Consider the following 125,685-nt stretch of genomic DNA (forward strand, 5'->3'; position numbering starts at 1 on the left):
GTGGCGTGAGGCGATGCTTCCACCAAAGCAAAGCCCTGCGGGTTGTCCGAAGGATATGGCGAAGCGCGTTGTCATTTGGGTAAAAGCGAAAGGCATTCGAGATGGCAGGAAGCCGGGATGATCCGTCACGGTAGACAAAGGTCGAGTAGGAAAGGGTACCGTGGACCTTCTGTAAGTCTTTGAGGGAGACCATTTGCGCACCCAACAAGGACTCCACCCGCGCCAAATATTTTTCCCGCTTTTCCTTCGGCAGCGACACTGTTCTGTTCGGGATGTCCCAAACAAAGCCAAGAGAGACGAAAACTGGCTCGAATGCTGTCCCCGATTTCTTCATGTTCCATGGAACCCTCAAGTCCTCCGTGAGGGCCAAAAATTGTCGGTGAGTGAGATGCGATAAGCGGGGATGTCATCCTCGTAACTCAAGGGAAGACCAGCACATCCCAGGCGGGCGGACCAAATCCAAACTAGAGCAGAGCCAACTTGGCCGGCGTTACTGCTGGCGGAAGCGAGGCCGAAAGGGTGGCAATGGTCAATAAAGAAGCCGCCACAGAACTTGAAGACAACAAAACGCTTGTGCGATGGGTGGATCGGGATAGTGCGGTGGAATGCTTGGATATCGAATGCGCCACGCCGTTGTGCCCTGCGGGGCGTTGGCAATCTGTGGGTAAGCGTTATGAGAAATGAGTCATTGCATGGAAAAGGAAGGGTCACGAGGACCGAAAAAAGAATGTCTCAAGGACCGAGAAAATAATGTCTCGAGGACATGGAACGGGGGCATTGTCACGAGGATGGAGAGGGAAGTGTCTCGAGGACATAGGGTAAGTGTCTCGAGGACAAGGAATGGGATCGTCGCAAAGACGAGGGCAGGGGAGTGTCACGAGGACAAAAAAGAATGTCGCGAGGACCCAGAAAATTGTCGCGAGGACCAGTCTCGAGGACTGAAGAAATATACGTAAAATAAAGGTCATCCCAAGGATGTGTCCCGAGGACGTGAAAAGAAGGGAAGTGTCACAAGGACGGGGAAATGTCTTGAGGTCAAGGAAGAAAATCTCACCGTGTCCGCAATTCGGCTCGGAAAATCAAAGGCAGTCGGGAACAAGTCCTTGTCGATGAAATGATTCACCGAAGGAAATCGCGAAGGGTTATGAGGCTTCGAAAGATGCCTACAAACCCGCTCCTTCGGTGGCTTGCCAGGGCCTTGTTCACTCTCCGCGATGATCAGGGGCGAGCAAACAAATGGGCCGCCAAGGATAAGCTCGACCTCCCCCGCCGACTCAAAAGGCCCCGAAATTCGACCCGCTCCTAGCTCCGTCTCCACGTATTCATGCGTCTTAGGGTTGTCATCCACGCCCGGAGGATTTTCCATGATCACGCTGGCCGCAAGCACCGGCATCTCGCCTACCGGAAACCCCTTGCGGAGGTTCTCAACCAAGAAAGGAAACTCGTTAACGAGGCCAAGCCCTGTCAGAGCGGCCTTGAAAGCGTTTGCGTTATAAGGAGTGACGACACGGTTTCGGATTTCAAGCTGCTCGTCGCTGGTAGTGTCGGAGGTGGGGAAAGTAAAGAGCGTGTGATGTAGGTTGTGGAATGCCAAAGGAGTGTGGTTGAAAAGAGTGGAGGGTAGGCGTATGTGTTCTGACAAATCAGACGTGGGACCGACACGAGTGGCCGGGGTCGTTTCGGCCACAGAAGGAGCACACGTGGAGGATATCAGTTTGGTGGGAGGCTGGGCGCTGGCAGTGGCCGGTGAGGTTGAAGGTGATGCAAATAGGTTTCCCGTCAAAGGTACAAAGGGTGTCGTTGTAGATTCGAGAGAAAAAGGGCTTGCCCTGGGCATCGGTGGGCATGGTGTGTTGTTTGTACGTGTGGGGGCCGAGGCAGATAAGGCAGAGGGGGTGGGTGTTAAGGTTGCGAAAAGGAGCTGCTTGTGGGTTGGTTGCGCCCGCGGTTGCTCCGGGAACAAAAGCGGGTTGCGGCTGCCGAAAAAAACCCATCCTGCGGCTGCTGCGAAAAGGACTGAGGCGGGGCCTGCCAACCCGTGTAGGGATTCTGGAAAGCAAGTGGCGCCGCTGCCGGCGTGGGCATCGGGGCCGCGGGCTGGGGCCAGAAATCACGTTCCGCTCGTGGCGCCAACGGCGAGACTCTACCCTCCCTACCTTCCAGACGGCGATGCTGCCGAGGCCGCTCCTCTGCCTCCGAGACTGTGGGTGCCGGCCTCTTGTCGCCAAGCTCCAATGCGTCTTCTGTGTCGGAAAGGTAACGTCTCGCATGGTATATGTCGAAGCCTTGTTTCGTCGAAAACATTACCATCATATTGCGCCAGCTCCAACGCATCCAGAATTCAAGCGGGATTTTCGACAAACTGAGTTGGTTGCGAACGAAATCAACATGAGTGGCGATGTGGGAACCCAAATTAGAGCCCGGCGACGCGTTTTTGCCCGTGACAAAAGAGGTGACGGCCGCGAAAGTCTCGTGTGCGTCTAAAACGTCAGTGACACCGCGAGGGAAGGGCCGCAAAGTGTCCTCGCCAATCGATGCATTGAAAGCGGGGATGTCGAAAACCGGGACGGACTTCCCGCCAAAGGACGCGACAGGCATCAACTTTGTGGGAATCTTGTCCTGCTTGTTAAAGGCGCGCAGACGCGCCGTAGTGAGGGCTGGGAGAGGGACCGGTTTGCGGAGGGAAAAGGCCGCAATGATGGGGTCAGGAATGAGGGAGGGTACACGAGAATGGTGGGAGTGGGACTCGTGCCAGTCCCACTCCCTTCTAATCGGTGGGACTCCCGCCATCAAAGTGGGATTCATGGCTGATTGCTGTGATTGTCTCCAAGGCAAGCTGATGCAAAATCAGAGGAGGGACTTAGCCGGCGTCGCGCCGCGAGCCTCCGCGGCGAGCGGCAGCCCACGGCAGCGTGGGGTCCGGGGCGAAGCCCTGGTCGGGGTCCGGGGTGGAAAACCCCGGCCGTCGCGCAACTAAGTGCAAAACAAGTTGATATCAATGAAAACCATGTGAAAAGGGGGGGGGAGAGCCTGCTCCGCGCAGCGGGCCCCGCGGCGAGCGGCTGCTCCCGGCAGGGTGGGTCCAGGGCAAGGCCCTGGTCGGGGTCCGGGGTGGAAAACCCCCAACCCGATGACCCGACGATTATGATATCATGCATATGATTTGCATTGAGTTCCACTCTGATGGGATAAGTCCCACCAAATTGACTTAACCGCTGTCAAACAGCACTGGGAGTGGGACTGGCACGAGTCCCACTCCCACCACACTCGTATATACTCGGAATGAGGATTCCATACTTGGTTGTCAGGCCCGACTTTGTGGGTTCCAAGCCGCCTTCAAACGACATCGTTGGCACTGTCGGCTTGTTCTTGGACTGGTGGTCAGAGATGAGGGTAAGCAACGCGATCGAGAGTGGTTCGTGGGATTTGTAAATCTTATCGTTGGTTGCGCAAGCCTCGATCTCTTCCTCCGTGAAACCTTGGAGCGCACGCAATGGACCCCCAATGTCGGGCACGGTCGCGTCTTTGGCCAAAGCTGCCTGCCTCGCCCTCTCTGTTTGCATCAACGATTTCCGGTTTGACTCCTCGACCTCGCAGTTATAGCAATTGCGGTCTTGCGAAGAGAGGAAAAAAGAGATGACTGCTTTGGGAGCCGTCATCTTGGCCTCGAAGTCGAAATTCGCGGGATATGGGACCTGAACACCGGCGGTGGGCAACATTTCTCCTGCTTTGTAGAGCTGCATCGCGCGAAGAAGGCTGGGAGGTGAGAAATAGCTGCGAAAAGCTAGAGAAGTCGAAGACGCGAATATACGTGAGATGTCACGCCAGGTCACACAAAAGCATCCATAAATCACGTATTACAGCTACATCGCAGCGGCTGCTACCTCATCGGTCGCCAACTTATCTCACACTTAAGTAGTTGGCCGTGGGGTTGTTCCCCCGGCTTTGGTATCAACTAGGCACCTGGACCCTCATCCCCTGACAATGAATTGGGGTGAACATTCCAATCAAAAAGTGGGATAAAAAATTTCATCTTTGTGAAACTTTTTTTTTGCAATTTTTTTAATATATGTGTATGTATATATGTACCTGGAACCTTCAAACACACATGGCAGGCCATATCAACTCTTTAACATGTTCACCTCTCATCAATTACCTGTCCATGGACCTATAACAGAGTGGGCTATCCAAGCTTATGGGCCTGAAAGTATATAGATATAAGTATGAGGGTTGTGAACTATAGAAATTGGAGTGTATACACTATATTTTCAGTGTCTTTACACCCATATAAGGCCCAAATCCTTCATATACAAAAAGTTTTTTTTACCCCCCTGGGACCCTCCCCCCCTTCCCCCTACCCCATGTGCCTGATAAGGATCTTGAACCCCCTTGGAACATTCTAAGACACGTGCATGCAGTACTAGTTTAGAGAGTTAATGAAGATCAAATACCACTGATGAAACCATTTTCAGTACTATATTCACTTTGGGCTAGAGCTGGACATGCTAGATCACTAGATTGGAGTACATAAAGTTACAAGTCAGTCACCTTACATTATTTAAGTACCAGATATTCCTGTTTATATAAATAAATAGTCAATATTGTGATTATATCATATGATGTTGATCAACTACCATAGTAAATCAATGATACCCCTTGATAACCTTCCTAATGGTACTTCAATCATGCATTTATCTTGAGTAGTTATAAAGATAGAGGCTCATCAGTTGTATATCAGTTAGTGATTAGCCAGTGCTGCCACAACTATTTAGCTGCCACTACAAATCACTTAATGAAAGTTGTTTATATAGTCAAAATATAGAACTTTGATTTTGTGACAATCTGTGACATCTTTTGATGATTATACTAGGAAAGTTCCTTTTTAGGAAATTTATCATGCTAGTCACTGAATATGACACTATATACAGGCAGTAGGACCAACTAAAATTCCCTTTTTGGGACAGTATGTTACACAGCACTACCTGTAGTTCAAATTATTCATTGTGCTTCATTTCCTAGGTCTTGTCATTTACATCAGTTACTTATGTGTATAAATTACAGATATATATTGATTACTATTCATACCTGTATCCACAGTGACAAGTGTCAATATTGTTGACTTGGGCAAAAAAAGGTCTGAGAGGTTTTGAGAAGTCCATATTATTCATTCCTGTTTTCGATAATTATTCATTTATATGGGAACCCTGGATAGAGCCCTGGCTTGTCAGTGTCGACTTAGCGCATCCCACCTGATAACTGGTAGTCAACTATGGGCTACACAGGTGCAGTAATTGTGCAGGCGAAGGAGGCTGAGGACAAGGGTTGGGGTGGGTCGGAGTGTCCGAGGGGGCGCCGGTCAGATGTGCCTCGGATGCATTCGGACGGTCCGAAGGAGGCCGAAGCGGGGGTTCCCCTGACAAGATCTGGCAATAAATGAAGGGCATAATGTATAATTATCTTCACTGACTTTGAAAAGTATTAGCAGTTTTTTTTATAAAAAAAAACTATCATTTATAGACTGATATTTACGCTGCATTTCTCAATGAATTTGGCTGCAAAAAACCAGAACAAGACATGATTATTCCTGCTACCAGTACTTATAGAAAATGATAATAAACAGACTGTTTCCAACTTGAAAAAAATTACTTACATTCTTGGATTTTCTATTATTTATTGGGATTCCCTTTTTTGGAAGAATGTAGTTGCAGAGAAGAACAACAAGTTGTTTCTAGGTCTACTATGGAGGTGAAATCTATGAATCATCCACTAACTCTTACACTTCAATCATAGTAGTGAAAAATTTGGAAAGAAATGTTTCTTCTCTGTACTTACCTACTTTGAGCATTTCTATCTAACTCACCATATCCCTTATGAACACCCTCCATTAGGATAGACATCACAACCTGTAAATAGAGAGTTTGCAAAATTACTATAAAATTCAACATTTATAGACAGATATTTACACTGCAATTTCTTGCTGAATTTGGCTGGAACCAACCAGAACAATACCTAATTATCCATGCTATAAGTATAAAATGTAAATTTGGATTTTTCTGGAACTTGTTGGTGATTGCTTTTTTTTTTCATTTTCATTTTTTTTTTGAAAGTATTTAGTTGTAGAGAAGAAGAAGAAGAAATAGTTGTCTACACTCAATATGCCAGTGAAAATCACTACTTAATCATACCCTGATTTCAATTATTCTAGCTAGCTTTCAGATAATGCATGAAATGAATATTTCTTATTCTATGCTCACCCATCTTAAGCACCTGTGACCTACTATATGCCACATGAACACCCTTCTATTCATCTAGATGGAAACCAGAACCTATTGGAATTATCTTCTGTTATTTTACTCCCTTTGTTTTCTCCAATAAGGACATTCCTATTTTCTTTTACTCATATATGTTCAGGAACCTGGCTACAATGATTGAGGTGCAAGAGCTTGTATATAATCAGTAGATTTTCTCTCTATAGCATTGGATCTAGAAACCATCTTCTTTTTCAAGTTCTGCTTCTTCTTCTTTGCAACTGCCAATTACACTCTTCTAAAAAGGCAAACCACCAATAAATGCCAGAGAAATCTAACAATGTAAAAGTTTATCAAGTTCGCAGCAGCAGCTACAAACAATATACTATACTATTTCGATTAATTGTCCCTGTCCGCCAAACAAGGTGTCTGGATTACCTTAAATGTCACAAAAAATTACATCTTTAGGCCTTTATTTGTTGGCAAACCGGACTGGAACACATAACGGCGGGCCCAGGTGTCTGCGCAGGGACCGGTAATGTGTAACACAGACAATTAATTGAAATAGTACATTACAGTCAGCTACCTAGCAGGCAGCAAACCCTTCCACATCATTGGCCTATGACCATTGGTCGCCGTCTCCAGCCTGTCCCGGCGCACACAGCTGGGGAGTGGCGAGGCTCATCAGGAAATTGCCTGATGGCCTGTCAATATGCCCATCCTTCAATGCATTCAAATGGATGAGGCTAGGGAGTGGCACAGATATACCCTTGGATATGTGGGACTCTATCGGTATCCGTATCTATGGTGGCTGTGTACCCATATCCATGGATACAGATACAGATTTACCCATGGATTGGAGAAGATATTTATATAGAAGTTTTATCAAGGTAGTACAAAAATGTCTCTATGCCTATGTACCATCAAACCAATATGTAATAATATCTGTTTTAGCCTGCTGGAGCATATTATCCCCCCTATTGACACTCATACCTTCAAGTGTTCACTTATCCTTGGGTATCATGGATATGGAAAGTTCTATTTGTATCCATATCCATATCCGTACGGATAAAATCTGTGTATCTGTACAGATTGCACCTATCCGTGCCATTCCCTAGATGAGGCCAAGTTCTTGCAACTGGGAAGACCTAAGGTGAATCAAACAAGCGGCCAAAATTGGACAAAATTTGTCCGAATAAGTTTCCGAGTGCCTGGGGGATCAAATTTTGATGGCACATCAAAGAGAAATTTTGCAGAACCCTGAAACGAGGATCAACAGAAAATACTGCCAAGTCAGCAATGCCCACACACGACGCTCAAAACCGCTGGTCCAAGAAGTCAACAGACATAGGCCGGGGTGATAGGCCAGGCAGGGCAGCCAAATATGTCCGTCATAGGCCTCAAAGTGTTCTGGATTTTCGTCCGAACCAGTCATCAAAGCGTTTCGCACTTTTGGACCCAATCCTGTCCGAATTAGTATCACTAATGGGACTGTATTATCAGGGGTCCTTACTGACCTCAGCATGACGCTGCCCTTCGAGAATAAGGTTTCTGCGACAGATATTGACAGTGTAATACGTCGATCGAGGGGTTAATGGTGGATAGGCGGAAAACGGGCTGTTCTTCGGATGTCCCTGGTAACCGCGGCGCGGAAGACCGAGATTCTGCTTCTTTCACCTCTTTTACCCACACCGATTTGCCATGGAAGCAGATCCACCGCGCTGGCTTGGCGCCGGCCATTGCTCGACCATAAGCATGATGACGATGTTCGGCAGTTGAAGATTGATGATGATTAGCTATAGTAAGATTATGAAGAAATTAAGATGAGATACCTCAATTTTACTTGGTAAATCTTCACTAAATAATCCTATTGTGCCACACCAAATATTTAGTTATTTTTGTATCCAAAAAGGCCACGGATGCAGCCTGCGAAGGCGCGGCCAAGCCACTCGATCAAGGCTGGCAACATCACGCTCGGCAAAAGTGGTCAGGATGATTATGCAGCGGCGCCGTCAGCGACGTGGCAGGCTGGCAGCTCTTCTTCTTCCTTCCGGAGTTTTCAGTTCGCCGTACCCTCTCCGTAACTCTCCGCCCCGCAGGAGGATGCATGCGACGCTGGCCACGGACTGCAGCTGATGTAGGATGAAGGCGCTGGAGGGAACGACTCACACGAACGCTGAACAGCGTGTACTGTACGATTTCCGGCCATGGCCTCGAGAGCCAAAATAGCCTGCGATCTGGCGTCTCGAAGTGGGACGATAATAGACGACAATCCCTGGGAAATTTCTGCCGTGAGTGTTAAAAGGGCGCCCCGCAGCGAGTGACTGGTGCCAGGCTCCCATGGACGACCGCATTCTTCTCTTTCTGCTCCTTCTCACTGGGCTCCTCGTCGCACTCGCGAAGCGCTCCCGCAAAGCAAGCCGGGTACGATGATCCGTCATCCCATCTGACTTCGTCTCAACAAACATGGACTTGTGTCCCAGGTCCCCATTGTCCGCCCTCCGACACCGTCGTTCGGCCCGCTTACCAGCTACCGCGACGCTCTTTCTTTCATCGAGCATGCGCCCGCCATGATCAACCGCGGGTACGAGCTCCACCCCAACGCAGTGTTCCGTGTCGCGCGAATGTGGTACTGGGAATACGTCGCCTGTGGGACGCGCCTCGTCAAGGAGATCGGTGGGCTGCCCGAGAATGTCGTGTCGTTCACCGAGGGCGTCGAGGAGGTATGTCTGTTTCTTCGCCGTTTCAATTGCGCTGACTTGGCTGCTGCAGATCGTACAATGTGGGTATTCTCCATCGTCTCGCGCAATTTCCTGATAGCGGTCCCTTCAGCGCGGATAACCATGGGCCACGAGGTGATCGACAACCCATACCACCTCGCTGTCGTGCGCACAACCCTGACGCGCAACCTTCACGCTCGCTTCCCTGATGTCCGCGACGAGATCGTCTGTGGCTTCGACGAGATAGTTGGCCTGCGCACGGAGTGGAAGTCCGTCTATGTCCTGCCGACGATTATGGATATCGTCGCGCGGGTTAGCAATCGCCTGTTTGTTGGCTTGCCGCTCTGTACGTGCCCCAACAAGTTCTTGGATGCATTAATATTCGTTTGCAGGCCGAAATAAGGCGTACCTCGACAATAATGTGCAGTACACCATCGACGTCATGGCTAGCTCCAAGAACATCGGCCTGTTGCCGCCGTTCCTGCGCCCGTCAGTGGCTTGTCCTCGCAATTTGCATCCACATTGATAATTGGACAGGATGCTCGGCCCCTTGATCACCAAGCGGAACAAGTCGTTCGACACGGCCATGCGGTTACTAGGGCCGGTCGTGGCAGAGCGGATGCGGCAGGAAGACGAGTACGGGCCGGATTGGTCGGGCAAGCCCGTGCGTCTCCGTTTACTGCTTCACTTTGTGCTGAACAGAACACCGATTCAACAGAACGACTTGATCTCGTGGATCCTCGAAATTGCACACGGGGACAACCGAACTGTGGAGGGCATTGTCATGCGCATCCTGGCGGTCAATATGGCGGCCATCCACACGACCTCTATGGTGCGCCCTTTGTCTTTCTGTTCTTCTATGCGAATCCGATGCCGTACCCAGGCTTTCACCCACATGCTGTACTCGCTCGCGTCGTTCGAGCCCGCGAAATATCTGCTGCCCATGCGCGCCGAGGTCGAGGCGGTGATCGCAGACGAGGGGTGGAGCAAGGCCGCGCTGGGGAATATGCACTTGATCGACAGCTTCCTCCGCGAGTCGCAGCGCATGCATGGGAACGGCCCGGTTGGAATGACCCGCCGTGTGGTTGCACGCGACGGCGTGACGCTATCGGACGGGACATATTTGCCCCACGGTGCATTCATCTGTGTTGCTGCAATGCCTGCGCACGTTGACGACGGTGAGCCCCATTCTTCCCGGACCGAATTTCACCCTGAGCAGTGGAACCAGCCAACTACGAGAACGCGAAGGAGTTTGATGGTTTCCGCTTCGCACGCGAGCGAGACGCCCAGATAGCGAAAGAGGAGGCGGAGCCTAGTGTCGAGAAGCATGCGTTGGGGCGGCAAATGATCACCACCGCTCCGGACCACCTGCCCTTCGGCACCGGCAAGCACGCCTGTCCCGTGAGCACTTCTTTCTTGCGCTCTACTTTTGATAATGGAACCAGGGCCGCTTCTTCGCCGCAACCGAGCTCAAGGCTATGCTCGCGCACCTCGTGTTGAACTACGATGTCAAGGCCGTCGTGGATGGCGTGCGGCCTCCTGACGAGGTCTATGGCATTCGCATAAATCCGAACACGCGGGGGCAGGTGTTGCTGCGCAAGAGGGTGGAGTGATAGATGATGGATTTCCTGAAATCAGCAGCTCGGAATCGAAATGGAGATGCTGGCCGTGGCCGTAGTTAATTGTTTAGCTCTTGTCGTATTGAATGTCACTCAATCGCAAAGTAGCGCGCATCGGGTCCTCGGAGCGTAGAAATACGAGGCGTGGATTTGGTCGTAGGACATTGGCATGATGGCTTCCGGAGCGAATCGAATGAACATAGATCCATCGTATGCTGTTGCCGTTGTACACCATGTTACACGGCTGGTTTTCCTCTTCCCGCCTCGCTATACTCAAGCGCCGACTCCTATGGCTCGCAGGTAGCCCACGCGATGGTCGTTGATATCAGTCGCACTGCTTCGCGCGTGGGGAATCCACTTTGGCTCGTCTTGGAATAGCCGCAGGGCCTTGATGTTGTCCCGCTCGTCCAGAGTAAAGCGATGGTAGATGCCAGCAGGCAGGACAAGTAGGTCGCCGGGCTGAACAGCCACCCGAATCCAAGCGTCAGACGGTGTTTCTGTTGAAGCATCGTCAGCAAGAGTGAGGGCGAAAAGGCTGCAGTGACGCACCGCGGACATCGAAGAAGCCGCTCCCGCTCAGTATGTATCGGATCTCTTCGTCCTCGTGCATGTGTCTGTGGCGGGGGAGCATTCGTCAGCGACAAAAGGGATGAGGAGATGGCCACGCACTCTTCGAAGAACCCCCTAATCTTCGCCTCGTAGGCCTCGCCCATGCCCTCCCTCGACACGTTAATCGTGTCCCTGTTCTTGTAACCCCGCTCCCGCGCAACCTCATCGACCTTGTCTTCATAGCCAGCGACGGGGATGTGCCACGTCAGCCCTGCTGGTCGCCAGGGACGTTGTCGAAGTACTTAGTATGCCCGCATGGTGTTGCTGCGCAAGGCGATTGATTGATTAATTTGATATATTCACATGTCAGACCATACCCCCCCTTGCACGGCTCGCTCCAACGCTAAGTCGCGCTCGCTCGCCAAGTCGCGCGAGCGAGAGCCCCCTCTAAAATACAACTTTGGCTGGCGCACGGACCTCTCAAAAGTCACGGGTTAAATCTAGTAGGGGAGAAAAAAATGGATTATGACAGCTATTTCGGGCCATCTCGGGCATGCATGGAGGGTCTTTTGGGCAGAGTCTGACTCGGGCTTATCGGGCAGGCATAGAGGAGTGCAAAAAGTGATGTATTTGCTAAGTACGACGAGACACGCTAATTAACCACGCGACGCGACGCGTTTGATCGCGTTACAGTCCGTTTTGACGCGTCCTTTCGCGCCATCCGCCCTAACACCATAAGCACCGTCTCCTGCTCCATCGTGCAGCCCAACAAACAGCGCTCTATCCACCCTCTTGCCCCATGGCCCCGCCATTTCGCTCCCGCAATAAGTCGTACCGCGCCGTCCACATCTAACACTAAGTCAGCAGAACGACAGACCGAGAGAAATGACACACCACAACGCACAGCCGACAGCGTTGCAGGCCCGCGTTGGCGTTGGCCTCCGGCGGCACCTGTAAAAATATGAGTCTTGACTGACGCATAAGGACGAAGAGAATGACAGCAAAAAATACCATCAATTTGAGGGCGGCGGGCCGAAAAGCACGGCAGAGAAAGTGAGAGAGGTGCCCGGACGCGTTATCGACCCAAGCTCCATCTTCACATGCCCGGTTAATCGGCGCCGCTGCGGCTGACGAGAGTAAGTCGGCAACAGGATAGACTGAGGAGAATGACACACCATGTGCGGCAGCACACAGCCGACAGCTTCGTTGGCCTCCGGCGGCCCAGACCTAGAAAAAAGTGAGCCTTGAATGATGCACTAGGACGGCAAAAATGACCTTAGGAATACCATCAAAACGACCGCGACAGCCAAAGTGGTGCAGCCTGTCGGGAGACGCGCAACCGGCCCGGAAACGGCGGCGGGGCTGAGACAAGGCGAACCCAGCCGAGAGCGTGACCAGAGTATGAACACGTGAAGAATTGACCTGGAAAGCAACGGCCGTGGTGCAACGCGGCAGCGGTCTGCATGTCGGCCCGGCTGGGAGAGCGGGTGAAAGAGATGACAGCAGGGGATGGCGCAATGCGAGGCTGGAGGACGGCGACGCGGCAGCAAGTGGGTGGCTCGACAGGCAGGTCGCCGAGATCAAATCAAGCGCTGAGCTGTCAAACAGTAAGTCGTGGATCACGGAAAGAAGGTCACAACATACCTGGGATATCATCAAAGATAGCGAAGGGAGTGCAGCCAAACAGTGCAGAAGGCAGCCATGGGATGGTTGCCGAGAGACAACTGAGGAGAAGTCAGTCACGGGTCAGCGGGCATCAATCCGAAAGACTCACCGAAGGACAGTCGCACACCAGGTGCCGACCAGGCACAGACGACCCAGTTGCAGCCGAGGCGGTATGTGTGCCTCCGGCGGCCCGGACCTGCAAAAAAATGAGCCTTGAATTCGGCATGAGAAGGCCCAAAATGGGGGCCAAAATACCATCAGATGGCATTGATGGCATCAAAGCAAGCCGAAAAAAGAACGTGAGAGACAACTCACAGCACTTGAACAGGCAAGGTCAAGGGACAGGGCCAGGGGAAGAACCCTGGCGCCGCAATACTGAGTCGGGGCAGAACGTGCCTCTGGCGGGTCAAAATCCTGGGCAAAAAGTCAACATTTGCCGCTCAAAAAAGGAGCCAGACAGTGCTTACGTAATGATCCGGTGATGCCCGTGATGGCCATCAAATCAGGAGGAAAGGACGAGTTGGACAGCACAGCTCTGGGTTGATTGTCAACAGATGGTCAGACAGCAGGAGAAAGTCATACTAGCATGGAGTCCCGCTCCATAAACCCCCGATGCCATGGGCATTGATGTGAGAGTGATGCGGTGATGGTGCATCACATTGATGCGGTGATGGCGGTGATGTGCCGCGTGATGCAAAGTTGTGTGCCAGGGAAGCCACCCTGGCAACGCAACACTGAGTCAGAGCAGGATGTGCCTCCGGCCTGCGTAAAAAATGAGCATTTTGTTGCTCAAAAGATGCGCTGGAAAGTGCTTACGTAATCATTCGGTGATGCCCGTGATGGCCATCAAACGGCAGGGAAAGGCTAGGTTCAAGAGGCTGCCAGCATAGATCTATCGTGAATGTCAGCAGATTGTCAGATAGCAAATATAGGAGAGGCATACCAGCATAAAACCATCAACGCCATACACAGCTGATGCGCTTGATGCGACGTGATGGCCCTGATGCGGACACAGCTGTTGATGGGCAGTGTCGATGCGGAGGCTCTTGGCAGAAGAATTTGGCTGCGGGTGAACAAGGCTCCGAGAGGTCAAAATCCTGTGGAAAGGATCAGCATCTTGGCGCTCGAACGGAAGACCGGCGAGTGCTTACGAGATTATTTGGTGATGCCCATGGATGCCGTCAAGCAGCGCGCAAACAAGTATGGACAATCCAGGCAGTGGCTCGCAATAAATCTAGCTCAGATCTTAGTAAAGAGTCAGGTAAATAGAACAGAGGTTCGCACCAGCAAAGGTTCACCCTCCCGATAGAGGTTCACCGTGGCGCGTAGATCATCTCCGACGCCTTCGTGCGGCATAGTGTACCGACAGAGGTCCCCCCCTCCCAGCTTGAACAGCGAATCTAGCTTATACATCAGAAGAATTTATGTCAATAGTGACGAGAAGCTCGTACCGGCATAGATTCATCCTCTGAGCATAAGTTCCCCCTCAGACGACCGTTATGGGATGCACCTGGCACCGCAATGTAAGCGCAGAGTCACAATAAAGTGATCTGACAACGTACCGGCATGAACCCCGTCCAAGTTCGACAAGGCGGTGAAGCCGACTGCCACGCGGTGTTGAAGGCGGTAGTGGGCAGTAGCTCCCTGGTGCACAGTGCCACGAAGGCTGAATGTTGCGTGGTGAGATTGAGGGTAGCGCAGCTGACAGCAGTGGTTAGCATCCATAGTGTCGTCCAAATCTGTGGGCTAGTAAGCGACAAACGGGCACAAAGGAAGGGAGAACGACGTACAGCGGTGAGACGAGCTCGTCGTGGTGAGGGTCGAGTGCGCGCAGAGGGAGGAAGAATGAGGCAATGGTGGTGGAGTGAAGACAAGAAGGGTTTGCGTGACCTTGTTGATGATTTGATTCGTGATGACGGGCATCACGTTGCGGCATTTTCGCTGTCACCGAGTCAGGGTCGGTGAACGGAGGTGATGGCAAAGCACTCACGAGTCAATGGTTATGCCCAGCGGGGGCTGCCCGCTGTAGTGCGCCAGTGGCCACCCATGCATCGGCACGCGCACAGACGCAGAGTAACCCCAGTCATAGCCCCAGCGCCCACTGCCTCCAGCAGGCGACCATGCAACGCGGAGTCGGCCCAGCGGTGGCGAATAGCGTTGTGGGAGGCGCATGTGGCCAGCGGCTGGATGATAAACGAAAGGGGGCGTTGCGGAGGGCGATGGCGATGGCGATGGTCAAGCCTGGATTGATGCTGATCACTCGCATGACTCACGAGCGACGGCGATATTTTTATCACGGAGTATGACTGAGCCGGGGTTAAAATTATTCCGGGCGACGGTATCCATGCCCGGCGGTCGAGAACGGCCCATGACGTAGTTGTTACGTGAATTATTTTTAGAGTCTGCGCAAGCAAGCTGGCTGTCTGCCAATAGACAGGATGGAGGACTGGTGGAAGCAATAGAAGTTTAGATAGTATTCAGAGAAAATTGCATTTTAGCAGGCCAAGTCCTTATCGTGGGCACACCGGGTATTGCCGGCCGACGACTATATTTAGTTGCCTCAGTAGTTACCGCGCACCCGTCGCGTCGCGAGCCTCGGGGAGCAGCAAATGACCGACGGCGAGGCGATTCAGGGTTGCTTTCGTTATCACGGAAGAAAGAAGCCGCCGACAGAGTAATATTAATGATCGGGAATGCCATGACAGGCCGGCCGAGGCGACCCTGATGTAACCCTGAGCGAGGCTCTCTGTATCGTCCTCCTCGCTCTGCTGGCTCCGCTCCTGCCCCATTTTCTCCTGCTAACGTTCCATTCCTTTTGTTTCCGAGTTTCAGCCAATCATCCCTTTTTTCGCGTCATTTTGTTCGGAGTTCACCGCAAAATGACGCGTTTCTTCTGTAGATATTGCTCTATTTTCCACTGCCCCACTCCCAGTGCCCGATGCGCGATATTGGTGCGCCATCACTAAGTACTACCCTTACCCAAATCCAGTAATTCATCCGGTATGGCTCGGATTCTCGCGCCGCTCCACCTACCGGCGGACTTCATTCAGGAAAGTTATTTATATCACGACTGTCAATCCCCCGAGGCTTGCCCGAGACTTATCGCAGAACACGATCCTGCTCCTTTCAACAAAAACCATTTTCTTTCATTTTGCGCCTCCATTGACCAAGCGGGCGCCGAGCTGGCCGATTAAGTCTACAGATATATATTAATAGACAAGCCCTACCCAGAACATGCCTCAGAACGACCCTCAATCGTACGATCTTCATGAATTAATTCCGGGGCTCACCCTGGTTTCCATTTCATGAAGGCCGTGTTGCCGCGCAAATTTCCGCACAACGTCCATTTGACAGATGGACAGCTGTCGCCGTTTGTGGAGCAAAGTATCTCCGTCTCGCGGACTTTGTGCTTGGTTCCTCTGCTTATCCAACGCTGGCTGAAAGAATATAGTCCCCACCTTTGAGCTTGAGGTAATTGGCAAGAATGCTTGAGACGCACTCGCGCGAGATATCCGGTACTCCCACTGCCCGCTCGCTTACGGCGTTGAAACCAACATGTCTCCATTTTGAAGAAGTTCTCGGTGGTAACGACATGCCCGTCGCTTACGCGAAGCGCCAGCCCTATAAGAACCCACGCCGTTCAACCATCGCGCGTGTCTCTCTTTCTCTTTCCCCCCATTCTCCCCCCCTTTGTGCTCGCTCCTCGTCGTCTTCAACGTTGCGTTGTAGGCTGCGACAATGCATGTGAGTCTCCCGCACTGCCTCGCTGACTTCACACTCACCGTCATGTCGCAGTCGTCGTTGCTCTCAACGACGCCGCCGGTGGTTCTCCTACTGGTGCCGACAACGCCCGAGTTGGCCTGTGGGTCACCATCCGCGCTCTCTGGTCCGTTGCGTCGCTCACCGTTGTCGACAGGTCATGGCTCTGGGATGCCGATGGTGGCCGTTGTTGCTGGAGCGGATCCAAGTGAGTTGTCGTCGTCGTCTTGACTTTGCGACTTATGGTCGTTTTCGCAGTATCTTCTGATGACAAGGGCGTTGCCTTGATGGGAACACGGGTTGACGTTGTCGTCGGGCCTGAAACTGGTGAGTGTAAACAACATCTATCCGCTCGTTTGCCTGGGCTTACCCCGCAGTAGGTTCCCTCCCGCGTTACGCTTACTGTCCAACTTGAAGTCGAGCGCCATGCTGCTGGTTCGACAGGCCACCGTTGCCCTCGTGTCTGCCGGGGACCTTGCGCTTGGTGAGTACTCTTCACGTTATTGGTCCGCTTGCTCACATATCAGTAGACCATCGTTGACGCCGCAGCCACTATGCTCGTCGTTGTGTCTACCATCCTCATCACCTCTATCATGAGTGAGTAGTCGCTTATCGGCTCATTCCCTGTGCTTACCTCGCCGTAGTTCTTGCGCTGCTGTTGTCAACGACCCCAGCGGACGCTTGCGCAAAAGGCTTTGCGAGCTCGTTGTGTAGGTCTGGTCTTCATTGCTGCCGAGCTTGCTGACTGACTCTTAGCGTGCATTCGGCGGGTTCCGAGGCGCCCGGTAGTTATCGCCGACTGTGAACGTGATGACACGTTGAGAGTGAGAGCTGGCGCTGCGCGTTGGGCCCGCAGGTATGAGTCTCTTCGTTGTCGTCGCCCAGGACATTGACCAGATTCTTGCTTAGCATCGATTCGGCGGTTCCGGAGGCATTCGCGGCAAGGAATTGCGGGGGGAGGTCGCTTGTGGTGGGGCACTGGTCGTCGTGGGTAGCAATGAGGGCGGAAGAGTGGACTTGAGCGAGTAGTGAGCGCCGTAGTAGACAGATTCGGCGCTGTTGCTGCTGAGTGAGCACTGAGGGGCCGCGGCTGGCGAGAATGCCGTCTACGGCAAGCGCTGCGGCTGTTGTGGTCCGTTGAGACGCGGAACACCTCTGCTGTGCCCGGGGCATGCGGTAGGCGGGCGGGGCGGGGCAGCAGGCGCGGGGAAAGAGACGGGAGAAGAGTGGTTGATAAGGGGCACGTGCCCGGCGACGGGTGAGTCAGGCCCGATCAGGCCGGTTGCCATCCCACGTTTTTTCCTCCCTCACCCTCACGACCATCCCCCGCCCCTTGTCCGGCCACTGCCGCCCGCCGTTGGATTGCCAGCCGGTGCGCGACAAGCGTGACATGGCTGGGTGTGAGCGGGACACGGCTCTACGGATGGAGCCGGTCGCTGGCCCACGCTTTTTCCTCATCGTGTGTATCGGGGGCAGAGTAGAGGTGAGTCTTGATGCTGTTCTTCTACAGTGCGGGCCTGACATGAAGCAAGCTTCCCACAGAGCTCATTGCGGGACGCGAAGACGGGGCGTTTGGAGCACGGATGAGGCTCTGGAGCCGGGGCGAGACGTCGAGACGGTAGAGAGCGTATTGTCGTGCGAGGTTTGAGGTGCGTGCTCCTGCGAGATTGACTTTCAAACAAGCATCCGTCGTAGAGTCGACTTGCATACACGAGAATCAATATATTTCGGCACCACCTTCTTCTAGACACCAAACACGCCGCTGCGCTTTGAGCTGACCGAGCCACGCGGGAGGTTGCGTCGCCAAATGCCCACCTCGACCCGCGGCATCTTCGATCCAGGGCGCGCGAATCAGACCTTCCACGCGGGAGGACAGGAGGGCTCTACCCCAACGCAGTGTTCCGTGTCGCGCGCATGTGGTACTGGGAATACGTCGCCTGTGGGACGCGCCTCGTCAAGGAGATCGGTGGGCTGCCCGAGAACGTCGTGTCATTCACCGAGGGCGTCGAGGAGGTATGTCTCTTTCTTCGCCGTTTGAATTGCGCTGACTTGTCTGCTGCAGATCGTACAATGTGTGTATTCTCCAGCGTCTCGCGCAATTTCCTGATAGCGGTCCCTTCAGCGCGGATAACCATGGGGCACGAGGTGATCGACAACCCATACCACCTCGCTGTCGTGCGCACAACCCTGACGCGCAACCTTCACGCTCGCTTCCCTGATGTCCGCGACGAGATCGTCTGTGGCTTCGACGAGATAGTTGGCCTGCGCACGGAGTGGAAGTCCGTCTATGTCCTGCCGACGATTATGGATATCGTCGCGCGGGTTAGCAATCGCCTGTTTGTTGGCTTGCCGCTCTGTACGTGCCCCAACAAGTTCTTGGATGCATTAATATCCATTTGCAGGTCTAAATAAGGCATACCTCGACAATAATGTGCAGTACACCATCGACGTCATGGCTAGCTCCAAGAACATCGGCCTGTTGCCGCCGTTCCTGCGCCCGTCAGTGGCTTGTCCTCGCAATTTGCATCCACATTGATAATTGGACAGGATGCTCGGCCCCTTGATCACCAAGCGGAACAAGTCGTTCGACACGGCCATGCGGTTACTAGGGCCGGTCGTGGCAGAGCGGATGCGGCAGGAAGACGAGTACGGGCCGGATTGGTCGGGCAAGCCCGTGCGTCTCCGTTTACTGCTTCACTTTGTGCTGAACAGAACACCGATTCAACAGAACGACTTGATCTCGTGGATCCTCGAAATTGCACACGGGGACAACCGAACTGTGGAGGGCATTGTCATGCGCATCCTGGCGGTCAATATGGCGGCCATCCACACGACCTCTATGGTGCGCCCTTTGTCTTTCTGTTCTTCTATGCGAATCCGATGCCGTACCCAGGCTTTCACCCACATGCTGTACTCGCTCGCGTCGTTCGAGCCCGCGAAATATCTGCTGCCCATGCGCGCCGAGGTCGAGGCGGTGATCGCAGACGAGGGGTGGAGCAAGGCCGCGCTGGGGAACATGCACTTGATCGACAGCTTCCTCCGCGAGTCGCAGCGCATGCATGGGAACGGCCCGGTTGGCATGACCCGCCGTGTGGTTGCACGCGACGGCGTGACGCTATCGGACGGGACATATTTGCCCCACGGTGCATTCATCTGCGTTGCTGCAATGCCTGCACACGTCGACGACGGTGAGCCCCATTCTTCCCGGCCCGAATTTCACCCTGAGCAGTGGAACCAGCCAACTACGAGAACGCGAAGGAGTTTGATGGTTTCCGCTTCGCACGCGAGCGAGACGCCCAGATAGCGAAAGAGGAGGCGGAGCCCAGTGTCGAGAAGCATGCGTTGGGGCGGCAAATGATCACCACCGCTCCGGACCACCTGCCCTTCGGCACCGGCAAGCACGCCTGTCCCGTGAGCACTTCTTTCTTGCGCTCTACTTTTGATAATGGAACCAGGGCCGCTTCTTCGCCGCAACCGAGCTCAAGGCTATGCTCGCACACCTCGTGCTGAACTACGATGTGAAAGCCGTCGTCGATGGCGTGCGGCCTCCTGACGAGGTCTATGGCATTCGCATAAATCCGAACACGCGGGGGCAGGTGTTACTGCGCAAGAGGGTGGAGTGATAGGGATTTCCTGAAATCAGCGGCTCGGAATCGCAATCGAGTAAATGGAGATGCTGGCCGTGGCCGTAGTTAATTGTTTAGCTCTGGTCGTATTGAATGTCACTCAATCGCAAAGTAGCGCGCATCGGGTCCTCGGAGCGTAGAAATACGAGGCGTGGATTTGGTCGTAGGACATTGGCATGATGGCTTCCGGAGCGAATCGAATGAACATAGATCCATCGTATGCTGTTGCTGTTGTACACCATGTTACACGGCTGGTTTTCCTCTTCCCGCCTCGCTATACTCAAGCGCCGACTCCTATGGCTCGCAGGTAGCCCACGCGATGGTCGTTGATATCAGTCGCACTGCTTCGCGCGTGGGGAATCCACTTTGGCTCGTCTTGGAATAGCCGCAGGGCCTTGATGTTGTCCCGCTCGTCCAGAGTAAAGCGATGGTAGATGCCAGCAGGCAGGACAAGTAGGTCGCCGGGCTGAACAGCCACCCGAATCCAAGCGTCAGACGGTGTTTCTGTTGAAGCATCGTCAGCAAGAGTGAGGGCGAAAAGGCTGCAGTGACGCACCGCGGACATCGAAGAAGCCGCTCCCGCTCAGTATGTATCGGATCTCTTCGTCCTCGTGCATGTGTCTGTGGCGGGGGAGCATTCGTCAACAACAAAAGGGATGAGGAGATGGCCACGCACTCTTCGAAGAACCCCCTAATCTTCGCCTCGTAGGCCTCGCCCATGCCCTCCCTCGACACGTTAATCGTGTCCCTGTTCTTGTAACCCCGCTCCCGCGCAACCTCATCGACCTTGTCTTCATAGCCAGCGACGGGGATGTGCCACGTCAGCCCTGCTGGTCGCCAGGGACGTTGTCGAAGTACTTAGTATGCCCGCATGGTGTTGCTGCGCAAGGCGATTGATTGATTAATTTGATATATTCACATGTCAGACCATACCCCCCCTTGCACGGCTCGCTCCAACGCTAAGTCGCGCTCGCTCGCCAAGTCGCGCGAGCGAGAGCCCCCTCTAAAATACAACTTTGGCTGGCGCACGGACCTCTCAAAAGTCACGGGTTAAATCTAGTAGGGGAGAAAAAAATGGATTATGACAGCTATTTCGGGCCATCTCGGGCATGCATGGAGGGTCTTTTGGGCAGAGTCTGACTCGGGCTTATCGGGCAGGCATAGAGGAGTGCAAAAAGTGATGTATTTGCTAAGTACGACGAGACACGCTAATTAACCACGCGACGCGACGCGTTTGATCGCGTTACAGTCCGTTTTGACGCGTCCTTTCGCGCCATCCGCCCTAACACCATAAGCACCGTCTCCTGCTCCATCGTGCAGCCCAACAAACAGCGCTCTATCCACCCTCTTGCCCCATGGCCCCGCCATTTCGCTCCCGCAATAAGTCGTACCGCGCCGTCCACATCTAACACTAAGTCAGCAGAACGACAGACCGAGAGAAATGACACACCACAACGCACAGCCGACAGCGTTGCAGGCCCGCGTTGGCGTTGGCCTCCGGCGGCACCTGTAAAAATATGAGTCTTGACTGACGCATAAGGACGAAGAGAATGACAGCAAAAAATACCATCAATTTGAGGGCGGCGGGCCGAAAAGCACGGCAGAGAAAGTGAGAGAGGTGCCCGGACGCGTTATCGACCCAAGCTCCATCTTCACATGCCCGGTTAATCGGCGCCGCTGCGGCTGACGAGAGTAAGTCGGCAACAGGATAGACTGAGGAGAATGACACACCATGTGCGGCAGCACACAGCCGACAGCTTCGTTGGCCTCCGGCGGCCCAGACCTAGAAAAAAGTGAGCCTTGAATGATGCACTAGGACGGCAAAAATGACCTTAGGAATACCATCAAAACGACCGCGACAGCCAAAGTGGTGCAGCCTGTCGGGAGACGCGCAACCGGCCCGGAAACGGCGGCGGGGCTGAGACAAGGCGAACCCAGCCGAGAGCGTGACCAGAGTATGAACACGTGAAGAATTGACCTGGAAAGCAACGGCCGTGGTGCAACGCGGCAGCGGTCTGCATGTCGGCCCGGCTGGGAGAGCGGGTGAAAGAGATGACAGCAGGGGATGGCGCAATGCGAGGCTGGAGGACGGCGACGCGGCAGCAAGTGGGTGGCTCGACAGGCAGGTCGCCGAGATCAAATCAAGCGCTGAGCTGTCAAACAGTAAGTCGTGGATCACGGAAAGAAGGTCACAACATACCTGGGATATCATCAAAGATAGCGAAGGGAGTGCAGCCAAACAGTGCAGAAGGCAGCCATGGGATGGTTGCCGAGAGACAACTGAGGAGAAGTCAGTCACGGGTCAGCGGGCATCAATCCGAAAGACTCACCGAAGGACAGTCGCACACCAGGTGCCGACCAGGCACAGACGACCCAGTTGCAGCCGAGGCGGTATGTGCCTCCGGCGGCCCGGACCTGCAAAAAAATGAGCCTTGAATTCGGCATGAGAAGGCCCAAAATGGGGGCCAAAATACCATCAGATGGCATTGATGGCATCAAAGCAAGCCGAAAAAAGAACGTGAGAGACAACTCACAGCACTTGAACAGGCAAGGTCAAGGGACAGGGCCAGGGGAAGAACCCTGGCGCCGCAATACTGAGTCGGGGCAGAACGTGCCTCTGGCGGGTCAAAATCCTGGGCAAAAAGTCAACATTTGCCGCTCAAAAAAGGAGCCAGACAGTGCTTACGTAATGATCCGGTGATGCCCGTGATGGCCATCAAATCAGGAGGAAAGGACGAGTTGGACAGCACAGCTCTGGGTTGATTGTCAACAGATGGTCAGACAGCAGGAGAAAGTCATACTAGCATGGAGTCCCGCTCCATAAACCCCCGATGCCATGGGCATTGATGTGAGAGTGATGCGGTGATGGTGCATCACATTGATGCGGTGATGGCGGTGATGTGCCGCGTGATGCAAAGTTGTGTGCCAGGGAAGCCACCCTGGCAACGCAACACTGAGTCAGAGCAGGATGTGCCTCCGGCCTGCGTAAAAAATGAGCATTTTGTTGCTCAAAAGATGCGCTGGAAAGTGCTTACGTAATCATTCGGTGATGCCCGTGATGGCCATCAAACGGCAGGGAAAGGCTAGGTTCAAGAGGCTGCCAGCATAGATCTATCGTGAATGTCAGCAGATTGTCAGATAGCAAATATAGGAGAGGCATACCAGCATAAAACCATCAACGCCATACACAGCTGATGCGCTTGATGCGACGTGATGGCCCTGATGCGGACACAGCTGTTGATGGGCAGTGTCGATGCGGAGGCTCTTGGCAGAAGAATTTGGCTGCGGGTGAACAAGGCTCCGAGAGGTCAAAATCCTGTGGAAAGGATCAGCATCTTGGCGCTCGAACGGAAGACCGGCGAGTGCTTACGAGATTATTTGGTGATGCCCATGGATGCCGTCAAGCAGCGCGCAAACAAGTATGGACAATCCAGGCAGTGGCTCGCAATAAATCTAGCTCAGATCTTAGTAAAGAGTCAGGTAAATAGAACAGAGGTTCGCACCAGCAAAGGTTCACCCTCCCGATAGAGGTTCACCGTGGCGCGTAGATCATCTCCGACGCCTTCGTGCGGCATAGTGTACCGACAGAGGTCCCCCCCTCCCAGCTTGAACAGCGAATCTAGCTTATACATCAGAAGAATTTATGTCAATAGTGACGAGAAGCTCGTACCGGCATAGATTCATCCTCTGAGCATAAGTTCCCCCTCAGACGACCGTTATGGGATGCACCTGGCACCGCAATGTAAGCGCAGAGTCACAATAAAGTGATCTGACAACGTACCGGCATGAACCCCGTCCAAGTTCGACAAGGCGGTGAAGCCGACTGCCACGCGGTGTTGAAGGCGGTAGTGGGCAGTAGCTCCCTGGTGCACAGTGCCACGAAGGCTGAATGTTGCGTGGTGAGATTGAGGGTAGCGCAGCTGACAGCAGTGGTTAGCATCCATAGTGTCGTCCAAATCTGTGGGCTAGTAAGCGACAAACGGGCACAAAGGAAGGGAGAACGACGTACAGCGGTGAGACGAGCTCGTCGTGGTGAGGGTCGAGTGCGCGCAGAGGGAGGAAGAATGAGGCAATGGTGGTGGAGTGAAGACAAGAAGGGTTTGCGTGACCTTGTTGATGATTTGATTCGTGATGACGGGCATCACGTTGCGGCATTTTCGCTGTCACCGAGTCAGGGTCGGTGAACGGAGGTGATGGCAAAGCACTCACGAGTCAATGGTTATGCCCAGCGGGGGCTGCCCGCTGTAGTGCGCCAGTGGCCACCCATGCATCGGCACGCGCACAGACGCAGAGTAACCCCAGTCATAGCCCCAGCGCCCACTGCCTCCAGCAGGCGACCATGCAACGCGGAGTCGGCCCAGCGGTGGCGAATAGCGTTGTGGGAGGCGCATGTGGCCAGCGGCTGGATGATAAACGAAAGGGGGCGTTGCGGAGGGCGATGGCGATGGCGATGGTCAAGCCTGGATTGATGCTGATCACTCGCATGACTCACGAGCGACGGCGATATTTTTATCACGGAGTATGACTGAGCCGGGGTTAAAATTATTCCGGGCGACGGTATCCATGCCCGGCGGTCGAGAACGGCCCATGACGTAGTTGTTACGTGAATTATTTTTAGAGTCTGCGCAAGCAAGCTGGCTGTCTGCCAATAGACAGGATGGAGGACTGGTGGAAGCAATAGAAGTTTAGATAGTATTCAGAGAAAATTGCATTTTAGCAGGCCAAGTCCTTATCGTGGGCACACCGGGTATTGCCGGCCGACGACTATATTTAGTTGCCTCAGTAGTTACCGCGCACCCGTCGCGTCGCGAGCCTCGGGGAGCAGCAAATGACCGACGGCGAGGCGATTCAGGGTTGCTTTCGTTATCACGGAAGAAAGAAGCCGCCGACAGAGTAATATTAATGATCGGGAATGCCATGACAGGCCGGCCGAGGCGACCCTGATGTAACCCTGAGCGAGGCTCTCTGTATCGTCCTCCTCGCTCTGCTGGCTCCGCTCCTGCCCCATTTTCTCCTGCTAACGTTCCATTCCTTTTGTTTCCGAGTTTCAGCCAATCATCCCTTTTTTCGCGTCATTTTGTTCGGAGTTCACCGCAAAATGACGCGTTTCTTCTGTAGATATTGCTCTATTTTCCACTGCCCCACTCCCAGTGCCCGATGCGCGATATTGGTGCGCCATCACTAAGTACTACCCTTACCCAAATCCAGTAATTCATCCGGTATGGCTCGGATTCTCGCGCCGCTCCACCTACCGGCGGACTTCATTCAGGAAAGTTATTTATATCACGACTGTCAATCCCCGAGGCTTGCCCGAGACTTATCGCAGAACACGATCCTGCTCCTTTCAACAAAAACCATTTTCTTTCATTTTGCGCCTCCATTGACCAAGCGGGCGCCGAGCTGGCCGATTAAGTCTACAGATATATATTAATAGACAAGCCCTACCCAGAACATGCCTCAGAACGACCCTCAATCGTACGATCTTCATGAATTAATTCCGGGGCTCACCCTGGTTTCCATTTCATGAAGGCCGTGTTGCCGCGCAAATTTCCGCACAACGTCCATTTGACAGATGGACAGCTGTCGCCGTTTGTGGAGCAAAGTATCTCCGTCTCGCGGACTTTGTGCTTGGTTCCTCTGCTTATCCAACGCTGGCTGAAAGAATATAGTCCCCACCTTTGAGCTTGAGGTAATTGGCAAGAATGCTTGAGACGCACTCGCGCGAGATATCCGGTACTCCCACTGCCCGCTCGCTTACGGCGTTGAAACCAACATGTCTCCATTTTGAAGAAGTTCTCGGTGGTAACGACATGCCCGTCGCTTACGCGAAGCGCCAGCCCTATAAGAACCCACGCCGTTCAACCATCGCGCGTGTCTCTCTTTCTCTTTCCCCCATTCTCCCCCCTTTGTGCTCGCTCCTCGTCGTCTTCAACGTTGCGTTGTAGGCTGCGACAATGCATGTGAGTCTCCCGCACTGCCTCGCTGACTTCACACTCACCGTCATGTCGCAGTCGTCGTTGCTCTCAACGACGCCGCCGGTGGTTCTCCTACTGGTGCCGACAACGCCCGAGTTGGCCTGTGGGTCACCATCCGCGCTCTCTGGTCCGTTGCGTCGCTCACCGTTGTCGACAGGTCATGGCTCTGGGATGCCGATGGTGGCCGTTGTTGCTGGAGCGGATCCAAGTGAGTTGTCGTCGTCGTCTTGACTTTGCGACTTATGGTCGTTTTCGCAGTATCTTCTGATGACAAGGGCGTTGCCTTGATGGGAACACGGGTTGACGTTGTCGTCGGGCCTGAAACTGGTGAGTGTAAACAACATCTATCCGCTCGTTTGCCTGGGCTTACCCCGCAGTAGGTTCCCTCCCGCGTTACGCTTACTGTCCAACTTGAAGTCGAGCGCCATGCTGCTGGTTCGACAGGCCACCGTTGCCCTCGTGTCTGCCGGGGACCTTGCGCTTGGTGAGTACTCTTCACGTTATTGGTCCGCTTGCTCACATATCAGTAGACCATCGTTGACGCCGCAGCCACTATGCTCGTCGTTGTGTCTACCATCCTCATCACCTCTATCATGAGTGAGTAGTCGCTTATCGGCTCATTCCCTGTGCTTACCTCGCCGTAGTTCTTGCGCTGCTGTTGTCAACGACCCCAGCGGACGCTTGCGCAAAAGGCTTTGCGAGCTCGTTGTGTAGGTCTGGTCTTCATTGCTGCCGAGCTTGCTGACTGACTCTTAGCGTGCATTCGGCGGGTTCCGAGGCGCCCGGTAGTTATCGCCGACTGTGAACGTGATGACACGTTGAGAGTGAGAGCTGGCGCTGCGCGTTGGGCCCGCAGGTATGAGTCTCTTCGTTGTCGTCGCCCAGGACATTGACCAGATTCTTGCTTAGCATCGATTCGGCGGTTCCGGAGGCATTCGCGGCAAGGAATTGCGGGGGAGGTCGCTTGTGGTGGGGCACTGGTCGTCGTGGGTAGCAATGAGGGCGGAAGAGTGGACTTGAGCGAGTAGTGAGCGCCGTAGTAGACAGATTCGGCGCTGTTGCTGCTGAGTGAGCACTGAGGGGCCGCGGCTGGCGAGAATGCCGTCTACGGCAAGCGCTGCGGCTGTTGTGGTCCGTTGAGACGCGGAACACCTCTGCTGTGCCCGGGGCATGCGGTAGGCGGGCGGGGCGGGGCAGCAGGCGCGGGGAAAGAGACGGGAGAAGAGTGGTTGATAAGGGGCACGTGCCCGGCGACGGGTGAGTCAGGCCCGATCAGGCCGGTTGCCATCCCACGTTTTTTCCTCCCTCACCCTCACGACCATCCCCCGCCCCTTGTCCGGCCACTGCCGCCCGCCGTTGGATTGCCAGCCGGTGCGCGACAAGCGTGACATGGCTGGGTGTGAGCGGGACACGGCTCTACGGATGGAGCCGGTCGCTGGCCCACGCTTTTTCCTCATCGTGTGTATCGGGGGCAGAGTAGAGGTGAGTCTTGATGCTGTTCTTCTACAGTGCGGGCCTGACATGAAGCAAGCTTCCCACAGAGCTCATTGCGGGACGCGAAGACGGGGCGTTTGGAGCACGGATGAGGCTCTGGAGCCGGGGCGAGACGTCGAGACGGTAGAGAGCGTATTGTCGTGCGAGGTTTGAGGTGCGTGCTCCTGCGAGATTGACTTTCAAACAAGCATCCGTCGTAGAGTCGACTTGCATACACGAGAATCAATATATTTCGGCACCACCTTCTTCTAGACACCAAACACGCCGCTGCGCTTTGAGCTGACCGAGCCACGCGGGAGGTTGCGTCGCCAAATGCCCACCTCGACCCGCGGCATCTTCGATCCAGGGCGCGCGAATCAGACCTTCCACGCGGGAGGACAGGAGGGCTCTACCCCAACGCAGTGTTCCGTGTCGCGCGCATGTGGTACTGGGAATACGTCGCCTGTGGGACGCGCCTCGTCAAGGAGATCGGTGGGCTGCCCGAGAACGTCGTGTCATTCACCGAGGGCGTCGAGGAGGTATGTCTCTTTCTTCGCCGTTTGAATTGCGCTGACTTGTCTGCTGCAGATCGTACAATGTGTGTATTCTCCAGCGTCTCGCGCAATTTCCTGATAGCGGTCCCTTCAGCGCGGATAACCATGGGGCACGAGGTGATCGACAACCCATACCACCTCGCTGTCGTGCGCACAACCCTGACGCGCAACCTTCACGCTCGCTTCCCTGATGTCCGCGACGAGATCGTCTGTGGCTTCGACGAGATAGTTGGCCTGCGCACGGAGTGGAAGTCCGTCTATGTCCTGCCGACGATTATGGATATCGTCGCGCGGGTTAGCAATCGCCTGTTTGTTGGCTTGCCGCTCTGTACGTGCCCCAACAAGTTCTTGGATGCATTAATATCCATTTGCAGGTCTAAATAAGGCATACCTCGACAATAATGTGCAGTACACCATCGACGTCATGGCTAGCTCCAAGAACATCGGCCTGTTGCCGCCGTTCCTGCGCCCGTCAGTGGCTTGTCCTCGCAATTTGCATCCACATTGATAATTGGACAGGATGCTCGGCCCCTTGATCACCAAGCGGAACAAGTCGTTCGACACGGCCATGCGGTTACTAGGGCCGGTCGTGGCAGAGCGGATGCGGCAGGAAGACGAGTACGGGCCGGATTGGTCGGGCAAGCCCGTGCGTCTCCGTTTACTGCTTCACTTTGTGCTGAACAGAACACCGATTCAACAGAACGACTTGATCTCGTGGATCCTCGAAATTGCACACGGGGACAACCGAACTGTGGAGGGCATTGTCATGCGCATCCTGGCGGTCAATATGGCGGCCATCCACACGACCTCTATGGTGCGCCCTTTGTCTTTCTGTTCTTCTATGCGAATCCGATGCCGTACCCAGGCTTTCACCCACATGCTGTACTCGCTCGCGTCGTTCGAGCCCGCGAAATATCTGCTGCCCATGCGCGCCGAGGTCGAGGCGGTGATCGCAGACGAGGGGTGGAGCAAGGCCGCGCTGGGGAACATGCACTTGATCGACAGCTTCCTCCGCGAGTCGCAGCGCATGCATGGGAACGGCCCGGTTGGCATGACCCGCCGTGTGGTTGCACGCGACGGCGTGACGCTATCGGACGGGACATATTTGCCCCACGGTGCATTCATCTGCGTTGCTGCAATGCCTGCACACGTCGACGACGGTGAGCCCCATTCTTCCCGGCCCGAATTTCACCCTGAGCAGTGGAACCAGCCAACTACGAGAACGCGAAGGAGTTTGATGGTTTCCGCTTCGCACGCGAGCGAGACGCCCAGATAGCGAAAGAGGAGGCGGAGCCCAGTGTCGAGAAGCATGCGTTGGGGCGGCAAATGATCACCACCGCTCCGGACCACCTGCCCTTCGGCACCGGCAAGCACGCCTGTCCCGTGAGCACTTCTTTCTTGCGCTCTACTTTTGATAATGGAACCAGGGCCGCTTCTTCGCCGCAACCGAGCTCAAGGCTATGCTCGCACACCTCGTGCTGAACTACGATGTGAAAGCCGTCGTCGATGGCGTGCGGCCTCCTGACGAGGTCTATGGCATTCGCATAAATCCGAACACGCGGGGGCAGGTGTTACTGCGCAAGAGGGTGGAGTGATAGGGATTTCCTGAAATCAGCGGCTCGGAATCGCAATCGAGTAAATGGAGATGCTGGCCGTGGCCGTAGTTAATTGTTTAGCTCTGGTCGTATTGAATGTCACTCAATCGCAAAGTAGCGCGCATCGGGTCCTCGGAGCGTAGAAATACGAGGCGTGGATTTGGTCGTAGGACATTGGCATGATGGCTTCCGGAGCGAATCGAATGAACATAGATCCATCGTATGCTGTTGCTGTTGTACACCATGTTACACGGCTGGTTTTCCTCTTCCCGCCTCGCTATACTCAAGCGCCGACTCCTATGGCTCGCAGGTAGCCCACGCGATGGTCGTTGATATCAGTCGCACTGCTTCGCGCGTGGGGAATCCACTTTGGCTCGTCTTGGAATAGCCGCAGGGCCTTGATGTTGTCCCGCTCGTCCAGAGTAAAGCGATGGTAGATGCCAGCAGGCAGGACAAGTAGGTCGCCGGGCTGAACAGCCACCCGAATCCAAGCGTCAGACGGTGTTTCTGTTGAAGCATCGTCAGCAAGAGTGAGGGCGAAAAGGCTGCAGTGACGCACCGCGGACATCGAAGAAGCCGCTCCCGCTCAGTATGTATCGGATCTCTTCGTCCTCGTGCATGTGTCTGTGGCGGGGGAGCATTCGTCAACAACAAAAGGGATGAGGAGATGGCCACGCACTCTTCGAAGAACCCCCTAATCTTCGCCTCGTAGGCCTCGCCCATGCCCTCCCTCGACACGTTAATCGTGTCCCTGTTCTTGTAACCCCGCTCCCGCGCAACCTCATCGACCTTGTCTTCATAGCCAGCGACGGGGATGTGCCACGTCAGCACGCCCATCTGTGCCAGAGTGTCGGCGGACACCGGGCGGCTGGGGACGGGCTCGTGCGCGAGTCGCTGGTCGCAAGGGACGTTGTCGAAGTAGTATGCCCGCATGGGAGATGGCGGAGAAAAGAGAAGAGGCGATTTCCTTTTTGGGAAGACCCATTTTCTTTTCTGATCCCGCCACCTTGGGGCCCACTTCCAGGTCAGGTCGGCCTCCTTGAAGATTAAGGATAGCTCCGCGGGCGATGATATAACCATCCCGCGACCTTCGTTTTGCTGGATGGCAAGTAAATTACTTACACTCTGACAGTCCTGGTGTCAGGCTGACAAAACACAAATAGAATGTCTGTCCATTCGGGGTCCCATCTACGGTGGAACCTATCATACAACTCGGTCATGTCGACACTCTGGTTGGCCTCCGCCCTATGCTGTTCAAAGTGCGCATAAATTCCCCGCACATAATATTTGGGAGAATCAATCGAGTTAGCCTGTTCTCGTTCGAAATTTGAGCACTTCGACAAATTTTGGAAGACAATTCGAAACTCAACCTTACTCAGAATCTTACTATTCAATATTGGCCATCTTCATAGAACAGTGCAGCGAAGTCAGACGAGAAAAGTCCCAGTCGACGTCTTCCCGGTCACATGACTTCCGGGAAGGCGTTGGCTGGGACTTTTTTTTACTTAGAGGACTGCATGTATAATTCTGAATATATTTCCATTGACTGTGCTGGTGTGTCTAATCATTCAAGTCACCTGCAGCTGGTCCGATTCCTAATGATCATTTACTTATGCCATAGACTCGGAGCGTACATATGAAACAGGATTATGTTCGTCTCACCTGTTAATCTCAGATATCCTCACATATTAGAAGGCTCGACCAGATGAAGGCTCGACCCATCTGGTCGAGCCTTCTAACATGGAGAGAAGAGCTTCTGGGCCTATGCTGTGATATTTGCTCAGATAATTCTCCAATAATTCTGAGACTTAGAGTATTTTTTGGTGTATATGACATGTGTGGTGACGAATCAACATAATCTGATGTGATCGATGCTGTTTCCAGATATGGTAACTTTTCCTGAAGGATACAAGTCAATATCTAAGATCAGATATAAATAATTATAAATAATTTTGATGTGGTAAGACTCAGACAATAAGATGTGACACTGGTATGTGATGTCACAAAGATATTATCATTGGAATCTCTAATGTTATGAATAATAATGAATAATCCAAGTCTCCAGAGACTTAGCTTAGACTTACCGCCCAGGGTCACGCTGTTACATGTGTGTCACAATGTGATAAACTTCCCAAAAAGGAAATTTTCGCCATTTGACTGTCCATTATGAGAGAATGTCACACATTGTCACAAATCAAAGTTGTGTATTTTGTAGGGGTGGGCACCGAGCACATCATGATGGAAATGCCATCACGATCACTCGGCTAGTTTTGCAGGGAGCCAAGGGGCAGATATGGGAGGTCATTTTAAAGGCCATGTACAGGGCCTCAGATGTAGTTCATTGCAGAAATATGTCATGTCCATGTACATGCATAATTGTTACTTCCAGCGACGGAAATGGTTTATCATGTCGCGTGTTTGATGCCAACTCGAACGCGGGGAACGGACCAAAATCTTAGCCAGAAGTAATAAATGTAGAATGGACCCAAAGACACAGTTTGGTCAAAAATCAGAGCCTGGAACGTGTTGTATCTGACAGAAAATGTCCCCAACTGATTTGCCTGCCAACTGCCTTGATTGACACTGTCACGACGTGACTCAGCGTGTCTCGGCTATTCAGACCGGTGCGAGAAGCACATGCACGCTATATCGGACACTGTGTACGTTCCTCAATGCATTAAAAATCAACTACAAACAGACTATAGGTCAGTATGGGCAAAAGAACCAAAAAGAATCCCTCAAAAGCCAAGCGGGCGGCAGGGCGGCAAAATGTACAGAAGAAATTTGCGCAACTTGACAATAAGGAGAATCAGCGACCCACCCACTCAGCCCCATCTCCACCTCCAAGCCCTCAAAGAAAAAAACTGATTCAAAGCTATGAGAAGAAACTTCGTGCCACTGACTTAGCTTACCAAAAACTCATCCACAAGTACCATCTGGCATTGCGACGCGAGACGCGACTCCGGCAAAACTTGGTGGCCAAGGACAAGGAGATAGCGACAGCAAAGGCTGAGCTTGAAGCTGCCACGCAGGAAGCTCAGGCAATGCTGTACAAGACCCTGCAAGACGGCTTTGAGCGTGACACCAGGTTCCGCGCCATGATTGCAGAGGCGCATACCCGCTTGGACATGGCGCAAAAGCAAGCCATAGATGCCGCGGACGGAACTGCATCTACAAGTGCTGATGTGTGCTATCTGAAAGCAAGATTACGGGCGTTGGAGGCAAGGGCTCGGCGCTATGATGCTTTGAAGGACAAGCTGCGTGTGGGATCAGCTGAGGAGAAGAAAGCGCGCCAGGACACAGTTAAAGAAAGGCCGCAACCTTCAAGCAGGAGATACGGGCAATGGTCCGCATGCTGCTTAGCTGTGGCTGCAAGCAAGACCGTATTGGCCAGGTGGTGCGGGAAGTGGCGGCTGCATTCGGGATACAGCTGGATTGGGTACTGAGTCGACGAACGGTGGGCCGGATTGCCTTGGAAGGCCTTGTCATGGCCCGCATGCAGATTGGCTTCGAGCTAAAATAGACCCAAGGTTAGCGACAGTCACAGTCGTTCGCAAAAGAAACTGACGACGGACCTCTAGATTTCACAATGAGCAGCGACAGCACCGGGCGGCGCCACCAAAACTACCAGTCGCACCATATCCATTTGAAGGTTCCTGTCGGGTATGACGCCAGCGGTCAGGTCGTCTTTGCAGAGTCACCAACAATGAGATTTGCGTCCATTCGACAACAGATCATAGCACAACGACCTCGCATGCAACATGGATGAAGGTCTACGATGATGTTATGACAACCTTTAACGAGAGCCCTCTTGCTAAACGTACCGGGAGCTTGGACTTGCGGGGAATTTGTCGGCGTCTTCGAGGGATGTGCTGTCGAGCGCGCGGGATGCGTAGAGCGCTGGAAACCTGCTGGAACGGCCATCTGGGCCATTTTTGACCGGTCGGACATCGGCCGACACGTGATACGGACCGGGCCGGCGGCCGGCTGAGCCGGAAACACAAAATGAGCCAATAGCGGACGCGTTTGGGCTCAAACATGTCGCAGATGGTTCAAACGCACACCCAAACGCGGGGAGGTGGATAAAACGCGAGGTGAAACCAAACGCGTGAGGTGAGACGCGTCGCAAGTGGGCGAAACATTACAGTGAAACAGCACGTGACCGTGGCCGGGGCGGCCGGGGCCATCAAAATTAGATAAGCGAGTAGTATATATTGAGCCCGAGTTTGTGCTAGATACCCCAGAATTCAATGCGCCCCCCATAGCGGTTGTCTTGCTCCCCATAGTGGAAAGGTCTTTGACATTGACGACGACGATGACGAACACTGTGATTACGTGATCCGAACCCGAGAACGCTATCCGACAACACCGAGACTACCCGAGAACGCCGAAACTATCGCCAAATTGTCTGATATACTGGAACTATCGTCAAATTTTGGACATTGAAGTGCTAGGTTGATGTGAAGACATGAAGATGGGAAACTATGCTCAGATGTGCTTCCCTTTATGGAACGTCGCCCTCTTTGGATGGAGCGACCCATATTGGAGTTGTTTATGCCATTTATGGTGTGGCAACTGATGCTCTTGATGCTAGCTGTTCTACTCTCAAGGATGAAGACAACACAAGGGACAGGTAACATATCTACTTTCATCAACAACATACTGGCTGTGACTGTGACTGTGACTGTGACCACTACCATTTTGGGTTTTGGTGTTGGTTTTGGGTTGGGATCATTGTGGAGTGGGTTGTTGTTGTGGGGATGTTTGGCCACAAGAGGCATACTCTGTATGTCATATCTGTCCTATCCTACATCAACACCTCCTTCCTCTCCACCCAACCTAACATCTGCACCACCACCACCACCACCACTAGCTTACAAGCCATCAACATCATCACTGTCATCAGTGATGCCATCACACACACACCACCTCAACTTAGGCATCATCATCTTGCTCTTATGGGTTGCAGCATGGATATACTTTCCATGGAGCCCCGAACACACAGACCTTGATTTGGGTGTTTTGGTTGTTTGTGGAGTTGTTTCTGCATTCACCATTGCTCTCATTTCACGCGTTTCATATGGAGCCCACCGCAAGGGGCTCATCCACAAGAACAATCATGATGATCCCCAGTTGAAATCTCTCCCAAACACCCCCTCCAACTCTTTTCAACCTCAAGACTCTGGCAGTCACCCTTCCCGCTCAGTTTCTGCCCTCTCTGAATTTCTCTTAAAATATTCACAAAAATATCCACAAAAATTAGAAAAACCACAAAAATCAGAAAAACACTCAGAAAAATATGTTAAAATATCAGAAAAATATTCCGAACTTCTTGCTTCTGATAAATTATTATTTTCCAATGGGTTGCAGGACAATTCTATCTCTGTATTTATGTCAGGCCACTCCCGAATACCCCGACCAAGACAGCAACCAGGCCATGCAGGGCATGGTGCTGCAGCTCCAGCTCCTAAACCAGTCCCTCCGTTCCGCATTCCGAGACCCTGGGAGGCTCACCGGCCAACATTCGAATCGGAATCAATTGATGATCTTGCCGATTTCCTCGAAAACATGGCAACAATTTTCGAACTCGGCAGCCTTGCCGGACAGCAGGAACGGAAGGTCTTGATGACCAGTTATCTGCCAACAAGGAAACGTGAATTTTGGCGCGAGCTCAAGATGTACGCACCTGTCTATTCGTACAATGAGTTCGAGAAGGAGGTTCGCGAACTATATCCTGAGTTAGCAAGGAGACGAACTGGACAACTCGAGGATTTGACCGACTTATGTGTAGAATATGCGGGTGTGTCGCTTGCAGAAGAAGGGCAGCTACGGCGATTTGGACGGCAGTTGCTGGTTTTGGTGAAGAAACTACAAATGGCACCGTCAGTTTTGACAAATCGCGAAGCGTGTCAACATTACCTGAAAACACTAGCTGCTCCATCTGCAGACCAAGTTCGGCGGGGATTACTGGACCGACAGGTTGGTCGATTTGTCCAAGAGGAACTCGGTGTTCGTGTCGCAGCACCAGACAGGCGTCGAGAAGATCCACATTTGTTGGAGGAAGTGATCAACGTTGCCGAGCGCCTAGCAGCGATGGGAGACTTACCGGATATCACCAACATCATCAACGAAAAGAACTCCCCAGCAGAGTTTCATGAATCAAACCAGAAGGATGAAGATCACAGGCAGCTCCAAATGGATGCTGAAATCAGCGGAACAGACACAAGCAGGACAGTACCGACGCACCACAGACAAGCGGGATCACATTCTGGGATTCGCAATGTTCGAAGAGTTGGCCGAACATTGCCAGTTTCACATGTCGAAGTGGAGGACGCAGGCAAGAAGCCACCAGTTTATCAAGTACGGCCGCGAGAGCCTGTTGTTGCCAATCCGGGCATATCTGACGACCGAAGAAGTGAAGCCGTGAAGCTCGAGCAGCATTCTGAGAAACAGAATTGTCGGGCAGGATTTGGGGCTCACGGTCAGGAAAGAACGGGATGCACCATCCATGTGCCAACAAGAACGAGACCTTCTATTGCCAATGGACACGACAGTCAAACGAGCCTCCCGCGGGAGCAACAGTCACGCACGGAAACCAACGTTGGGTTTGATTGGGAGGAAGGTGGCGGCCAGCTTCCGCAACGTCTCGCAAAGGTCCGGACATGGAGCCAGGACGGCCAGGGAAATGAAGCGATAGCGTATTGGGGTTTCGAAAGCCGAAATGGATCGGATCTGACCAGAGTTGAGCCCGGAGAAGGACGATTGAGCCTGCAGGAGAATGGACTAGGTCGTACGGCGACAAGTGCTGCACGGAATGAGGGCCGTCAAGACAGGATTGGCCGCCTCCAAGAGGAGATCGAGGAATTGCAGGTGTATCTCAGAAATACGCAGGATGCGGAAGAGTCATCCTGGAAAACGATAAAACAGCTTCAGAATGGCCAATTCGCGGCACCAAGAGGCATAGACAAAAGCACCAACGCAGCGATTGGATTTCTGGAAGATTCACATTTGCGAATGCGAGATGCGATGGAGGATGATCAGGAGCGGTTGAGACGGCTGGAAGCGCCCGAACAGCGACGAACTCGAGCCGTGGAGACTGTAGAAGGCGAGCGAAAGCTACAGATGCCACTCGTGGACGATTACAAGCGCTACAAAAAGGAGCCATTAGATCCAAAGAAGACGCACCTATACAGTGAAAAGCAGTTTACAATGTCTAAGGCCGACAACGACGACGACCTGCGAGACGATCTCGGGAGCATCCGAGATGAGTTGAAGTCGCTTTGGAATGTTGTGAGACGTTTGGAGAGTGGTAGAATCCACGCACCAGTAGCTGTCGACGCAGGAATGACAGCAGGGTTGGAATATTTCAGAAACTCCCACTCGAAACTTCAGGATGCGGTCGAAGAGTTGCGTGAGCAACTGCGCATGTTAACGTTCAAGACGTCGGAAGGACGAAACAGAGAGCCCAGTGTTCTCCCCGACAGCCAGACCGAGCAGATGGTGCAACGAATCAGTAATCTCGAACGCTGTGTTGAAGGACCGGCCGAGACAGTGCAGAAACAAGGACTATTGGTCAGAGAAGACCTCAACCAGGCGTGTGGACAACCCCAGAGCGAGGGTGATTTACGACGAGCACAAGAGGCGCGGCCCGGCGAATTTGGAACGAATACCGCTCAATGTTGAAGATGCATTGCTGATGAATTGGCTACGGGATGAGTGGTTCGGCGGCCCGAAAGGCAATCAAGAAGCAACAGAGAATCCCCGAGCATTTGTACCGCTGCTCACAATGAAGCAGCGAAGAGCTCTCGCACGCGCGGAAAGTGCCAAGTCGAAATCTGTGAAGAAAGGTTTCAAAACACGGCGAGGGAAGCGCAACCAACCAACCTACCGAGAGCAATTGCCAGAAACTAGCAGACTGGTTGATTTCACCGCCAGTGATTGCTAGGGAGTTGATTGGAGGTGCAGACAATGCATGAGAACCCACAGAAGCCAGAGAACCAGAGTCAACAAGTCAAATTTGACGATCCTGGGATGCCACGTCACAAGCGAGCTATCCGCCAGTCAAGACTTGAAAGGATTGTGAAGCAGTCTTGGATGTGTTGGAAGGTCCGGGAAGACAAGCAGTGAGGCAGGAAGGATTGGTGGGAGTTGCATGAAAGAACAGAACAGACCGATGTGGCAGAAGAGAAGATGCGAAAATCGGCTGACTTACCGGTGATCCGATAATTTGGCGATGATCGGGATAAAGATGACGCTGAGTGAGGACACTCAGATTTCAAAAGGGGGGAGATGTCGAGCGCGGGATGCGTAGAGCGCTGGAAACCTGCTGGAACGGCCATCTGGGCCATTTTTGACCGGTCGGACATCGGCCGACACGTGATACGGACCGGGCCGGCGGCCGGCTGAGCCGGAAACACAAAATGAGCCAATAGCGGACGCGTTTGGGCTCAAACATGTCGCAGATGGTTCAAACGCACACCCAAACGCGGGGAGGTGGATAAAACGCGAGGTGAAACCAAACGCGTGAGGTGAGAGGCGTCGCAAGTGGGCGAAACATTACAGTGAAACAGCACGTGACCGTGGCCGGGCGGCCGGGGCCATCAAAATTAGATAAGCGAGTAGTATATATTGAGCCCGAGTTTGTGCTAGATACCCCAGAATTCAATGCCCCCATAGCGGTTGTCTTGCTCCCCATAGTGGAAAGGTCTTTGACATTGACGACGACGATGACGAACACTGTGATTACGTGATCCGAACCCGAGAACGCTATCCGACAACACCGAGACTACCCGAGAACGCCGAAACTATCGCCAAATTGTCTGATATACTGGAACTATCGTCAAATTTTGGACATTGAAGTGCTAGGTTGATGTGAAGACATGAAGATGGGAAACTATGCTCAGATGTGCTTCCCTTTATGGAACGTCGCCCTCTTTGGATGGAGCGACCCATATTGGAGTTGTTTATGCCATTTATGGTGTGGCAACTGATGCTCTTGATGCTAGCTATTCTACTCTCAAGGATGAAGACAACACAAGGGACAGGTAACATATCTACTTTCATCAACAACATACTGGCTGTGACTGTGACTGTGCCTGTGACCACTACCATTTTGGGTTTTGGTGTTGGTTTTGGGTTGGGATCATTGTGGAGTGGGTTGTTGTTGTGGGGATGTTTGGCCACAAGAGGCATACTCTGTATGTCATATCTGTCCTATCCTACATCAACACCTCCTTCCTCTCCACCCAACCTAACATCTGCACCACCACCACCACCACCACTAGCTTACAAGCCATCAACATCATCACTGTCATCAGTGATGCCATCACACACACACCACCTCAACTTAGGCATCATCATCTTGCTCTTATGGGTTGCAGCATGGATATACTTTCCATGGAGCCCCGAACACACAGACCTTGATTTGGGTGTTTTGGTTGTTTGTGGAGTTGTTTCTGCATTCACCATTGCTCTCATTTCACGCGTTTCAGTGCGGCGACCATGCAAATAACGAAAAGGCCCTCTCCGACTCAATGCGGCAGACTAAGTATGACTTGCTGCTGACTGAGCTTGGCGAGGAGCGGATGAAGATGATTGAGGACGATATGGGTGAGTTGGAGGGCAGAATGCGGGAGTGGAGTGCGAAGAAAATTGCAGATGCAGGTGGAATTGAGAAGTGGAATGCATTGCCCGCTGCTGAGCGTGCTGCTTGTGATCTGGCCACGACGACAGCGATGGTCCAAGGACTGGGGGTGGAGGAGCTAGCGTCAATGGATGAGGGCGAAAGGAACCTCTTGACAGTGTGGGTGTGGACGGGATGCTGTATGCATAAGGATCAGAATTCCTTCAAGGGCGGAAACGCGGCAATGACGGCACATTGGAAAGCAATAGGCGCCGTCGGGCCTATCCCACTTGCGAACAAGGACAACGCCGCAGCTGTTCGCAAGGTCCTCCAGCCAGAAAAGGGTGACGCACCAGTGACAGACGACGATATCAAGAAACTCGAAGATATTGCATTTGGCGGGGCAAAGTTAACGGCACCTCGCGGGGTGCGATATTTCATAATGCACTGGACAAACGAGGACAGGGTGATGCTCACGAGCTATTTCTGGAGTTTGCACTGAACGAGGAACGTCTCAGGCGCTTCCCGCAGACGAACAACACGCGATTCAGGAGCCACGGAGAGGCAGCCGTCGAGCTGATAACCCACCTTGATGTATATCGACGCTTCATGGAGGTTATCCGCATCCGAAAGGTCAACCAGACCTACACCAATATCGAGAAAAATGTCAATGCTGGCCTGCACGACAAGCCAACACTCACCGAGCCTCGCGGTTCTGGCGATTTACCATATCTTGATCACCACACCGTACATGCGATTCGTCCATCAAGATGGTGACACAGCGCTCAACGGTGTTTCTCTCGGGCCCTTTCATGCACAAGTTTGTGAGCAGTGCGAGCTGCTCATCTCAGAACCCGACTTAGTGCTAGCGTTCGACTCTGAGCTGTATTCTCTCGCAAGTCTTGATGGCGCATCTCCGGATGAGGACGGAATGAGACTGTTGGAACGCGTGAAGACTCTGCATGAAGCTGGAGATCTGCCTCACCTTGAACCAATGCTTGTCGCCTTTCTTGAGGGAGTGATGGCAACCTCGATCCGGTTCTCATCATAATATGCGCCCGGCGGAATCATTGACGGCCTCACCGACAAAATGAAGGCAAGAGTCTGGCGGCCGGCAACTAATGATGTGAATGAGGGTGCGTTGGGGTCCTATGTTGTCTGGGCACACGATAATCCCACTGGCGCTCTGCACACTCACAATGCTCTCAAAATGTGCCAGCGCAACAGCACTGAGAAATTTGCGGCAACATTTTTCAATGCTGAAGATTATCATTTTGTTATTGCTGCAGCGCGTCGGTTGGAATCAGAGGGCCTAGAGAAGAAGCGGCGACAAGAGCAGAGGGAGTACGACGCGCGGATGCTTGACAAGAAAGAGGCCGCCAATGCGAAGAAGCTTGCAAAGGCAGATGCCATCCGTTCGCGTCTTGATTCCATCCCTCTAATCAAGTCAATCAACGACATCCGGGTCCCATGGATGACGCGGGAGCGTTTGGACGACCAGCTTGAGAAGCTACGGCGGTTATGGAACCCTGACAAGAAAAAATCACAGCGGATTACAATTCCTTGTAAGTCGCATATTCCTAAGCTGGCTGACAAGCAGAAGGCGCTGGAGGATGCATTTTCAGCACATCTGGCACTTCTGGCAGATGAGGTTGGTGACGAGAGCATTGATGGATTGTTTGGAGATGGTTTGGACAGTGAAACAGATACAGAGGTATTGGACGTTGACTACTGGGATGAGGAGGATGCAGAGATGGAGTAAATGTGAATTTTTGACCTTGTTTAATTATATTTTTCGTATAATTTGTATACTCCTCGTTAGCCTAGATATACAGCTATGTGTTCTACTTGCATTCGACGCCCTACTATGCTCAGAGCGTACACACTTTGCCAAACCATCTGAAGCTTTGAGATGTGTGATAGCTGAGACTATGCGAGATCAGTTGATGCACATCAATATTTCATCTGTGCCCACCCCCATATTTTGACTATACAAACAACTTTCATTAAGGGACCTATGGTCACAGGTGAATAATTGTGTCAGCATTGGCCAATCATTAGAGACTTTTGCGACACACCACCGGGAGCCACCCGGTGGCCAAAATCCCTTGCGATCACCGGTGGCTCACATTCTTGTAATCACCTCGCTTTGTGTTGATTTCATGCAATTTTGGTATGATATCATGGTTCTCCACTTGGGGCACCAGAACAATGCTATATTCCTATCTGCGCATGGACCAGTCACGTGATCAGTCACAGCTGTCACAGCTGTCACATCACATGCTCCCCTTACACTTAAGGCAAATAATTTTTGTACCGGTAGGTAGGTAATAGCCTAATGTTGATATGGTTTATTGTGATTATGGTCCTATATCTTGAGATTATAATATTATTCCATATTATGATATTATTCCAATCTTCTCTAGTTTCTATATTCCAAATTTGATTAGAGCCGATGATCACTTGATATCTCACTGGGAATTCCATGGATAAGCATGATTCAAGTTGCCGCCTGGTCTAATCCATGTTACCATTAATGTGAGGGCTCCCTATAATTTTAAGCATCAGGTCTACCTGTACATATGACATATATCCTATACCACAAATCTCCTAATAACTCACTTAGAAGTAAGGAGTCCCTAGTGGAATCAGGGTAGGAAGCATGGAGACGAGTCCCCCTATGAGATTAGATCTCTCATATCACCATATATGCATGGAAAATCTTGTTATTCACCATTATAATAATGAATAGTACTATATATCATATTGGTAATATAGATGTAATCTGCTAGTTGATTATATATCCAATATGTCAAACTTGGCAAATGAGGTGTATACACCTACCAGCATACTTAGATTGATATCTGTATATTCTTGGAGGATGAATTGGGGTGAACATTCGAAGACATGTACATGCAGTACTGGTTTACATGAATAGTAAGGTCTATAGACTGAGTGTTGGACCTTGAGGTGGGTGTATGAGGATATTTGGATGTCTACTAGAACCCTGAACCATAATCAGTCATGGTTCTGCCATGTGTTACTAAAGGTACCTGAAGAGAGGGTAGGTACCCATAGAGCAAAAGAGAGTGCCTTCGATATTACAACTGGTCAGAAAATAATTTCAAGTATGATCCAAGACTTGAATATACAATGGTATAGACCTTCGAATGAGCCTGTCCAGCACTTGAATCAGCCTCATAGCTATTCTAGATCTCTCATAGTAGCATTATCAGTGTTATCTATTCCAATAATGATGAGTTCACCATAGCATGACCTGTACCAGTCTAAGAAATCTGGGTATATACAATAGTAGGAGTATGATCTACCTCCCAGAAACTGGTGCCCTTACCCCTCTAGCATATCTCTATCCTGGTATATACAGCACCTAAGGTCTTTAGGAATTGACTAGCTTTAACACTTATTCTATGGGAGCAAATGGGTGGAGGTGTGCTGGCCTATCCTATAATATTATATCAACTTAGATCCTAAGATTCCGTGCATGTAGTCCCAGGATATCAGCAAAATACTGCTCAATTTAGTATTCAGGCATGCTTGGCAGTAAATAGATCAAGGCAATAGTAACGGAAAATTTCACTGATAGGTCTCAGGGATAGTAGGATGGTATACCTTTCAAATGTACTCCCTTCTAGCTTTATCCACTAAGGATAGGTAGAGATCTGTGCTCATCTTTCAAAGGTGATGGAGATCAAAGGCCACTGATGAGTAAATGCATTGTATTCTTAGTGCCCTATTCACTAAGAGCTAGGAGGATACACACCAGAGCCTCATGTTAGAGCAGCCAAACTCACAACTTAGCCACCTTATATTTCTAAGTACTAGATATTCTCTTTTTAATGACTAAATGGTCAATATGATAATCATATTAGATGATAATAATCAAAATATATTATCAATCAATAGGATCTTTGAGACCCTTCCTTCTAGTGTATACTGCTAGCTTAAGCAGCTATGGAGATAGAGGCTCATCAGTTATATATAAGTTAGTGATGGGTCAGTGCTAACACATTCTATCGACCACTTTTCTCCACTGCCACTGTGCCACGTTCACTCTATGGACGACATTACTTTGGCTGCACATGATGTAGGCCTCAGCACAGCATCCGTCCATTCGGAAGCTGTCTACCAGGATGATATAGGTGTGTAAAAGTCTCGCTTAGTGCTAATAGCTCTTAAACTCTTGTTCAAGCGACGACTTCTTAGCTCCCTCCTTCCAGTTCGCCCATAGATCATTTACCTGCGCTGGTATCTCCTCAGCATCCGCCACTGCGCCACATTCCCTCTGCTGCTGAGATACAAACAGTTAAGCAACAGGAGTTTCTTTTGCCCCCAGACAATGTGGAGCTCGGGCGCGCCGGAGCATGTGACAGAAACCATTACGTTCTCGCCAAAACCAAAGCCAGGGCCCCTCCAGGAGACGAGAGACATCGAACTGCATCAAGGACTCAAGATCGTTGCAGCAATAGGCCTTTGGCGGTACGCGCAACAGTTTGCCACTTCCATCATTCAGGCCGCAAGGAGGAGCGATGTTTTATTGAGCTGTTACTATAGGTCACTTAATGAAAGTTGTTTGTCTGGTCAAAATACACAACTTTGATTTTGTGACGCTGTGTGACATTCTCTAATAATTATACATTCAAACATGCGGAAATTTCCTTTTTGGAACATATGTCACACCTATTACCTTATATAATATTGTGTAACAGCATGTCTGGAGCTAGAACTAATCAATATGTATAGTATCACATTAATAAGAATAATAAACCCTTTAACGTCACATACCAGTGTTACATCCTGTTTTTCAAGTCTTACCACATCAAAATTGTTTATAATTATTTATACCTCATCTTAGATATTGACTTGTATCCTTCAGGAAAAGTTACCATATCTGGAAACAGGATTGATCACATCAGATTATGTTGATTCGTCACCACACATGACATATACGCTAAAAAATACTCTAAGTCTCCAAATTATTGGAGAATTATCTAAGCAAATATCCTAGCATAGACCCAGAAGCTCTTCTCTTCATGTTAGAAGGCTTAACCAGATGGGTCGAGCCTTCTAATATGTAAGAATATCTAGGATTAACAGGTGGTTCGTCTCGACAGAAGCAAGATGTTAGGTAGGATTGACAACAGGGTTACATGCTTGTAATGTCTAAGAAGTGATTGTGCATGTATATATACAGTATGTCGCTATATTTTCAAAAGAAATTCAACTCTTTGTCTTTTTAATACCTAACCACGGCCTCGATCTCAGAGCGTGTTGGCGACAGGTTACTGAGAGAAGAACCTGCAGCAGGCCTACCACCATGCATAAATTCTGGTTTTGAGACACGAGGGAACATAGGGACAGGCACATGTGGCGGCCCGGGGGTGTCTTTCTTAGTAAGGTTGATAGTCTTCTTGTTCCCAAGGCATGATAAGCGATGGATAGATGATTTAGCTGTTAAGGTTTAGACATAGGTAAGTTAACCTAGAGTGCAGCATAGGCAACACACTTTTTGCATCCTTCTTGACTAGAAAGTCTGCTTTATCGTCACTTGGCAATCCACACTTTTAGCAATCCACACTTGACAAGGCAAGGGGTCAAGAGGATAGAACTCCCATTACTGTCATCAGCTGAGTTGTTGTCCTGATCATTTTTATCGGACTTGTTGCTATTGTTGTTGCTATACTTATCATCTATTAAGTATGTCAAAGACAATGTAGATATAGAGAACAAGGAAATGCACTAACTAACTTGGATATGTTTGTGTTCATCATCTTGGCCACCTCAGGGTTAACCCATTGCTCAAGGTAAGCAGATGGAATAGGATCACGAGATGCTGTAGATTTATTAGCTAATTACAACAAGAAAGAGAAGGTGAACCAAGGAAAATACGGTGGCTTTTCCAGCCTTGAGTCGGATTGCCTCTTGCAAACTCAAGATCTCCACCGGAAGGTCGGCAAACAGGGAACATCTGCCAGTTCTGTTAGGAAACAGATAGAAGAACCCAGGCTGGTGTGTCGTTCCTCGCACTATAGGTGAGCGGAAGAGGCAAGAGTCCAGTTAACAGCTCAATAACATCATCATGGTTAGCTGAACAATCAATACTAATCCTTTTTGTATCAACCACCGCAAGCCCATGCAGGATGGCCAGTTGTGTGCTTGGAACCTTTGCTGTTTATGCGCTAGCAAGCAAGACCTTCTGCACCATTAGACACTGTGTTGTACTGATCTGAGAAGAAACATGTCCTATTCAAAATCTGAATACATATGATTTTTAAGCATAATAAAAAAAGCAAACTTGAGGGCTCTGATCGTGTCCTTCACCTGAGATTGGCTTATAGTTCCAGATTTTTTGGAACCTTTCGTAGTCGTTATTGATTATGTTGAGGAACAAGTAATGCAGAAGCTATAGATGTTCAGGATTCTTGCACTCTAACTTGTGCTGATCCTCAAGGCGGTAGAAGAATGCCCGCCAGGCTCTTACAACTCGACCCAGAGCCTCTTAATACATGTATCATTTGTTGATCCCCAAATGAAAGATGCTCTACCCAAACTGCGCATTAGGATCATATATAGTGAGATCTTCTTATTCTCCCCACCACAATCCCCTCGTAGTCTTGATAGTTGTCCGTATTTACCAATAGCCTCAAGGAATAAATGGAGGACAGTCGATGCTTTATTACTGGTGCTAGCACATTGAATATTTGTTCAACGCGAGGCCCACTGGATTTGAGAGCGTGTATTAGATATTTAAAAGTTTAAAAGTGTATGTCAGGGGAACCTCCCTTTCGGCCCCTCGGAGACGATCCCGATTCCGGTCCGACTCCGGTTCCGACTCCGGTGATCGCATCACCGCCTCCGTCAGGCGCATCGCCGCCCCCGCCTGGCGATCCCCCTGGGACCTGGCCTGCGACATGGCGCAGGCATACTGCACGGAGCAACGATCAACCTTGGCGCGTCAAGAGCGCAGTATATAGTTCCGCTACCTAGCAGGCGGACCCTTAGAGTTTCTTCTCTTTGGATCCTCCCCTGCTAGGTCAGCCTCACTTGTATTTGCTTACTTCTATTCACTCTTTGGATCCTCCCCTGCTAGGACCTTGATCTCAGGCCTCCGGGGTTGCCCTTACAGCAGAAGAAACTCTCTACGGGATCAACCGGACAAGATTGCTAGGTTCGGCGCTGACTCAGGCTCGGAATACGAGTCCGTTCCGCCCTCGTCACCGCCCCTACCACTTGTCCCCTCCTCCTCTGTCACTCCTGTCGTCCCCGCACCTGTCATGCCTTCCGGAGCTACTCCTGACGCTGACACTCGGCTGGATGCACTCGAGGCGAAAATCGACCGCCTAACTGAGGCCCTTACTCTTCTCACCACCCAGGCTTCCGCTGCCACTGCCGCCGCTAATACTGCTGGCGGACCCCAAACAACACCACCCCCGGAGACGTCGATTCCGACTCCGACTCCGGTTCAGGGCGATTCGAAGCCCTCTTTGGCGACATCAACCTCGCCTCAAAATTGGTCTTGCGACCAAACCCTCCGTTCACCTTCAACGGCGATCGGGAAACGGCCGCGCGTTCCTTTACGCGGTCCGCACCTACGCCCGCCTTGCCCCTGAGGCCTTTGTGGTCAACGGAGAGGCGAGTGAGGAAAAGGCCGTCCGCTATGCCATGTCGTTTATGGCAGAAGGACCCGCTCAGCAATGGGCGGAGCGCCACGGAAGCAAAGCCCCGTTTCCGTTTCCGTCCTGGGGCTCGTTCGTTTCCGAGTTTCGACTCCGGTTCGTCGAGGAGAACGAGCAAGATCATGCTCTCTCCAAACTGGAGACTTCCGCCTATCACATGGGCACAAAGGATGTCTACCAGTACACCGGCGACTTCGAGGACCTGATGGACCTCGCCGGATTCGAAGACGCGTTGGTCAAGGTGACCAAGTTCCGCCACGGACTTGACCCCTTGATCAACAACGGAATCACGTCCTCGAACGACCCCCCGGACCTCCGGGACTACCTTAGCTGGCGCACCCGGGCCTTCCGTCAATACGAGGCCCTGGTCCGGGCCAAGCTGATCAAGTCAGCCGCCCCCAAGACGCCTGGCGGTTTGATTCGGACTCCGTTTCCGGTCAACCGCATCCCGGCTCCGGCCCCTTTCCGCCCGGTGGCTCCGGTCGTGCCACCCGCGGCCCGCGCCCCCGCTCCGGCGCCTCCAGCTCCCGTCCCCATGGAGTTGGATCGCACTAGGGCTCGGGGCGCCCCTCGTCGCGCCTGCTTCAGGTGCGGCGACCCAAACCATCTCGCCCGGGATTGCCCCCTCCCCGCGGACGTCCGCTCAATGGACATCCTCGACGAGGTGATCCAACAACTCGGTGACGAGATGTTAGCGGAGTTGATCGCCCGCTACTCGGACACAGCTGCGCTGCCGGAGACAGCTGCGGAGTCGATGGCCGGAGAGGATTTTGTCCCCCGCGACGAGTGACTGGTGTGCCCTCGTTCGCGTCCATAAATCGTTTCGCTTGTTTGTATGACGAATCAATTCCTTTGCCCTACAACGAGCCTGAAACGAAAGACATACCCTCCCCTGCCCCCATTTCGACTCCGTCTCCGACTCCGCCCGCGACTCCGGTTGTCGTCCTTCGCCGCCTCACTGCCTGGGAAAAGAAATTGCCCAAGCAGTACACTGTCGCTGCCTCCCCTGGAGTAAACTCCCTCCACCTCCCGTTGGAGCTAGAGTCCACCACCAGTGCGTTGAAGCTCTCCCTTTCTGGGCTTGTTGACTGTGGTGCCACCTCCGACTTCATCGACACGAACTACGGCGCTCGGAATGGCATTCCAGTCCGCACCCTGGCGCAGCCGATTCCGGTCTTCAACGTCGATGGCACTCCGAATGATGCTGGCTCCATCAACCAGATCGCGGACTTGGTCCTACGCTACAAAGGCCATTCCGAGCGCGTTCAACTCGCCGTCACCCATCTCGGTAAACAAGACCTCATCCTGGGGTACTCTTGGCTGCGGAAGCATAACCCAGAGATCGATTGGGAAACCAAGGAGGTCAAGATGACGCGGTGCCCCCGCGGCTGCTCCACTTGCCGCGAGGAAGAACGCGTTGAACGGACTGAGCTACGGCGACTCCGGCTGCTCCAGAAGCGACTCCGCTCCGGCCCGTTCCCCTCGGTCTGCGCCATGGACCTTTCTGGGTCTGATGACGGAGACGATTCCGTCTCCGGCGACGACTCCGGCCTGCCTGATCTGACGCCGGACTCTGACGACGACGATGAAGATGGTCAGCTTGAAGATGGTGACCGCATCTTCTACACCTCGTTCCGTCCCTCGGAGGAGATACGCGCTGGCAGTACTGTCTCGCAGCGCCTGGCTGAAGCCTTCGCCAGGAACTCCGCTCCCCCGCCCTCCGAGATCCCGGACTGGGCTAAAGAGTTCCAGGACGTCTTCAACAAGGAGTCTTTTGACACGCTCCCGGAACGGAGAACCTGGGACCACGCCATCGAACTCGTCCCCGACGCTAAGCCGGCCAACTGCAAGGTGTACCCCATCTCGCCCCTTGAGCAACGCGAGCTCGACGCGTTCATCGAGGAAGGGCTGTCGACGGGCCGGATTCGCCCCTCCAAGTCTCCGATGGCGTCTCCGGTCTTCTTCGTCAAGAAGAAGGACGGCGGACTCCGCTTTGTCCAGGACTATCGGGCCCTCAACGCGATGACCGTCAAAAACCGGTACCCCCTTCCACTGATCAACGACCTCATCAACCGGCTCAAAGGCGCTCGTTACTTCACCAAACTCGACGTTCGTTGGGGCTTCAACAACCGTCCGGATCAAAGAAGGTGATGAGTGGAAGGCAGCTTTCCGGACTAACCGAGGCCTGTTCGAGCCCTTGGTGATGTACTTGGCCTGACGAACTCTCCCGCGACGTTCCAAACGATGATGAATGACATTTTCCAGGACCTCATCCTTTCCGGAGACGTCATGATCTACCTGGACGACATCCTGATCGCCCATTCCGACCTCCGGAAACACCGACAGATCGTCCAGGAGGTCTTGCGCCGACTCCGAGAGCATAAGTTGTACCTCCGAGCGGAGAAGTGCGACTTGAAAAATCGTCAATCGAATACCTCGGAGTCATCATCTCCCACAACCACGTCGAAATGGACCCCGTCAAGGTCGCAGGCGTCTCCGCCTGGCCGACTCCGGAAAACAAGAAGGATGTTCAGCAGTTCCTTGGGTTCGCTAATTTCTACCGCAGGTTCATTCGCGACTTCTCGGCCCTCGCGCGTCCTCTCTTTGCGCTCACCAAGAAGGACCAGCAATGGACTTGGGGCGACGCGGAGGCCTCCGCGTTCCAAGCGATCAAGGACGCGGTCACCTCGGAACCGGTCCTGGCGATTCCGGACGACGCACGGCCTTTCCGACTCGAGGCGGACAGCTCTGATTACGACGGGGGCGGTTCTTTCACAATCCGCCCCGGACGGGAAGTGGCACCCTGTAGCATTCTATTCCAAAAGCTTAAATGATGTCCAGCGCAACTACGAAATCCACGACAAGGAGATGCTCGCGATCATCCGCGCACTCGAGGAGTATAGACACTTCCTCGAGGGTGCCGCGCATCCCGTCGAGATTTGGACTGACCATAAGAATTTGGAGTACTTCAGGAAGACGCAGCACCTCAACCGGAGACAGGCCCGCTGGTCCCTCTACCTCTCCCGGTTCGACTTCACGCTGCACCACAAGCCCGGTCGCGACATGGGCCGACCTGACGCCCTCTCTCGGAGACCCGACCACGGAATCGATTCCGACAACTCCGACGTCGTCCTTCTGCGGCCCGAACTCTTCCACGTCCGGCGCCTCGAGGGTGTTTCCGTTTCCGGTCCCGGTTCCGAACTTCTTCGCGACATTCGCGATGCCCTCTCCGGTGAGCCTGACCTGGAGGAGCCCGTCGCACTAGCGGCCCGGCAACTCCTAAAGGTCCAAGGTCAAGCTCGAGGCCCCCCGCTCCTCACGCTCCGACGAGTGGGCCGTCTCCGGTGGTCTTCTCCACTTCCGTGGGAAGATTGTCGTGCCCAAGGACAAGGACCTCCGGAGGCACATCATCGAGCTCTGCCATGACACTCGAGTCGCCGGACATGCCGGTCGCTTCAAGACCTTGGAGTTGGTCTCCCGGAACTACTGGTGGCCTCAGATGTCTCGCCATATCGGCCGGTACGTCGCGACCTGCGACTTGTGCTGTCGCACCAAGGCGCTCCGGAGACTGCCCCACGGAGAGCTACACCCGACGGAAACACCCCCGGAGCGCTGGCATACCGTCTCCGTCGACTTCATTGTCGAGCTCCCGAGGCCCATGGGTACGACGCGATCATGGTCGTCGTGGACACCCTTGGGAAGCGAGCCCACTTCTCCGAGTGCCATACCACGGTCGACGCAGTAGGAGCAGCCCGCCTCTACTACCGGAATGTCTGGCGCCATCACGGGACTCCGGAGAAGTACGTCTCCGACCGTGGCTCACAGTTCATCGCGGACTTCACCCGAGAACTCTGGCGTCTAATCGGCATCAAGCCAGCCACGTCCACCGCGTATCATCCGCAAACGGACGGTCAGACAGAGCGCGTCAACCAGGAGTTGGAGCAGTACCTGCGGATCTTCACCAACTATCAGCAGGACGACTGGGATGAGCTGATTCCGGCCCTGGAGTTCGCTTACAACAACCATGTCCACTCATCCACGCAGCAAGTCCCCTTCATGACGGACACGGGACGGCTTCCGCGCATGGGCTTTGAACCCGGAGCCCGTTCCGCTATGGAGTCTGTGAACGAGTTCCGCGACCGAATTGCCACTGGGGTTGCCGAAGCCAAGGCCGCGCTCACTAAGGCCAAGGAAGAGTATAAGCGCTACTACGACCGGAGACGCACTCCGTCTCCGGAGTTCAAGGTTGGCGACCGTGTTTGGCTGGATGCCTCTGACATCAGGACGACTCGCCCCTCGGAGAAGTTCTCCCACCGCCGCCTCGGTCCGTTCAAGATAGTCGCGGAGATCAGCAAAGGTGCCTACAAGCTCGACCTCCCTCCGCGCTACTCGAAGCTCCACCCGGTCTTCCCGTCGTCAAGCTTGAGCTCGCCCAAGACGACCCCTTCGACGGACGCCCCGGCTACGACCAGCCCCCTCCGGACCTCGAGGACGGAGTCCCGGAGTGGGAAGTAGAGGAGATCTTGGACGCAAGGGTGAGGTATAAACGGCTGAATTACCGTCAGATGGAAAGGCTACGACGCGTCGCACGACCAGTGGGTCCGCTTCGACCGCGTCTTCGCCCCGGACAAAATCGCGGAGTTCTACCGTAAGTACCCTGGCAAACCACGGCACATCGCCTCCGCAACCTTCGACTCGATTCCGTTCCGGTCTATGCGTCGGGACGCCGCATTCAAAGGGGGGTGATGTCAGGGGAACCTCCCTTTCGGCCCCTCGGAGACGATCCCGATTCCGGTCCGACTCCGGTTCCGACTCCGGTGATCGCATCACCGCCTCCGTCAGGCGCATCGCCGCCCCCGCCTGGCGATCCCCCTGGGACCTGGCCTGCGACATGGCGCAGGCATACTGCACGGAGCAACGATCAACCTTGGCGCGTCAAGAGCGCAGTATATAGTTCCGCTACCTAGCAGGCGGACCCTTAGAGTTTCTTCTCTTTGGATCCTCCCCTGCTAGGTCAGCCTCACTTGTATTTGCTTACTTCTATTCACTCTTTGGATCCTCCCCTGCTAGGACCTTGATCTCAGGCCTCCGGGGTTGCCCTTACAGTGTAGAATTAAGCACGCATGAAGTATTGTCATCAGTAGGGGTGAACAGGAAACCCGCCGTTCGTCGCATTGGGAGAGCTGCTGGCCAAGATATCAGCAGACGATGTGACCTGTAATAAGTGAATTCAGAGCTTACAAGTAATAGAAGAACATACTATGCGTGAATATCCGTCAACAAATCCATAGATGACAACACCCTATAAGATTGACTTGTGGTGTCTGTCAACATGCCAGAGTGCGTTGGGGCGTGCAACCTTGTACTTGCATTGCTCAATAGTCCGTCGCTGGCGCAACACCCACCTAAGGCCATCAACACGTCGGAGAGAAGCATGTACCTGGCGCTTCTAAACTTGAATACCCTATACTTGGAGATGGCCACGGAGATATTGCACACCAGACCCCGGCTTTTCCTGTCGATAAGATCGTACCAATGCATCCAGCTCAGCTTTGGTCAAGTCTGAATAGCGATGAAGAATATTGCATTCTTTCAGAAATGTGGTGAGTTTACAGCGGCTGATGTTCATAACTCGGGCCAGTGCGCTGATTGAGATACCGCGATGAGGTGCCATAGCCTCAACAACGAAAGCTTTATTGATGATTTTGCGAGGGTGACCACGTTTGCCTGTATAAACCACAGTGACAGGGTTAGCACTTGCCACATTAGTCTCCTTGCTGAAGTATAGTTCAGCTAACATATAGGAGCCAGACTACAAATGCTTACCATGCTGAACCCGTCTCTTGCCTTTCACATATCGCATGAACCAGGTGTCCAACAGCTTTTGCACAAGAATGGATCCAAGTTATTGAAATATACTCTTCAGCAGAATGTTCCTCGAATGCCTCAAGTATGGCCACCATCTCTCAGGTCATATTTTGCACCACATATTCAAGACGATGAGCATCAGCATCTTGGTGTCACGCACCTGTTAATCCCAATTATCTCTTCCAATTACATGCGGGTGACCATTCTAATTAGAAGAGATGATATAAAAAGCCCTATGCTGCAATAAAGGGGGCTATAAAACTGCAATATCTCTAGGACCCCAGACTCTAAGTCATTTCATGTGTTATCGCACAAGGTCAGTGTGACATTTTGTGACATTTTGTGACATTTGTAACTGGCATGATACTATTAATAACATCTGTGTAGCCTGGTATCCACTATGAACTGCCAGGTTTACTGAGACAATAAGATGTGACACTGGTATGTCACATTACAAAGAAGCTATCATATAAGCATATTCTGGTATGAATAATAATAATATCAAACCTCCAGGACACAACACTTATGATATATGTGACCTAGTGTGACAAATTTCCTAAAAGGGAAATTTTCACTGTTTGACTGTATGATCATCTGAGGATGTCACAGATCGTCACGAAATCCAAGTTGTATATTTTGACTATACAAACAACTTTCATCAAGTGACCTATACTTACAGCTGAATAATTGTGCTAGCACTGGCTAATTAATAGCTGATCTATATCGAATCCAGTGATATCTCACTCAGTAGATGACTTTTATAGGTAATTGAAGCAATACCAGGGGTGCCTAAATGATAAGATCAATATCCTGGACAATCAAATGTTATTAGTATAGCTATATCATCTCATGATGATTCATCACCTACATTGATGCTGCAATATCTCTACCAATCCTGCATTAAGTCAGATGATTCTTGTACTGGTAGGTAGGTCATGACCTAGTGCTCATATGCTCTGATCTAATCATGGTCCTATATCTTGAGACTATGATATTATACTGTGTTTCTTTAGTTTTTCATGTTTCAAATTTGATCAGACTTAATGATCACTTGATATCTCACTGGAAAATCCACGGATAAGCGTAATGCAAGGTGTGCTCTGTTCCAATAGATGGCCATCGAAGATATAGGAGCTCCTTATGATTTTACACATTATATTTACCTTTATATATGACATATATCCTAACACACCAATCTTCTAATGACTGAATTAGAAGTGAGGGATCCCCAATGGTATAAGGGTAGAAAGCATGAGAAGGGTCCTCCTATAGTATTACACTTTTCACACCATATTATATGCATGAAAAATCTTGTTATTCCCTGTTCTAATAATGAATAGTACTGCACATCATATTAGCAATACAGCTGTAATCTGCTAGTTGATTATAGATCAAATATGTGAAAGTTGGCAAATAAGGTGTATAAATCTACCCACATACTCCGATTGATCTCTATATACCGTTAGAGGATGCATTGGGGTGAACATTGCAAGATGAGTTGAGTGCAGAACTAGTTTACATGAATTGTGGGGTCTATAGACTGAGTACTGGACATTAAGATGCATGTATGAGGATATTTAGATGTCTAGTAGGACCCCATACTATAATCTTTTGTGGTTCTGGCATGTGTTACAAAAGGTAGCTGAAGAGAGGTAGGTACCCATAGAGCAAAAGAGAGTGTCTTCGCTATTACAACTGGTCAGAAATTAATTTCAAGTATGATCTAAGACATGAATGCAGGATTGTATGGACCCCTAAATGAACCTGTCCAGTACTTGAATCAACTTCATAGCTATTGTGGATCTTTCACAGTACCATTATCAGTGTTATCTATCCCAAAAATAATGAGTTCACCATAGTATGGCCTTGGTGAATCTCATTGATTTGAGTACATCTACAGGTAGGGGGGTATTATGCACCTCCCAGAAAATGGTGCCCTCACCCTGTTAGGTTATCTCCATTCTAGAATATATAGCACCTAAGGTCTCAAGGAATTGACTGACCCTCACAGTTGCTGTGTGGTCACAAATAGGTAGAGATGTGGTAGACCATCCTATTGCTCCAGATTAACTTGGATCATGACATTTCATGCAGTCCCAGGATATCAGCAAAACACTGCTCTACTAAGTATTTAGGCATTCTTGGCAGTGAATAGGTAATGATAACAGAAAACATGGCTGATAGGGCTCAAGGATAGTAGGATGATATACCTTTCAAATGAACCTTTTCCCAGCTTTATCCACTAAGGCTAGCTAGAGCTATGAGGTTATCTTTCAGAGGTGATGGAGATCAAAGGCCACTGATGAGTGAATGCATTGCATTCTTGGTGCCACATTCAGTGGTACTTAGGAGGATACATACCAGAGCCTTATGTTGGAGTAGCCAAACTCACAAGTTGGCCACCTTACATTTTTACAGCTACTTGCAAAATAGTAGGCCAAAAAAAAAATTCTACTCATTGGAGCGATGACAGTTATGATGCAATGCCGTGTAAGCCGAAGCATATGATGTCATCAACATGGTATAAGTAAGTATGTGCTCCAGCCTCCACAACGCGCTCATGTGTGCTTACTCTCAACCACCATGCAACCATTCTATCCATATGGAATTCCGCCCCAGCAGCTTCCGCAACAACTCCAACGACATCCACGGGGGTATGAACAGAATCAACGTCGACCCTATGCAACAGCCCAGTACTTGCTTGGGATGACGAACGAGATGCCGCCTTTGTCTCAGCAGGACCTGGCCATGGCGCATATGAATCGCGCCCTCGACAACGGAGCCTTTGAGCACCCCGAGGCTCCTCAAGCCACGGGTGTTGGTAATGGGCTGCCTCAGGGAGGAGGAGGAAGAAACTCGGTTGGCGGCAGACCAGGTACGTCTCTACCATCCGCATACTCCTTCTTCAGATAGTCTCCCATAGCTGCTCGATCGGCACACTTCAAAGCTGGCATCCCAACTCCGAGTCCCGGGGCCAATGGTACTGCAATTGAGGTCCCAACCCCGTTTAGTCGGACTATCAATGCTGCCGACTTCCTATCCCGTGTTCGTGCTATCATGGGTGTTCCCGAAGATGCACCGCTGAGCTGGAAGACGACTAGAGAGGGGAAGACAGTTGCAGGCCAGCGGTTTTCGACGGTGGAGGATGCTAAAATGGCGATCGCAACCATTACTGAGATGATTGACTCGCCCCGGCGTGTCAATCCTGTCATCCTTCGGATTGTCGACAACCGTCCTCCTCCCCCCAAGGTGTGTCTGTTCCGTACCCTCGAGCTCTCACTCATATGCTCAGGACGACAAGGACAAGAAGGAGCCGAAGGAAACAGAGGTTGCATATCGAGAGGAGATGGGGATAGTGAAGGACAATTTGGTTTGCAACGACAAGGATTGTCCTAATGACTACTGCTATCGACGTCGTGGACCGAATGGAGATAAAATTGGGCCGCACATGCCTACTAACTGGGAGATGATCACACTCTGGGCTCGTCTTATGGTTCCCTTTGCCATACAAGTATGTTTGTCACTCAGGGCTTCCACAGAAAAACAACCCCGCTGTTCCTCGCGACTGCAGCGTCCCACCCAATAGCATCAAATTCGATGGGTTACTAGATCAGAAGGACCGTCGTCAGCAACGTAGCTCTCGCCCCGGGGCCACCACGAACGTCGAAGTCAAACCTGATATTCATATTCATCTTGCCGACGGTCCCCTTGGTCCCTCATACACAAACCACGGTCGATCTTCCAACAAACGAGCTCGTGATGACGAAGATGACGATGACGATGACAGCGAGATCGTTCCCGTTGCTGACTTGCTTCGAGAGCTTCACGCGAAGATGCCCGAGACCGACTTCATGCAATATCAAGTAAAGCTCCAGCCAAAGAAGATCAACTACTGTCACCAGTTGCTCGACTTCACGAAGGATGAATTGATGGAGATGGGGATTGACCGCGGGGTAGTGAAGGACTTGACTCGAGGGGCACACAGAGCGCTGCGTAAGGCAAAGAAGAGCCGTATTGAAGACAAGGAAAACGAGAACCAAGTTTAAGCCGTCATTCGTTCCTCCAATTTGACGACACAATGTATAATTACTTGTAATAGCGCTTTATTTTACCGTACATACTTACAACTACTGTACATAGACAACAATCAAATTTTCAACTCAGACAACATACCCGCAGTCCTTGTACCATCCATAGATGTTCTCCGGAGTCATTGCATCGAAAACAGCCTCCCAAAGTACTCCAAATGGATCTACATTTCCATTGCCAGTCAACTCGAAGAGAGCGTAGTCTCTGTTGCGTCGTAGCCATGCTTTCATTGCTGAGAAACCTTCTTCGATGGGGTTGAGGTCGGGAGAGTAGGGTGGGAGGTAGACAAGTCGCATACCACTAATTAAAGATCATGAATAAGCACTCCAGGTTTACGGGTTTGAGATGAGACTGACCGGGCCTCAACGATATCACGTAGGTTGTCCGCGTGATGGCTACTGGCATTGTCCATAACGAGAACTGAGTTTGGTTGTGGGTATGGGTTCATCTGGTCCAATAGGCCACGAATATACTGCTCAAACTCGATGGCAGTCCACGAGCGAGTGATAATATCAAGATAGAGAACGCCGTCTAGCGAAATAGCAGGCAAAACGGAGTATCTGAAACATGTAAGAGTTCTGAGCATGGCACGAAGCCTGATGACGCACTTGCTGCCCCGAATGAAGAAATCTCGACGTCGAGCTCTCTGTCCTGTTGGTGCCCAACCTCCTTTCCTCTGTGTGGTCCTTCGATCGCAATGAGACTCATCAAGAAAAACGAGGGTTTCTGCTGGGTAGAGGTCGCCAATAAGGGCCTGATACTCGCTGCGCTTGTCCTCATTTCGTTCTCTTGCAGTTCGCGAGACCTAGCACAGTTTGAGAATGACAACAGCCTGAAAAGTGCCTGGGCCCACTGATTTGAAGGTGAAACCCCGACGATGAAGCATCCGACTGATGGTAGACTCGTCCAAATCGATCCCCATACCCTCCCACAGTCCATCGCGCAGCTCTGAAAGCATCGAGTCGGGTTTGTGGTCGATAAGGCATTCCAAATACTGTATTCAAGTCAGTGTGCTGTGAGCGGTGTCGGAAACAGACTCACAAACTCGTCCAAGCTGGTTGCTGCTCGTGGCCGCCCAACTTGGGCTTTGGGAGGTGGTATAACATCCCCATATCTTCTCTCGTTCTCCAAAGCGCGCCGCACTGTCCGAGTACCCATACCAGCAAGAGTGGCCACATGGGGGTTGCGAGGAACGGTCCGTTTGAGAACTGGTAGGACGCGCTTGCGCTCAGGGTGAATGTAGCGATAGTTGGACATGGTGTAGAGCAAAAGTGTGGATTATCGCTGGCATTGTCGTCCACTGCGTCATGCGTGACTAGCCGACTAGTGTGACGAGAAATCGATTTGGCCTACTATTTTGCAATTAGCTGTAAAGTACCAAATATGCTCTTTTCAATAACTAAATAGTTAATATGGTAATCCTATCATATGATAGTAATCAAAATACCTGATCAATCAATGGTCCTTTTGAGACCCTTCCTGCTAGTTCTCAATTCATACTCTTAGCTCAAGCAGCTATGAAGATAGAGGTCCATCAGTTATATATGAATTAGTGATGGGTTAGTGCTAACACATTTATTGAGCTGCCACTATATGTTTCTTAATGAAAGTTGTTTATATAGTCAAAAGACACAACTCCGATTTTGTGATGATGTGTGACATTCTCTGATGATTCCACTGTTGAACCGCAAAAAATTCCTTTTTAGGAGATATGTCATGCCTGTGACCTCCTATGACACAGCACAAGTATACAGAGTTGAAACCAGCTATTGATCATCAATATATATAGTATAACATAGAGATATACAAGAAACCTTGGATGTCATGTCACATACCAGTATCAAATCTTGTTGTTGGGGTAAACCTGTACAAAGGGCAGGACATGGGTTATAGTGGTCAATATAAGATTATTGTTAAGTTACTATACCTTAGTATCTACCAGTCACAAAATGTCACACTGACCTTAATGCACAAAATGACTTAGAGCCTGGGGTCCCAGAGCTATTGCAGTTTTATAGCCCCTTTTATTGCAGCATAGGGCTTTTTATATCATCTCTTCTAATTAGAATGGTCACCCGCATGGGTGGTCCATTCTAATTAGAAGAGATAATTGGGATTAACAGGTGGTATCATATATTGCAGGCATGCTGGTAATGTTCCTTGAGTGAACGATAGGCGCTTTGGACATTGGGTGTCCATACTTCACCAATTGTTGAGGATCCAGGCAGCGGAGACAGGGAAAATATGTCAGACATTGTGGTCGTTGAATCCAAAAAAGCTAATCACTTTCTAACGTATACTCTAGTTATTTGTTACCACACGGAAGCATTATAAAATTTCTTGCTCTTAACGATTATGGAAGCTCTGAACAACTATTCTGAGGGTGAACCCTGGGCTGACCACACAGGCCCTTGGAAGGACTACTATGGCCCTTACAAAATGCCTCCACAGTTTGAGTTTCCTGACGCATCTGTAGTGTTGTGTGTAAGTATTCCGCCATTACTGATAGTCTTCATACTGACTCAAGGCATTTAGGTCAAATTTACAGTCTACTCGGTGCAGGTTGGTCTCTTGAGTGTGCTCTCACCGGTTTGGAAGGCCATTCTGGAGCTCCCAGCAGGCAAATCTATCGCTGATCAGGACCGTGAAGGTAGTGCAGCATACCTGATCTTTCTTGACGGTATCACAACACAAGAGATAGAGGATTTTCTATTCTACATCTATCGACAGTGAGTCTGGGGTTTCTTCTTCATCATGGAAAGGCTTATTGTTTGTCAAGTCTTGGAACTGATCATCCCGATGCTGGTTGCCAGGCAGCTGAGCGCTCTCATATAAACCTTCTCAAGCTTGCATCGCTGTGGCAAATCGACCAAGCTCGCTACTATGTCATCATATATCTGGAGCGAATTGCAGACCTACCGGTTTTTCGCAGGCTGGAGCTTGCTTGCATGTTCACCATCATTGAATGGATCGACCCTATTGTCTGTGAGCTTTTCGCAAACCGCCACCGGCTCCAGGACATCAACCATACATGTGAACTTCGGCTTTTGATTACCGATCGTACACCATCATTGCACATGGCTTGGAGCAGCGCCTCGTAGAGCGTCAAGGTCTTGCCTTATTGGCACCGGAAATGCCGAAGGACCCAAACTGGACTTGTACCACCCATCAGAAATGCCTGTCAGCCTGGCAGCATGTATGGTGGGCCAAGATTGCACCGCAGTTACTCAACCCCGAAAAGCCACTGGGCATTGAAGCCATTCCAAATGCACTCAAGAAGCTGGTAGACTTGGACTTGTCGGCCATTTGCCTCAGCGACATGATTCAAGGGATGGAGTCGGGTAACATCGAGGTCTTCCCCGCAGAAGAGAGAATTATCCAGGGTGTTTTTCGTGAAATCACAGCATGGTTTAATAGTCCAGAAATGACGATGGAGAAGTGGTAGAAGAGAAAAAGCATTCTATACTATGTGAACATAAAACTGTTGAGTGAATTTTAGCCACTGGTGACAGAAAACAAAAGGGACGCACTATGTAGGGGTTTAATCCAAGCGTATGACCCCTAATCCCATGGCAGTCTGACGAATTGCAGTAGTGGGTAGGAGGGAGAGGAGAGGGAGCGCTGCAAAGAGAGTTGGAAGGCTAAGTCGCTGGCAGAAACGCCGCAGAAGATAGCCACAACACCTCGGGGCAACAGTAACACCTGCTCTGTGCTTCTGATTCACCCTAACATGGGTGTCAGCAAGGTGGAAGGTGGAGGATGGGAGGATGGAAAGGACGTGGCGCTTGATTACATCATCTCAGATTTCAATCTTCGAACGTGGCTATTTCGAACTCTCTCACAAAATTGTTGAAGTGTTCAAATTTCGAACGACCATAGGCAAACTCGATCAATTCAACCAAAACTTATGTGCGGGGAATTTATGCTCACTTTGAACAGCATACCGCCCAGCAACTTCAGTGGCTCCCGCAACCGTATGTCACCGAATCATTTCCGGGGAATGGCTTATTCGACAGATTCAAGTTCCGAGTTCGTGCCTACTTCCTGTTGAACGACCGAACAAGAGAACATCCCTTCTATATCCGTATCCGGATCGAATCAAGGATACTCCGGCCTTCCCGCGAAGCAGAGTTCTAAGACGTGGAGATCGGCCCGGGGTACATAATTACTCTTATATTAAGCAGATGTTGTGTGAATGTATGCACATGTTTGGCACTGGCCTTAGCAATTCATTTGCCCCACACTTCTATTTTTGGGATCACTGCTGTTAAAGCCCTGAATTGATAAGAAAAGCTGTAAAATGTGACCAATCCTCATTGGGATATAAAGCTGCATATGACATCATGACCTTGCCCCCAGTAGCATGGACACATCTTATGGGTTACTTACTATGCTAATATCTAATGGTGTACAGCGTACTTTAATTTTCTGACAAATTGCTAAATAAGTACATAAAAATTTACTTCCTTGGGTTGCAATCTATATGAACAATAGTAGGCCAGATAGTTAAGAAGGCCACTGGGCATGCTTCATCTGTGTGCTATTCTGTATTTAGTGGCATTTTTCACAGCTGGGGCGTAGCCCCAGCTCTGTCTAGTACTACATATACATGTCTTGAGTTAAATTCATGTCACCCAAAATAAGTGATATACTTGCAATCATAGATGGGGCTATTATGAGTATGTGAACATTAGACTACTACTATCATAATATATTTGGCACCTGGAGCAAGCGCATCGCTCACAAGCGTCAACCGTCATTGAAAAAACATGCTGTATCAACGCGCGCGCACATTCTTGGAGGTTGGAACCTTCATTGCTAAGACAACAATGTATTGAATGCACTATTAAGCCTCCAATAATACACGCCAAACCAATCCAGCAAGGTTAGCACGCGCTTGCCTTGTCTACGGCATTCGCGACGCGCGCGAGCATCTCCAGGTCCGCATCGGTCAACTGCGCCGCAGCCACCACGTCGCTGACGAGCGCCTCCAGCAAGCGGTCCACCTCTGTTACCTTCACCTTCGCGGGGGCAAAGTTTCCGGTTTTGACAGCGGCAGCAGCGTCGGTGGCGGCCTCGACCAGCTGCTCGAACTTGTCGCGCTTCTCGGACGTGCGCCGCACGGGGTCGGGCTGGCCGGTGAAGGTGCCGATCCCACGGATCACGCCGGCCTGCTCGGAGACGGCGCCGAGTGCGCTGCTGAGGCCTTGGACGTCACATGTTGCCTTCGGAGGGTTAAGGGCGGCCTGCGCTGCGGCTGCTGCGTCCTCTGCGGCTTTTTTCGCCTCCGCGGCCAAGAGATCGTCATTGTCGGTTGTTGAGTCATCCTCCCCGACGATTTCCTCATCGCCCAGCGCCGCGGCCGCGTCCTCTGCAGCTTGTTTCGCCTCGGCCGCGAGGTCGTCGGGTTTGGTTATCGAGTCGTCCTCCCCAACGATTTCCTCATCAGGCAACTCCGCGGCCGCCGCAGCTGCCGCGTCCTCTGCGGCTTGTTTCGCCACGGCGAGGACGTCGTCCGGGTCGGGAATCGAGTCGCCCTCCCCAATGATCTCCTCCTCGCCTGTAGTATCAACGGCGTCAACAATGTCGGGCTCAACAAAGTCCTCGGGCTGGACAGCAGCGACGACATCAGGCTCGATGAAGTCCTCTGGTTGTACGGTCGCAGCGACGTTGCCCGGCGCAGCTACCGAAGTGCCAGGCTCGACAAAGTCCTCTGGCTGGACAGCGGCGGTCAGATCCTGCCGCGCGTATATCGGTGCTGAGCAGCATCAGCTTCTGCCACCGTAAAGAGTGGGGGAAACACTCACCGGAGAGTACACTGGAGGCAGCGAGTGCGCAGACAAGGAGAAGCCGTTTGTGTAACATGGTAATTGCAGGGCGGAAAGCGGAGGAATGCAGAAAGAGACGACTGAACAAAGGCAGGAAACGAAGAAAATGGAACGACACCAGGTCAATGCAGAGCGACAGAGGCTGGCCGCTGTCTTATGTACGAGGTCATGCACTCCACAAAGGCGGTGTGGCCACGGCTGCGCCGCGACGATCCTGCGTGATGCACCGCACAAGCCCTTGCCGAGCGGTGGGTGTGTTCCCGTACTACACCGCGAAAGCCAGTCCAGACAAAACAGACTCCATGTCGAGGGTGCATCCATAAGGGCGAAACTTGACGGACACGCGCACAGGAGGCCCTGGTTCAGTCAAATGCTTCTTGAAGCACTTCTCGCGGGCACCTCGGGCGAATGGCCCTGAGAGAAGGCGCCAGAACGAGGCTGGCAAGTGGACAAAGTGGAAGAGAGAGACAAGAGCAGCCACGTCATCTTGCTCAGACTCGCTAATCATTGATTTGATGCCGCACGTGGGTGTCTCACGTCATCGCACCGAAACCCTCCAACTACTTATGCCAAGACTTATGCTTGGCTTCTGCCTGACTCTGTTTCGATTTCGCGTTATCGTCTCTTAAGCTTCCAACCATTATAACGAATGCTAAAATCAATATTTGGGGCTGCCAGTGGGACCAATCGACGCTTGAAGTGATCAATTGATCGCCAGTGGATCTGATTACGATCTGTCTGTCACGCGTTGCTTCCTTTTCTCAAGCAACGACGACCTGCTTTTTTTACTCGAGTGTCTGTGTCTATGGCTCCGACGACCCCTGCGAACGACACACACACATAGGTCATCTATCTTGCACCTACCGCTCATGGCTCAACTTCGGCCGTCTTCGCCCCCGGGAGTGGCAGTGGCAGTGGCAGTAAGTGCATCATCGATGTTTTCATGTTTGCAGGGCTCACTCAATGTTACACAAGTTCGACCCTCTTAGCGTGCTGGGACACCAAATCAACGACCATGTGAATAGCGGAGAAGGTTACTACAGTACATTCCATGACAATGACGAGCATGGTATAGGAGACGAATGGTTGGACTCCGGGCGACTCCCTCGTCAGCCCTCCCAGCGGTAGTAGGGCTGGATCCTGCGGGTAGCCCTGACGCTCTGCCCGGTGTGCCTGCCGCTTGTTCAGCTTTTGCATCGACTCTGGAGGCGTTTCGGCTGCGGAAATGGAAGTCCCGGTCCGTTATTGTGGCTACTGTCCGTTTTGAAGGCGCGCAGGCCGTGTATGCCCTCAACACCGTCGAAGCCCTCCCATAAAATGCTGCGCGCCGTCCCGGAGAGCGACAGGCACTCATCCACGGAGAAGGCGTGGTGTGTCCCGACGAGCCGCCCGTGCAGTTGGCACTGGCGTGCCAGAAAAGCACGACGCCACGTGCGGAATACGCGAGCAGAAGGAGGATCGTAGGGGAAATACGTGTCTGGAATGGTCTACGGGGAGGCCAGAGTGAGTTCATCGCGCAGGTATATCTATTTATGCTATGCGACTCAAATGCCACTGACTACAACACAGTTTTGCCGCCTTGTCCACACAAGTTGGGCAGAGCCGCGCACCTGCCGCTTGTTGGTTTTTGCCCCTTCGAGATGATGTCCCGAAAGCGAGATTCGTTGCCTGACCAGAATTATCACTTATGTTCTGCGGCAGCTGCCAGGTTTCTAGGTACTTACTGTGGACCCAGTGCGTTCCCTCGCTCTTTCAGCTTGCTTCAGTACCACGGGCAGTGCATGACTCCGAAGGCGAAACCTGGTCTGATGGTCATCCACGCTGTGTCATGCCGATCGGAATCGGACCTCAGATAGGGGCCCGGGGAGATTGAAATTTGTCGCGGCTGTGAAGCCACAGCCCGCGGCGCTACACTGGTTGCCGCAGCCCGACACGTTACGGAAGTGCCTAGTGTGTTTCTGGTTGGTTTCTGGAGCCTCTCACAGCACTTGGCGTCCCATATATAAGCCCATGCAATTTGCCAGTGCCCGGTACCTGAAGCTTTGCTTTTCATCTTCTCGCTTCAAGCTCTACTCGTTTTTGTCTCTTTTCACCACCACCCTTTTACCATGTTTATGTTCAAGAAGTCGCTCTTCCTCGTCTGCGCGCTCGTCGCATCGGGTAGTCTCGCCGGTGCGTTTCCTTCGTCGCCTTTCCTGCAACGGATATTAATGTTCGCCCAGCCCCGAGCGCAAACCTCGTCGCAACGCGACAGGGCCCAGGCTGCAACGTGCCAGGCCTCGTCAGCGCCATCCAGGCAGTCTCCGAGCAGGCCGCCGTGATTCGTGCGATCGGCGACGCCGAGCCGGACCCGCTCCGTCGTGACATCCCGAACCGCGCGCGATTCAACCGCATCATCCGTGCTGCACTCGACGCCGCGGACGCCGTGTCGGTCGACCAGTTCGCCGAGGCCAACGCCAAGGCGGTGCAGATCGACAGTCTGCTGAACTCCATATTCAGCACCCTCGGCGACAACGACGTCAGCCCGCAGGACCTTGAGCTCAACGCGCGCGTCGTGCAGTTGACGCGCCAGGCCAGCGCATGCTCTGTTTAGGGGCTATTGGAAGTTGTTATGAATCCTGGATTTAGTACAATCACGTTGTGAATTTGTATGTAATCCCTGTTGAAGTTGTTTTTTTGAGAGCTCACTTTCGGGCGTGCCCGATGGGCGTGGGCCTGCGCCAACGGGCGTGGATGGGCGTGGGCGTGGGTTTTGGCTGACGATCAAAGCCCACGCCCGTCCACCAGGCGTGCCACGCCCATCGGTCGGCTTGGCACGCCCGTTTGTCCCGCTTGGCACGCTGGACAAACGGGCGTGGGCTTCCATGTACAACAAGATGTGATTCGTCTTAGAGCTCTGAAGCATCGTACGGCGCCATCATCAGTGGGCGGCGAGATGCGCCGCGGGCTGGCGGTCCACCGGAGTGACATGGTCCACGACGCCAACCAGCCCCCCGCGAAGTCCGGTGCCCGACCGCGACCGACAGAACCAGCGCCGCAGACGACGATGGCGAGGGTGAGGACACCGGGGAGCGACACGATGCCCTCCGACCTTGAACGCCAGCGCGAACGTGGCGCCGGCGGCCCGGCGCGCCCGGAGAAGGAACGGGCGGGCAGGAGGGCCTCAAGCACTCTCAGCGTGGCTAGCTCGCCGACGAGCGCTGACTCCGAGACAGGCTGAACCTGGCCTCCGTGGCCTGATTCACACTTGGCAACGTCCACTACAGGCAAGAGTGAGTTTCGCCAAGATGTCTTGGCACCGTGGCTGACGACGATCAGCACATTTTGATGTGTTCTCATTGGAGCCGTGGTGTCGCGGACAAGTGACCGCCACATAACAGTGATGAAGGCGTCGCGGTCGCCGTCATAGGACTGGGGATAGTCTCCGCGGACGGTCCCACGCCCGCCCACGCCACGCCCACGCCATCACGGGCGTGCACGCCCGTTGGCGCAGGCCCACGCCGTTTGGCCACGCCCGGGCCACCAGAAATTGGCGCTTCGCCCCTGGAAGCGCCAATTTGTCACGCTGGAAGCGCCACACTGTGACATCTGAAGCGCCAAAGTCGTGACACATTTTTTCACACACACATCAATATGAACTGATAGAACAAAAACCAGTGAACAACTTGTGAGATCGGAGTTCTTTTGCCTTAGGGGAATGCTGGAGACAAACATATATATGAGTGCCAGTAATGTGAGGTGTTTTATCAATAATTGGGTAAAAAATCGTCTAATAATCAACCGATACCGAGTGTTTGGAGTTGACTTAGATGTTATTTTCTGTGCAAAGGGCTGAAGATTTCCGTAAAATTTCATCTGGGCTACATGTATTAGTACAGTAGGGATCTTGGGAGCTTATTTATTCCAATCCTAATTTTTTTTGACTTCATGCAATTGTCACGCTGCAGCGCCAAAGTGTGACTTACATGTCACCCTGCAGCGCCAGATTTGTGACATGCAGCGTCAAGTGTGTGACGTGCAGCGCCAATGCGGCGTCACAGCAGCGTCAGTACGACGGAACAGCAGCGCCAGCATGACATGACTGAAGCGCTAGTATCAGATGTTGCTGCGCCAATATTCCATGGCGCAGCGCCAACATTCCGGCAGTGCATCACTGTGCATGGCGCTAACTTCAAGTTGGCTCTACTGGAAAACCTGAATGCTGCAATTGATCAATGACAGTAAATACTATTGTGGAATTTTCGGTAGTTACATGGAGTTCTAACTCTGAATTTCATGTGGGGAGCCTGCGAACTTCGAAGCAACGTTGACAGGTTGGGTGCCTGCCCAATCCCACCAGCAGTATGATGCCTATTACCAGTCGATTGTTGCGGACGACGATGGCGCCACCGGAGGCCTGCTGGCCGCTAAACGCGGAACGCCGACAGCTCACGCTATCGCGTCCTCGGATCTGGTGGACCCGAATGCTGCGCTGGCCCGGGTCCAGTCCCTGCAGAGTCCAGACTGCCCGGATCCCCATCCCACCTCCATGCCTGCCGACGTACGCTCAGAGCGTTATCGAGAGCACCGGCAGCCGGACGGCGGCGATGTAGAATGGCGCCGATGTTCACGCGACGCACATTTAGGAGGAATCCTGTGTCCCTTCCTGTGAGCCTGTTTCTTCGGATACTCGCCAGAGAGCGGAGGCGATCTGACGAAGGGATGCGCTGTCACGCGCGTTTGGCGGGGGCTGCTGTGCAGGGATGTATGGAGGTCGGGCTGGAATGTGAGACAGAAAGCAAAGACGTCGGAGAGTGGCGAAGGTCATGGGCATGGGGAAGAAAGACGAGGCGCGGTCAAACGCGCTGCTTGAAAGATTAATGGTCCTGGTCCAAGCGCAGGTCAGCACCCGCTACTAGTAAGGCTCACAAGAGGGAGATATACCGCAGTATGCGCGTCCGCATTGTCATCAGCGCCATCGGCGGCAAGAAGGGCCCCGCATCGCTGCCATCGTCCTCTGCATCAGCCAACCCCGGGTCGAACCCAGCGCCATAGCCCGCCCGCGGCAGCGGGCTGCACGGAAGCGCCGGCGAGCCGCACATGGAACTGTAGCTCAGCCAGCGCGCGTGCCGGCGTATTGACGACGAGCGGGACGAGTGCCCGCTGTGCCGGCTAGGGCTTGGTTTATATAGGGGTGTTTGTAAACCGGTTTATAAACACCCCTGTTTTATATGTTTATAAACAGCCTGGCTGGAAACCCCTTGTTTTATGGTTTTGTCAGGGGAACCCCCGCTTCGGCCTCCTTCGGACCCTCCGAACGCATCCGAGGCGCATCCGACCGGCGCCCCCTCGGACGCTCCGACCCACCCCGACCATCGTCCACGGCCTCCTTCGCCCGCACAATCACCGATCCGTCAAGACCCTCCCAACGATCACCTTGGGACAGAGCCTGCGACGCCGCTCAGGCCTTCTGCGCTACGTCGGCAGTTACGGACGACCAGTATATAGTTGGCACCCTAGCAGGCGGACCCTTAGAGTTTCTTCTCTTTGGATCCTCCCCTGCTAGGTCGGTCCCTCCGTGTATTTCCCGTAGCTTTTATTCACGCTTTGGATCCTCCCCTGCTAGGCTTTCGTCGGAGTCTCCAGGGTTGCCCTTACAGCAGAAGAAACTCTCTACGGGATTAACCGGTCAAGATTGCCAGGTTTGGTGCTGACTCAGGCTCGGAGTACGAGTCCGTACCCCCCTCGTCACCGCCCCTGCCACTTGACCCCTCCTCCTCTGCTCTTGTCGTCTTTACGCCCGCTATGTCTACCGGAGCTGCTCCGGACGCTGACGCGCATGGACGCACTTGAGGCGAAACTAGACAACCTCACCAATCTCCTCACCCACCTTGCTTCCCAGGCTTCCGCTGCCGCACCACCTCCGGCAGCTCCCGAACCGCCGCCGGCATCTCCGAATGCCCCCGACGCGGATGCGTTATTTGGTGACATTACTGTCGCCTCAAAACTGGTCTTACGACCAAACCCCCCGTTTGCGTTTAACGGAGATCGCAAACGCGGCCGCGCCTTCCTATACGCGGTCAAAACCTACGCTCGGCTTGCCCCGGAGGCCTTCGTAGTTAACGGAGAGCCGAGCGAAGAAAAGGCCGTCCGCTACGCCATGTCCTATATGGCGGAGGGACCTGCTCAGCAATGGGCAGAGCGTCATGGGAGCAAAAACCCCTTCCCCTTCCCTCGGTGGAGCCAGTTCCTCTCCGAGTTTCGCCTTCGGTTCGTCGAGGAGAGAACGAACAGGACCTCGCGCTCGCTAAGTTGGAAAGCGCGGGTTATCACATGGGAACGCGGGATGTCTACGGATATACCGACGACTTCGAGGACTTGATGGACCTCGCTGGCTTCGAAGACGCGTTGGTTAAGGTAACCAAGTACCGCCACGGACTTGACCCCTTGATCAACAACGGCATCACCTCTTCGAACGACCCCCAGACCTCCGTGACTATCTAGGCTGGCGCACTCGGGCTTTCCGACAATATGAAGCCCTGGTGCGAGCGAAGCTCATTAAGGGAACGGCTACCCCGCGGACCGCCGGGAGCTCCCGCGGCGCCTTCCCCATCACTCGTTCGGCAACTCCGTTCCCCATCCGCCCGGTGGCCGCACCTGCGCCACCCGCGGCCCGCGCCCCGTCCCGGTACCTCCGGCTCCCGTCCCTATGGAGTTGGATCGTACTAGGGCTCGGGGGCCCCTCGTCGAGCCTGCTTCAGATGCGGCGACCCCAATCACCTGGCTCGGGACTGTCTGCTCCCCGCCGATGTTCGCCATATGGACATCCTCGACGAGGTGATCCAGCAACTTGGCGATGAGATGCTAGGAGAGCTACTTGCGCGGTTGTCCGACACCGCGGCCTTAGCAGAAGCGCATTCGGAGGCTCCGGCAGAGGATTTTGTCCCCGCGACGAGTGACTGGTGTGCCCTCGTTCGCGTCCATAAATCGTTTCACTTGTTTGTATGATGAATCAACTCCCTTGCCTTACAACGAGCCTGAAACGAAAGACGCACCCCCTGCCCCCTCCGAAGCCCCCGTTCGGATACGCCGACTTGCCTGGGAGAAAAAGCTACCTGGCAGTTATACCATCTCTGCCGCTCCTGGCGTTAACTCGCTGCACCTCCCCCTTGAACTTGAGTCCACCGCGAACGCGCTCAAGCTCTCCCTCTCGGGTCTGGTCGACTGCGGAGCCACCCGGACTTTATCGACACAGAATACGTCAACCGAAACAACGTGCCAGTCCGAAATCTCTCAGTACCCATACCGGTCTACAATGTCGACGGCACCCCCAATGATGCTGGGTCTATTCGCCAAATCGCGGACCTGGTCCTACGATACAACGGACACTCCGAACGCGTTCAGCTGGCTGTAACCCACCTTGGGAAACAGGACTTGATACTCGGGTACTCCTGGCTCAAAAGCATAACCCCGAGATCAACTGGGAAACAAAGGAGGTGAAAATGAGCCGCTGCCCCCGAAGCTGCTCCACCTGCCGCGACGAGGAACGGACCGAGCGCTGAGGTTCGCCGCCTCCGACTCCTTAAATCGCGCTTACTTGCGGGCGCCTTCCCCACCGTTTGCGCTATCGATATCGCTGGCCCAGACGATGCCGACGACGAACTCGGAGCTCCTTCGGACCCTCCGGAGCGCTCACCAGACCTTGACGACGACGAGCATCTTGAAGACGGCGACCGCATCTTCTACACCTCCTTTCGCCCAATCGAGGAGATTCGCTGGGAGCACCGTGTCCCAACGCCTTGCAGAGGCCTTCGCCCGTAACTCGGCCCCCCCGCCTTCGGAGATTCCGGACTGGGCCAAGGAGTTCCAAGACGTCTTTGACAAGGAGTCCTTCGACACGTTACCAGAGCGGAGGGCTTGGGACCACGCTATCGAACTCGTCCCCGACGCGAAGCCCGCTAATTGCAAGGTGTATCCGATCTCCCCCCTTGAACAGGCGAACTTGACGAGTTCATCGAGGAGGGACTTGCCACAGGCCGTATCCGCCCTTCGAAATCTCCGATGGCTTCCCCCGTCTTCTTCGTTAAGAAAAAGGACGGAGGACTTCGGTTTGTCCAGGACTACCGCGCCCTCAACGCAATGACGATTAAGAACCGGTACCCCCTCCCGTTGATTAATGACCTTATCAACAGGCTTAAGGGCGCCCGTTACTTCACCAAACTCGACGTTCGCTGGGGCTTTAATAACGTCCGGATTAAAGAAGGAGACGAGTGGAAGGCGGCCTTTCGGACCAACCGAGGGTTGTTCGAACCTTTGGTGATGTATTTTGGCCTGACGAACTCCCCCGCGACTTTCCAAACGATGATGAATGACATTTTCCAGGATCTCATTCTCTCAGGAGAGCGTCATGATCTACCTCGACGATATCCTTATCGCGCATTCGGACCTCCGTAAGCACCGCGAGATCGTCCGCGAAGTCCTTCGGCGACTCCGAATGCACAAGCTGTACCTTCGCAAGGAGAAGTGCGACTTCGAGAAATCGTCAATCGAGTACCTGGGGGTTATCATCTCTCACAACCACGTCGAAATGGATCCCGTTAAGGTTGCCGGAGTCTCCGCATGGCCTCCGCCCGAGAACAAGAAGGACGTCCAGCAGTTCCTGGGGTTTGCTAATTTCTACCGCAGGTTCATTCGGGATTTCTCGGCCCTAGCGCAACCCCTCTTCGCTCACCAAGAAAGACCAGAAATGGACCTGGGGAGACGCCGAAGCCGCCGCCTTTCAAGCTATCAAAGACGCGGTCGTCTCAGAGCCCGTCTTAGCGATCCCCGGACGACTCCCGGCCTTTCCGACTTGAAGCAGACAGCTCAGATTATGCGACGGGGGCGGTTCTTTCACAACAATCCGCCCCGGACGGGAAGTGGCACCCTGTAGCGTTCTATTCCAAAAGCTTAAATGATGTCCAGCGCAACTACGAGATTCACGACAAGGAGATGCTCGCGATCATCCGCGCACTCGAGGAGTATCGGCATTTCCTCGAGGGCGCGCGCATCCGGTCGAGATCTGGACTGACCATAAGAATTTGGAGTATTTCCGAAAGGCACAGCACCTTAACCGTCGGCAAGCCCGATGGTCGTTGTACCTTTCCAGGTTTGACTTTACGCTGCACCACGTCCCAGGTCGCCAGATGGGCCGTCCCGATGCTCTCTCTCGCCGGCCCGACCACGGTATCTCCGACGACAACTCGGATGTCACCCTCTTACGCCCCGAACTGTTCCACGTTCGCGCTTGAGGCCGTCACCGTCTCTGGGCCTGGCTCCGAACTTGTCCGCGACATCAAGGAAGCGCTATCCGGTGAGCCTGACCTAGAGGAGCCCGTCGCGCTTGCGGCCCGGCAACTCTTGAAGGTCCGAGGTCAAGTTCGGGGCCCCCGCTCATCACGTTCGGACGAGTGGGCCGTCTCCGGCGACCTCCTGTACTTCCGCGGCAAGGTTGTAGTCCCTAAAGACAAGGACCTAAGGAGGCGCATCATCGAGCTCTGCCACGATACGCGAGTCGCCGGACACGCCGGGCGGTTCAAGACCTTAGAGTTGGTTTCGCGCAACTACTGGTGGCCGCAGATGTCTCGCCATATCGGACGCCTACGTCGCGACCTGCGACTTATGCTGCCGCACGAAGGCCCTCCGAAGGCTTCCGCATGGAGAGCTCCATCCGACCGAAGTCCCGCCCGAACGTTGGCACACTGTCACTGTAGACTTCATTGTCGAGCTGCCCGAGGCCCATGGGTATGACGCGGTTATGGTAGTGGTCGACGCCCTCGGAAAGCGCCCACTTCACTGAGTGCCATACGACAATAGACGCGGTCGGAGCTGCCCGCTTGTACTATCGGAACGTCTGGAGGCACCACGGAACCCCCGAGAAGTACATTTCGGACCGTGGCTCGCAGTTCATCGCTGACTTCACGCGAACTCTGGCGCTTAATTGGCGTCAAACCGGCTACCTCCACGGCTTACCACCCGCAAACCGACGGACAAACCGAGCGCGTTAACCAAGAGCTCGAGCAGTACATCCGGATCTTCACCAACTACCAACAAGACGACTGGGACGAGCTTATCCCTGCCGCTGAGTTCGCCTATAACAACCACGTTCACTCCTCCACTCAACAGGTACCCTTTATGACGGACACTGGCCGGCTTCCCCGAATGGGTTTCGAGCCAGGCGCCCGCTCAGAGTTGGAGTCGGTAAACGAGTTTCGCGATCGGATAGCTAACGGCGTCTCCGAGGCAAAGGCCGCACTCGTTAAAGCCAAAGACGAGTATAAACGGTACTACGATCGGAAACGTTCGGACGCTCCGAAGATTCAAGTTGGTGATAAGGTTTGGTTGGACGCCTCTGACATTAGAACGACTCGGCCCTCCGAGAAGTTCTCCCACAAGCGCCTTGGACCGTTCAAGGTGCTCGCAGAGGTTAGCAAAGGTGCCTACAAGCTAGACCTCCCCCCCGCGTTACTCCAAGCTCCACCCCGTCTTCCCCGTTGTTAAGCTCGAGCCCGCTCAGGACGACCCCTTCGACGGACGACCCGGCTACGACGAACCGCCCCCGAACTAGAGGACGGAGTTCCCGAATGGGAAGTCGAGGAAATCTTGGATGCCAGGATAAGGTATAAGCGTCTTAACTATTTCGTCAGGTGGAAAGGCTACGATGCTTCACACGACTCGTGGGTTCGGTTCGACCGTGTCTTTGCGCCAGACAAGATTGCGGACTTCTATCGGAGATACCCGGGTAAACCACGGCACATCGCCTCAGCAACCTTCGACTCGCTGCCCTTCCAGATATATGCGCCGGGACGCCGCATTCAAAGGGGGGGTGATGTCAGGGGAACCCCCGCTTCGGCCTCCTTCGGACCCTCCGAACGCATCCGAGGCGCATCCGACCGGCGCCCCCTCGGACGCTCCGACCCACCCCGACCATCGTCCACGGCCTCCTTCGCCCGCACAATCACCGATCCGTCAAGACCCTCCCAACGATCACCTTGGGACAGAGCCTGCGACGCCGCTCAGGCCTTCTGCGCTCTACGTCGGCAGTTACGGACGACCAGTATATAGTTGGCACCCTAGCAGGCGGACCCTTAGAGTTTCTTCTCTTTGGATCCTCCCCTGCTAGGTCGGTCCCTCCGTGTATTTCCCGTAGCTTTTATTCACGCTTTGGATCCTCCCCTGCTAGGCTTTTCGTCGGAGTCTCCAGGGTTGCCCTTACAGGTTTTATATTCGTAAGCACCCAAAAAGGAAAGAAGCTAGCAAACCAGACTTACTTTACACCAATATTGCTTGTATATACTGCTAGTAGGTTTGATCATATCTTATAGGTCTATTATAATATATTGTTTCTTATCAAGTAGGATCTCAACCCATTTTCGGCTAATATTGCCATATTGATCATGATTAATCCTAGTAACTATTGGGAGCTTGGGTGTGTGACTATACTATACTAACCATACAGATTAATTATTATCAAGGTTATCATGATTTTTAAGTGTTCTAAAGAATTCATGACAGGGGTTCTAAAATCTGCTGATAAGTAAATTATACATATTATATATAACTAATTCATGTTATGCAAACTTACAAGTGATAGTTGATATAACCTTGCTGTTTCAACCCCTAATGTCTATAAATCTCAAAGTCATGAAGTTAAAACACCAAAATTTGCTGCAAAAAGTTTCCTAAAAACGCAATTTTGATCTCTCCGCTCATATCGGCTCAGTTGGTTTATAAAACCTAAAAACCGGTTTATAAACAGGGTTTCAGAGGCTATTTTTATCAAACCGTTTGATAACCTCCAAAATCTTTACAAACCAAGCCCTAGTGCCGGCCCAACGGCCACTGCGACAACAGCGAGATCGGGTGCATGTCCGGCTCTGATTCCGCCTCATGGTCGTCCTCCCAGCGCAGCGCGGGCCCGTGGGCCGTCTTCGCAGGCGTGATCGTCAGAACAGTGTACGTGTTTCTGCGATGCCGCGGGGTACATCGGCGGGCTCGGCGTGGCACGTGGAGTACTGTCGTTGGCGCGCAGCCTGTGGGATGTCGGGGCTGGACGGCCGACTGGGCAGTACTAGGGATGACACACCCGGTAAATAGATTCGTGCACGCGTCATTGACCTGCCGGTTGAGTTGCGGAAGTCGGACAGTGTGATCCCGTCTGCGCGGAGCCAGCAGTCAGCGCAAAATAGGCTATGGATGTGTTCGCACTGCTGAGAAGCCGCGGGCAGAAGTTTCCCGACTGGATGGTGTACCACCCCCGCCGGTCCACCAGCTGCACAAGCTTGCAACGCAGTACCGGGTCATGACTGTGCATAGCGCCCATTCAGGCCAACGTTGCCTCAACGTTTAGATGCTGTATATATCCCCGAGCCGTAGCCGAACGGTGAACCACGGCGATTCGAACACAGAACAAGAGTGCTCCACGGGGCCCTGTACGTATCGCACTGGTGTTTGTTTGTAGACAGCCTGCGCAAAGTCCCCAGACACAACAGTCGTGGCGGTCAAGCTGCCGCAAGACCATGAGCCGTAACAAGCCGTGAGGAAACTCTCAAAGCGGAGCCTGCGAGTAGAGCCGTCGGAGTCGGCGCCAGCGGAGGCGAGATGGTAGTTGTCCAGTCAAGAATGGTGATTGTCCAGAGACTAGAGTGTCGATGAAGTAGGGAACCAGTTGATGATGGTGGTCCAGAGTCAAAAAAAAATCCACGCGTGACATCAATCTGATGGGTGCGCCAAGATGTCGTAATGCAGCGCCAACCGCGGAGATAATGCGTCGATGCAGCGCCAAAAGAAGCGCTAGAAGCGGTGAATCGCCAATTTATGGTGGCCCGCCACGCCCATGTGCGAAGTCTCGTTTTTGCACAATTTTTTCACAACAATAAGTGAAATTCGCTGTTGTGGTTGTGCCAATTTCAATATAGTATTAACAATTACTGGGGCCCGAGATTCCCCAAGAATCCCCATGCGCCATATGCCAGCTTCCTTGTCATGGGTGCGGTGGTTCGCAGTTGTGCGCAGATACCTGGCGGAGCGAAGGTGCGCGGGAGGTGCGCGGTGGAGCGGCGCGGGGCGGGGCGGGCGAACCCCGCTCGGAAGAGGATCGTGGGATGTGCTTACGTGCAACATATTACGCCGCGTGGGCCATCATCATCATCATCACACGAGATGACTTCAGCGCCGCGTCACTCTTCTGCACCACGCGCACAACGCTCGCGTTTCAAGGACCGTGTCTTTACGCGGCGTGAAGCCGTGCTTGGCGGTACCGAGGGAGTGTGTGCTGGAACCCGAGCAATTTACGAAGCTATTTTCCGCGCTATGAACCCCTGGTGGACAAAACAGTCTTTGGAAGGCTGCCAGCCTACTACTAGTAGTAGCCCTCCCGCGACCCTCGCACGAAGACCCCGTCCGGGCTTCACGGGACGTGTCGCGCCATGGCTGGACTCTGGGCGCTGGGGTGCACGGAATCGACAGACTGGGCCGTCGATCGCCTGTGTACATCGGCGTGTACATGCTTACTCGATTGCGGAGCCGTTCCGCACCGTGCATGTTAAAAGCGCTCTGACCTCCGCAGTACAACTCCCAGCTACCGGTTCTTCAACCACCGCAGGTTCGACGCCAAAGCCTTCTCCCCTTTCTGAGCCGCGAACTGACACCTTTCTGTTTTAGACGATGCAACTCTCCACCGTCTTCGCCACCCTCGCCCTCGCCGCGTCCGCGAACGCGCAAGCTTTCGTTACGTGGTACGCGGGCCCGAACTGCTCTGGCGCGTCGCTCGGCACGCAGTCCACCATCCGGGCGAACCAGTGCATCGCGCCGAACGGCGCCGCGCAAAGCGTTACGTGGTACGGCTTCTACGGCGCCGAGAGCATCCACGGCATTGAGCTCTACGCCAACGGCGGCTGTGGGGGCGCCGTCTCTCTCCGCAGCGCAGCCGCATCCGACTGTCGCACTGCGCCAGCTGGGTGAGTCTTGCTTTTGTTGTGCATGGTAATGGAGATTGATGATGTCCCGATAGACAAACCTGGAGCAGCGCTCGCCTCACGAGCCTTACTCAGGGTTGAACTTGTAAAAAAAACATGTTGAAACTACGTAGTTACTCCAAATACTTGTTGTATTGTTGTTAAGCACCTATTGAAGTTGAAGTTGCTAGTGGTGGGGATGGATGGATGTGTAGGATTAATAGATACGAAGACCCCCGCCATATCAATGATGTCAATTAAATTCGCCCCTCTGAATTGATCAATGATAGTAAAATTCGATGTGGCTCTAACTTTGAATACTTATCCTGTAACAATTTATTCTTTGGTGGCTCAGTAATTCAGTATGTTCTCAATCAGGTCTGAATGAAAGATTATGAAACTTGCCCAAAATAGGAGTATACAAGCTATAAATGCTTGTTACTGAGAAACCACAGCCACCTAGTGGCTGTGGTGGCTCATCACAAACTCTCTGTCACGGATAAGACCCGGCCCGTCTGCTCTGGCGCTGGTGTTGAGCCACCGCGGGCCCGTAACATGCAGCACGTGATGACGGGGAACATGCGCCCCAGTAGGAGGAACGCACACGTGGGAAGCACGTGACCGAGAACAACACGTCAAGCCGTTGCCGAGCCCAACTCAACACCAGGGGACTGGGGAGGAGTGCTAGGAGGTTAGGAGTAGCGCCTGGCATGCAAGGGATGTACGATCGTCCCCTCTCCGGCCAGGAATGGGGGCGAGGAGGAGCAGGAGAGACCAGGGTGTCCAATCACCCCTTTGCGGGCCTGCGGATAAATCCTACCAACTTTGCTTAACGGATCAGTATATGGATACCCAATCCTGTTGATCAGGTTCTGTTAAACAACTGAGTATGGTATATCAGAGGACCACTACAACTATAAGTAGAGCAGCTATGAGAGCTGTTAAACATGTTAACCAGATCTGCCTGTAAGCAACTTAGACCTGTCAAGGACAATTGAACATGCTGAACACAGTGAACATAAGTCATTGTATACTGGAGGACCACTACCAGTACAACTGTTAAACATGTTACCCATATCTGCTTGTACAGTAACAATTGAACATAATGAACAGAAGTCATTGCAGCACACACTCTTCTGTACATTGAGTTACACTAAATAGTTCTAAGTGCTAAATTAAACTCTTGGTCCTCCTTATGTCTTTGCTCTTTGATCCACTCAACTAGATTAAAATCTTCCTGAAGAAGCTGTTTATGTCCTGCAGCTTCAATATATTGAGCAGTATCATTTGCCATTCTGCAGTACATGACAGCCTTTTGTATTGCATAGGCCTTGGCTCCAATGCGGTTGGGATCTATTTCTGTTGAGGCAAGTAAAGTCCAGATCTCATTCATCTTAAAAAAGCTTCTTCTGACACGGAGAAGCTCTGAAATTTTCTGTTCTTTTTGTTCACGCCAGTGTAACATTTCAGCTTCAGCGCGGAACCACTGAACTCGATCACCTATGAGATTTTTTCTAATGAATTTCATCTTCCTATAAAATATGACTGACCCTCTTGTGACCACTCTTCCATTTCATTCTCAGACATCTTTGTCAGCTTTCCTAACTGCCAAATCCAGCCATTTGGACGTTCCTCCTAAAGAGATGATGTTTTTGCAGTATCCTTATTTGATGCTCCACTTTTAATACGGGGACCTATATACAAGGCTTGAACCAGCTCTCTGGACTATTAGTCTATTATATGTCTGACCTATTTGTCTCTTTTGCATTTGTGTGCCAATCTCATGGGAAGATGCAGCTGGTTGTACATCTAAATATATCAGTTCACAAATAGCAGATATTACTGACTAGCTCCAAGTTCATTCATATCTATGTCTTCTATAGGCTCTGGTGCAAGTGCTCTCCACAAAGCACCATCTGTAAGTTTTGAGTCCCCAACCCGACGCTTGTCTATGATAGGCTTCATATACAGATCTGCATTAGTCAATTCTGGAAATTTTGAGGACCCTGTAAGAATAATTTGGGCCAGTCTAGCAGCATTAAGTGAAGCTTTATGATGTTCTCGTTGTTGTAAGCCCTCTCTGATTTGATCCTGTGATCTAGTATTCTGTTTTTGGCCTCGATCATTCTTAGACTTATCAGCCCGAAGAGCATTGATTGCTTTAACATTATTTTGAAGTGCTCTTAGTGCATCAAATGCTTAACCCTCTCTCCACTGAGACTCTTCATGAGCTAAGTCATCAAGTTCAAGCTGCAAACGCTCTCCTGGTGTTAGAAATGCTGATAGAAGAAATAGTTTGACGAAGGAGTTAGCATACTCGATTTGGTGGTTGTTCTTGACATCCACAGTACATAACCTTCACTGAGTGAACACCATTTGTGTCCATCACTGTCATCAAACGTTGACCCATTGGTGAGGTGCATCTGTCACTTTTGTGTCCTAGCTGCAAGACAAAGCCAAGATTTGAAATATCATGCCTGATAAAAAAGCCCCTGTCAGCATTCCAGACTTCAGCCCAGTGAAAGGGATTGTGTTGATGCCACCTGATAAAACAGTTCATGCAAGAGATATGATATCCTATGCAGTCATTGCATTTAACTGTAGCCAATGAGTTAGGTTGGCCACAAGAACAGGATAGCCCAGTGTGCAAGTCTGCTTCTTGTTTAAGCAAAATATTCCCTATTTCTTCAAAATGATCTTCAAAGTCTTGTAGTATTTGTGCTCTCTATAGTTTGAAGAGTGTAAAATAAATTGACAACAAGTTGCAAATTATGACACATACCCGTTTAGGGGGAGGATCAATATCCATCAAGGAACCCTAAGGAGATTGCTCTATACTATCTTGATTATTAAACAACAGGAATGAAGGCAGTAGTGGAAGTTTCATTGATAGCCTCTTGCGTACAGTTGTGAATGTAGAAACATTGGTTGAAGCTTCAGTGACATTAGTAGCACTAAATTGTATTTCTCAATTGTTTGGATTCCTGAATGTTGAGACATTCTCCTCAAGATCTTCAAGATCAAGTGCACATCGTTTGCCAGTCTGTGACATGACGAAGGGCAGAGGCAAGATGTGGTAACTACTCAATTTACCGTGACATGAGTATCACCTGTCAATTCTTTGATTTTATCACATGCCAATCACAGTAGGGTAAATAAGTGTCCGGAAATGAGGAAATGCAGAGTGCGTTTCAAAAGGAAAAGGCATATATGGGTCACGTGCTTTGACAAACCTCGTTTAATGTCGCTCACAATGGTATATTGCAGTACAAGGCTGCCTCGATGTCTGACGGACTGTGCAGATTGCCGGTGCTAACACGAGATTTGTGTTTCTTTCAGCTGCAGAACGTACCCCAAATGAAATTGTGGAGTTTCACAACCGCTACTGAATGCTATGCTGGTCAAGAAACACTGGGCATTGGTGGGTGTGAGATGGCTTTACATGCAGTTTTTCCTTCGATCAGGGAACCACGATTTATTGATTCACTCGTTGGAAGAAACAGGACGAGGAAGTTATGTTCGATACCTTGGAGTTATAGCTGGCGGAGGACCCTACATTGGAAAGATGCTGGAGCTCTGTCGCAACCTCCGGACTCTAGAGCTGGACTTGGACTTGCAGTTGAGCGCGGACGTGGCGGCCCTCTGCTCAGGTTTCGCCTACATAAATTCTATGACTTTAATTCTCCGGGACCATTCACACCCCACCAACTTGGATTACTTTTATCCCTGGTCTCGGTCTGGCGGTAATAATTCCTCCCTCGCTGGGAGAAACAATCAAGAAAGCCCTAGAGTATCATATACCGAATTGGACCAATCTTGCATGTTTCTTTGTCTCTAACCAACTGAAGGCCTTATTCTCTTCAGAAAACAATAACTCTTCCTTACCACGCCCAATGTATCTAGCCTCACTCCTATGGGGTGATTGTCGCTGCCAAAAAACTATCAGTCAGGCCGAGGTTTATGGTGGAAATGAGGGAAGTGGTTAGGTATATGCTGGAAAGCTCGTTCACTAGATATGTGTTGTGAGAATACAAAAAGAACTGATATCTACATGGCTTTGTACGAAACCTCATGCTGTCACATTCTACTTTGTGAATAGAAAACTCAAATAACTTGAAAAAGACTGTCTGTACTTCAACTCTATAAACTTGATTACAAAACCATAAGCCTCTCCTGCAACAACCCTCAAACACGTTTATGTTTTTCGAATAGCTTTTAAAATGTCCTAAGTAGTAGTCGTTAGATTCCAGAACGATGAGTGAGTTAGAAAAAAAACCTATATTTTGCGATATTGAGAGGTTGGTTTGATTGTTGCATTCGAGAAATTGGGTCTATTGGTGCGTGTTGCCGCCTCGAATACTTCTCCTCCACCCACTGACCAGGTCCACCATTTGAAAAACGGAACGCCTCTTGTGGTGCCCACCCCCAACCCCAATGCGAGTATATTGACATTGGCAGCCACAAGCAGCATTGTAAATGGTGTAAAGTCTCAGGAACGGGGCCGGCCCGGGCGCACGTAACGTTCTCCTGCCAGTCTGACAAGTGTGGGAAAGATGGTTCAACCCCCATAGCTGGGTGGTTGGCAACCAGGCAAAGCAGATGGTGCCACTGCTGCAATAGAGAGCAGGGTAGAAACAACTCGGGGCGACTCGAGACGCCCTGCTGTCACGTTGTGTGACGGCAGTGTCACAGGATACGAGTAATCGCCTAGAGTGTCCTACCCCTGCTGAAGGGAATGAGTCCATAGCCAAAGAGTGCTGCCTAGTAGAGTCGGTGTTCAAGGTATAGAGCAAGGCATAGACTGAGCCAGTTGAACAAGCCGTTTGGGCGGGGCGGTGACGCCCGACGGTCGAGGGGGTTGAGGGGAGCAGCCCTGCAACATGGGCTGCAGGCCCGACGCCCCTGAGGGGCCTAAAGAGGGTTGCCAGTCCAAGGGGTGACATATCTCCTTTCCTGGAGAAATGAATCGCTGTGGCTCCTAGACACCGCGTGACGGCGCGGTGTGACGCGTGACATGCGGGGCCCGATCGGGCCCGCACCCTTCCATCGCCCCTTACCAGGGGAACCTAGAGCTTGAGGCTAGAGAGCAAGAAGAAGTGGCTAGGACAAGGGTGAACATAAGAGACAAGAGCCGGAGCTGTCCAGCCCAACCAAGGGCTCAGGTCAATGAGGCAAACTAGCCTGGAGCATTGGAAGTCGTCTAGACGCCTCTTTCCTAGGGTATAGTTGCAGCAACCCCGCTAGAGGGGACCAGGCCGGAGTAGGGTTTAAAGAAAGAGACTTCAATGCTAAACCTAAGGTACAGGAGTAATACTCTAGTCTTTATATACTGTAAGCGCTAGGGGCCGATCAGGCCCGCTGAGGGTCAATCATAATGGAGCAGGGGATGTCTCTTGTCGTCCCTGGTCGCTCTACTAGGAGCCCAGGGACTATTCCTCTGAAAAGAAGCTATGCTAAAGTCGACACTAAGGAGTGTTTGGCAATGCAACAGTAAGGATCTCCCTCCTGATCCCTGTGGTTGTCTGGGGCCGATTGGGCCCGCTATCAAGGGCGTCCGGCGGCGCATCATGATTCCTGATGGCGGGTCATGATGGCTTGATGGCTGACTAAAGCGCGATCCGTGATTATGTCCCTTCTCTAAAATATTAGTGTTATTGCTCAGTGCTTTGAGCTTGTGAATATATGAGAGCTTGTCAAGCCCTAGGGCTCTAAGGGTGGTGAGGGCGCGGTGGGCCGTATAGGGCCCAATGGCCTGACCCTAACTGTGACACTTTTGGTTTCAATCTACCCCGCTTGCCATACTTGCGAGCCTGACAATCTGTCTGTTCTGTTCCGGGCGTGCGTTCTTAGGAGGGGCCCGACCTGCAGTCAGACACTCTCTATTGTATGTTAAAGGTTGTGGAGCTGATTGTCAGCATCAAGCTTGGTTCATCTTGATTCATCGGGAGGGCCAACTTTGAGAGGTTCTGAGGAGCACGAAGAGATAGGTGTTTAGCCTAGAGAATAGATAATATTAGCCTAACAAATACAACCTTTTTACATAACCAAGTCCAACCCTAACCCAAGTTCCTCTTAAGTGCAAACAGCTGTTGTATGTAGAAGTTTCTAGCCCGAATCGATGCTCGCTGAAGAACTGGGGGCAACCTTCCATGTGCAAGGCAGTCATGAACGCCCAAACTGGCAAACACAACCAATGAGCAAGATGCCAAGAATACTGTTCTATTTCGATCAAGTGTCTGGGGGGTGTAACATGTAACACACTCTGTCCGGAGAAACAGGTGTCCGGAGCCCAAAGGAACGCATAACACGTCAAAATCTGACCGTGTCCGCAGTGATAAATGATAAGATTTTGTGCATTTTTTTTGCCTCTAATCAGACATTTAGACATAATTTTAAGCTAAAATGGCCAATTTGAAGACTTGGGAAAATTTTTGAGATTCTATCCCACTTTTGACCAAATCCGTTACTGTCCGGACATGGCTGTAACACGTAACACTCCCCAAATGGGTTCTGTCTGGAGGCCCGCGTAACGCGTAACCCGGACAGTTGATCGAAATGATACAGTATAAAGATACTGGCTTACCTTTGCCATCCGTTACACCCATTTACAAGATGACTTCGGGCATTTACTTGCTGTCAACCACAATACTAGCACCAACGAGACTGAGCAAGACCACAATAATAAATCAACTGGACTTACCTTTGCCCAATATGTTTCTCTGGGCAACCACGACTCAAAGTCAGCAACAATGTCTAAGCTGACGAACACGATGACTGAGCCTTGCTAATATCTGAAGAGGTAGGCTAGAACAGGTCGAACAATAGCAGAGTAAAGGATATGGGCTATGTATTAACTCCAGCCCTGTGCGCTGACATTAGAATGGGTCGGGCAGACAGAGTTAGTAGCTCGGGTAACATATCGATGTTCTACTGATCTACCCTACTACAGCATTGGGGACTGGAAGGTTATAATCAGCTTTAGACAGCGAAGTAATAGTGCCTCTGCACCTGCAACACTTTCGCAACTCTTCCTTGTGGAACTTCACAAGCTTAGGAGTGCTGTGGCATGGTCAGTAACAGTGGGAGCACACAGAATATGTATGACTTTACACTGGAGTGGAGTGGAGTGAAGCAAGGGTGAAGGGAAAAGAAGAAAAAGGTTTTGCATAACGACAATTTTTCATCACTCAATATGGGAGCTGAATCAAATTCTAACATTAGGTGCTGAATTGCTGATTGCAACTGTCAAGTTGCTCACCAGTGCTCAACATAAGTTCCGTGCTACTGAACTAGCCCTAAAGTTGTGTCTTAGCTAACTAGATCTATCTGTAATCTAGTATGTATGTCTAGATCCTGTGTTTGTTGTTGATTTCTTGTATGTAGTGGCTATCTTGTTGGCAAATCCAGAAATTACCAGAATTAGATATATTTTACCAGATTTTAAAAACAAAATAATTTTATTTAGTCTGCATGGTAAGAGTGCTGGGATACAGACAGACATCTTATATAGACTCCAGCTGGAATTTCCAGCTAAGCAGATCTGCTGGATATCAGCTGGTAACCATCTGGACCCTGTTAGGTTCTGTTCTGTTCTAGGCCCATGTTTCTGAGGAGAATCTTGCATAGCCCCACCCAAAGCCTGATAGCTATAGGATTTTTTGGACAAGATGGTGTATAGTATGACCAGAATTCTGGCCCAAAACTAACCAGAGGTCAAAGACTGGTATCAGACAACAACACACCACAAATATAAACTCACTGTTAGATGTCTAGTTCTTTCAAGTATCTACAAGTGTCGGAAACTTTTTTTGATCATGATCAGGCACGTGCCTGAGACTGATCGGGTCAGCGGCTGACCAACCACCGATCAGACGCCACGTCACTGACCAGCGGCTGGCCAGATGCTTGCGTCGCTGACTAGCGGCTGGCCAAATAGTTGTGTCGCTGGCCACCCCTGGTCTGGTAGCTATTAATATGTATATTCTTCGTTAGCTAAGCAACCGCAACGATGGCATAGTGCGCTACAGGGCTATCATAGTGATTTAAGCCGAAAAAACATATCAGTGTCTACGATGTCCGCTGCCAAGTACTCCAACCCGTCGTTCCTCCCAAAATCTGGCGCCAAATACACGCCACGGATAATCGAGTGAACAGATATGAATTCGGTTTGTCGTCGTGGCTTGGACCTGAAGCGAATGAGGCCAAGATCTTGATCTTTTTGAGATGCCGGTCTTGGTATCGGTGCGTCGTACGGTTGGACCAGCGCAAATGGCAATATTTTGTCCTTGAATTTGCAGGAAAAGATAAATATCAGGCGTGCCACGATAATGCCATCCGTTGTCTGCACGAATGCGGCATCGTAGCGAGGTCTGCCATGGAATTGAGGGGAGCATCGAAGATAATCTGCTTCTCCCGCCCAACTATCAAGGGAGGGGAAGTGGACCTTGAGAAAGCTATAGGGTTGGATCTTTCAAAGCGTTCAGCCAGAATCAGAGCAAGGAAGCCGGCATACCTCATCTGTCGGCTGTAAAGTTGTCCGAGGGTGATCTTGGGAAACGTAGTCGAAAGCAAGAAGAAAATTGTTGAAAAACGACGTAAAGCGGGTCCTGAAGTTTTTAAAACCAGCGTCTTGAGCCATTTTGGTTTCAAGGCTAAGAAATGAGACTTTATCACGTTTACCACCTATTTCGCTATTGCCAACTTGCTCTGAGTCGGCAACGTTACAGTTGTTGCCGTCCTTCGACACATCTTCCTTTCTTTTTGACAACGCAACAGATTCATCAATGTCGTCGATTTGCTCTCGTATCAGAGTGGCGACAGTGCTTCGATGAACAAACTTCAAGATCTATCCAAATTGTAACGCCCGGGTTGGACACTGACCTGAAATCATGAAATACACACACCTGAGGACCCACATTCTTTTTGTTGGTAAGATTGAGATAAGCGTCGCGAATGGGTCCATGCATAGACTCGTCAATGTTTGTGCTGAAGTTTCGTGATGCCCCTTTACGAATAATATCGTCAAATGCGTGCAAAAGCAGGTGAATTTTTGGGAAATTCCAGTTTTTTGCGAATTCTGTCCCAATACAAGCTTGAGAATACTCCTATTACCATCCGGTTACTCAGATATTGGATTGACAGCTAAGCAACGCACCTGAATAAGCCTTCCAAATCGCTTGACTTCCTCTCTCCCCTGCTGGATTGTGTTCGCAGTTTGAATTTTCAATGCAAGATAGGTGTCGATGACAACAAAGCTGCGAATACATCGCAGCAGCAGTTGGAACCGACGATCGCCTGGTAGCAAATTATGGGCTGCGTAGAGCGTCATCTTCGCAATGTCACAATGTTTACCGCCATCGTTGAAAGCAATGTTCGAAACACTGCTAAAGTGGTTGAGATTACGCCAGCGTGGCAGCGCATCGAACCTAATAGCATCCGTTATCTCAGTCAATGTATGGGATGGATGGGATACACACTGTTCATCCAATTTTGACAAGTGCCGACTTCCTGCTTTTTCAAGATGAAGCTTCAGCTGGGGAAAGAGGTGATGGCCCCATATTCCGCTGTGATTTGTATGGAGCCGATCAAAAGAGTAGGCGTGGTGAGGGTCTGAGTAAGCGAGCTTCCAAAAAACATTCTTGAACGGGAAATTAGTAAATTCTGAATCTAGCTCCATGACTCGGAGGCGAGGAATGTCTGGCTTACATTGACCTTTCGCAGTCCTACATCTCGGAGAATTTTTTCGTGCTCTCCCTGCAAAGCTCCAGGCTGCTGAGCTGCAACTACTAGGTTCTCGGAGTCGGCTGCTGTCCGAAGTGTTGCCATCACTTCAAAATCAGATAAGTCGCTGGTTTTGACAAGACAGATTGGACAGGGAAATAGTGCCTTCACCCCTCGAGTAAGTGTCATAACGGTTCTAATTGGTGTTAGTTCGAGAGAACATGGAAACACAAACTGCTTACGCCTCTTCATAGTCGGCCACGAGCATAAGAACCAGCGGATGAAGCCAGCGACTTTGTCCATCCCCACAACGGACCCAAATTCCAGTCTTGGAGTACGCTTCGATCGATTCAATCAGCTCGTAAAAGGCCTCGTGCCACACAGCATTTTTGAAGTTTGTATATTGAGGTTTGCCCGACTCCTTAGAGTCTTCATCAATCTATGGACTCGGATGTCAGATCTTGGGGACTGCACATACGTCAAAACAAGATACGAACAACAGGAAGCCATCCAACAATCTGCCCTCCACCCCATTTTGTGCCGTTACGAATATGGACTGGCAGACATCCCAGGCGAGCAATGATTGGGTAGCCCTTTTGTGTACCAAAAGGTGACAGCTTGGATTTGTCTGCGTATATGATGTAGGGAAATAATTTGGCCTCATGGATCATTTGGAAGACAGGACTGGAATGTTGTGATCAAGTTAGAGGATTGGCGGTCAGTGGCATTGATAGAAATATACCTGAATATTCCAACACGCAGATCCTGTCCAAGGTTCGGTGTAGAAAGGAACCCACTGTTGGCCATCGAATCGGAAGAGCCTCTCCGCATCCCAAGAGATAAAGGAAGCAACACGTGGGTCTCGAATGAGGTCGAGGCTCCACTGCCATAACGGTCGCACGAACATGGTGAATTCATGGTCTTTCTTCTTGTACTGGACATCGATTGTGCGTTCTTCAAACTGAATCAAAACATGAGAATTCTGAGTCTCGAAACGACTAATCCTCACGTTGGTACATTTCTTGCTTGCTTGCTCCCAGCATTTATTCATCTGCTTGGCGTTGCGAAGTGTGAAGGTGTCGATGCAGCTGGAGGTTCGCCGGATTAAAGAGATTAGGGTATTGATGGCGTTGGTGTCGAGCATGTTCACGGTGGCAAACTCAGCCACCTCGAAATCGATGCGGCTGTTGAATGCTGGCCTCCAGGGTGTTTCGTTGGGCAAAGGTCGCTTAGAAGGCTCCGTTTCTGAGAGGTATTCCTGTAGCGACATCTTTTGGGGGCTGCGCTTGCTGTGGGGGTGGAACTGCCGACGAACATCCCCAACTATCGGCAGATCGTCGTTGTTTGGCAACACCTCTGGTCCTGGATTCAGCTCGTTATTGACATCATTGGCTTCCAACCCATGTTCGCTGCTATTATCAACATCTGCATCGGAATCCATAGGTTAGCGGTGTTAATGAGCATCGAATTTAAAGTGAGACTGACCACAACCAAGTGCCACCCCTGCGAGTCTCCGAGTAGGCTGTGATGGCTGGCAGTCGACCACAAAATCAGGCCCAGGTAGCTCTTCGGAATCAGATGGTTGAGTTGCTAGAGAATCGATGGTCAGTTGTCGATTATTCAGAACAGCCAGAGCTGAATTTAAAGTTGTTGAACGAACATTCGCCATCTACGGCCTGTAGGCCTGAGTTTCCGGACCGAGAATTATCCCCACATCGTTGCTCAACTCAGGCAGCATCTCGGCAGCGATGTTTAGTTGAGGTTCAAGTTCTGTTATTACGGTCCAGGTATTATTAATATGGTGTTCACAGTCGTAAATGATTCAGAGCATACCAGCCATTTGGTGAGGAGGAACAAGAGGCAAAGCAGCCAGAGGGCGAGTAGCCATAAGAAGAGCAGTATCAAAGGCAGCGCTCTGAGCATCCTCTGCCTTTTTTCGTCGGCATGCGTCTTCATGTCGATGGAATCCCTTGATATGGAAGTACTTGCCACAAATGGAGCAGGGGCGTCGAGTAAAGTCGATAACATCCAGCGTTGCTGCAGCAGTTGCCGCAGGCATTGTCGACGGGCCAGAGATGCGCGTGAATGGACGTGACGGCGAAATCAGAGAACGTTAAGATTAAACAGCACGTGATCATTGACACTTTGAATCTGAATCGTTCAGTCGCTCAACAGGCTTTTGGCTGGCTTCCATGGCCAACCCCTCTGGATCACAAACCATGCTTGCAAAAGATGGCACTCAACTGCCAGAGGCTCTTTCTCTTATTAAATTCTCACCTTTTGTGCCTCAAACCACCGACGATTTAGATGCAGCAGTTCTCAAGCTGTCTAAACCACTGGCAGATTTTGGACCTGAATACAGTGCGATAGCCTGCTCTATCCCCACTTGTTTCTCCTAATAAGCCGCTATTCACAGGCCCAGAGCGCTACCTGCAAGATCTCAACTCGGAAGCTCTGAATCGTAACCATGCTTTGGAGGAGCAGGTTGCTCTACTGACGCTGCAGCTAAAAGAGGTTCAGGCCAGGAATGAGATGGAGATGGAGAGGTTAGTGAATTCAGCCATATCATCCCATTGACGATTGGTTGCTGACCTGAGATTCCAGCGTCCAAAAGCGCGAAGCCATATGCCAACAGCACCTCAACTTCCTCAACCAGCAACTATTGACCCGTTCATTGACAGGGCTATATAAAATGTCGGTGCGTCAAAATGTTCTGTAAACATTTCAGGCTTGGCTGATGTTTCTGTAGCTCCCGTTGATCTTCACTGTGATCAACGGCGACATGCTGTTATTTCGTCATTTAAGCCGTGCTTTCAACGGTGGTATCGATACAGCGGCTACTCTGATGGGAAACATCATGACCTACCTCGAGCAAAATTGCCCTGAAGCTCACAGCGCAGTTTCTCACTTCATGACGGTATTCTATAACCGCCGGCAGCTCCTAGAACGACTGAGAGCCAGAAGGATTTGCACATTCCAGCAATTCGACCAGTTTTTGACGGTACGTCGATTCCATTTGAATCAGGTTTGAGTCATCATTGAGCTGATATTGAACATCAGGGATTCAGCGTCTCCCATGAGGGCTTCTCCTTTGTCGATGTTAGTGGCCTTGAGCTTACAGAAACTAAGATCAGCGGTCAGTCCCGTTCTCATATGTGTTCAACGTATTGCTTAAAACCATGCATTGAAGCCTACATCAACGCATTCATTCGATTGCCTCAGACTCTTCAAATCTTCTTTGCCGGCCGTGCGTGTTATTTCCTACCCATGTTCAACCTCTAGCTAAGTTCAAGTCGAATAGGCTGCAACAGTTATTTTCGCCAGTCGTTCTTGAAGGCCCATATCGGAAAGGAACTCCTCGACAAGCTTGTGATCATCAGCCCAAATCCCCGATTCGACACAAAGATCGGAGCTCCTTTGTTGGTAATCCACAACGTGTTTGTCAGCCAGAGCACGGCTGCAGCCTTGCCGAGATCCAAGAGCAGCTTGTGCAGGGGCTCAGAAGGTCCGTTGCTGCAGTAATAACTGAGCGACTTGTGGTTCAGAAGACAAGTGATTGAATATGCTCACGAATTCGTGAGCCTGGATTAAGGAGGCTTTTGCTACAGTCGCTGCTTTGGCTTGAATATTACTTAGTGCTTGACAGAGAGAACCGCACCAATGACGCTTCAAGTTGTATGTTATATAGGCTTCAAATACAGTCTGAACTGTGAACGATTCAGACTCCAAACACGTGCGGTCGATACGATTCTCGAATGAGTGTACATGTCAGATTGAAAAGTCTGGATAGATTCAGATGTTACAGTCCAGTCTGTCTATCAATACGATTCCGCCTCACGCTCGACGAGCCTTGGGAGGCACTTCGCCTCCTCCTCCATGACATTCTTGATCCACTCCCTATACACGGCCTTCTCATCATCACCCAGATCAATAACAGCCCGGCATCCCAGTGCGACATATTGGAAGAGTTGGCCCCCAGTCCAGGCAACGAACGACCCTCGCACGCCTTTGGACCTCAACTGGGTGTTGTAATGGGTGTAGAGCGCGGAGGGGAAAAGGATGGGCATTCCCGGCGCGATTTGGAACACAAATCCGAGTTCGAGGACGACAAGGAAGCAGTCTTCTGTGTGGTCGAATGGGCCAAATGGATACACGACGCAGAGACCAACTGCGTAGTTCTCCCCATCGATGTGAGGGATGGTAACAACGCCTTGCGTCTCGCTTGGCTGGTTGATGGAAAACGCAGCCCATGGGAAGAATGCTGCCTTGCAATCAGGGTGTTTGTCGGCGATGATCTTCATCGCGGTTGCATATTTCGCCGCCAATGCAGGGAATTCAGTCTTGAAGACATCTATAGGTTCAGGGTGATATGCATGAGCGAATGTCCTGCAGATGGAATAGCTTGCTGGCACTCACCATAGGCGGCTATACGGACAGGCTCAAGAACGGTGCATATCTCGTTAAAAAGTTCTCGATTGTCGACCACGGTCTTGCTCATGCGCGGATGCTGAAATGGTGGTTAACAAGCAGTACCCTATTGTTGGTACTGACGCACCTTGCTGCTTCCTCGGTGCAGAGAGAAGGTGTCGGCCTTATAACTACCTCGAAAGTTGGGCCCAGATTTGAGCGTCGAGGATAGCTGCGCTGCTTTGACAAGAGCGTCGTTGATGTGCGTGTTGCGGGGTAGGGCCCCACGATGCACGCACTTGACGCCGTCGTGTGTGTATATGGAGACGGGGATGCTGTCGGCAATAAATGTTGGGAGCAAAGAGCGGTGAAGAATGGGTGTTCACGCACCCACTGCCAACAGGAACGTGTGTAATCTGCTTTGGCACCTCCCCCGACTTCTTGCGCCCGTGAAGTTGCGGGCAGCAGCGAGACGCTGCGCAAAGGTCGATGGTGCACGATAACGCAATGTCAGCCACGACATTCGGTCTACGTAGGCGGCTGAACGCTCACGGCTGCGCCGGGCTCGATTGGTCTCATCTGCTGGCACGGGCCGGGTGAACGCGGTATCTGTAAAGGCGGCCGACATGGGGAGTGGGGTGATGAAGGTGGCGTTGGGAGGGATAGGGTCCCCCGGACAGAGCAGTGGCGCATCCGAATCCGAATCGCCCGCCGCATGCTCTGGATTGGCGTCAATGTTCCCCTCCTGCAAGAACAAAGCAACTTCGACCTCCTCGAAGGAGTCGATGTTCTTGACCTTCATAGGCTATTAGCCATTGACAGCTGAAGGAAAGAGCGAATACACGCACCCAGATAGTGGGTCCGGGTACCCGTATGACCATGGCGCATACGATGCGCAAGATTGCCTGAAGGCGTTGGAACGCTGGAGAGAGCATCATGGCGTGTGGAAAGGTGAGTGGTCGATCTGAATTGTTTGGAGCGTTGATAAGGGCCCAGGGGCTGTCTCAGATTGCGATCGTGATTCAGATGGCTCTGGATCACAAGGTGCCAGCGCGTGCCTGTTAAAAAGGAGGGAGGAGGACTGGCTGTGGCCCAGAGCCACTTGCGAGTCGCGAGCCTCTCATTCACAGCCAGCGCCAGCGCCCCTTCACTTGCGAGTCGCGACAGAGGCGCCGGCGCTGCATGTTACCAGCCCACCCGCTGCCCCCTCACTTGCGAGTCGCGACAGGGGCCCATGCGGCAGTCGGGCCACGGTTATGGCTGCACGCTTGTGCGTCGCGAGCGGAGTCGGGGTCGCCCGGGCGGACAGCCGCGCGTTAGACAGAGTCCTAGGCTAACGCATCTCCATCTGAATCAGCTTATTAAGGTAGGGGTTAGCGTTGCTGGGCCATAGCTTTTGGCTCGGCGCGCGCAGCCAGTAAGACCCTGCTGCAGCCGCTATCAGCATCCGGCGCGCTTGCAAACCGGTGTGGAGCTGCAGCCCTCGCCAATGGTCTCAATGTGGGGAGGCGATGTCCCGAGGCCTGACTCCCACGTTGTTACACAGCCTGTGTAAAACGGAGACCGAATTTGGGTGGCGAGAGGGCAACCGCCATTGTTGAGGGGGCCGTGCAGGTGCGCGTTCTTGCTGCTTTAACACCACCGATCGAATTTGAACTTGTTTACAGCAGATTTATCGAATTTGGCGCATGTCAATGTGGAGCTGGCGCTTGTTCAGCGGGAGATGGGGTTGTTCGCGCTGGGTCGATTCGGCCAATTCTTGCCGGTTAAGTGGCGTCGTTTGGCACGGGGAAGGGGGCTAGGAGTCGCCGCGAAAGAACTGGCCGCAGAAGCGCGTTCTTGCTCTCCAGTCGCTGTTCATCCATGCTGACTTGCTTACAGCAGCTTGTATCCGAGTTGTCGGCACGTAAAGCTCGCCCGTCGCAAGACAGCGCCAGCAATTCGGCGGGAGGGTATCTTGGAGGCGGCGGCAGCCGCTCAGCCACTTGTGGCGGGTCAACCGGCTTCGTTTGGCGAGAAATGACGATGGGACTTGGTTCTGGGGAGGGAGAGCTTGCCGCCTGACAAGCGCTCGCCGTTGCTGGCCAGGACTGAGGAGCCGATGAAAGCTGCGCGTTCGGCGAGCAGGAGTTGGCGCGGGCCTGCATGGTGGTCAGACGGCTGCCAAACACATAAACTTGAGCTCGCCGTTTGATAGCAAGGACTCGGCGGCAGCTGTAGCGGCCGGAGCACCGAGCTGGCGACTTAGGAGTCGGTGCTGAAACCTGCGGGGCGAGTGTTGCCGCGAGGGAGGCCAGTTTTATCCAGTAGCTTTGATTAGCTACAGTATTAGAGTGAGTGAGGGCGGTGTGTTAAGGCGGCGCGTCAATGCGGCAGCGCCAACGGCATTGACACACCTTGACTTTGGGACTGGGATGGCCGCGTTATGTCAATGCGGGGCTGAAGATAAAGGCGCGCGCGTCGCGCGAAAGGCCTTTGAGCTGCAGATTGGGATTGGCAAAACGTGACGATCCAGATGCTGACATAATGATCAGCGATGACGTGCGTGGCCTGACTCTGATCTGTCAATTAGCTACCTTTGTCCAACACCTCCACATGCCGACAGCTCAGCCTGGTGTCGATGCCTCGGAGGAAGCACTGTTCGCAGAAAGGTGCGTTGCCTTTAATTGAGTTCATTGAATCAGATTCTGTCCATGGCCAACTGACGCGGTGACTTGCAACTGTAACGACGGACTGACGGCGCCGTTGTCTGAATCGTCTACGCTGGGGCTCGAGCTGCAGATGTTCTTCATTTACACCCTGAATCTGTGGTGGTCTCAGTACAGCTTACCATGCAATTCCCAGACACCGACTCATAGCTTCGCTTATGGCTGATTTGGAGAGCATTCTGGAGCGTTTGGACCATCTGCGAACGAACCGGGTACGCATTGAAGATTCAACAAAAAGATTGTTGATTAACTAATTGGACCCACCATAATAGTGCTCTTCGTCTCATCTCCAGCCCCAACAACAGCTTTTCGGACGCCATCGAACAAATACTGGCCAACTGGCAGCCGATGCAGATGCAGTTCGTGGCCGACTACGAGGAACGTGGCTTTCTAGATCCACGATTTCGACCCCCCGTCAACGAGCGACCGCCGGTCCTGTCCGCCGATGGGTCTGAATCAGCTGTGATGTCTGAATCAATGGCCAGCACTCAGGCTGTAACGTCGTCGAGTTCCGCTGCCCGGGCCGTGCCAGTGACCGACGCCCTTGCAAAATATGTGCCGACAAGATTCATCTGAATCAGGCCTAATAGATTCAGAACGACCCATATACAGAAGATTATGTCGGAGAGCCTTTTCACTCCACTACAATTACCATCTTTAACTCGCTATCGATTCAGATTCGGACTAGATGCAGCAGCTGCAGCCTCAGGGCCGGTAATGTTAATCAAATTTAGACTATGCACGTTGTCGATAATAAACGCCGTTGTGCGACGGTGTGTCAATGATTTAGATCTGAATTATTAGCGTCCGTAAACCTTGCTTGCCCACAACCACCACCTTGACCAGCGCTACAGTCTCATGGCTCATCCGAACCTGAATCGAGCCCCAGCCACCCAGTATGGCTTTCAAGTTGTTCCTGTCATCCCAGCGGCGGCAGACTATCAACGGGTGAGCTTCAACATCAAATTATGTGCGCTGTTGCTCGCTATGGCTGACGGCTGCCGATCGATGTAGGCTCTAAGGGAGGCAGAACTGGGTCGCAACCTCCCGTCGCTGTTGCCAGCCCAGGATTCGGAGGGCTCTGCATCTGGAAATACCGCCACAGGCACCACCTCCAGCGGCAGCAACGACGCAGGCCAAGATCCAGGCGTCAAAAAAAAACCCGAGTGGGAGGAACCTATCAGCCACATCGCCAGGTGCCACGCCATAATGGAGCACCCGTTCTTGCGTATCGCAACATTTACTGCTCGTCCAACCAACGGGGCTCCTCCCCACGCGACGGCCAACGAAATCAAGCAACTCTTTGCGAATCGTGCGCTGCTTCACCAGTATATGATCGAGCGCCTCTATGTGCTCATCCCCGAAGAGTACCACAGCATGGTCAACGTGGCCTCGAACCCACGCCTCAGCAACAGAGTGAGTCGTTTCTTAATAGATATTGCCGCTGCATTGAAGCTGACAATCCTTGGCACAGTTCCTCTATTACCATAGCGATTCACGCTCTCAGGCGATCAAAAAACTCAAGCATCATATTCTGCTGCTGCTCGACTTAGCCGGCCTGAAAGCGGTTCCGGCGTCGGAGCTCCTCTACTTCCCGGGCGAAGACCAGTCAAACGTCCCCTCAGACCTCCCTCCCTTCATCTTCCGAAACCTATCAGGCAACACCAAGGACATATACCTCAACAAGCTTCTTCCCTTGGTGAGTCGAAGTCGAAATTTGTCTTCCATGGGAATTCCGTGCGCTGATCGCTGTTATCCCAACCCTCCAGGCTATACGGCTTGTTTTGTTTAGCCCTGGGAGCCTGAAGAATGAGGCATCCGCCGCACCGGCTGCCCGGCACGTATGGACTACGGTGGGCCGTTAAAAAAACCACAGCCCCATCAGTTGGGTTTATCATTGCTGCGGTTAGTACCTTCTGCGCGTTCCGCAACCACTCAAGCTCATCTACTGTATTCGCTAGCTTATCCACGTTCTGCTCGACAAGCCCAAAGATAGTTTTGAAGAGAAGGGCACCGTCTCCGGCGTCAATTACCTCGGTGTTTTCGAGCGCCACCTCAAGCTCTGTTTTGCCACAATGGTGAACGATGGTCACCGTGGACGGTAGCACCGTTGGGCCATTCATGGATGCTATAGTCTTCAAGGGTGTTTCGTTTGCTGCTGACCCCTCAACATCGCGCAACAATGCGATGGAGTCGGCCCTTGTCGCCTCCAAGGATGACGAAATCGTGGCAATGCTGATGGGCGGACTTACGGTCAACGACTCGGAGGAGCTTGAGGAGGAGACTAGAGAGCTGGCGGGAAAGACTCAAGGCTCGCAGGAGTCTGATGGGGAGGGGAATCCCTACGAGTACAACGAGGAAATGGGCACAATCGGCTTCAGCCAACCCCTTGATTTGGATGAAGCAGACGGTGCGTGGTTTTCGACGTTGATTGAATTAGACTTGACGCTGTTGATTCAGACGCAATCATTGTAGGCGATGCTCAAAATCATGGTGTCGTACCAGTGCCTGCTACCATCGTTGATGTCGAGGAGCTTGAAAACGTATTGGATGGCCATCCACCGATCGTGGCCTCACGCAGACCAGCAACGACCAAGGTAGCCCCCAAGCCCAAACCCAAGCCCAAACCCAAACTCAAGGGTAAGGGCAAGGCCAGCCAAAAAGATCTAAATCAACCAACCGCTGGGGCTGGTCTTGCAAGTGGTGTACCTGAGCCTGTACGCTTTGCCAGTGGGCCAGACTCCGAGGCAGCTGATCTTGCCGCCGGCACCGGCCCGGGGGCACCCGCTGGGCGTGGTCGAGCACGTGGTCGAGGACGCGGTGGAGGACGCGGTGGAGGACGCGGCGGAGGACGTGGTGGAGCAGTCGCAGATGCGCCTCAGGTTGTGAGCCAACACATTGCTGAAGATGATTCGGAGCCTGTGAATATCCAGCCTGCCAAACGACGCAGCCAGCGTGGAAATGTGGACACCGTGAATCAACGTGGTCAACGTGCGATGTCAACGGTGGTCGGAAATGAGCATGCAGCGGCTCCGCCTTCTGCGGGCCGTCGTCGTCAAGTTGTTCTCGACGTTGCTGATTCGGATTCAGACTCCTCCCCCCTCTCTGAGCTGGCGTCTGCTGGTCATGCGTCAGATTCTTAATAGGGTCAGTACTTCCAAATCTCTAAGCGTCGTCGTATTCGAAATGTCCGTAGCAACCATCCAAGTCGTCATATCCTTAGTTAGCGCGTTGTAGCCGAAAAAAAACATACATTCTTGTCTTTCATTGGACTGACTGAGTTGTGTATTGATATGTTTTTCCCTTTTGTCAGGTCAGATGCTTGTAATAAAAACCCATTTCAATTTAATTGTCAATGGCTATTGAGGGGGGGGGGATCATATCATAGCCATCATATTACACCTTTTGTTATGGAAGTTTAGTTTAATGGTTATTTTGTACTTTACGCGCGTAGCAGCCACCGGTTCAAACCCCCTTGTAAGCATTTAGTTAATTCATTGTAAAATTGTAACTCCTTGACTGACCACGCCTGACCATGTTAACTTAACCTTTAATTAATAACTGAAACTGAACAAGCTAATTGACCATGTAGTAAATAATCTAATACAAGTGATCATGTAGTAAGTAATCTAATACTAGCGTACCAGTAAAGTTACTGAGGATTAAATAAATGGCTTCAGTCCGAAAAGAAAGATCAAGAGCTGTCCGGCCTTATCTCGTTTAGATCACGCTCTTCTTATCTGATCAGCCCTGTTCATCTGACTCAGTGACTGCCAACTGGCCAGGCCAAAGTTTCTGATAAGATATCGGTGAGCTGGTCAGGACGCCGACAATGGCCAGAGCCCGAAACCGGGCCAGAGCCCGAAACCGGACCAGAGACCCCGAAACCGGACCAGAGAGCCCGAAACCGGGCCAGAAGCTTTGATCTGGCCGGAGCCTGACCAAGGCCGAAGCGCCTGACAGCCTGGTCACGCCTGATCAAGCCTGTTAAGGAAAAAAAAAAATTTCCGACAAGTAATACAGAATGCTACAGACAGCAAGTGAGGACATAAGATCTGCAAATAACATAAAAGCTTTAAGTGACAAGACAGGCTTCGACCTAAAAAATCAATTAGCGACAGTTATAAGTATATTTTGAAAGCTCTACCTATCAGAGGTATATGTTTTTATAGTTTTATAAGGCCAAGGTCAATTAGCTATTTATATTAAGAACTGATGCACACTGATGACTTAGAACAATACTAGTAATAATATAGATTCTCATCCTCAGTTAAGTAACCAACTAAAGCTAATACACACAGTTATTGCCTGTAATTTGAACTTAGAGAGAATTTTAGGTAACCTATGACTTATATTAAGCTCTAGAAGTGAGTTGAATACACACTTGACTTGCTAATAAAGAATGTTTCTGGTACTAGCAAGATTTAAGTTATTAGCTGATGACTTGTAAAGAAAGTAACTTTAATAACTTTATCAGAGTTAATGTCCAGCAGAGTTAAAGCAAGCCGACTATTAAAATATAAGACTTATGCCATGCTACTGAAAGGGTAATATACAACCATTAAATGCCAGAAAATGCTTTTTAGATGACGGAGGTAGGAGGAGAATGTATGTAAAAGCGGTATAGCAAAAGCTGTTTGTTCAAAAGCAAAAAGTTCAAATATTAGAGCCTATATAAGTAAGATAAACGATTTACAGCTTTGTATCCTGATTAGGATTAGTCAAATTTGACAGCTTTTCTTGCCCATTTGTGGCTTTAACAACAGTTACCCCAAAAATGGAAATGTGGAGCAAATGAATTGCTAAGGCCAGTGCCAAACATGTGCATAAATTCACATGACATCTGCTTAATATAAGAGTAATTAAAGTCAAATAAAAGAACCTTAGGTAGCTAGCAAATAATTAAGTTAGATAAAACAGTGGTGTTGCTTCTTGATTTATTATTTGTACAAATTAAAGTATACATAAACACCCCCATAATCCCCATTTACATGTTATAAGCTTACTCATCTGACTTCTGTTAAAAATAACTATGATATACCCCTTAAAGCTGATAAAGCAAATCATAATTTACTATACTGTCTTATTACCCACTCTTCTTTAGTAACTTCTAGCATGCTGCTTAAATATATTTAGAAAAGAGGCTTTGCCTTTACATATAATCTTGTTCCAGAATATTGTCAGGGGATGAGGGTCCAGGTGCCTAGTTGATACCAAAGCCGGGGGAACAGCCCCACAGCCAACTACTTAAGTACAGGGCTATCTGCGCACGGACCATCACGTGATCAGTCACAGCTGTCACATCACATGCTCCCCTTACAAATATTAATATGTGTTCTACAGCTCTTGGTCATACCTAACTCACCATATTTTCTAATACTGAACTTTAGGAACCATAATTTGTGACTTCTACCCTTATGTGAGCACTAGTCCCGGGCCCAACCCTAAGCTATTTGATAAAGTCAAAGCCAATCCACCCACTTCAACTCCTGAACTCCAATCATTTTTTTTGGAGAATTACAAAAAGGATTTAGATACAGCCCAAAACACACACACACACACACACACACACACACACACATGCCTGCATAAGTATCTACAAAGCCAAAAGAAGGGCAGGTTCCAACATAATCATTCTCTAATCATAGTAGCATACCACACTTGCCAAAAATTGGAGATATAATAATATGATAGTGCAGGATATGCAGCACTTATTGTGACTAGAATGGTATGCCCTAGTAGTGTCAAGTGATACCTAGGCTGGACTCAGAGGGACCATAGGTTTCCTTTAACACATTCTGATTCTGATTTGTCATCTTTCATTAAGTACATTTCAAGAACGTTGCTTAAGTTTTGGGTAGTGCCATATATTGTTTTAATACAATTATGCTCAGGGAGGTTACCAAACACTGACTTTGCCCACAGACTAAACATGTTAGAAGAATTTTTACTCCCTATAAAAATATGATAGACTGACACTCCTAATAGACATGAAAAATCTGGTTTTATTAACTCAGCCTATTGATTTAATTTTGGGTGAATGGAATCTGATTTTAAATCAGCCCAGTGTAGCCCAGTGTGCACATTTTTGGATGATGGTTGTGCTTGCATCACCAAACAAGTTCGCCGGAAGTCATCGGATATGCCCGGAGGTAGATGTGAAATTCGGCCGGCGCAATCTATCAATTGCATAACGAGCCAAGACGGTGACGTCAAAGCCTTCTCTCGGGGCCGTTGGCCTTTCCTTCCCCGCGTCATGTGGCTACTGCTCTTCCGCCACGTTCATCGTCGTCGTCAGACCCCACTCGCGCCGCTCCTCGACATGTTCCCAGCGTTGCGGGGATGTGTGCCTGAGCCAAGCCTGAGCACTCCCGGCACTTTTCATAAATCCCCGTGTTTCATCGGCATCAATATTTTGCATTTTCAATACCAGGCCTCGACCCTGCGATCCGACGGAGCGCTCCCACGCGGCGTCGCGACCCCTGAAGTCAAAAGACCGGCGCCGTGACAGGGAAGGGCCCAGGGAGGATTGGCGCGCCGCCAATCCCCGAGGCCCGAGCGACACCGATGCCCGGTGGATTTTCTGCAGATCGCGGCGCGAATCCCTGGACCCACTTCACGTCTGCGCTGCCCTGCCCTAAGTATGAGCGACGGGGGCAGCGCGCAGGACGGCGCCGCGGCCAGGCGGCCGCTTCTAGCGTGGAGATGAAACACATGTGTGTGCGCGTGGCCCGATAAGGCAATGCGAATCATGGACACGCGTCACGCGTCGCCATCACGGCGACGAAATTTGTCGTCACCATTCGGCGGGTGGCGAGCGCTGTTTCCCTCTGCCCCCCACCCACACCCGCCGCGACGTGCTGCGCGAAAAGCCACGATGCACTACATGCCCCCTGCTTATGGTCCAAGGGGGGACGACTACGTCTATTCCGACCCGCATAGGTGGACGGCACAATCTCACTCTCATTCTTCGCCCGCGCCGTCGACTTCGGCGACAGGGATGGGCTTCTCGATGTACGACAATGCGGCCGCGGATATCGCTGGGTACGGGGTCTCGCCACCGACTCACGGGGTCTCGCCGCCGCCTCAGACAGGCAATGGCCACCACTCTTCTGCTTCTGGCCCCGGCCGTGGGACACGGGGGAGGGGGCGGGGACGTGGGAGGCCAAGCAACGTTGGTCAGCATGTCGATGTGGTCGGCGCAGACGAGGGCGACGATGACGATGGTGAGGGTGATGGCCCGCGGGACGAGCGGCAGCGCTACCCATGCCCAGAGTGCCACAAGCGCTTCAATCGACCAAGCAGCTTGCGTATTCATATGAACGTCCACACGGGGGCCATGCGTGCGTTATCAACCCCTCATATCTTTCTCTCGTACTGAAAACAACGGATTCTAGCATTTGTTTGTCCCCACCCAGGCTGCGGCCGCGCGTTTAACGTCAACTCTAACATGCGACGCCACTTCCGGACCCATGCAGCGCTTGCGGCTGCCGCTGGTTCCCTCACATTTTCTCACACCAACCCCGAACAACATCACATGCAAGGCGCGTTTGCGGCTGGCGCGGAACCGAAAAGGCGCGGAAGGAAACCCGGGGCTACCATTAACAAGACTTCTGTGAAGCCTGTAACGCCGCCAGTGCCTACAACGCCGATGACAACAGCAGAGAGGCAGCGTGCTGCCTCGCCGTATGGTCATCCATACCCTACTGTGGCAACCTACACCCCCGACCGACCCCGTTCTCCTGCCGCTGCCAGTCGGCATGCGCCTGTCAGCGCCCCGACCCACTCATTCTCGCGCGACATGAACAGCCTCAGATATGCCTCGCCGCTCTACGGAGCGCTTCCCCCGCAGCCGCCGGGCCCATACGCATGCGAGCAGTTCCCCCGAGGCGGGGAGCTCGGGTGGGCGTGGGACACGGGGTTCGCGTCGCCGATGGTCGGAGGCCGCCACAGTCCCCACCCGGGCCGCCACAGTCCGTACCCACCCCCGAATTCGACGGGAGACTACAGCAAGATGCCCGGGCCATGCAACCGCGGTGAATACCCGCCCTATGTGCGCCTGCCGCCGATCTCCACCTTCGCGGCGCCCTCCCACGGTTATCCCTCCTCGCAGTCGGCGAGCTTCCCGAGCTCCGCTGCCTCGTCCCATTCGTCGCCACTCCGCCGGTCGGCGTCCGCGTCGAGCGGGCCGAGCGTCGCGAGCGGTGGCTATGAAAACGGAGCCGGTGGCGAGGAGGATGCAGAGGGCGAGCCGGATGAGGACGGGCCTGCCTCTGGCGCGAATAACCACGTGCAGGACTGGGGCACCCAAACGCCAGGGCTGCGCGGCGGCGTATGAGGCTACTATGAGCTGGAGATGACTGTATATGATACCTCGACAATGTCGGACATAATCTAAATTTACATATACTGACCTATTTCGATCAATTCAGCGGGCCTGTGACCCGTGACCGTTTGGCCGAAATGTTCAATTCGGCCGCAGGCCGAATTTCGCGTGACTTGTTACCTGATTAGGACATTCGCGCAGGCGCGGAAAATTTGAAAATCATCCTAATTGGGACACTTTGGGACCAAAAGATTTGGCTGTGACCCGTGACCCGCCGAAATATTTCGGCCAAAAAATCCCATGTGACCGTGACCGGCCTAATTGAAGGAAATGGGTCAGTATACTTACATTCTCTTGGTGTATGTAGCTGCTTGTATAGCACAGACTTGCTCGAAGCGATGACTGGCGTGTAGATCGTCCAACTAGTCCTCAGAACTACTTACGCGCCACACGATCGTTTCACCACATTCCCTTGACCCATCGCTGTGGCCTCCTCCGGACGGTGACGCAATTTGATGCGCGCATCACAAGCAGGTTCCTCAAGCCCGGCCCCGGCTTGGCCCCGGCCGAACACCACCGCCAGGAAATCCGACCATCTATCAAGGAGGCGCCGCAGTTGCTAGCATATGTAGCCGCATAAGGCAGGCCGAGCACTCCGCCGGCCCGCTTGACACAGGGCTACCGTCTACGCCTCTCAGCTGTAAACGTAACCCACCTAACCTACTGTAGCATTCTGTGGGGGGTGAAACATAACACATAACACCCCCACTGTTTCGTTTCCAAGTTCTGAAGCACATAACCCGTAACGCAGCAGCTGTTTCAGTCTTCATATTGTACAAAAAAATCCATTTTTTTACCTATAAAAATCTAGATCTGCTAAAATGAATAAATAAATACATGCTTAAGTCGCCATCTCAATACACTGTCTCCCCATAGGCCAAAATGTCCTCCAGAATACTTGCGGACTCCAGTCCATCAGCATCATCTGCTACACGATACTCCGTGCTTGTTGCACCATCCAAAGCAGCATTCACAACCTCTTCCAGCGGCACATCGTCATCATCATCACATCCATGATTAGCAGTGGCTTCGTCGGCTCCTTCACGCTCCCGCGTTTGTCAAGATACGATCCAGTTTGGCAGCGCCGCAACGGTTGCGAATCTCATTAGCCAGAGTGGGATCCGAGCCGAGATATTCCAGCAGCGCGCTCTCGCTAGCGTCGCCATACAAGCAATCTTCAGAAAGGGACCACGGAGAGTTGGGAATTTTGCATTTGGCCCAGGCCTTCTGCACAATCCTCCGTCCCTCGGCAGTGTTCATGTGTTCATACAGGTCGACATGTGGCTGAACAACCGTGTCGCGAAGCTCTTTGACTTGAGTTGGAAAAGTAATGTCTGGTGGTGCGATGTCTTTGGCAATCTGTTCACGGACATGATCTGCCAGCCATGACTGAGCGCGTTGCTTCAAGAAGTGCTTGAGGATTCGATTTAGCCCGACATCACATGGTTGGGCGATTGGTGTGCATCCACCAGGGACATGGATGAGGATAATGAATGGTGCATCGGCGAAAACGAAGGTGCGAAATTCGGTGCCTGTATGGACAGGGTAAATGTCGATATACACAATCATCTTTTGGTCGCTTGGAAGGTTTAAGCGTTGAATGACATCGGTCCGGTGTGGCTCAAGGTGAGTAACGACCCAACGTTTCATTGTGTGAAAGGTCAAGAAGTGGCTGCTTTGTTTCTTGCTTTTGGCAGAAGCGAAGGTCAGACCATGGGCAATGGCCTTGTCCATACCAGGCGCGATGCTGCGTGGAAGGGAGCGGTCCGTGCTCCTGTTGAAAACAAGCTGCTGGGGTAGAAAGTCACCAGCGAGCGTGACAGCGATCAGTGCTGTGTAAGAGCGCTTTTCATCTTTACTGGTGATGTCGACTTGCTTTGCGCCAACCTCGTGAAAAGTGCGATTGCTGGATGGGACAAGAAGAACCCCAGTCTGGTCCGCGTTAATCACAAGCTAGTGAAGACGAGTCAGAACAGCAACATTGCAACAATTCGGACCGACCTCTGGTGGAATCTTGTGGGCTTTTATGGCGTAGCGGATGCGGAAGAAGGTCCGACAAAGCTGTTCTGGTGCATCCTTGGGTATGTGCTGTGCCACTCGAGTTCCTGCGCGCGATGAATAGTTCATAACACTTGCTAACCAGTCGCGGACATATTTTTCAGAGATTTTGAAGCCTTTCTCGAGGAGCTGTGGAGCCACCGCTTCTACCTGGGCACGAAAGAGAGCACGGACGATAGACGGCGTAACTGGGGTGCCAGCAATGCGGAATGTGCGAACGGTCGTGGCCACAGAGTCCGAAATGCTGGGATAAGGTGCGAGAATTGCTGTTCATCCTGTGCCCTGAATCACCCGCTGCGCAGCCACCTTTCTCAGAGTATCATCTGCCCATCGATTCTCCCCCTTCACTCAATACCGCGAGATCGTCCCTGGCTGAAGTTTTGCAAACCGGCCATCTGGATAGGCATTCTGAAGCTTGCGAATTGCTGGACGCACTTCCCAGTTGCACTGCGGCATGTAGCGGTCAATGTCATTCTCTTGACTGGCAATGCATTTTTTATCACCCCGCCCCGTGTTCCATCCCTTTCTGCACACCAACGAGTACGGGTCATCACGCACAAGACAACAGCAGAATCGATGGGAGTCAGAACAACAGCAGCAGCTCTCGCCGCAGCAATGAGTGCCTGATTAACGGTCTCTCCATTGTCTGGCATGTGGTTGGTGTCAGGGGAACCTCCCTTTCGGCCCGGAGACGCGTCCGATTCCGGTCCGATTCCGGTTCCGACTCCGGTCCGGCCCTCCATCTCGCCCGCACAATCACCGATCCGTCAACACCCTCCCGACGGTCGCCCTGGGACCTCGCCTGCGACGCCGCCCAAGCCTTCTGTGCCCGACAGTGGCAGCTACGGACAAGCAGTATATAGTCAGCTTCCTAGCAGGCGGACCCTTAGAGTTTCTTCTCTTTGGATCCTCCCCTGCTAGGTCAGCTTCATTTGTATTCGCTTACCAATGTTCACGCTTTGGATCCTCCCCTGCTAGGACCTTGATCTCAGGCCTCCGGGGTTGCCCTTACAGTTGGCCTTCTCCTCCTTTCGCCATTCACGGAACTTCTTCTGGCGAATGGCAGCAAGCGCTTGCTTTCGCTCCTTGGCGTCTGCCTTCTTTTGCTGCTCTTCCGCCAGTCGATCTTCACGGCTTTCAGCCCACCGACTCCTTGCTTTGCTCATGAAATGGGTCTTCGCTTCCTCGGAGTCTCATCTCTTGCGGAACCCAAACTGAAGCAACGAGCCTTGGTGGTTGCTAATCAGTGGGATGTTTTGTGTTGATGGTGAAGGCTCAGGATTTCGTCCTTGAGCATGGACAGGAATTGTCGCTGGCGTTGGCAAGAGCCGTGCGGGAAGATCAGGTTCGTCTTCTGAATTGGAGTCGATGACAAGTGTGGTCCTCTGCCTTTTTTTAGGCCGGTCAAACTCGTCATCAGAAATGTCGATGGGAGAGGTAGCACGAGTGGTTGCAGTTGAGGGCGAGGGAATGGCCGGAGATGAATGGGGAGCAGACGAAAGTGCTGGCTTGGACACGATGGCAGCCTTCTTTGGTATCCTGCTCCCGCCTCCTTGGCTGCTTGAAGTAGCCGAGGAAGCCATGCATCGATCCATGGCTCCCGCTCATTGGGCTTGAGCTGTTTGACGACAGATTTGAGAAATGGAACAAGGGAATTACATTCATACATATCCTGTTTAAATAGCTTCGGAACTCGCGTCTAAATTTGAACAATGCATCTCTGTGCTTTGACCAACCCATGCACACTGTTTCAATGTTTCTCATCGCATAACGCATAATGCCGAGCCTGTTTCCTGTTTCAGTACATTATGTAAGCGTAACGCTCTGGGAGGTGTTTCACCCCCACAGAATGCTACAGTAGCTTGCAGCTACGAGTAGCACAGGCGGCTTGACCGAGGAACGCTGGGCGCCTTTGTTAGATATAACTATTAATGTAAAGTCTACTGACACAATCACAGGAAAAGCTATTTTTATACTATAGTTACATATTAGAGTAGAATAGTTTGTTTTTGAAGTGTTTGCTAGTAAAAGGTCTGATTAAGGTGTGTTGTAAGATTCTAATACATAATATATTACATTCTTCTGGAGTTAGTCTGCAAAGTACATTAAGCTGAAGCTAAGATAATATGTTATAGAAGAAGTAAAGTAAAAGTGGTAACAGGTCTGCTCACTTGAATTCTAAGATGGCTACTAATAAAGTTACAAAAAATAGACGCATTATCTGCATCTTATAAAAACTTAGGGTCCCATTTAAGAACACAGCCTCGGGAGATAGCTTACAAATTGCAGTTGTTTAGGAAGTATTAAAGGATGTAAGGTAAAATAGCTTTAGGAATGCATATATAGATAAGAGAGAGGCCTACAAGAGCACTAAATAACTTAAGCTTGATATAGCAGTTAAATGAGAGTTGATGTTCTGCCCTTCAAGATGTGCTATTGTCTATTTTGTATAATAGCATGTCACAAACAAAGCCGGATCAGATGATGGGCCAACTTAATAGATGATCAAATGATCTAACTTCGTAGTAGTTGATGATGAGATCAAGTTATATTGATAGGTATGATACAACTGGATGACTATTTCCCAGAAGGTAGAAGGGAAAAGAGAATAAAAGCGCTGGGGGCAGAAGGCCACCAGCGTCCTACTTATATACTAATTCCAGGCTGACTAATACTAACTCACTCTGACTCATACCGACTCACCCTGACTCACGTCATGACTCACTCTGACTCGGATTGATATGACTCAGTCTAAGTCATTGATGGATTGATGGATGATATCATCTAACCAAATATGGTAAGGCTGTGCTAGCCTTCGTTTGGGGTTGGTTGGTGTGATGTGGTAGATGTTGATGATATCATCAGAAATTGATGATGGGATCAAATGTGCCACTTTCATCAGTGATCAGCCTAGAAAGTATAACATAGCATCTGTTATTGTTTGTTCTTTAAGACCTTAACCGCTTAAGTTGATAATGTTGCTTAAATCTATTCTAAATAAACAAGTAAGTTAGGTAAACTTAGAAATGTATATAACTTACTAGCTAAACTCCTAGTGCAGAGATAAAAGATATGTAAAGTCAACTTCTAACACACATCACCAAATTCGTCAAGCGATTGTAACAGCTTCTGATTTAGTGAAACGCTTATAACCCCTGACAATAGAATAAAAAACCTTTCAAGTGCTCTTATAACTGTATTATTTTCTTTTATCTACAACCGAACCCGTTCTACTTCCCAACCAAGTGATAAAATAAATCTTTCTAAGATCTTCTTGATCTCTTTGACCATCTCACAATGCAGAGCATCGAAATACTTAACATGACGGCACTCACAAAATTGGCATAAGACAGGACCACACCATACATGGTGCTCAGCCATGAAACACCAGCATGAGGTGGAATGTCTGGCCCCCTGCATTTTGACCGATGCTACTGCAGTTGGTGGTTCCAATTCTTGGAGTGCCCGATTTTGAGCAACTATTTCCGCCTCCATTCGTCCTGAATGACCAATAGGTAGATGTACCCTGTGCCATCTCCAGAATGTGGGTTTCCAGCCGTGCGCAGGTACTGGGCATGCACTTTTACCGTAACCTAGATATTCAAGTTGAGAGGAGTCAAAATTATGGCAAGTCCAACTCCAGGTTTGTGTTGCCAGCGCGCGAGGGGTATCACTCACCATTGTCCCAGATGCTCCCTCTGTTCAGCTTCAAGTTCTTTTCGAGTCCCTTAGGAGCGAGCATTCTTTGGTTCAGATTAAATTGGATGAACTTCGCGCACAAAACGAATGACTTTACCAAGCCAATGAAAGTGTTGCCCGTGACCGCGACCGCTATCAGACGCAACTCAGCACCAGCGTACTGGACCAAGTAAGGTTGCAACTGGAGCTGTCTTGGGCCAATTTTGGATGGGTGAATTGTCGGGAGACCGTCAAACAGCAGAGAACCAGAATCAATGTGCGTCCGTAATCTTCTGACGATCTGAGCTCACTTGGTTAACAGCAACTAAGAGGTTTGAATATCCAGCTCTCTAATCAGGTTGAAAGCTTGGAGGCTGAGGTGGACAAGTTGCACAAGGAAGCGCTAGGTAGATGCAAGATCACAGATATGGAAAAGTACCTCTTAGGTATTACCGTATTCTTGATGGCCTTCAAAACAGATCTAATTCAAACTCCTAGAATAGACAATCAATGGCTTTCTGATTCACAACTTTTGCATGTTTTTTTTTTTTTCATTGCTGCGAGAATAAATCTTTCCATTTTAATCGCAATCTTATCGTCCGACTCTCTCATTGTGCACACACAACGAAGTGAAACCTGTATAAGGAGGAAAAGACTTGGAATACCAGCTCATTCACTCAGGAATACTAATAAAAACGTGGCTACTGGTGAAGGGCCGTACTCATAAAACCTGGGGAAGGGCTCAAGGGTCACAAATGTCACACTTTTTAAAAGACCATTTTATTCATTTTTGGGTGTTAGATCATAGTATTGATGGTGGGATTGATGACATCAAGATAAAGTGATCAATGTGGAACGATTTTTGATGGACATCAGTACCATTGACGGCTATATCAGGATACATCAATTTTAGCCTAATTAGGATGTATACCTTTGCCCTAGATCACAGGCCTACCTAGATGTTTATCCGGGTCTTCGGCCTGAAACAATGGTGATTTGCCTTTCTATATCTGGTAATATCTTAGTCATAGCTGTCAAACTCATTGAGATATTCACAACTGATTGAATGTCACATTTTTTGTCACAGTACTCCGGCCATGGCTGTCATGAGCTCCCCCGGGTTTTATGAGTACAGCCCTTCACCAGTAGCCACAGTTTTATTAGTAAAACTGAGTGCACATCCTGGGAATACTGTTACACAGGAAGTACTTATTATTCGGACGAGATAGCTACATATTCACGACAAGATATAGTTCCAGACAACCCCTTCAAGGCTATAACCCAATGGATGTGTCCTGTGTCAATGTCCACCTCCTTAATTCATTAATCACCTTGGTCGACCTGAGTCCACAGATAATTGACGGAGAGAATCAATTCGTGAAGTCGTTGTTCAGCGGCAGCTTTCTCCGTAATACAACTCTGGCGATGAGCTTGAAGAATATGCATTATATCATAGGCTTCTGCTATTATGGCAGGTGCTCGAACCGTCCAATTGTCATAGTTGAGTTTCTGTTCTCATTCAAGCAAAAGTTATAAATTTAGTCTGGCACACTATGATAGTCGGGATCAGTAATGATGGTAGGTATGATGAGTGAGACAGAGTAGACTCTGAGTTCATGGATGAAGAACTCGAGCTCAAATCACATTGAGAGAGAGACATGATGATGATTGATAAGATCAAGCCAAGCAGTGCAACTATTAATGGAACACGTCAATGTCTGCAAATTCTTCTACTTTCTCGAGAAATGGATGATTTACGAAAGTGATGGTGGACGCTGTGCGATGCCAATGATTTACCTACTTCGAGCCCGAGTCCCTGACGGTGACTTCTTCCTGTTCTTTCCTCTCATGTACGACGATTCAGACTACGACCTTCACGGTGGTCAACTGCTGCATGAAAATGACCATACTATCTCTCTCAATGACTATCTGATTGGCTTTGACCCGGAGCACACCTTCTTTCCCTCCTTGGCCAATTACTACGGTACCAACCACACACTCAACAATGGATTTAGCGTCGAACTCAATCAAGTGCCTTTACATGGTCCAGGGCAAGCTGGCAACAGCGTTTTACACATCGCTCCCAATGGCAAACCCAATGCTGAACCAGCATAGGCCACCAGCAACACCACTGTTCAGAGGTTCTACTCACCCGTCAGTTCGCCGCAGAGCTTCCTTCCGACGATGACAAATGTTCAACATGGATTTTACCATCCAACTACAGTGAGTGTGTTGTTTTCTCAGTCTACATCATCTCAATATATTGTGTTGCAGGCACTGGCACATGCTCGTGGACCTGGCCATGGAGGGGCCTACCGGATGGTCAAATCTTGTGGGCGGCGAAGCAATGGCTCCAGCATTGCCTCTACCAGTGTCGCTTCGACCCCTCATAGCGAGGATATCACATTGATTCAGCCTCCAGCAAATCTGACCACCTCATCGAGCACACCTGAGGCGACCTCTTCCATTAACAATATCCGGGACCCCGACATTAAACAAGAATGCATATCGACCATCAACGGGATAGCGGCTGGCGTCATAGTAGAATACCCTTGGTGGAGGGTTCCTGTCGAAGTCACTGTCGAACAGATTAACCAGACACGATCCCCCATTCTTTTATCACTCTCCCTACTTTCATGCCCTTGATTGATTGATGACATTCATTAATGTCAGGGAACCCCCCTTTCGGCCCCTCGGAGACGCGTCCGACTCCGGTCCGATTCCGGTTCCGACTCCAGTCCGGCCCTCCATCTCGCCCGTACAATCACCGATCCGTCAACGCCCTCCCAACGGTCGCCCTGGGACCTCGCCTGCGACGCCGCCCCAAGCCTTCTGTGCCTGACAGCGGCAGCTACGGACAAGCAGGATATAGTCAGCTCCCTAGCAGGCGGACCCTTAGAGTTTCTTCTCTTTGGATCCTCCCCTGCTAGGTCAGCTTCATTTGTATTCGCTTACCAATGTTCACGCTTTGGATCCTCCCCTGCTAGGACCTTGATCTCAGGCCTCTGGGGTTGCCCTTACAATTAACTGCCTGTAATATACAATACTGCTACCTACCTGTCTATCACTTGGACTTTATAATGATCATATGTGTGTTGCGAGTTTCAATCAGAAGAAGTGGCTTCAACATACAATAACATATAAGTAGCATAAGGCATATCTAGCTTCTCAACGGCCTATAATGGTTCGCAGTATGAAAAGCCTCTAAAATAGAGGGTACTGTCCTATTTAGGTCAACTGTCCGCGTTACGCGTTACATTGACCAAAAAAGTCCTCGTGAAAATTACCATAAATTAAAAGAAAAATTTTTGGTCCCAAATTTCGAAAAAGTGCCGGACACTTGATCGAAATGGGACAGTAAGGTTTCTTGAGAAAAATATAGTAGGCAACAAAAAACATTTTTATAAGCTTATAGTACGCAAAATCGTGAGGGTTGTCTGTGATTATAACCTAAGAAAGCGACTATAGGATGGTCCAAGGCTTTCCAAGCCTTATAGAAAGCTTACAAGATATTACCAACTTCGAGATCTCCTTATAAGTCATTTATAACCCCATCTACACGTTCGAGCAACTTCTAACAGATGATAGACGTAACAATCACGTCACAAGAGTCTTATGCCATCAACACTTATTTGGTGATGTACATTTCTGAATTGTATTGAGTAGGCAATTGATAAGTTGATCTTTAAAAGCAGCAATATTCAAGTGCAGTACACCTTCTGGCATATAGTCAGGTTGCACTCTGGGATAGCTTAAGACAAAGATATAGGTTAGACTCCATTCTGTGTTGCAATAAACTGGATGTGATGTCAATAGTTCATATTGCTCCTATAGCTGCTTGGGTTGAGAAGTCGAAAATTCCTACTGAGTATCCGTCAGAACTCGTTTGAAAGTATTATAAGGAGTAAGAATAACTAGATTATTACATCCTAAGGTCCTGAAGGTCAATGTTGTTGTAGCCTCTCAGTTAGACTAAGTGTTGATAGAGTTGGCAATAATTATTTGTTCAATTGTTATTTGAAGCAAAGGAGAAAGAGAAAGCATTGACATCAATAACTATTTCTTTAACCTCTATTATATCCACCTCCAAATGATCATCATCAGCCTGCTCGTCTCTACCTATTTCACAATTAGGTGGAGCAAAGGAGGGTACTAAGGTGGCAGGGGGTGTTTCAGATGGTGCTACAGCTCCAAGAGAAGAAGATTGAGCTGGAGGATTGGCCATCTCGAACTGTAGAAAGTACAAAAAGCACTGGTATTGGTTAGCATCCATTCATAAACAAGGGGATGTTGTTAAGATGCTTATTACGAACACAAAAAGCACTGGTATTGTTTAGCATCCATTCATAAACAAGGGGATGTTGTTAAGATGCTTATTACGAACATGGGATCGGGGTGAAGGCCCTTGAAAAACTTTTGCTATATAAATGTTTTTTAGGGGGGAGGGGGGATTTGGTAGGTCTGATGTTGGCTTTGCACTACTTTTGTACTATTTTTGCAAGGTGGATATACAAAATCCCTGCTGCTTACATATAGATGGTCTACTAGGGAGTCGGGACTCTGTGAAGGCTCAAGTCCTATATATCAATAAGTAATGGTATTTTAATGAATTTAACTGGAAATATGAATTTATCGCCACTTTTGATCGCATCATTAGGTCACATGATGAGCGATCATGGGAATATATTACCCAATATGGTAAGGGAGGGGGTCTTTCGACAGTATATCCGTTTTTTTTTCGAATAATGACACACCCTTGTTCATAAAGGCCACAGAAGGACTATTGAAAATGTATGTAGTTAGCAATTGCCACTCATTTGTATGTCTCAATGCACATGAAGGACTACGGGCATTGGGTAGGTCAGTGTTGGGTGGTGCGACAAAATAAAGAGACAATATCACATACTACAAAGGGTGCATCACAAAGGATAAAGCCTCTTGGTGACATCATGTTAAACAGAGTGACCAAGGTGGTGACCAAACTGACCGGTATTAATAAAAGATTTTATACAAAATAATAATCAAAGAAATAATCAGACTTTTGGCCAAAACTTCCAAAAAGAGTATCAAGGCAAGATAATGTGATCTAAAACCAGCAAGTATTCTGTCACAAAACCACAAGACGATGATCTCTAATCCCAACTTCTACTGGCATAATTTCACCCAGGTTTGGTGATCGCCACCTGGAAATCATGTGGAGTTTCGTGACTTTTGTCATATGCAATGTGTAAAATACGCTAAGGGTAGACTCAAATATTTCTTGTTGTCCAGACCCCCAGTGAAAATTGATGAATTTTACAATCTTGGTATATAATGCTAGTCACGGTAAGTCCCGCAATCGAATGTTGCCGCGCCATGCTCTCCGAAGACGAGCTCGTCGTTGTAGTAGACCTATGGTATTATAAGGTCAGCCACAATAGAACACTCATACAGCACGCACGTCGTTATACTCTACGTCAACACACTTACCGCCACCCGTGGGCCCGACATGAACACAGTGCACCTGAGATGTGTGTCAGTGTGAGGGATCTGGCAGTGTTACTGCACACAATGCACTGCGTACCTCGGGTCGGAGTATCGCGAGGCGGGCATGGATCAGCCGGCACACGACGTTGTCCCCCCAGACGTCGTCCCAGTCGCCGAAGTCACGTTGGCCGAGGATGTGGACGCACTCGTCTGCATCAGCATATACCTCGTTGTCGCCCACGCAGGTCGTAGCTTGCGCTGTGCAGAGAGTTGAGATAGTAGCGTTCCGCCCAGCGGGGGTGGCCCCACCAGGCTGTGTGTGTCCGACGGTCTTCTGGATGTTTGGAATCCATGCATCGTACGCAAGCACCGCGCCAGCCGCGTCGAAGTGCCAGAAGGCGACCTGTTTCAGTTTGGTGACGAAGGCGCCGGGTGTGTTATCGGGATTGAGGGTCTTGTATGTGAAGTATACCGTGCTGGCGGCGACCTCGGGGCAGCCGGAGACGAAGTGGACGACATCGGCGCTGGCGAAGACGGCGTTGGGCGGGTGGCCGGAGGGGACCGGCGCGAGGCCCCAGAAGTACTCGACGGAGTCCTGGAACCCGAAGAACTCGCCCACCGGCGTGATCCGCCCGTTCGCGTTGTCGTCAAAGAGGCCCGGCGGGATGCTCCCATTCAGGACAGCGAGGTTGTGCGGGTACACGGTGACTGGAAGAATCAGTCAGGCAATGACGCGTCTTTTCAGCAACGCACGGTTGTAGATAGATTCGATGGTGTTTCGGTTCCGAGTGTACCATTCTGTCTCAGCGAGCGAGCTTGCAATCGATCCAGCCGCCAGCAGGACGAGGAGGGAGAGTCGGGAGGGAGCCATGAGCGGTGCACCCCGACGCGCATCGAATATATACGTGGCTCAGGCTGGGAATTGCACGAATGGCAGCCCGTGGCAGATATTCGCGATGTCGGGTCCAGGGAGAGGCATCTTCCGCGGTCAATCGAAGACACTGGCACACATGTGTCGCGAGTTGTTCTTGGCCCCCGGGCCGTGGGTGGGGGGTGCCGAATGATATTGTCGCTGGGGCTTCTTGTCCTGATCGGGAGCGTCCATTGGCAAAGAAGAGTCAGCCGATTTGGAATAAAGGAGATTCGGATTCAAGGAATCAGACGCACAGATGGGCCGCGGCATTTCGAGGTACAGTTTTCAGTCCCAACTGCCTTGGCTGGTGACCAGTTGGATGCGGAGGAGAGGCCGACGACGAGTGTCTGTAGGGAGCCAACATGACGGCTCGCGAGAAAGGCGGCGGCCTGCCACGTCACTGTTCTGTCATTGTCAATGACCATTCTTGTTGACAATTTGATGTTACCCACGTCCGACCTCCGACGACGCGCATCCATTCGTAGACCATTGACTCTCCTGGCGCAACGTTGCACGGGCCGTGGCATCGTCTCCGGCGCCCCAATCGAAGTTCAGTCATAAGAGTTGACATAATCGCATGATCACATGCTAGCACCGCCACTGGCCCTTCTTGCCTCCCACCACATCGCACATTTCGGAACCTACTGACGATGCCCGTCCACCTGAAAGGCTCGTGCCACTGCGGCGCGGTGCGCTTCGCCGTCGACAGCAGCAGCGCTGTGCCGTACCAGGTGCGCTTACCGTCTTCAAGTGCAGGTAGCTAATCGATAGGGCAGCTCTGTGTGTGCTCGATCTGCCGCAAGGTCGGCGGCTACGGCGGGTCGGTGAACCTCGGCGGGCACAACGCCACGCTGCAGATCGAGCAGGGGAAGGAGGACATCCGGTGCGCTTGCCAATTTGCCGTCCTGGCCCGGGCAGAGCTGACGTCGCCGGGGCAGGGTGTACAGGGCGGTGATGGACCGCGATACGCCGGAGGAGCGCACCGCGACGTCCGAGCGCAGCTTCTGCGGGAGGTGCTCGAGCATGCTGTGGCTTTGGTCGCCGGAATGGTGGGCCATTCGTTGCTGTCGGGTGACCGACTTGATATCGTTGCAGGCCGGACCTCATCCACCCGTTTGCGTCCGCGATCGACGACCCGGAGCTGGTTGTCCCCGAGCGCATGGCGGTGGCGTGCGCGGCGGGGAAGCCCGCGTATGTGCGCCTTCCGGAGGGCCCGAAGGACGTGTACGACGTGTATGGGCCGGAGAGTTTGGAGAGCTGGCACAAGAAGGAGGGGCTCTGGGTCGAGTGATCGCAAAGAAGTCGAAATAGGTGTGTATTTGCACCGCCTGTAGAAGTCTCTACACTAATCTTTAATCCAGCGAGCAAAATGTACTAGTAACAGTCAACATGGCTTGGATTTACCGCATAGTTCCTTAAATATTCAGCCCGCGAGCAGCCCAAAATGCCTTGTTATCTGCCGAACGAATGACTTGTGAATTCCCAAGATGATCTAGTTGTGTGGTATGTAATTACGCTCATGCACGGTCATCTAATTGCGGGGCTCAGAGTAGTGCGACTTCCCTCAGGTAAGCTTGACACTCTGCCAGTTGACGCTACACACATTTTTTTGTCAGTCGATGGCGGAAGCACGAGCGGCACGACACTCACCCTGGTGGCGCCGTCACGCAGCCCGACGTCGAGTTGCTCTCGAGCTGGAAGTCGCCCGCGCAGCCGTCGTTCGCGCCGCCCGACTGGAAGAGGCGGAGGCCCTGGATCTTCTCCTCGCCGTAGAACTCTTCCCACGAGACGCTGCGCGCGCTGCGGCCCTGGTCGAAGGAGAGGCAGTCGCCGGGGAGGATGGAGTGGTGCGTCCCGAGGAGCTCGCCGGTGCAGTCGGCCCCGATGTGCCAATGGATCTGGGCGACTCCGTAGGCGGACGAGGCGAGGAAGAGCGCGGAGAGGGCGGTGGTGAGGGAGAAATGCATACTGCGCGGGTGGGAATTGACAGTGGCACCCAGTCTGCTATTTAAACGGACGGCCCACGGCTGCTTGTTCCCCCCCCCTGGGAACGCCATTGTGCACATCGCCGGGACGGAAACCGGGAAATCGACACCGATCCTTACCAGCCAACTCCGCATGTCCGCGTCGCTGAGGCCAAGACTATTTACATCAGCCATAAGGGCGTTCTTCCTAACGCACGAAGTCAAAGTCCTTACGCTTGACTGAGGAAATGCGTCGGTCTTGCATCTCAAAACTCAGAACATAATATATTGCTGATGGTTGATTCGCCGCCCTCTGTGTAGGAGCTCGATTCGCCGATCGGACACGTAATCGGCTGTAATCGGCTTTGGTCTTCTCGTCCGGCAGTGTTGTAAAGCTTGGCAATAGTCTTGGTACACAGCCTCTCACGACACCAGACACTCTCATGAGATTCGAACAGGACCTGAATTTGGGCCCTTGGGGGTGCAAAGAGGTTTACTGGCAAAAAAAAAATCCTTCTGTTGATAGCAAAGTTCAATTTGAGTACTGGTACATGCAATGAAAATCTGTCAGAATCACTGTTCCATGTGAGGAACAAAGGCAGACTTGGAGAGCACAAGATTATCTGCCAGTGGGAGGCAAAAGCTATGAGCACTCAGGTCTCTGAGAATTGACTGGTCCCAGTATTTAGTTTGTGATCATAAATGGGTAGAACTATGCTGGACTATGCTATCATACTATAGCAACTTGGAATCTTGGATCATGATATTCTACTGTAGTAATTAGACCTTAAGTTCGAGTAATGTGTGAGAGACCTCCCCAAACTGAACTTGTGCAAATGTGTAATGTGTAAACATAGAAATTATGCATCAAAATCTATCAAATTTCACAGATATCATCAAAATTTTGCCGCTGGCTATTGCCGGCATACCAAATAAGGAAATTGATGCGCTGATCATCATTGATGAACTTAATTGTAGCTGAAATAAATATGTATGTAAGATGGTATGAACTTAAGGTCTAATTACTATAGTATGTTGAGAAAGCCAAAAAAGAGATTTTTTTCTGTATCCGGACCCTATTTGCACCAAAGAATATTCACTTATATGTAGGTAATAGAACGGGTCAGGCATACCCACACGGCCCGAAAAAAGGGGCCCTTAGTCGATCAGTGCGCACGGGTATATGGGTTTTACCCACACGGATATGGGTATAGATTACAAACATAATGAGCAAATATATAAGTCTTTTGGGGTTTAGAATTGACAGTACTCATAATTAAAACCCATACTAGGGATGCCGCCTGTGGCCGTAGCCCCGGGTCGACGGGACCCATCAACGGGTAGCCGTTACCGTACCGTCGGGGCTTCTGGTGAAGTCCCGGACAGGACGGTTACGGTTCGGGTGTAGGCTGTAACAGCCGTCGAATTACGGCCGCGACGGCCCTTGGTACGGGTCAATGGGTATCATAGAGCAAATCATCTGTTTACTCACCATTGAAACAGTGATTTGCCGCCGATCTGCAATAACTTTGCAGGCAGCAACAAATGGACAATGTGCCAGGTGCATACCAACTTCCCGACCCCCTCCGCAGTCCCATCGAAAGAGATGATGTAACCTTGTCGCATCACGCCGGGCCCTAGCCCGGCCTGGCCGAAGGTCAGCATGTGTTGTCGAGCCTAATCTGGAGCTGCATTCATGACAGCGGGTCATTTATCAGCCATATCGGGTCTAAAAACAGTGATATTGTGGTCAATTGATGCAATCAGAGCCGGCGGCCATCCCGTAACTGTTACGGCCGTCCCGTTGCCTGTCCCGTACCGTCGGGCTCTCTGTTATGGGCTCTGACGGCCGTGATTTCAACGGCCGTCGCCATAGCCCACCTGTCACATTGACGGCCATTGCCGTTACGGCAATGGCTGGCATCCCTAGGCACACCAGATGGAGGGGTGTGGCCAAGGCATAGCATCCTCAATCGGCAATGAGATCCGCCAACCGTGCGGCCACCGATATAGGCCAGTCGGGCCCTGCCTGTGAACCTCTGAGCACCAGCACGCACATGTTACCGGTGCACTGGTAAAGAGAACACAGGGCAGTGTCAGACTGCGGGTCGGGCGGTCCCTTGTCACTGTCGGTAGTCGAGGGTTTGAATCGGGTCGTGTCGGGACCGATAAGTCAGTGTTTTCCTCCTTGCATGGAGAGAAGTAGTTCTTCAGATGATCTAAGCAATAGAGTATACTGACCTATTTCATTCAATTAGGCAGGTCACGGTCACATCGGATTTTTTGGCCGAAATATTTCGGCGGGTCACAGGTCACAGCCAAATCTTTTGGTCCCAAACTGTCCCAATCGGGAAGATTTTGCGCGCTGAACTTCCTAATCGGGTAGTAGGTCACGCGAAATTCGGCCTGCGGCCGAATTGGACATTTCGGCCAAACGGTCACGGGTCACAGGCCCGCTGAATTGATCAAAATGGGTCAGTATGGTATGCTATCGTGCATTATATACATGGGTCCGCAAGGGGGTGATCGGACACCCTGGCCTCTCCTGCTCCTCCTCGCCCCCATTCCTGGCCACAAAGGGGATGATCGTACATCCCTCGCAGGCCAGGCGCTACTCATAACCTCCTAGCACTCCTCCCCAGTCCCCTGGTGTCGAGTTGAGCTCAGCAATGGCTCGACGCATCGTTCTCGGTCACATGCTTCCCACGTGTGTGTTCCTCCTACTGGGGCGCATGTTCCCTGTTGTCACGTGCTGCGTGTTGTGGGCCCGCGATGGCCCAACACCAGTGCCGGAGCGGGTCTTATCCATGACAGGCAGGAGAGCAAGCTGTGGTGGACACTGGCCGGCCTGGCACAGAGACGTGGGCAGGGGAGGGATCAGTTGCCTATGCTTCCCCTTAAGTACTCTTGGAGTGGCCAACTAACCATAGCATTGGAGTGCTGAGCACCACCCTAGCAGTGGCAAGCACCACCTTTGACACCCCCTGAGCCTGAACCTGCTTCACCAATCTTGGCATCATCCCGCATGATGATCAGACAGATTTCACAGATGCTGACTGTAGTCAATACATAGCATTGAGCAGGGGCTGGTAAGCCAACAGCCATTGAGTGATTTGAATCCCAAGATGGAGCCTGAAGGAGTGCCCACGCCCACCCACATCACACCCACACCATTTAGCCACACCCATATGTGAAGTCTCCCTCCAAGGCCCATCCAACCAGCACCCCCTCAGACCCGTTGCCCACAGCCTCCTTTGTCTGCACAATCACTGATCTGTCAAGACCCTCCCAATGATCACCTTGGGACAGAGCCTACGATGCTGCTCAGGCCTTCTCCACTCTACATCAGCAGTTATTGATGGCCAGTATATAGTTAGCACCCTAGCAGCCAGACCCTTAGAGTGTCTTCTCTTTGCATCCCCCCCTGCTAGATCAGTCCCTCTATGTATTTCCTGTAGTCCTATTCATACTTTGTATCCTCCCCTGCTAGGACTCTTGTCAGAGCCTCTGGGGGTTGCCCTTACACTAATAGTAGTATTGTTTTCAGTGCTAATTTCAGTACTCTCTGAAGATATATAACAATTTAACAAATAGCATCATCTTCAGCCATACTGAAAGATACAATTTACAGTGTGATACCTATGACACTGGTAGCAAAGGCAATGGCAGTTGGCTAAGGGGGGTCCAACAGGAGTTTGAAAGCAAAATATTTTTCCTTCAAGTTAAAATATTTTTCCTTCAAGTTTGTAAGAAATAAAGAAAGCTTTGTGTTTCTTTCCACTCCCCATTGGGTCTCCCATTAGCAAACTGCCATTGGGTTTGCACCCAGTGTGAGAAAGGTATTTTATAAAAGTAAAGGGACCACTGCATACTAGTAGTGCTCTGCCAATGCTCTGCAGGTCAGTATATTTGACTTGGAAGTTAGACCACTGCTGCGGTGGCACTGCAGTTGGTCTGAATTGGCATTGTCAGTAGTATTGATCCAGAGGAACTCAGGATAACTGTTCCTTTCAACAATTAACCCACGACCCGCCGGAGCCGGACCCGGTGTTCATCTTTGCCGATTGATGTGATCACCCGCGTGACGTGCGAGAAGCCACGTCACGACTTCTGAATCATGCCATCTCTCTCCTTGACTCCATCTTCGAAACTTCGACGGCGCATTACTCCACGACTCCACTTGCTCCGACTTTCGTTCTGGTCCCGTACTCGCACCGCGAAAATCGTTGCTTCGCCTTTACTTCGGCGGAGCGCAATGCATATTGTCGCCTCAGGATATTTCGCTCCACAGGCCAAGCTGAAAGGAAGAGTCAAGAAGCCAACAGACACCGTTCCGGCCCGTGTCAATACCAGCGGGACGCCGAGGAGATGGCGACATATAAGTCAAATTGGTCTATCTTTAGCTTGCGGCGGGTCTCCTGCTTCCTGCTTATCGCGTGCGAGTGCCAGCACAAGGTGCGCCCCAAATAGCACACAGACTATATCTGAGAACTGTCAAACCTTCTTCAGCTTTTGACGGTTGCACAGGCAATGTGGGCATATCGCTGTCGTCCACGACCAGATGATCTCTACAGTCGCGTGTATCGCTCAACAGCATTCGGGTTATCGTGCCCGTCAATGCCAAAACATGCTTCGCCTGCCAAGCCCGGATAGCAACTCCACCGTCCTAAAAATAACTGTCCATTCCCCCCGAAGATGGAGAAGCTCTCTTGAGCACGACAACACGCGCCTCAAAGGCTAACTGGTGACTTCACCATGGGAGGGCAACAGCTATAAAAGCTTCACGAATACCCTGCTTTCTGTCGTGCCCACCCTCCTGCCTCACCAGCTATGGTCTTCGCTCGGGCCTTTTTCCTCGTTGCGCTCGCGCTTTCCGCCGCCGCGGGTCCCACCCGCCGCGCGATGGCAGTCCACGAGTCACGCACGACGCCGGCCCATGGCTTCGTCAACTCTGGGCCAGCGCCAGCCGATAAAGAACTGAAATTGCGAATCCAGTTGAAGAACAACAATATCGCTGGTCTTGAAAAGGCGCTATATTCCGTCTCCAACCCCGACAGTGCTCTGTATGGACAACATCTTACGGCCGAAGAGGTACGCTGGATCCCTCGTCATCCTTTGCACTACTAATCCCTGATCAGGTAGCTGAATTCGTGAAGCCCTCGTCAGAAACACTGGCAGCGGTCAACGAATGGCTCCAGGAGAACGATATCTCCGCGTCTGCGGTCTCTCCGGCCGGAGATACTTTGCAGATTTCTATTCCCGTCTCCAAGGCCAACGAGCTCCTCCTCACAGACTTCTCCGTCTTCACCCATGTCGATTCCGGCAAGACGTCCATCCGCACCCTCGAGTATTCCATTCCCGCCGCCCTCCAGGGCCATATCGACCTGTTCTACCCCACAACTTCATTCACTCGCCCACATGCCATTCCCAAGTTCACGGCTGTCAAAACGAAGAGCAAGCGTGAGATTGAGCTGGACACCCGCACCGTCGAACTTCAGGGTCGGGCCGTTCCCGCCAGCTGCGCGACAACCATCACTCCCGCCTGTCTCCAGGCCATCTACGGTATCCCAACTACCGCTGCCAAGCAGACCAGCAATAAGCTCGGTGTCTCCGGCTTCATTGAACAATTCGCGAACCAGGCAGACCTCAAGGTGCGTTTTTCTATCTAGAGAAGACTTGGTTAATGTATGGACAGCAATTCTTGACCGACTTCCGCAAGGACGTCAGCTCGTCCACGACCTTCACTCTCCAGACGCTCGACGGCGGAACCAACTCGTTCGTGTGCTCGTAATTTCACACCGAGCGGTGTTACTAAACACTCCTTGCAGTCAAACCCGCTCCCAGGCCGGTATCGAGGCGAACCTCGATATCGAATACACAGTTGGTCTGGCAACGGGGGTCCCCATCACCTTCATCTCCGTCGGCGAGAATAACCCCGATGGTGTTGACGGCTTTATCGACATTATCAACTCTCTTATCTCCCAGAGTGCTCGCCCTCACGTGCTGACGACATCCTACGGCTTCGACGAGAGCGATCTGTCTCTCGCGCAGGCAACGAGCATGTGCAACGCATACATGCAGCTCGGGGCTCTCGGAACCAGCATCTTGTTCAGTTCCGGAGACGGAGGCGTGTCGGGCTCGCAATCCCAGTCTTGGTAAGCCACTCCGCTGCGCACCAAGTCCTTAGATGCTGACCGCTGCTGGACGCATAGCACAACATTTATTCCCACTGCTCCCTCCGGCTGCCCATTCGTCACTTCCGTCGGCGCCACCCAGGGCATCACCGAGACAGCTGCTTCCTTCTCGTCCGGTGGGTTCTCGAACTACTTCGCAATCCCTTCGTACCAGTCGGCCGACGTCGCCTCTTATCTGTCCGCTATTGGCACGACTAACAGCGGCAAGTTCAACAAGGTAGGCAACATGATAGTATCCAGTCTTATCGTCCCAATTCACACCGTTGTTGCCAGACCGGACGTGGCTTCCCCGATATTGCCTTCCAGGGCGTGGCCTTCGAGATCGCGTGGACCGGAGAGGAAGGCAAGTCGTCGCGCGCGATGTTGAATTTTCTAACTTTTTTCCCTCCTTAGGCACCGTGGACGGTACTAGCTGCTCCTCGCCGTCCCTTGCGTCAGTTATTGCACTCTTGAACGACGGGCTCGTAGCCGCTGGCAAATCGCCTCTCGGCTTCCTCAATCCCTTCATCTATAGCGCCACCGGCCGTGCGGCGCTCAACGACATCACAAGCGGCAGCAACCCGGGGTGCAACACCAACGGCTTCGCCGCTCGCGCTGGGTGGGACCCGGTCACCGGCCTGGGCACGCCCAACTTCGCGAAGCTGAAGACCGCGGTCGGGTTGTAAGGCCTGGAGGCTTGTGACATGTACGCATTGGGAGTGAACATACGGAACGGATGTACAGTATTGACGCATTAGACTCGTACGAAATTCATACGATTGTTATGACAGACATTCGAGAATCGAGCTTTCCAGCGAGGAACACTGGCAATACTTTCAAGTCGGAGTCAATTAGCTACTTGGCCAGATCAATGTTGAATGATGTCCACTAAGTAACTTCAGATTCCAGAAAGCCTTAACCTAAGTACCTCAAGCTTGTCAAAAGCAGTATGCACCACTTTTGATTGCATCAGTAGTTACATGATGCTGATTGTGGGAAAATATTACCCTATATAGAGGTCCCCAGTGGGTCGGAAAAAACTTTCTGACCTTATATCCATGATTCAAATTCTTTTATTGAAAGCAAATTGAAAGGATCCAGTGTGCAATGTACTGTAGTGTTTTACTCAATTCACATGTCACATGTCACACTTTTTTTTTTTTTCTTGTTTCTGCATTTATATACCGCAAACAGTACACTAACTTCTAAGATGCGGTGGCCGGGACGCCGGTTCCGTCTGGCCACTTGGTGGTGGTGTGTGCCGGGTTTGGGATCGGAGTGGGTTATGGCGTTGACGAGCGGGACACGCGTTCACACATGGAATTGTGCTGAAAAGGCCTCAACAGACCCTATTCAGGCCGGATTATTGCACTGGGTTGAAGTCCGATGACCTGATCATCGGCCGATGATGGCCGATCACGGAGGAGTGATCCGAAACGCGACTGGGCGCGACTAGACACACTGGCAAGCACAGAGCGCCCTCAAACGCGAAGGAAAGAGGGACGAGCCCTCAAAAACAGGGTTCTGGGGTGCAAACCCTCAAACACGAAGATGAAACAAGGTGGCTGCGGCAGGGCACGTTTCAGAAAGTGGAGGCACTGTTGGGCAGTGCGGACAACCCCAGATTCGAGGGGTGGGGAGCGCTGCGGAGGCCGAGGACCCTGCTGATGTAAGCAAGGGGAAAAGGTATATAATTAGCAGCTTTTGTACCTAGAAGACAGTGAATCGTAGCCCCACCTTTGGGTTAGATTTGGCTCACCTCTCTGATGGCAACAACACGATAAGATAACGATAAGATAACGATAAGATAACGATTAGATAAGCGATCTCGGACCTTGGACTTGGCAACAAACGATATATTGGAACAACATATGAAGACAGAGACTTTCCGTCAACACTTGGACATACTGAACCTGTGGTCTATGTGATTAGATGAAGACTCCACTATGCTCAGATGCGCTTACCTTCATGGAACGTCGCCCTCTTTGGATTGAGCGACCCATGTTGGAGCTGTTTATGCCATTCTTGGTGTGGCAGTTGATGCTCTTGATGCTGGTGGTTTGGCTGTGCACAATAACAGAAAATGCAACAAAAACAAGAGAAAACATATCAAATATCAAAAACATATCAGATGTGACTGTGACTGTGACCACTACTGTTTTGGGTTTTAGTGTTGGTTTTGGGTTGTGTTCATTTTGGAGTGGTTTGTTGTTGGGAGTATGTTTGGCTACAAGAGGCATACTCTATGTGTCATACCTGCTCTCCTCTACATCCACACCCCCTTCCTCTCCACCCAACTCAACAACCCCACCACCACCACCTTCTTCATACCATCTACCATCAACATCATCATTGATCCCATCATTACCACAACCACACCTACACCCACACTTCTTATCCAACATTGTCATCACCCTCATGTTGCTCTTATGGGTTGCAGCATGGATATACTTTCCATGGAGCCCTGAACACATCAACCATGATTTGTGTGTTTTGTTTGTTTGTGGAGTTGTTTCCGCATTCAGCATTGCTCGCATTTCCTGCGTTTCATATGGAGCCCACCGCGAGGGGCTCATCTACAAGAACAATAATGATGATCACAAGTTGAAACCTCCTCCATACACCCTCTCCAACACTTTTCAACCCCAAGACTCTGGCAGTCATCCTCCCTACTCACTTTTCAACCTCTCTGAATTTCTCTTGAAATATTCTGAAAAACATACACAAAAATTGGAAAACCCACAAAGACCCGAAAAACATCCAGAAAAATATTTGAATGAAATATCAGAAAAATATTCCAAACTCTTTGCCTCTGATAAATTATTATTTTCTGAAGGGTTGCAGGACAATTCTATCTCCGTATTTATGGCAGGCCACTCCCGAATACCCCGTCCGAAACAGCCGCCAGTCCACGCAGGGCCTGGTTCCAACACGCGAACTCCCATGCTAATGCCACCATTTCGCATTCCGAGACCCTGGGAGTCTCATCGGCCAACATTCAAATCAGATTCGATTGATGATCTTGCTGATTTCCTCGAGAATATGGGAACAATTTTCGAACTCGGCAGCCTTGCTGGACACCAAGAGCGGAAGGTCTTGATGACTAGTTATTTGCCAACACGGAAACGCGAGTTTTGGCGTGAACTACGGACTTACGCACTGGCCTATCCATACAATGCCTTTGAAGCGGAGGTTCAAGAATTATACCCCGAATTAACGCGGCGGCGCAATGGCCAGCTGGAGGACTTGAATGAGTTGTGTATTGAATATGCCGGAGTGACGCTCAAGGAGGAAGGGCGTCTACGACGGTTCGGCTGACAGTTCCAGGTTTTAGCAAAGAAACTACAAAGGGCAC

The 125,685-nt window shown here is 51.4% G+C and overlaps 15 protein-coding genes across 15 annotated transcripts; 8 read left to right on the top strand and 7 right to left on the bottom strand.

Annotated features, from left to right (window-relative positions):
- Positions 1–8,582: 8,582 nt before the first annotated feature.
- On the top strand, positions 8,583–10,581 carry MIND_01332200 (uncharacterized protein; the record flags this gene model as incomplete). The annotated part of the gene is made up of 10 exons (XM_037369770.1): positions 8,583–8,672; positions 8,732–8,971; positions 9,021–9,030; positions 9,081–9,314; positions 9,361–9,457; positions 9,506–9,632; positions 9,687–9,800; positions 9,852–10,146; positions 10,197–10,369; positions 10,414–10,581. The coding sequence occupies exons 1-10, from the start codon at positions 8,589–8,591 to the stop codon at positions 10,579–10,581; spliced, it is 1,542 nt and encodes a 513-aa protein (XP_037213766.1). The 5' UTR covers positions 8,583–8,588.
- A 279-nt stretch (positions 10,582–10,860) lies between these two features.
- MIND_01332300 (1,2-dihydroxy-3-keto-5-methylthiopentene dioxygenase) lies at positions 10,861–14,724 on the bottom strand (the record flags this gene model as incomplete). Its single annotated transcript, XM_037369771.1, has 16 exons — positions 10,861–11,084; positions 11,137–11,201; positions 11,257–11,410; positions 11,828–11,985; positions 12,041–12,087; positions 12,148–12,263; positions 12,312–12,363; positions 12,412–12,728; positions 12,781–12,860; positions 12,911–12,997; positions 13,770–13,898; positions 13,953–14,035; positions 14,086–14,205; positions 14,253–14,311; positions 14,364–14,540; positions 14,592–14,724. The coding sequence occupies 16 exons, from the start codon at positions 14,722–14,724 to the stop codon at positions 10,861–10,863; spliced, it is 2,001 nt and encodes a 666-aa protein (XP_037213767.1).
- A 3,750-nt stretch (positions 14,725–18,474) lies between these two features.
- On the top strand, positions 18,475–20,183 carry MIND_01332400 (uncharacterized protein; the record flags this gene model as incomplete). The annotated part of the gene is made up of 9 exons (XM_037369772.1): positions 18,475–18,573; positions 18,623–18,632; positions 18,683–18,916; positions 18,963–19,059; positions 19,108–19,234; positions 19,289–19,402; positions 19,454–19,748; positions 19,799–19,971; positions 20,016–20,183. 9 exons carry the CDS (start codon positions 18,475–18,477, stop codon positions 20,181–20,183), a joined length of 1,317 nt encoding a protein of 438 aa, XP_037213768.1.
- Positions 20,184–20,466: 283 nt separating this feature from the next.
- On the bottom strand, positions 20,467–22,673 carry MIND_01332500 (1,2-dihydroxy-3-keto-5-methylthiopentene dioxygenase; the record flags this gene model as incomplete). The annotated part of the gene is made up of 11 exons (XM_037369773.1): positions 20,467–20,690; positions 20,743–20,807; positions 20,863–21,043; positions 21,434–21,591; positions 21,647–21,693; positions 21,754–21,869; positions 21,918–21,969; positions 22,018–22,334; positions 22,387–22,466; positions 22,517–22,601; positions 22,661–22,673. 11 exons carry the CDS (start codon positions 22,671–22,673, stop codon positions 20,467–20,469), a joined length of 1,338 nt encoding a protein of 445 aa, XP_037213769.1.
- Positions 22,674–28,074: 5,401 nt separating this feature from the next.
- MIND_01332600 (uncharacterized protein) lies at positions 28,075–29,783 on the top strand (the record flags this gene model as incomplete). Its single annotated transcript, XM_037369774.1, has 9 exons — positions 28,075–28,173; positions 28,223–28,232; positions 28,283–28,516; positions 28,563–28,659; positions 28,708–28,834; positions 28,889–29,002; positions 29,054–29,348; positions 29,399–29,571; positions 29,616–29,783. The coding sequence occupies 9 exons, from the start codon at positions 28,075–28,077 to the stop codon at positions 29,781–29,783; spliced, it is 1,317 nt and encodes a 438-aa protein (XP_037213770.1).
- A 283-nt stretch (positions 29,784–30,066) lies between these two features.
- Positions 30,067–30,716, bottom strand: MIND_01332700 (1,2-dihydroxy-3-keto-5-methylthiopentene dioxygenase; the record flags this gene model as incomplete). The annotated part of the gene is made up of 3 exons (XM_037369775.1): positions 30,067–30,290; positions 30,343–30,407; positions 30,463–30,716. The coding sequence occupies 3 exons, from the start codon at positions 30,714–30,716 to the stop codon at positions 30,067–30,069; spliced, it is 543 nt and encodes a 180-aa protein (XP_037213771.1).
- An 8,600-nt stretch (positions 30,717–39,316) lies between these two features.
- MIND_01332800 (uncharacterized protein) lies at positions 39,317–40,182 on the top strand (the record flags this gene model as incomplete). Its single annotated transcript, XM_037369776.1, has 2 exons — positions 39,317–39,832; positions 39,871–40,182. The coding sequence occupies 2 exons, from the start codon at positions 39,317–39,319 to the stop codon at positions 40,180–40,182; spliced, it is 828 nt and encodes a 275-aa protein (XP_037213772.1).
- Positions 40,183–40,495: 313 nt separating this feature from the next.
- On the top strand, positions 40,496–41,167 carry MIND_01332900 (uncharacterized protein; the record flags this gene model as incomplete). The annotated part of the gene is made up of 1 exon (XM_037369777.1): positions 40,496–41,167. The coding sequence occupies one exon, from the start codon at positions 40,496–40,498 to the stop codon at positions 41,165–41,167; it is 672 nt and encodes a 223-aa protein (XP_037213773.1).
- Positions 41,168–61,942: 20,775 nt separating this feature from the next.
- MIND_01333000 (uncharacterized protein) lies at positions 61,943–62,921 on the bottom strand (the record flags this gene model as incomplete). The annotated part of the gene is made up of 2 exons (XM_037369778.1): positions 61,943–62,814; positions 62,864–62,921. The coding sequence occupies 2 exons, from the start codon at positions 62,919–62,921 to the stop codon at positions 61,943–61,945; spliced, it is 930 nt and encodes a 309-aa protein (XP_037213774.1).
- A 2,008-nt stretch (positions 62,922–64,929) lies between these two features.
- MIND_01333100 (uncharacterized protein) lies at positions 64,930–65,477 on the top strand (the record flags this gene model as incomplete). The annotated part of the gene is made up of 2 exons (XM_037369779.1): positions 64,930–65,056; positions 65,107–65,477. The coding sequence occupies exons 1-2, from the start codon at positions 64,993–64,995 to the stop codon at positions 65,475–65,477; spliced, it is 435 nt and encodes a 144-aa protein (XP_037213775.1). The 5' UTR covers positions 64,930–64,992.
- Positions 65,478–84,889: 19,412 nt separating this feature from the next.
- Positions 84,890–88,018, bottom strand: MIND_01333200 (uncharacterized protein; the record flags this gene model as incomplete). The annotated part of the gene is made up of 10 exons (XM_037369780.1): positions 84,890–85,324; positions 85,370–85,702; positions 85,761–85,961; positions 86,012–86,282; positions 86,334–86,494; positions 86,563–86,773; positions 86,820–87,016; positions 87,075–87,261; positions 87,375–87,538; positions 87,587–88,018. The coding sequence occupies 10 exons, from the start codon at positions 88,016–88,018 to the stop codon at positions 84,890–84,892; spliced, it is 2,592 nt and encodes an 863-aa protein (XP_037213776.1).
- Positions 88,019–100,482: 12,464 nt separating this feature from the next.
- Positions 100,483–102,030, top strand: MIND_01333300 (uncharacterized protein; the record flags this gene model as incomplete). Its single annotated transcript, XM_037369781.1, has 2 exons — positions 100,483–101,035; positions 101,090–102,030. Exons 1-2 carry the CDS (start codon positions 100,570–100,572, stop codon positions 102,028–102,030), a joined length of 1,407 nt encoding a protein of 468 aa, XP_037213777.1. The 5' UTR covers positions 100,483–100,569.
- Positions 102,031–113,130: 11,100 nt separating this feature from the next.
- Positions 113,131–114,151, bottom strand: MIND_01333400 (uncharacterized protein; the record flags this gene model as incomplete). Its single annotated transcript, XM_037369782.1, has 4 exons — positions 113,131–113,205; positions 113,255–113,317; positions 113,378–113,988; positions 114,034–114,151. The coding sequence occupies 4 exons, from the start codon at positions 114,149–114,151 to the stop codon at positions 113,131–113,133; spliced, it is 867 nt and encodes a 288-aa protein (XP_037213778.1).
- A 644-nt stretch (positions 114,152–114,795) lies between these two features.
- Positions 114,796–115,484, top strand: MIND_01333500 (GFA domain-containing protein; the record flags this gene model as incomplete). The annotated part of the gene is made up of 4 exons (XM_037369783.1): positions 114,796–114,924; positions 114,970–115,076; positions 115,132–115,242; positions 115,289–115,484. Exons 1-4 carry the CDS (start codon positions 114,844–114,846, stop codon positions 115,482–115,484), a joined length of 495 nt encoding a protein of 164 aa, XP_037213779.1. The 5' UTR covers positions 114,796–114,843.
- A 273-nt stretch (positions 115,485–115,757) lies between these two features.
- MIND_01333600 (uncharacterized protein) lies at positions 115,758–116,160 on the bottom strand (the record flags this gene model as incomplete). Its single annotated transcript, XM_037369784.1, has 2 exons — positions 115,758–115,788; positions 115,844–116,160. The coding sequence occupies 2 exons, from the start codon at positions 116,158–116,160 to the stop codon at positions 115,758–115,760; spliced, it is 348 nt and encodes a 115-aa protein (XP_037213780.1).
- Between the last annotated feature and the right edge of the window lie 9,525 nt (positions 116,161–125,685).

The sequence above is a fragment of the Mycena indigotica genome (assembly GCF_014461135.1).
Source record: "Mycena indigotica strain 171206Taipei chromosome Unknown Mind.scaff0015, whole genome shotgun sequence".
In the NCBI taxonomy this organism is placed as follows: domain Eukaryota; kingdom Fungi; phylum Basidiomycota; class Agaricomycetes; order Agaricales; family Mycenaceae; genus Mycena; species Mycena indigotica.